This window comes from Lynx rufus, unplaced genomic scaffold, assembly GCF_022079265.1.
Source record: "Lynx rufus isolate CCGP_SWC_20201006 ecotype Redwood Valley unplaced genomic scaffold, mLynRuf1.p SCAF_3, whole genome shotgun sequence".
NCBI classification, from domain to species: domain Eukaryota; kingdom Metazoa; phylum Chordata; class Mammalia; order Carnivora; family Felidae; genus Lynx; species Lynx rufus.
This window is the reverse complement of record NW_025814845.1, coordinates 115876978-116021156: the sequence shown is the minus strand read 5'-3', so window position 1 is coordinate 116021156 and position 144179 is coordinate 115876978. Positions and strand designations below refer to the sequence as shown.

Here is a 144179-nt window from a genome sequence, read left to right as displayed (position 1 = left end):
CAACGGGGAGAGACTTGGTAGAGAACAAACCCCATGATAGCTTAGGAAAGTCTTGAGGTTAAGCTTTGAGTAGAGTGGTTCACAGTGTTTAACAAAGGAGAATAACACTTAGGAAACTAAAGAAGTGACACACTTTTGTCTGGTTTAATTAGGAAGTATTTTCAGAGCAATTCTTCCCAATTTAATAGTTAATATTTTAGGGGCACGTGGGTGGCTCAGTCGGTTAAGTATCCGGTTTTGGCTCAGGTCATGATCTTGCAGTTTGTGGGTTCGAGCCCCATGTCACACTCTGTGCTGACAGCTCAGATCCTGGGGCCTACTTTGGATTCTGTGTCTCCTTCACTCACTCACTCTCTCTCTCTCTCTCTCTCTGTCTCTCTCGGCCCTTCCCCCACTCATGCTGTCTCTCTCTCTCAAAAATAAACATTAAAAAAATAGTTAATGTTTTATGGAAAATGGCTAATGCATGCTCCCATAGATATTACTCCCATTTTAAACATTATATGAACATGAAACATATTTCAATAATATTTCAAAAATCTCTACTTTAAATTCCAACAGAAGTTCCAACAAAAATTTCAACCTTATTATTTGCAAAAAACTAACAGTAGATTCTTATTGTTGATGAAAGTTTTTTTAGTAGTATTATCACCAAAATGAAAGATGATCTGTCTAAACTGATTTAATACTGTTTTTGCCTGACTGAAAATGATAAAAGTATTAATCCAAATGATCTTCCTTCTTTGATCAGCTACCAAATTTCCATTAGTTTCCCTTATCACCTCAATTCTAGAGTTCCAGAGTAGCTTACCATCTGATCTCCTTGTTTCCATACATTCAACATGTATTCCCTGAGTACGCCATAGTTTAGAAACGGGGCTAGACATTCGAAAAAGTCTACGGCGTTTCCAGACATGGATCCTGCTCTAAGACTAAGACTTAATAAAAGAGGAAGAAACACCTACATAATACAATGAGGAAAGAGATAATTTAAAGTCTCAGGTAAATTGCTAAAGGGAATTCATAGAAGGAAGAAATAGAATGGAGAAGGAGGGGTGTGATATTTTTGACAGACACACTGAGTTGAATAGGGAAGAATTACATGTGGTGAAATATGGGCAGAGGGAATGTTCCAGGCAAGCAGTGGGGCATGCAAGGGGAAAACATAGGGATCAGCAAACAAGTGGCTGGAATTTAGGGTACTTGAAGGAAATTAATGGGAAAAAAAGTCTGAAAGGCAGTCTGGAGCAAAAGGAAGGAAGTCCTACGTTAATTTTAAAAGTTGGAATTTTACAATATAGTGGAGAACTACCCAGGGCATCTGAGGCAGAGAACATTAATCTCCCTAGAGTGCAACACTAATCTGGCATTTTGGCAACAATGTATAAAACAGGTTCACTGAAGACTGGCCACGGGAGATGAGTTGAGCTGCTGCAACAGACAAGAGGGATTTTTAAAACTAGGATTTTGAAGAAAGGATGGATTACAGAATCATGCATGTAGAGACCCAGCTGGATTTAGAGAGCAAAAGAAAGGGGACAAGGCTGCGAAGATGAGGAGGGATGCCATCATGACAACCTAGGTGATGTGGGGAGAAACAGGATAAACAGATTTGCCAGGGAAGATGAACTCACTTCAGACATTCTAGGCGAAGGAGAGATTATCCAAATAGCCATGTCTAGAAGACAGTAGGAAATGCACAGTAAGACAGGGAGAGAGGTGGGCTAGACAAAGATTTGGAAGTTATCTCCACGGATGTGACAGCTGACACTGAGAGACTACCAAGGGAGAGAATGTAGATAGAAAACCAGGTCAGGGGGCAAACTGTATCTTATTCTAGATTCACTCTCAATTGCTGCCACATTTATCTTCCTAAAACACCTGGACTTTTTGCTATGCATACAAAATAAAGTCTAGACTCTTTTTTTAAATAATTTTTTTAATGTTTATTAATTTTTGAGTCTGTGTGCACGCGTGAGTTTGGGTTAGGGGCAGTGGGGGGGGGGGGGAGGGCGGTGGGGAGACAGAGGATCTGCAGGCTCTATGCTGACAGCAGAGAGCCCGATGCGGGGCTCAAACTCATAAACTTTGAAATCATGACCTGAGCCAAAGTTGGATGCTTACCGATTGAGCCACCCAGGAGCACCTGAAGTTGACTCTTCAGCTTTCTTTTTCAAACTCTTCACAAACGTTGCTACCAATACCTGCATATTCTTCTCACTTGCCACCTTTCCACAAGAACCTCTGATCCCACGGGAGCATCCTGCTAATGGTCCTTATCAGAAAACCCACCCCCCCCCAGTGGGACTGCACCTAGCACCCCAAGCACAAAGGATTCCTCCACCCACACCCAAACAATAACTCGGCACTCATTCTTCACCTGGTTTTGCTGGTCACCTTTTTTAGGTATATAAATCTTATCCTAATCTAGGACAGTAATTCTTTTATGCACTATATCAGGGTTAGCAAACTCTTTCCGTAAAAGGTCAAAACAGTGAGTATCTTAGGTTGTGTGGGGCTAACATCTCTGTCACAACCACTCCTCTCTGCCACTGGAGCACAAAAGCAAGCCCAAAATGCAGACACGAGCATAGCTGTGTTGCAATACTTTGTTTACAAACTCTAAAATCAGAGTTTCACATAATTTTCACCTGTCATAAAACCATATTCTTATGATTTTTCCCCCCAACCATTTAAAAAAGTAAAAATCGGGGTTAAGCGTCCGACTCTTGATTTCAGCTCAGGTCATGATCTCATGGTTCATGGGTTCATGCTGCTGGGTTCTGTGCCAACAATGCAGAGTCTGCTTGGGATTCTCTCTCTCCTCTCTGCCCCTCCCCCGCTCTCAACATAAATTTAAAAACTTAAAAAATAAAATAAAAAATAAAAAAAGTAAAAATCATTCTTAGCTTGCAGGCCACGTAAAAATAGGCAGCAGACCATATCTAGCCCTCAAGCATAATTTGCCAACCCCTACAGTGGATCATAATTCTTGTGACTAACAAAAATGTCATCTTTCATGCAATCACTCATTAAATGTTTGTTGTACCAATGGGGGAGAGGTACTGATTATTTTCCTTTAGTTAATATTAACATCTTGTATTTAACATGGCAAAATGTCATACCTCTGTAAAGGAAGCCATCCCAATGTTCAAATAGAAACTGCTGCCCCCTAGTGAGAAGATGGACCAAATGCAACATGAGGCTTTAATGATTCCGCTGGTGTCTCGCTGTAAAATGCTTGTATGAAAGGAACACAGCTAGGTATGATGGGGATACACATTACAAGGATGGAGCATAAGGATTAGGGTTGAGTCTTAATTTAAAAATCAAATGTATTTTTATTTAAGGAATTCGGTTTATAATTTTATTCAACTTCAAAAATTCTGCAAACAAGATTCTGCTCTTCCAACCATACATATATAGTACTTAGGAACAGATTAACAAATATAGACTTTGTTACATTTCACAAAACATTTTAACTGAAAGGGCACTGCCATAAGACACACTCTCTGAAAAATTTCTAGTCCGGAATTAGAAACATTCAACACAATACCTCACTTTTACCAAATAAAAATGTCTAGAATATCATTTTATCAGTAAAGTAACATAAAGCTTTCCAGCTTTCGATTGAAGATGAAAAATGAAAAGACATGTCATTTCAGATCAGGCTAAAAATTTTCCAAAGAGAAAATACGTATGAACATTTCAGCAGCACTTAAGATGTATTGCAGATTAACAAAGAAAAAGCAGGAGCAGCACATGACATAATTCTACATTCACTTCAGTTTTTTTTAAGACACTAAAAGTGTTTTTTAAAAAATGTCCAATATATAACATATGGCTGCGTTGCAATGTCTGTGTTTCTTAAAGCTTTGGGGAAAAAAATGTCCAATATAGTCCTATCCTTTTCTACTACAGAAATCTCAGAATATTTCTGTAAGGGGGGCACCTGGGTAGCTCAGTTGGTTGGGCGTCCGATTTCAGCTCAGATCATGATCTCAAGGTCTGTGAGTTCAAGCCCCACATTGGGCTCTGTGCTGACAGCTCAGAGCCTGGAGCCTGCTTCAGATTCTGTGTCTTCCTCCCTCTGCACTTCCCCTGCTCATGTTCTGTCTCTGTCTCTCTCTCTCTCTCAAAAATAAATAAACATTTCAAAAGCATTTTTAAAAAGAGTATTTCTGTAAGTGTCTTTTTCGACCACAAAAGAAATCTTTCAAGTCTTAAAAGTTGGAGGTACAAGTCAATGGCTAAGGCCTTAGAAAGAAGAAAAAGGAACTCAGTTTCCAGGCCTCTACCAACCAAACAGGTTAAGCTGAAGCTCAGGAGGAATAATCCCAGAAAAAAAAATGTTTTCTCCTTATTCCTCTTTTTTTTTCCTTTAATATCTTTTTTTTTTTTTAATATGCTTATTTACCCTTGAAAGAGAGAGCATGAGCAGGGAAGGGGCAGAGACAGAGGGGGACAGAGGATCCAAAGCTGGTTCTGTGCTGACAGCAGTGAGCCCCACGTGGGGCTTGAACTCACGAACCATGAGATCAAGAACTGTGAGAACCGTGAGCTGAAGTTGGACACTCAACCAACTGAGCCACCCAGGCACCCTATCATACTTCTCTTAACCAGAAGAATAAACTCTGGCTCCCAGATTCATCCATTTATGGTTCTGGTTCACTTATGACTGCCATCACTTACCCCAGTAGTTAAGTATTCAACTTAGACACTAGACATGTTTTGTATTTTTTCAATATAAATACCGCTTAAATTTGCACCTGATTCATCTGAGATGTTAAAGTACAAATGGCAACCCAAAAGTAGGTAAGGAAGGAAATTCCCAACTCCTCTCCTGCCTCCATTCCCTCTACTTATTTCTTTAAAATCATGCTTTTGGGGGAATTTCTCTCACCTTTTGCATATGCCCTACTTTATCTGTGCTTCACACTCTGGATGCACAGCCACAAAAATGACTGTGCCAAAGAGGAACAATGATGTAAAGCCACCAGAGAAGAATCATCTTAAGATTATCAGCTGTAAATCAGGTGCTTCCTATATGTTCTCATCTAATCTCTTATGGCATTATCCCAATTTTTCAGAAGAGAAAATGGTCTCTGAAAGATTAAGCAACCTAAGGACTACAGTAACCAACCACCCCAGTTCGCCTGAGACTGAGGGGGTTCCTGGGATGTGAGACTTCATTTTAAAACTGGGACAGTCTTGAGCAAACACGGTCACCCTTCTAAGGACACATAGCCCATCCTTACCCTTTCATAGGTTCAGATCTGAGCCGAGCCAGTTGGGCTCCAAAGCCCATGCACTCTCTCCCAGGACTTCTGTTTTTCCCCAACTAACCTCTCTCTAACTTCAGAAGCCCCAATATCTTCCACACCCCCAGGCTTCTGGGCCCAACCTAATTCTGATGAAAAATATTCAGTCTCTTCTTACCAGGTCTTTTCCTCTGTAATGCATACAGGTCTTTCTTAACTCCCTATTACAGTATACCCAAAGGACCACCACTGGCAACCTGAATGGGATGATAAAAAATTAAAGTAAAAACTAAAAGGCAAAAGGACCTATAGAAGGCTGATTTCTTTTCAATCCAATTTCTCCTTTACATCATTAGCATTTAAACCCCTTTGAGGATGGTGGGGAAGGGCAGTGGTTAGAGAACAAATAAATTGTTCTCGCCTCAAGGATGTGAGGGAAAGAATGAAGACATGAATCTATCCCCCCCCCAGGGGGACCGAGGTAAAGATGAACATCTTAATTTAAAGCAAATAAGTAAATGCAGTATACGGAAGGCAGAGCTTTTCCTGGGGTCTGAATTAAGAACTGGGAGAGGGTGGCACCAAGAATGCGTTTTTGGCAAACCAAGTAGGAACTGTCATGTATAGAATGTTTCTGCAGGAAAACAGATTCTTCTAAACAAGTCAATGTCATACAGAAACTTCTGTGGCAAAACTGCATGCAAGAGAATACCTAACTACTTCCTCAAGGGCAACAAGGTTTTACTTCCACAATGTCTAGGGCAGTGCTCAGATGCCTGTTTAATAAGTAATATTTATTAAACGACTTTTCCATGCTTGAGAAATTTCATTTTTTCCTTCGGTCTTACTTCACTGACTCCCAACACAGGAGACACTGCCAATGGATACCTTCTACACTCTTGCTTCTCAAGGTATGGTTCATGGACTAGTTGTATCTGCATCACTTGATTCCGTACCGAATTAGAATCTGCATTTTTTAAAAAAACACAAGTTGCCCAGGTAAATCGCGGGGCATTAAAGTTTGCGGAGCACTGCCTTATAAGTTTGTTATAGATAAATCCTTCCAATCCCCAACTCCAATCTCTACATCGGCTTGAGAAAAAACGGAGCGCACACCTCGCACATGGCCAGCGATTAACCCACAGTGGGGTTGGGAACTGCCACCCCAGGGCGTCCTTCCTCCCTGACAGTCCCCCATCCGCTCACCTTGATGCGCTCCCCATCAATCTCCACCGCTCGTTCTCGGAAATCCACCCCGATAGTAGCCTCGGTGCGGTCCGGGAAGCGGCCGGCGCAGAAGCGGTAGGTCAGGCACGTCTTGCCCACATTGGAGTCACCGATCACGATTATCTTGAAGATACGGGAGCGAGCCGGAGGCAGAAATACTGAAGCCCCTGACACCGCACCGCTGGACGTGAAGCTTGCCTCGAGAGACGACTCCATCTCCGAAGCCATTCTCCGGACCCGCCCCAAAGTGAGGCGGAGGAAAGGAGACGCAGAAAGGCTGAGAGATTACGCCACCGCGAGCGAGCGCGCCCAGCCGGCCGGCTCGGCTGCGCAGCGTCGCAGGAGCCACCGCCCTCCAGCCCGGCAACGCGCGTGCGCACCTTCCCGCCCCGGCCCCGCGCAGGTGTGGCGCCCACCAGCCCGGGTTCACTGCTCCTCCCACCTGGCCCGCGGCTCCACCCCGCCGTTACTCGGGCCGTCTACCTGGAAAGGCAGGGGACCGGCCGGGGGCTGGACGGCGGGTGCGGAGGGCCAGCCAAGCGGCCAAGTGAGCCGAGCGGCCAAGCAGAGCGCCCCAGGCCCGGCAGCCAGGCTGGCCCGGCCCCGCCACGTCTAAGGCTCCCGCCCTCCGGAGGAAGCCGCGCAATCACTCTGGGGGCGGGGAGAGAAAGACAGCTGAGGAAGGAGGTACCACCAGGCACTCTCTCGCGAGAGGGCCGAAGAGCCGCCTTCAACGGGTGCCTGGTGAGGGGCAGTGAAGTCTTCGGAAGGCTGGGATGGCAAGTTCGGCGTTGTAGTCGACGTCGTTGGGGATTCCCCGGACTTGGAGGTGGAAGCGAGTTCCCTTGGCTTGCAGCTGGGAGGTTGTGGTGTCAGCTGTACCCCCTGCCTCCTCCGGACTCTCTGGACCCCGCGAGTTGGGACAGCGATAGGGACCGGAGGGGGTGGGGCGTGAGGCGCCGCCAAGAGGCCGCCCGTCGCGAGATGCGCTTGGGGACCAGCTCCCGGTCGCTTGGGGTATTGCCGCCTTCCGTCGTGGCTGGCGCGTGTTTGCAGTGAGCAGGTGGGAGTTCGAAGCCGCCTGCCGCCTTGGCACAGAGGACACCCCTTAGGCCAAGTGAGGGTATCCACGGGACTCTGGTGCCCTGGGCTCGTTTGGCTAATGCCCCAGGTCCAGAAAGTAGAGCAGATCCCATGCGGGCCACTCGGGGGTATTGAACGGGGAGTCTTCACCAGACGCCCTCTCTAGCGAGAATAAAACCCATTGTGCCCTAGTTATGTCTTAGTGCCTGCATGTCGGTAAATATTACTGAGTGCACGTAGTTGTCTTCGGCACACTATTTAAGGAAAACATTATTAGACGGGACCACTCAACCTTAAAGAATCTTCTCTGGATTACTGTGAATTCTTCAGAGGAAACCTATCATACATTAACAAGCACAAAAGGCCCAAATGTGCGAACTCTACTTTTTGTGAAAAGTTGTGTTGTTTTGCAAAAACAAGACTGTATTTTTTTCTGTTTGAGCAAATGGTTATGTCGTTCTTGTAAAGTCAGGGGCTATGGAGAGGAGGACACGGCAGGATTTAAATAGAGTGAGAGGAATGGTAGAGCACTCCAGAGTTCTAGGAAAGGGGATAAACTGCTTATTCCATTAGATTACATGAAAATGTAGTCAGAAGAAATTAGAGGTAGAACCCGAGTGTGCCCAGAATTAACAGGAATTTGCAAAAGCCTTAATATATAGTAATTTCTGTTGCAGTAGAAAAACTATCCAGTCACTAATATGCCAAGCTATGTTAGCCAGGGAAAAAAGTTTACCCGTCTGCTTGAATGTGTATGCCAATTACATTTATTCACTTTCCTGCTAGAGAAACTTTCAGATTCGAATTGTTTATTTGTGAGGTTGTTATCACGAAAATTAATCATTTCCCAAACTATTAGAGGGCCTTGGAATATATTCCTCTCATTTACTCTACCTGTCCCATTCAAAGGAGAGAAGCTGAAGATGTAAGACAAAAAGCAGTTGAAGAATTCAAAGCTGTGGATAATCAGGTAATTTCAAAGGATGAGTAAAAAAAAAAAAAAAAGTATCTTTGCACCCTAAGACCCTTGCTCTTTTATATTCAGACCTTTTCAGTTTAGCTCTCGCTAAACTATCAGAAATCCCTTTTCTTGTTTGTTTTTCCAAATCCTATTCATATTTCAAAAGTTTTATCTCTGTGAAGGTTTTCCTGATTCCTTTGGCTTAGAATGTTCTTTGCTTTATTCTAAAACTAGTACACTTTGGGGGGTATTGCTCATTTGGTCTTTGAAACTTATTTTCACTGTTTAAGTTTTGTAATTATGTGTTGTGTCCTACCAGCCAGATTGTCAGCTCTTGACTACTGACGGAAAGCTCATTGTTATTCAGCAAATGATGAATAAGTTAGTGAAGTGAGAAATTTCTTGCGTGAAGTTTGTCAATTTGAGCCCTTTACCAATTATACACACTTCAATACTACTTAAACAGAAAAAAATACTATAGACACTTGACATTGTTATCAGGAGTTTTGCATTTTCAGCCTGCAGTTTGAGAGACTCTGTGTGACTGAGGTATATACCACTCTTAATTGAATAATCCCAGACCTTCCAGGTTTGATACTTGGAGATTCTACTATTGGGAAGAGTGGATGGATTTGCAGCCGTATTTTCTGAGAATTCATTTTGTCCTTGGAATTCTTCACTCCTTGCTGTCACGACCACCTGACCTCAAAGTAGAAGGATGTAACTTTTTCTTAATACTTTGCTACATAGCTGAGAAGAGACTAAATTTGAATCTTTAGCAGTCCAACTTCATCTTGAACATTATAAATGGTTTAGGGTATTTATTTTGATTTGTAGATTTATAATTTATTTAGGGTATTTGTTTAGATATATATTTAAAAACACTTTTCGGGGCGCCTGGGTGGCGCAGTCGGTTAAGCGTCCGACTTCAGCCAGGTCACGATCTCGCGGTCCATGAGTTCGAGCCCCGCGTCGGGCTCTGGGCTGATGGCTCGGAGCCTGGAGCCTGTTTACGATGCTGTGTCTCCCTCTCTCTCTGCCCCTCCCCCGTTCATGCTCTGTTTCTCTCTGTCCCAAAAAAAATAAATAAAAAACGTTGAAAAAAAAAAATTTAAATAAATAAATAAATAAATAAAAATACTTTTCTAATAGAAAAAACTGAATGAGTATTAGAAACATAAAATAAGGGGAACCTGAGTGGCTCAGTGGGTTAAGCGTCCAACTCTTGATCTGAGCTCAGGTCTTGATCTCAAGATTGTGAGTTCAAGTCCCATGTTGGGCTCCATCCTGGGCATGAAGACCTACTTAAAAAAAAAAAAAAAAAAAAAAAAGGACGACGAAGAAAAAGAAGAAACATAAAATAAGGGTAGTCTTCAGCATTGTTTTGTTTTGCTACAGAGATGTCACCTCCCTGTGGCAGAGGCCACTCTTAAACTGATCTTAACCAAGGAATAGCTCCTAGACAGTTCACTCTTCAGTTCAGGCCTGAGCACAGAGGACAAAGGATAGTTTTCTTGCTTGCCTAGTTAAGGGCATTCAGTCTTGGCACTGTTGACATTTTGAGCCAGGTAATTCTTTGTTATGGGAAGTTGACCTGTGCATTGTGGGATGTTTAGCAGCATCTCTGGCTAGTACCAACTACATGCCAGTGGTATTCCATTCCTAGTTGTAACAACCTAAATCTCTAGACATTACCAAAAGCCCTTGGGGGGCAAAATTGTGCCCCCTTCCCACTAATGGAAAAGCATGGCCTATATAAGGGCCTTCTCACAATTCTGATTACCTGTACATCCTGACTGATAGTATGAGTCATCACTCTCTTAAAGACAGAACTCTAATTCCCCAGAGAAGTACAGCATTGGTCTTATTGGCCTCCACCAGATTACCATGATATTTATGTAATATCATAAAAAAGATATTACAGTATAAGTAGCAGAATTTAACTTTAGTACCTAAATAGTAAATTGCCATTATAATTTTATAGGTTAGCTTACTGAGTTTTAGAATTAAATCCAGAAACACAAAACAGATCAAAAAAGGAAAGGGCTGGTTCTTCGCAATGATCAATAAAATAAATACGGCAAAATAAAAATAGCAAAGATTTTTAAACCAGAGAGAAGATGTTAGGGAGGAAAAAGGAATTAAATTCAGATTCAGAGGGAATTTTATTTTAAGTAAGCTCTACTCCCAATGTCGGGCTTGAACTCACAACCCAGAGATCAAGAGTCACATGCTCTGCTGACTGAGCCAGCCAAATGTCCCCAAAGGGAATTTTAAATATAAAAGAATACAATGTATAACTCCCATGTTCTCATAAAAATATTTTATTGAGCACCTACCACATGAGAGAAAGGTACTATATGAGTTGCAAAAGATACTATGGTTAACAAAAAGACCCAATTTGTGGAAATTATTTAACAGAGTACCAGAGAAGAAGGGGGTTGTCATCTCTAACCCTGCATTGTTCAACGTTCCACTGTATATCTTACATTATGTGTGTTGTAGTATGATAGTACTTGGAGGTAGATTGTGATAAATTAAAGATTCATATGGTAAAACTTAGAACAAAAGCTAAAATAATAAAACAAATAAGCATAGCTAAGTAGCCAGCAGAGAAATTAAAATGGAATACCACAGGGGCGCCTGGGTGGCTCAGTTGGTTGAGCGTCCAACTTCAGCTCAGATCATGATCTCATGGTTCATGAGTTTGAGCCCCATGTCAGGTTCTGTGCTGACAGCTAGGAGCCTGGAGCCTGCTTCAGGTTCTGTGTCTCCCTCTCTCTGCCCCTTCCCCACTCATGCTCTGTCTTTCTTTGTCTCTCAAAAATGAATAAACGTTAAAAAAAATTTTTTTTTAATTTTTTAAAAAATGGAATACCACAAATTAGTCCAAAAGAAGACAAAAGGAAAAATAAACAAAATGTAGATTGGACAAATAGAAAACAATATATCAAAAATTAAATTAATTGTAAATGGTCTAAACACTATGATTAAAAATAAATACAAAAGCAAGGCCTAATTATGTACTACTGACTACAGAAGAAAAAAGGCATCATCAACATAAAGACACAGATAAGTTCAAAGTAAAATGATGGAAAAAGATATACAAACAGAATAAAGCTGGAATATCTACACTAATACCAGATAAAGTTGAGTTCAGGAAAAGGAATTTGGCCCATCTTCAGGACAAGAGATAAAGAGGGACACTTCATAATATAAATCAATTCATCAAGAAGATACAGCAACAAAGCTTAAAATTACATGAACTAAAAACTGACAAGACGGAAAAGAGAAATAGACAAATCCACAATCATAGCTGGATTTCAACATTTCCTTCTCAGTATTTGATAAATGGGTAGATTTTAAAAATCAGTAATGATAAAGAGGACTTGAACAATATTATCAACCAATCTGACCTAACTGGTATTTAGAATTACATCAAACCATGGCAGAGTACACATTTATTTCAAAATGCACATGGAACATTCACCAAGGTAGGCCACAAACTGGGAGATTTTTTTTCTTTTAATTCACAATAAATTTTAAAAAAGATGAAAATTGTATTAGGGTTCAGTCAGGAAATAGAAACTACATAGTAATTTGGCCATGTGATGTTCAATAATTATTAACTGTGATGGGTTTGAGATAAGGGATTTAACTAGTAGAAGATAAAGAGAACTCTTAAATATTGTAGGGATATCAGATATAAGAAGTAGTTAACTACCCCTAGGGCTAAGATAGACTCCCCAAAGAACACACACACCTGCTGATCCCAGCTCCAGGCTGAGATCTAGACCTTGTTACAGCGGAAAAGACCCTGGCTTAATGACCGTTAGAGAATTTGCTATGGTACTGTGCCAGTGAAACATGCTGGTAATCCACCCTTTGGAACTTGCTGAAAGTCCACCTGCTAGGGTGCCAGAGAAAGCTGTTCATGGGTACGTATCTTGCAGAAGCCACTCTGCTACAAAACAGTCTGAAGGTGGGCCTGGGGAAGCTGCTGGGTACTGGACAAATTGCCCATACTGCAGGAGCCAAGCAAAGGATAGGGGGTGCCAGAGAAGCTATGTGTATTGCAAGTGCCAGCCAAGCAAGCAAGCAAGAACAAGGAAGGAAAATTCTTACCAGCACCCTCTACTGACATAGCTTAACACCGTGCCAGCTGGCAAAGGAAAAATGTTTAAAGAGCTTAGTTCCAGTTTTAGAGCAAGCAATGAATCTAGGAGATAGAACAATTCTTAATAAACAGCTTAGAGAAGAAAAATCTGTCATTGTCTTTACAGATGCCAAAAAGATATCTGATCTAAAGTTTAACATCCATATCCAATTTAAAAATCTTTGGTCAATTAAGAATTGAAGGATACTAGTAAAGAATATCAGACATTTTCTAGAAGTATGGCTAGTAAGGTTCTTTGAGGGACCCTCCTGCCAAACAGCTATAATCTGCATGAGAATGCTCTATGAGGCATTACTGATCCCCAAGAGATTGAGAATATACTAAGGAATTCCCACTCTTATCACATACACACAAACCCTTAGCCCAGGCTGATCAGCAAGCAGATAGGAGAACATGTGTCTATAACAACTGGAATCCAGATACAGAGTCCTAAACTAGCTACCAAGTGGAAAAGCCATACATAGGAGGTGCTCATTTTGAATTAATTTGAAGTCTGGCTTCAAATTTTCTGGCTATGAGCAGAAAAAGAAACAAAACCTCTCTGGAAGAAAACATCCCAACTTAGGTCAAGAAGACTTTCAAAATTAAGGTGAAGCAATAAGCTCACAAAGAACTCCAAGCACCAAGAAGCCAAACTATTATGAGTATCTGCAGGGATAACATTCAGTAGATATGTAACTCCAAGGCCATAGATGGTGGAATTGACAGAGTACAGAATATCTATGTTCCAAATGTTTCAAAAAGTATAAGATGTAATCACAAAGATGAGCAAGAGACTACCAAGAATGAACAGGTATGCTGGGAGGCAGGTAGGAGAGGAGAGACTTTCTAGACATTAAAAATACAGTTGTCAAAATGACAAAACTCAATAGAAAGATTAGAGAGCAAATTAGATACAGATAAAGAGAGAATTAATAAATGAGAAGATATACCCGAAGAAATAATCTAGAATATACTATAGAGAGACAAGGAACTAAAAATACGGAAGAGATATTTAAAAAAACGGAAACTTGGATGAGAGAGTCTATGACATAACTAATTGGAATCTAAGGAGGATAGAATAAAAGACAAACAATATTTTCCCCCCAAATTCTGTAAAACTTCAAACATACAGAAAAGTGGAGAAATTGTACAGCAAATATTTATATCCAGCATCTACATTCTAGAATTAACATTTTGTCTCATAAACGACATCATTCTCCTACCCATCCATCAATGCATTATATATATATAATGTATAAGTCCTGATGCAGGACTTGAACCCAGGAACCGTGAGATCATGACCTGAGCTAAAGTCCGGGACTAAACTGACTGAGCCACCCAGGCCCCCCCATGCATTATATTTTTTTATCCATTTTAGGTAAGTTGGCAGATGTCATACTTAAAGATTTCACTATGTTTACCATTAACTAGTGTTCAAATTGCTTTATAGGTTTTTTCCCCTAGGTAAAATTTATTTATTTGTTTGTTTATTTTTAATTTGAGAGAGGGGAAGAAGGGCAGAGGGAGAGAGAGAAAGAATCTCAAACAGGCTCTGCACTCAGTGCAGAGCTGGATGCAGGGCTTGATCTCACAACCTTAGGATCATGACCTGAGCCAAAATCAAGGTTCAGATGCTCAGCCAAGTGAGCCACCCAGACGCCCCTCCCCAGGTACAATTTATGTACAATAAAATGTACAAACCTTAAATGCACCATTCACTGAGTTTTTACAAGTGCATATGCTGGTGTAACACAAACTCCTATCAAAAAATACAATATATCCATCACCCCAGAAAGTTCTCTCATGTTCCTTGTCAGTCAAGCCCTGTCCCCTACCTCCCACTGGTAACCACTGTTATATGAGGCAATATTTAAAGAAATAGTACCATGACTTTTGCAGTAACGATGAAAAACATGTACCTAGGGGTTCAAGAATCACAACATAACCAAAACAGGATAAATAAAAAGAAATACATAACACACTGTAAAGAAATTGAAAAACTCACACACAAAAAAAAATATCTTAAAAGCAGCCAGAGAGAAAGCCACATGCCAAAAAAACCCAGCAATTAAAATCACAGGGGCGCCTGGATGGCTTAGTCAGTTAAGCATCTGACTCTTGGTTTTCAACTCAGGTTATGATCTCATGGTTCGTGAGTTCAAGCCCCACATCAGGCTCTACACTGACATTGCAGAGTCTCTCTCTTCGTCTCTCTCTCTCTGCCTCTCCTGCTCTTGCATGCTGTCTCTCTTACTGTCTCTCTGTCTCTCTCAAAATAAATAAACTAAAAAAAAAAAAGAAAAAAGAACAATGAGGGGCGCCTGGGTGGCTCAGTTGGTTAAGTGACTGACTTTGCTCAGGTCATGATCTCATGGTTCTTGGGTTCGAGACCTGCATGAGGCTCCTCCACACTGACAGTGCAGAGCCTGCTTGGGATTCTCTCTCTCCCTCTCTGTCCCTCCTCACTCCCTACCCTTCTCTCTCAAAATAATACATAAACTTTAAAAAAAGAAAAAAGAAAAATATTTTTTTTAAAAAAGAAATGGAAAGAATCATTAATTTTTTTAAAAAAAAGGTTTCATTCACCGGGAAGATAAAATAATTCCTTATTTTTTTATTTTTTCATTTTGTTAAAAAAAATTTTTTTAACGTTTTTTGAGAGACAGAGAGAGAGCACGAGCAAGGGAGGGCAGAGAGAGAGGGAGTCACAAAATCCAAAGCAGGCTCCAGGCTCTGAACTGTAAACACAGAGCCCAACATAGGGCTCGAACCCATGAACATGAGCTCATGACCTGAGCTGAAATCAAACACTCAACTGACTGAGCCACCTAGGCACCCCTATTTTTTTATTTTAGAGAGAGAGAGAGTACGCTGAAACTGGGAGAGGGGCAGAGAGAGAGAGAGAGAGAGAGAGAGAGGGAATCTCAACCAACTCAAGCAGGATCCACACTCAGCATGGAGCCCGATGCAAGGCTTGATCCCATGACCCCAGGATCATGACCCAAGCTGAAATCAAGAGTCAGACACTTAACCAACTGAGTCACCCATGCACCCTAAGATAAAATAATTCTAAACCTGTTCGTAACTAATAAAAATGGGCTTGGAATACGTACAGAAAAAAAAAAAAAAACCTACAGAGGGTGGCGAATTTCCATGCAACCTTCTCAGTTTTGGTAGGTTAAGCAAATGAAAAACCAGTACACTGGCCTAGGCACTGAGTATACTGAAGACAGTGAGGCAAACCATTGCCTTCATGGAAAACCTGTATGCTAGAGGAAGAGAGAAACATTTTAACAAGAATATAGTGCAGTTTTGGTTAATGATAAATGAAAGACGAAAAATAAAGCAAGATAAGAAGTGACAAGCATGCCTGGAAGAGGTAGTTATCTTATATGGGTGGTAAGGGAAGACTTCTTTGAGAAACTGGTATCTAAGCAGAGACACAAATGAGGTGAGGTAGCAAGTGATGTGTATATATGGGGTAATGGTTTTGCAGGCAAAGGGAACCACAAAGACCCTGAGGCAAAAACAAAGTTCGAGGAATGCAAATACATGTATTTAAAATTTTAAAACCTACTTAGAATCAATACATATATTTTTACATTTCAAGTGAAATGTAGAATTTTTACATTTCAAGAGGCCCACGCACCCTCTCCTCTTTATGTTAGAGTTGTCATCAATTACACGGACATGTGTGGAAAACTCCCTGAAACACTGTTGTAGCTTTCGCTTTCAATGTCAAACATATTTTCAAGAACTCAGGAGGAGAATTCTCTACTGTACTTCTACAGGCAATTTACCATTTCTGGTGCTCTTCCTTCATTGCTGGTGTTTCAAGTTTCCTTCCAGGATACCTATCTTCTGTCTGAAGAATTTCCCGTAGCAATTTTTTTAGAACAGGTCTACTGGCAATGAATTCTTTTAGTTTTCTGCATCTAAGAATGCTATTATTTCCCCTGAATTTCTGGAAGATATTTTCACTGGATTATGCTGTTACATGTTGACCATTATTTTCTTTCAGCACTTTAAAAATGTTGTGCCACTTTCTGCTGGATTGCATGGTTCCTGATAAGCAATCTGTAGTCAAATTGTTACCCTGCAGATAATACATTGTTCTTCTCTGGCTGCTTTCAAGACTTTGTCTTTATTTTTCAGCATTTCAATTACCATATATTTGGGCAGAGATTCCTTTGTGATCATCGTGTTTGGGCTTTGTTGAACTTCTTGAATCTATATTTATGTCTTTTGTCAAATCTGAATATTTATTCAAAAATTTTCAGCACCTTTTATTATTGTCCCACAAGTCCCTCAGATTCTATTCACTGTTTAGCCAATATTTTTTTCTCTCTGTTGTTCAGATTGGATAATTTCTATTGCTTTATTTGCAAGTTCACTGATGCTTTTCTCTGTCATCTCCACTCTGCTAATGAGAGTATCCATTGAATTCTTAAATTTTTGGCTACTATAGTTTTCAATTCTAAAATAACCACTTGGCTTTTCATTGTATTTTCCATTTCTTTGCTGATACTTTCTATTTTTCCACTGGTTTCAAAAGTGCATTTGATTGCTTATAAGAGAATTTTTTATAATAGTCAAGAACTTTGAAGGTCTGAGGTTTTACCTTAACTCGCAAATTAATAAGTTAAGCCACGATAGTTTCATGGATAACGGCAGAAGACATGAGTCTCCTGGGTCAGAAACAAAGAAGAATCTATTAGCCACAGTAGTAGCAGGAAGCAGAATTTCAACATTTATGCTAGATTCCTAAGTCCCAGTTCCCACAGAGGACAAGGTGATCCTGTACATGAAGTGAGTTGCATTATAAGAAAGGAACTCTATGGGAAACTCCAGCCTGTAATAAGAGGCTAGCAAACCTATCCGACTGTGCCATGAAAAGAGATGATCTTTTTTATCCTGGACAGCAAACAAATTCACCCTTGTCCTCACAGGAAGATATTATCTCTGTCTTCCAAGGATGTTTAAAGTACAAGCATCCCTGAAAAGATAATCCAGGAAAAAACCTGTTCATGCCTTTGCCCAAAAGACATGTGGAAATACAAGAGATGAATGGAAAATCATCTCCCAACAAATAACTGCTTTAAGGCCTTTTCTCACATAATTCTATCATCTCTCAATCCTCTCAATGTTGGCGTCTTTTTTCCCCATGTAAATTGTGATTTTTCTGGTTCTTAGTATGCATAATAATTGTGGATTGTATCCTGGACATTTTGATATATGCTGTTTTGAGACTCAAGGTCTTGTTTAAATTCTGTCAAGAATATTGATGTTTTTGTATTAGCAGACAATCAACCTGGGTAGGTTTAGAGTAGCAGTCTGTGGGTAGGAAAGGGCATACTAATATAAATACCTACCAAAAAGAAACAAAAAAACAAAACACCCCACAGTGTTTATTACATTCCAGAATAATAAATCTAGAAATGCCTTTCTCTTCTCCTCTAGAGGGAATTTGCTTACATTTCAAGATAGTGAGTAATCTCTCCTGAGGGAGGAATGATCCAGTAACCAGCAGCCTTGAGAAAAGCTTAAAGACTCCCAAATTCAGAATTATTCTCCTGTAATGCAACTCACTGCATGTACATCTGGCCCTCATCCTATCACCTGCGGGAATTGGGGCATGAAGAATTGACACAAGATATTGCTATAAATGCTGTTTGCTGTGAATAACTAATCTTCTATGCCCCTAGCCCAGGAGTTTGGTGACTTCTGTCAGTAAATATGTATGAAACTATGGCAGGCTAACCTGCTAGCTCACTAGAAGAATACACTCTCAGACACTCCCGTTTCTGTCTTAAGAGTGGTAGAATCAAGTTAAAGTAGGCAGAGGCCAGATCATGTAGGGCCATAGATCAGGTACTGGATGGACTGTTGATGTCAAGAATAATGACAGGAGGAGCAGTGAAGAGAAGGACAGGACATCACATGTTGAACTCTTTTGTGATAAGAGGGAAGGACTACCAGGGCAGTAGATGACTGAAGAAGGGAGAATGAATGATGTAGAATAATGGTACATGCCTAAGGGTACAGGATTTTAGAAAGGAAGAGAGAAGGTGTGGAATTGCCAATAGGGAGAAAGCAAGACACCTCGCTCATCTGTAGGCTCTTTGTTTAGGGGAGTGAGGGACTAAAACCCACACACAACTTGAAAGTATTGCAGAGGAAGCCATGTTTTCAGGAAATGGCTGAGTTTTTGGTTAGAGTAAGAGGATAAAGGGAATGTTTTAAAAAATGTTAAAGACTCCCTCTCTCTCTGCCCCTCCCCCGTTCATGCTCTGTCTCTCTCTGTCCCAAAAATAAAAATAAATAAACGTTAAAAAATGTTAAAGATATAGGGAATTTGATCTCAGCACAATGGAAGAATCAAATAGATTAAAAGAAATGGGAAGTTAGGCTAGATTAGAGCAAAGCATTGTGGGATTAAGAGTCTGTATGTGGGGACCCTGGGTGGGTCAGTTGCTTAGGACACTGACTTTTGATTTCAGCTCAGGTCATGATCTTGCAATTCGGGGGTTTGGGCCCCACATTGGGCTCTGTGCTGAGAGTACAGAGCCTGCTTGGGGTTCTCTCTCTCTCTACCCCTCCCCTGCTCTCTCTCTCTCTCTCAAAAAAAAAAAAAAAACTTAAAAAGAAAAAAGAATCTGTATATGAACTTGACCTGTTAAAAGAGGCAAATAGGGGGTGCCTGGGTGCTCAGTCGGTTAAGCGTCTGACTCTTGATTTCGGCTCCAGTCATGATCTCAATGTTTGGTGGGATTGAGCCCCATGTTGGGCTCTGTGCTGTGACAATGCAGATCCTGCTTGGGATTCTCTCTCTCCTCTCCCTTCCCCCACCTCAAAATAAAGAAATAAAACTTTAAAAAAGAGGTAAATAGACATATGAGATATGATGGGGCTATATCTCATTTTTTTAAGGGAGGTAAAATTACAGCTTGTTGAGATTGTTCTTTAAGCAGTTTGTAGATGTAATTTAGTCCCTTGGGATTGTTCTCTTAGGCAGTTTATACTGATAAAGTAGGAAGACGTGATGGGGTGGCGGGAGTGTGGAGGGAGCAGACTTACCAGGAGCACACTGAAGTCTGTGCCTCTAAAATTCAGTTGGGATTTTGGCTGAAAGGATCTGTGGAGCCATTATTTAAATCCAGGAACTTTGGGAACCTTGGAGGCTCCCTTTCTAGACTAAATCTTTGGTCTTGCTGCTGGACAATCCTCCAGGGACATGGAAATCCTACTGTAGATGAGAAAGAGCATGATGATATAAAATATCTACCTGCAAAACCCAAGAAAAGCAACATCATTTTAGGTCTTTCCTCAGACTTGAACTTCTCAGAGGGTGCTTATTTGAACACATTATCTGAAATAGTATTTTTCACGGTCACTTTCTATCCCTTATTATGCTTCCCCCAACTTCTTAGCACTTATCACCCTGTCATATGTTTATTTGTTTAGTATTTCCTCTCGGGAGAGTAGAAAGATCTTTTTTCTTTTTTAACTTTTTTAATGTTTTATTTATTTTTGACAGAGATAGAGCATGACATGGGGAGGTGCAGAGAGAGAGGGAGACAGAATCCAGGCCCTGAGCCCACACAGAGCCCGACATGGGGCTCGAACCCATGAACCACGAGATCATGACCTGAGCCGAAGTCAGATGCTCAACCGACTGAGCCACCCAGGCGCCCCTATAAAGATCTTAAGAACAGATTTTTTTACTTATTTCCAGGACCCAGAATAGTGCCTGGCACACTGTAAGTACCCAATAAATATTTATAGAATGAGTGAATGGATACATTGAAGAATATTAGGACAATCAAATGAGTTCAGTAATGAGACCAATTATAAAACCACAATAGTATTTCTACAGATAGCAAAAGCCATTTGAAAAATACAGAAAAAGATCATAATTATAAATAACAAAAAAATATAAGATATCCAAAACTAAATAACATTCAAATTTTACTGACAAAAGAACTGAATAAATAAAGAAGTATACCATGTTGTTGAATGGAAAAACATATTGTAAGAATTCCCCCTAAGTTAATCTATGAAGTTAACACAGTATCAATCAAAACCCTAAAGTTGTAGGGGAAAGGGGGAAGAAGACTTGACAAAAAGATTTTAAATGTCATCAGGAAGAATAAATGCTGTAGAACAGTGAATTAAATTCTGGATAAGGGACCTTGCTCTACCAGACACAAAAACGTAGGAAAAGACAAATTGGTGGTATATATCCAAAGCTTTAAAAAAAAAAAAAAAAAAAGGATATACCCTTTAGCCCAGATGTACCATTGCTAGAATTTTTTCCTGAGAAATAGACAATACGGCAAAACTGTTTATTAAAGCAGTGTCTGTAATGCCAAAACAACAGGAACAATCGGTGTTTCACAAGTAGAGAATGGTTCAAACCAATCATGGCTTAAACAAATACCTGTGGAATACCATGGAAGCTTTGAGAATTATGTAGAACTACATTAATTGCTATGGGAGGTATTCACCATATATTTCTATGTTTGTTTTTTTTTTAAAGCTGATTATAAAACAGTGTATCTAGCAGTGTCCTCATTTATGTAAAATTTTTAAATAATAATTTGCATATATAGGTGGAGAAATAACCTGGATGGAAGGTTATACATCAAAATATTAACAGTAGCTCCCTTGAAATAAGAATTAAGGATTATTAAACAGGTTTTTGTTTGTTTTTTTGAGTTGTATACTGAAAAACTAGTTTAGTTTTCCCCCAAAATGGGATGACAGTTAAATTCTTCACTGTTGCCACCTGGTGGCTACCACAGAGAAGTTTCTTATTTCTTTGCTATCACCTTAAGAAATAATACATGCAACATCATAATTCTAAAATTGTAAAGAAATCTATAGTATCACCTAGTTCTATTCATCATTTTATAGCTAAGGAAATAAAAGCAAAAAATTTAAGCCACTTGACTGAAGTCACACTGTTGGTAAAACTTATTAATAGTAACAAACATTTGTTGAGCCCTTTTTTCTAAGTACTTTATATGGATTATCTCATCTTATTCTCATAGGAACCTATGAGGTAGATCCTGTTTTTACTCTCATTTATCCCCATCTAACGTATGAGGATCCTGAAGCTCAGAGAAGGTAAGTGACTTACCCAACTTTGCACAGGCAGGGCAGAGCCAGGCATTGCGAGGTCCACCTCCCTCTCCTGAACCTTCTCTGTTGTGCCATCGTACTATATGCCAACCCCTCTTCCTTCACTGCTTTTGGTGACAATTCTTGGCATATCCCCAATGTCATGTTCCTCATGGTTGGGAAAAAAGTATAAACATTTACTGAAAGGGAAGCGAAATAACTTTACCCCCCATGTCTTGTAAGAATCCTGTCCAGGTAAAAACAGACTTACTTTGAGTTGTTCCAGGGTCCAGATAGTAGAGACTCTTCTGTCAGAGACTTGGGACTAGGGATAGGTTTACTTGGGTTCCCCTGCTCCAGTTTTATGCTATGCTCCCTGCTTAAGTTTTTTGATCCCAGAGCTTAGAGTTAACATCACTACATGCGCTTATTCATGAACTACCCCCACCCCCCTCTCTCTCTTAGCTCTTGCCCAAATTCTCGGGACAGTAGTCTCTGACTTTGCATCTCTATCCTTGTGCCTCAAAACCAAATGGTGTAAGTGCTAATAAATGTAAATCCTGTGCTAGGGGTAAATCTATTGGAAGTGAAATTAGAAATCTGAAACAACTAGTGGCTTTACCCTCTGAAACCCTTTGGAAACCCAGGAAGTCTTTCAGAATTGCTCCCAAGATGAAGGCGTATCTTTGAATTATCATCTAATTAAAGCTTTTTCTCAGGTACCATCTTGCTTGAAAATAAATTTTAAAATGTATACAAAAGGGCAGCTGGGTGACTCAGTCGTTTAAGCATCCTGCTTCAGCTCAGGTCTCATGATCTCACGGTCTGTGAGTTCGAGCCCCATGTCGGGCTGACAGCTCAGAACCTGGAGCCTGCTTCAGATTCTGTGTCTCCCTCTCTCTCTGCCCCTCCCCTGCTCATGCTCTGTCTCTCTCTGTTTCAAAAATAAATAAAAACATTTTTTTAAATGTATACAAATACTGTAAAAGTATTATTTTCTTTATTTTCCAGCTTTATATTTTTAGAGGACAGTGCAAGCATGAAAATACCTTAGGTGCTAGACAGTCTTGAGTTAAAATTCACATATTAGCTATCACACATTAGGTATGACTTGAGTAAATTATTAAATTACATTTTCATTTAAACTTTTTCTTATCTCTAAAATTAAGGATCATAACATCTGCTTCTAGAGTCTTCCTTTCCCCTCTTCCTCCCTTTAAGAAGAAGAGATGATGATTTTTCCTGTCTGAGATTGTCTTCCATATGTCCTGCCTCCTTAAAGGTCTTGACTTAGCCTTTACATAAGTCTCTCCCATTTTAAATAAAACTGAAAAGAAGAAAAAAATTCCTCTGTCTGCATCTCGAGTCAGCTGCCCATCTCTCCTGCTTTTTAAAGTCAAACTTTCTGAAATACAGTAAAACCTTGGTTTGCAAATATAATTTGTTCCGGAAACATGCTTGTAATCCAAAGGACTCCTATATCAAAGCGAATTTCAAGAACCATTGGCTCAATTGTGATCATGTGACATTCAGTGTCATGTACTACTTGTATTGCAAGACATTGCTCATTTATCAAGTTAAAATTTATTAGAAATGTTTGCTCGTTTTGTGGAACACTCACAGAACAAGTTACTCGTGATCCAAGGTTTTACTGTACTTCTTTACCATCTTTGCATTGCATCACCTCTCATTCATTCTAGTTTCTCCAAAAGTCCTTAGAAACACCTTACTCCTGCTTTGGTAATTTTCTTCCCTAAATTTTTCCAAGACGTACTTCTTTTATTGTTTTTCTCCTACTTCCCTGATTGCTACCCTTCTTGTCCCTTCCCTTAAAGTTTGTGTAACTCACTTTCTGATCTGGGTTCTTCTTATTCTACAAAATCTCCCTTGGCGATCTTTCCCATGTCCATAGCTTCAATTACCACCCAAATCCGTGCGCCCAGCCCGCATCCCCTCTGCTGGACTCACAGATTACATGACCTAGTGCTTGCTTGATTCCCACTTGGATTTCTATAAGTGCCCCAAAATAAAGATGTCATCTTCCTTCTCCAAACTTATTTCTCCTCCAGTGCTACTTATTTTTTAGTGAATGGTGCCATCACTTAACCAGGTGTTCATGGGTTTTTTTCTTGGTTTCTCCTCCTTCAGCTCCTCCCACTCCCAGTCCAGCTAATCATCATGTCCCATTAATTCTACTATATTGGATTAAATTGTGTCCCTCCCTCAAAAAATATATCTAAGTCCTAACCCCCTGGTAACTATGACCTTATTTGCAAATAGGATCTTTGCAATGTGATTAAGTTAAGGATCTCAGACAAGATCATATGACTGGTATCCTTATATGAGAAAGAAGAGGTGGAAGGAAAGGGAGAATTGAGACCCAGACAGAGGGGGAAAGGCCTTGTGCAGGGCCCTGTGATGGTACAGGGAGCTCCTGGAGTGATGCTGCTCCAGTCCAAGGAACACCAAGGACTGCCAGCCCTATCAACACCTTGACTGCAGCCTCTGGCCCCTGAAACTTTGAAAGAACAAATTTCTGTTGTTTTGAATGTATAAGAGTGTGGTAATTTGTTATGTAGTCCTGGGAAAACTAACATAGCTACCTTCTAAATATCTCTTGAGATCCATCCATGTTTCTCCATCTTCACTGCCCCTATCTTATTCAGGCCACAATTAAATCAATCTTCTGCCTTGTCTCCCTGCTGCTAGTCTCAGCCCATCATTTGCAAAGGCATGAAATCTCCCTTACTATTGACAATCTGTGAGTGGTTTGCCAATGACTCCTGGATTGAGTCTAAATGCCTGGTGTCATAGCTTACAGGACTTCCACTTTGGTTTCTGCTTACTTGTGTAGCCTTATTTCTCACCCACCCTCAATTCTATGCTCTAGGCACGGTAATAATTTCTGATATTTATGGGACACTTATTCTGTGCCAGACACAGCTAAATCTCACAACCACTCCACAAGACAGGAACAAGCTTCTTTCAGTGTCTCAGCCTTTTTTTCTCTTGTCTCTGGGACTTTGCACATGCTGTTCTCTGCCTAAAATAATCTTACTTCCTCTTCCCTTGTTCTTTGTCCCCCTCCTCATCTAGCTAATTCACACTTACACCTTAGGTCTCAGCTTATCCAGCACCCCCTCCATGAGGGATTCCCAGACCTTCCTAAATCTGGGTTATATGTCCCACCCCAATTGCCCATATTTGCATTACACCCTGCACTTCTCCTATCATCATATACAATATAATTGTCTTATATTTCTTTTTTTTTCTTAGTCCATTTGGGCTACCATAAAACATCGCAGACTGGGCGGGGGGAGAGGGACCAGTGGGTATAAACAACAGACATTGATTCCTAACAGTTCTGGAGCCTGGAAGTCTGATGTCAGACTTCCAGTGCCGGGGGTGGGTGATGACCCTCTTTGGGGTTGCAGCCTTCTCTTTGGAACCCCACATGGTGAAAAGGGTAAGCAAGTTCTCTCTTCAGCCTCTCTTGTAAAAGCACTAATCCCATTCATGAGGCCTCTACTCTCATGAGCTAATAACCTCTCAAAGGTTTCTCTTCGTAATCTATCAGCCTTGAGGGTTAGGATTTCAACATATGAATTCACATGGAACACATTCAGACCACAGCAACGGGCCTATATCTCACATTGTTTTATGCTTCCTGTGGACTGAGGCCATACCCATGTCTTGTAACACCATCCCTGGAGTCTAGCACAGTGGCTGGCACATAAGAGATGCTCAATCAATACATGTTGAGTAAATGAAAGAAACTTGAATAAAGATTGCTAATAGCATTATGTCTCTAACACCAGCTAGGGTGGAAAGGAATGTACCTCCAGACCAAGTTGCCAACCGTTTCCTTCCTCAAAATCCTGATGCCTCCTAGGCCTTTGCTTGGGCCAGTTCTCAAACCTCATTGCAAAGGATTTCCCTGAGACCTGTAGGGCCAGTGAATCCTCACTTCCCTATCATGCTCAGCCCCTCTTCAATACAAGACTCTCCAGGTGGTCGTCCTCTCCCATTCTGCTCTGCAATCCTACCAGACCCTTCTTGCTCTTTTTCCCTGGGCCTTCTGGCACTCCAGCCTATTTGAAACAAACTCACCTATATTCTCATCCTTGTAACAAAATACTCCTTCTACCTCCTGGCTTTAAACAGAAAGCCTTCTGCTTTCCCTTGAGAAGACTACCTTTTCTACCACCACCTGGGGTGGTTATGTTAACCATACTGGATTGATTATTCTTTTGGAACGCTAGGCTGTAATTCATCGGGTTCCTGAGATTTGAATTTAGTTTCGACCGTTTCCAAGTATTGGCTATTACATAATAGAAGAATTAGAGTTTCTAAAAGGATTTGAAAACAGCAGTAAAGATGTTTATTTTGGAAAGATCCTATAACCATGAATTGCTTTAAAAATGTCACTGAACTTAACCATAGCCTCTGAATTTGTCTCACAACTCCCAAATTCAAAATGAAAGTACAAAACAAGTGGCACCTGTACCTTGGAGACCTCAGAAACACTACATACGCTACCGATACTGCTTCTTAGCAAACACCGGGTTTCCTCTAGGCTGTAAGATCCATTGCCCATGAGATACAGCTGCTGCAGGTAGGGGTGGGGTCTTATCAATTAAATGTCTGACCTAGAGCAGTACTCATATCTTGATTTAATTTCTAATGGCTCAGGACTTTGTGGCAAATGATAAAAATCATTAGCTTTTTCTTTTATAATTTATCTAATTTCTAACCTGATGCAAACTGTTAGACTTTCCAGCTGTTAGGCTCCAGCAGTAAGGCTCCTATAGTCCAAAATGCAAATTGAAATACCTGGTGATTTTTATTGAGCACTTTCTGGTCTCTTACTCTGGCTCACTGAGACATCTTCTGACCTAAGACTTGTTTAAAGAGGATTAGTCACTCTGTATGATGACCTTTCTTGTGGTAAGTTAATACATTTAAGCCGGCAGTCTAATTTATTCAGACATTTGTGTGAACTAATCTCCCCTAGCTTTATTACCAGTGGATAAACTTCTAAAACAGAGTTCCTGAACCTGCATTTTAGCCACATTGTTCCTGTTGTCTAACATAATATACTATTACTTGAAGCAATCCATTAGCTGGTCATATGTAAAAATCATGACAAGTCATAAGGAAATACAAATTCTTTGTTACCTTACAGGCTGATTTTGATTATGGAAATTATCCACCTTGTGCTAATCAAATTAAGGGCATATATAAAGTGTTCATAACATATTTCTAGTTGAGATAAAACTCATTCATTTAATAAATATTCAGTGAGGGTCACCTGGTTGGTTCAGTCAGTTAAGCATTCCACCTTCGGCTCAGGTCATGATCTCAGGTTCATGAGTTTCACACATGAGGGGTGTGAGGTGTTCACGAGCCCCACATTGAGCTCTCTGCTGTCAGCGCAGAGCCCACGTCAGATCCTCTTTCTCCCTCTCTCTCTGCCCCTCTCCTGCTTGCACTCTGTCTCAAAAATAAATAAACATCAAAAATAAATGAATAAATAGATAAATATTCAGTGAGCTTTCCTTTGTGCAAGGCTTTATGGTCAGGGTAGTGAAAGATATAAGAAAAATACATGGTCCCAGGTCCCGACCCAGTTTGGGAGCAAAGATCTCTATAAAGAAAAATGCCAAGTAAATCAAGAACTAAAAACAAATTTGAGTTGTCACAAACATCAGATGTTCTCATGTGAATAGTAAGATAGGAGTTGAACTTCTAGGAAGGGGGCATCAATCACTGTGGCAAGGGGTGCTTCACAAAGAAAGTGAAAAATATGTTGGGCTATGGAAAGGAATGGGAATTATAGGGTGAATTCCATGCTACATTAATGAAATGAGCAAAAGCTTAGATTTTACAGGTTGGTCTATGAGTCAGTTTGGCTGGAAGAGAGTTTTGTCTAGAGGAATTGTGGGAAATCGGATTGCAGAGGTAAGACGAGGCTAGACTGTGCCACTAATGTCAGATGTGTGTGCCAAGCATGAAGATCCATTTCATGTTGGATGAGTTTCTTTTATCCTACATGCCCCTCACATATCAAAAGCGCCCATTCTCATGTTTAGACTACAAGCCTAGAACATGGTAGAGCACAGAATCATGGTAACAATCCTGATTTCTAATTTTGGTGGGGCCATGTGTAAAGCTCACATGGCTCCAAACGTATTTAAGTGTTCGATGAGTGCTCCCTTTGAAATCTTAACACTATTCTCAAGTAGTCAAATCATGGAACTACTTACAATTTTCCTGCTTCTTACCGGTAGATTCATTCACTCATGCAACAAATATTTCTTAAGTACCGACTATGTACAAGGCATTTAGTATACACCATGGCGGGTGTAATTAAAGACGAATAAACTTGACTTCTAACCTTAAAAAGCTTCTCACCTTGAACAACATGGAGGTTAGGAGTGCCAGCCCCCACACAGTCGAAACTCCAGATGTAACTTTTGACTCCCCCAAAACATAACTACTAATAGCCTACAATGTTGACAGGAAGCCTTAATGAGAACATAGTTTGTTAACATATATTTTGTATGTCATGGATTATATGCTGTATTCTAACAGTAAAGTAAGCTAGAGAAAAGAAGAAAATCAGGAGGAAGAGAAAATACATTTACACTCCTGTACTATAAAAAATCTGTAGGGGTGCCTGGGTGGCTCAATCAGTTAAGCGTCTGACTCATGATTTTGGCTCAGGTCATGACCTCACTGTTCGTGGGTTTGAGCCAAGTGCTCACATCTGTGCTGACATCTCAGAGCCTGGAACCTGCCTCGGATTCTGTGTCTCCCTCTCTCTCTGCTCCTCCCCCACTTGTGCTCTGTCTCTCTCTCTCTCAAAAATAAAATAAACATTTAAAAAAATTTTTAAAATTTTGCATATAAGTGGACATGCACAGTTCAAACCTGTGTTTGTTCAAGGCTCAACTGTAACAGTAAAAACAATAAGGTAAATATTCAAAGTTTAAGATAACACACATATAAAAATGGCTACAAGAAAGATGGAATGTGCTATGAAAGATCAGAGAAAAAAGAAATTCTACTTAGCTGAGAAAAATCTTAAAAAATGGGCAGAACTGGCTTAGTCGGTAATAGAGGAAAGAATATTTCAGAAGAATAGGAAGTATGAGAAAAGGCTTGGCATGGGAAAGCATAGGAATGTTTATAGAATGGTGAAAATCTTTTATTTGTTTGTGCATAGATAAATGTAAAAGTTTTCCAGCTTTTTTTTAATGCATCATTTCATTTTATTATTTGCCTTTTCAAAATTTTTTTCTAAGTAGGTTTCACGCCCAGCATGGAGTCCCTCTGGTAATAATCAGTTTGTTCTCTATAGTTAAGAGTCTGTTTCTTGGTTAGTCTTTTTTCCCTTTGCTCATTTATTTCTTAAATTCCACATATGGATGAAATCATATTGTATTTGTCTTTCTCTGACAGACTTATTTCGCTTAGTATTATACTCTCTAGCTCCATCCATGCTGTTGCAAATGGCAAGATTTTGCTCTTTTTCATGGTTGAATAGTATTCCATATATATATATATATACACTTACCACAGCTTCTTTATCCATTCATCAACCAATGGACACTGGGACTGCTTTTATAAAACTTGCTATTGTAAATAATGCTACTATAAACATAGGAATGCATGTATCCCTTTGAATTAGTGTTTTTGAATTTTGGGGGTAGACACCCGGTAGTGTGATTACTGGATCATAAGGTACTTCTATTTTTATCTTTTTGAGGAACCTCCATACTCTTTTCTACAGTGGCTGCACCACTTTGCATTTCCACCAATTCAAGAGGATTCCTTTTTCTCCACACCCTTGCCAATGCTTGTTGTTTCTTGTGTTATTGATTTTAGCCATTCTCACAGGTGTGATATCTCATTATAGTTTTGATTTGTATTTCCCTGATGATGAGGGTTATTGAGCATCTTTCCATGTGTCTGTTAGCCATGTATTCTTTGGGGAAATATCTGTTCATGCCTTCTGCCCATTTTTTAATTGGATTATTTGTTTTTTGGGTGTTAAGTTGTATTAGTTCTTTGTATATTTTGGATACTAAACCTTTATTGGATGTGTTGTTTGAAAAAATCTTTTCCCATTCAGTAAGTTGCCTTTTACTTTTGTCTGTTTCCTTCACTGTGCAGAAGCTTTTTATTTTGATGTAGTCTCAATAGTTTATTTTTGTTTTTATTTCCTCTGTCTCAGGAGACATATCCAGAAAAATGATGCTATGGCTGAGGTCAGACAAATTACTGTTTATGCTGTCTTCTAGGATTTTTATGGTTTCAGGTCTTTTATCCATTTTGAGTTTATTTTTGTGTATGGTGTTAGAAAGTGGTCCAGCTTCATTCTTCTGCATGTTGCTGCCTAGTTTTCCCAACATTCTTTAATGAAGACTGTCTTTTTCCCATTGGATACCCTTTGCTGCTTTGTTGAAGATTAATTGATCATGTAGATTTCCAGCTTTTTCATTATGATGTGCCAATATTCTATTTGAGAAAGACTTTGTACAACAAGAAAGGAATGCGGCCCTTTCTTTTGTCTTTCAAAGGTCGTGTTTTCAGTAAGCAGCCAATGTGGTCCTCTTGACCACATAGTCTGTAAAGTTAACTGAATGTTCATGAGCAATAATGAAAGAGTACCCAAGGCACAACATTAATACAGACTAGTAACCTTATTTGGTCAGAAAGTTTCATTTAACTGTTTAAAAGAAGTCCAAATGCTTCATAATAATTTCTTATCTAACAGGAGAAAGCTCAACATTGGTTTTTCTACAGCATCTCTAAAGGGATAGTACTCAAAATATAAAGGAATTAACCATTGATATATGCAACAGAAGTGACTCTCAAAATAATTATGCTGAGTGAAAGAAATCAGATTTTAAAAAGTAAATACTGTATGATGTCACTTATAAACCTCTAGAAAATTCAAACTAATCTATAGCTATAGAAAGCTTTAGTTGGAGGCTGGAAAGGGTAGGAGAGAGGGATTACAGAAAGGCATAAGGAAACTTTCTGGAGTGATGAATATGCTTACTACTTGGTGCTGACAATTTCATGGGTGTGTACATGTACCCATTGTACATTTTAAATATGCAATTATTTTCTCTTAAATACAGAGAAAAACTGAAGGTTGATGGTGGGAGGGGTAGGGGGCAGGGAAAATGGGTGATGTGCATTGAAGAGAGCACTTGTTGGGATAAGCACTGGGTGTTGTATGTAAGTGATGAATCATGGGAATCTACTCCCAAAGCCAAGAGGACACTGTATACTCTATGTTAGCTAACTTGACAAAAAAATTATGTTAAAAAAAAAACACTTCCCAGGGGTGGGGCCTGGGTGGGTCAGTCGGTTAAGTGACCAACTCTTGATTTTGGCTTAGGTCATGATCTCATGGTTCTTGAGATTGAGCCCCACATTGGGCTCTGTGCCAAGCCTGCTTGGGACTCTCTCTCTCCCTCTCTCTCTCAAAATAGATAAATAAATAAACTTAAAAAAATGCACTTCCCTTTGAGGACCAACTTCATCCTTTATACCATTTTATGCCAAATCTGAGTAAAAGATTAGTGTAAAGTTTTAATAAGATCTGTGTGTGTGTGTGTGTGTGTGTGTGTTTTAATTTCTGGACCATATAAGGTAATCATGATGATAAAGACAAAAGAACTTGTATAATTAGTTATACACTATTATAGTTAAAAGAGTAAGTACCTTGCATAAGGTAAAATGGCCCACAATATCTTATTCTATAGATTGAAATTACTTAACTTTATTAGAGAACAAATATTAGGGAATATTTAAATTCAGAGTATAAGTAGTTAATGGAATAAATAGTCCTGTTACTACCTCATGTAATAATATAAAAACGGGCCATTCATTGACAGAGAAAGTTTAATTTTAAACAACATCTTCCTTTAGATGTAAACTATAGAGACAACATTGCTACCTGGTTTTTGAATACTGAGTATATTGTTAAAACATTCTGGGAGCACCTGGTTAAGTGTCTGACTCTCAATTTTGGCTTGGGTCATGATCTCACAGTTCATGAGTTCGAGCCCTGTGTCAGGCTCTCTCTGTCCCTCCCCCACACTCTGCCTCTCTCCAAATAGATAAATAAACTGAAAAATAAATAAAATAATCTGGATGGTGTTTAATTTCTTTTTAAAATTTTTTTAATGGTCATTTATTTTTGAGAGATAGAGACAAGTGCAAGCAGGGGAGGGGCAGAGAGAGTGAGACACGGTATCCACAGCAGGCTCCAGGCTCTGAGCTGTCAGCACGGAACCCGATGCAGGACTCGAACCCACGAACCTGGAGATCATGACCTGACCCAAAGTTGGACGCTTAACTGACTGAGCCATGCAGGCACCCCTAATTTCTCTTTTATGGAGCTATTCAAAGAACATATAGAAGGCCCAAATCAGTTACATTACAGCCTCAATCACAGGCAGGTGATTGTGTATCCTATGACCACTTCATCTTAAAGGCTCCCCTGTATTACACACACACACACACACACACACACGGAAAACAAAAATAAAACAACTTGGTCTCTGCCCTGAGGAAATTATTCTAGTCAGGGAAACAAACAACTAGGCATTTTAATACACTGTACTGGGTGCTCTGGGGGCAGGGGTACAGAAATGATGTAAGCTCAGAAGAGCAGTGGAGCAGCTGGGGTTTAGGGAACACCAGTGGAAGCAAGTTTATCTGGTGGAAACATTAAGTAAGAGGATGACAGTGATGAAATGATGAGGTTGGAAGTAAGGCAACATGAGACTGCAGTGCCCTGCCAACGATTTTATTCTAGAAGCAATGGGAAGCTTCTGAAGGATTTTAAGCCAAAGAATGAAATAATTAGATTTGTATTTTAGAAATAATATTCTGGTTGCAGTATGGAGAATAGATTAAAAGGAGATAAGATTAGAGGCAAGGAGACCAAATAAAAGTTGTTGGAGTAATTCAGGAAGAGATGATATTAAACTAGGGCTATAAACATGGAAGTGGAGAGAAGTAGGTGCACTTGAAAGATGTCTTGCAGATATAATTAATGTGACTTGCTGAACACTAACTGTGGAGAATTAGGAAGAGCAAAACAATAAAGATGTTGCTGAGTTGACAACTGAGTGGATGGCGGCACCCAAAAAATGCAGGAGCAGGTTTTGAGGAAAAGATTATAAAATTCAATTTTAGCTCCTGCTGAGCTGGAGGACTCACGGTATACCCAAGAATATATATGCATTTGGCAACTGGATATATGGGGTGTGTTCAGTAGAGAGACCTGGAACTCTTCAGTACTGATATCATGGGAGTAAACAAAAGCACACTTGGATATATTTCAGGAAATGGGCATAGAATGGAAATAGACATCCACATAGAGTGGAAGGAAAATAAACAGAGAAAACAGAAGAAATGGCCAGGAAGGCTCCCTGCCTTCTCAATCCACCTCAGGCAGGCAGCCTGCTAATGATTGCTCCCTTGGGCTGCCACTGTTTTCCATCTATGCATCTATCAAGGCACTCCTCATCTGTCATTGAGTATATTTATCTTTGTCTCACTTTTTACTGAACTGTAAGGATCTTTTTTGTTTCAAGTTTTTATTTAAATTCTAGTTAGGGGCACCTGAGTGGCTCAGTCGGTTGAGCGTCCGACTTCCACTCAGGTCATGATCTTGCGGTTCATGGGTTTGAGCCTTGCGTCAGGCTCTGTGCCAACAGCTCAGAGCCTGGAGCCTGCTTTGGATTCTGTGTCTCCCTCTCTGTCTCTGTCCCTCTCCCACTCAGTCTCTGTCTCTCCCTCCCTCCCTCAAAATAAACAAACATTAACAATTTTTTAAAAATTGTAGCTAGTTACCATATTGTACAATATTGGTTTCAGGAGTAGAATTTAGTGACTCATCACTTACGTATAACACCCAGTGCTCAACACAAGTGTCTTCCTTAATACCCATTACCCATTTAGCCCATCCCCTGCCCACCTCCCTCCAGCAACTGTTTGTTCTCTATAGTTAAGAGTCTCATATAGTTTGCTTCCTTTTTTTTCTTTCCCTTATGTTCATCTATTTTGTTTCTCAAATTCCATATATAAGTGAAATCATATGGTATTTGTCTTTCTCAGATTTATTTTGCTTAGCATAAAAAATATGGAAGCTTCATGAATTTTCATGTCATCCTTATGCAGAGGCCATGCTAATCTTCCCTGTATCGCTCTGATTTTAGTATATGTGCTGCCAAAGTGAGCACTGAACTGTAAAGATCCTTTTTCTCTTTTTCTTAATATTTATTTATTTTGGGAGGGAGGGAGGGAGGGAGGGACAGAGAGAGAGAGAGAGAGAGAGAGAATGAGAATGAATCCCAAGCAGGCTCCACGCTATTAACACAGAGCCCCACATGGGGATCAATGTCACAAACCATGAGATCATGACCTGAGCCGAAAGCAAGAGTTGGACGCTTAATGGGCTGTGAACCACCCAGATGCCCCTGAACTGTAAGGATCTTTAATTTTTTTTTAATGTTTATGTATTTTTCAGAGACAGAAAGAGAGACATAGTGTGAGCAGGGAAGGGGCAGAGAGCGAGGGAGACACAGAATCTGAAGCAGGCTCCAGGCCTGCCAACAAAGAGCCCGATGCAGGGCTCAAACCCGTGGACCGCAAGATCATGACCTGACCCAAAGTTGGACGCTTAACTGACTGAGCCACCCAGGCACCCCATGAACTGTAAGGATCTTAAGACAGGGATCATGTCATATTCATCATTAGATTTCCAGGACTTAGTACAGTGGTGGGGTCTTTAATAAGACTTTTATGAAATAATTAATAATGGGAAAAATTTTATTGAGTACTTTTTGCCTTAGGTACTTTATATACAAAGTCTATTATTAAAATAACCATGATGTATTAAGACTCAAAAGTTAAATAAATTGCCCAATAAGCTTCCAGGATTCAGAACCAAGTCTGTAACAGGCCATGCTTTTTCCACCGTATCATACTCTCCAAAAGACTGATAGAATGAAAGCTATATTTTTGCAAAAACAGAAAAGAAGGGATTGCATCTTATGTGAAGCACAACCACTGGCCCTTACGCTAAAGAGGCTCAGTGCTATGGAGAAAAGTCCTCGCGCTCTGTCTTCTGGGATGCCGGCTGCATGCCATGCCTGCCAGAGAGTGGCAAATCAATAGCTGCATGTCTTAAACCATAAGGAAGTCAGGCAGAGATTAGACCATACACTACCACACTCAGCATTTTGCACAGCAGTTCTGGAAGGATCCAGCAATTACCGCCACACCATGAATCTAGAAACATTCCTACAAAGATAAGTTCAGACATTGCCTGGGACCACCAATTTATCAGTTCTGTTTAAAACAACAGGGCCAAAAGCTGAGAAACTATAGCTCCATCCAAACTTCATCCCTGTTCACTGTTCAGAAGACAACCCTCTCACCGATCCATCACCTTCCTCTCATTTCTTGTCTCCCAACTGCTGTGTATCTGACAGCATTCCCTCTTGAGGCCTCACCCTCACCTTTCCCACAATACCCTCCTTCAACCCTATCCAGGGTGGGCTTTGGCAACCTATTTCACTATAAACAAACTCACCTATACCCTCAGCTTTTTGAATGAACATGTCTTCTATTTCCTTGATCTCTTTCTCAAAGATCTTGCTTCCTTTGCTGTTTCCTCAAATTCTACATATCATAAGGCTCAGAATTGGTATTGGTATTTTGTCCCATAGTCCCTTTTAAAACATTTCACTTTCCTGTAAAAACCTTCATTCCTTTGAAGTTCATTCCATCCAATTTTGCCACCTTTTATCTTCTTGTCCCTAATATCCCTTAACCCCCAGGTCATTCCCCCACAATAACATTATACCTGGATCATGTTAAGCCTTTAAATCTCAATTTACTTCCTCATTTCCTAAGGTATTTCAACATTCCTGTGGATGGTCTGTCAAACACTCAAGAATCACAGTTCCAAGGCCACTTCAACCCATTCCCTTGGCCATGCTCTCTACTTTGTTATAGAGTAGCTCTGACTGATTGCAATACCCTTCTCTTTCCATTCATATTACCTCCAGTATGCCCGATCCAGAATCTCATCGAGAGCTCTATTCCTGTAAGACTGCTTTTTCTTCCAATTTATTCTTGGTCCCATTTCCATATCTGGCCTAAATCTGTTAATTGGTCACATGACCTACTCTCTCACCAATGTTTTCAATCCCCTTCCATTTTTTTTTTTTTTTTCCTTTCCTGGTATTTCTTCCAAATCACATTCCTAGAACAGTGCTATATTCTGCCTGGCATCAGTGCCCTCAATCCCCTTCATCCTTGTCTTTCTCCTCTGTCATCCAACTCACAATTCTGGATCAGTCCTATAATATGCCTGGCCTATAAGCCATTCAGCTGAGATGCTAGAAATAATGATAAAGCCACTATACTTTCATGATTTCCAAACTCAGTTTGGTGGTTAACACCACGATTAATGCCTTTGTTTTTAATCTACTGTCTATTCCAGACTGTCTCCATTCCCTTCAAATCCCTTTTTTACTCCCTCCTACTCCACAAATTACATCAGCTATTTTCCTACTTCACAAAAAATATTGAAGCCAGATAGTAAAAAACCTCTCCTCTCACAGCTATAAATTTATTTATAACTATTCCCTTACTCCCTTAGTTTCTGAGAAAAGGTATTTTTTTTCAAGGCCCACCTTTTCTGTCTCCTTTGGGGCCTGGTCTGGCTCCATCAATTTTCCCTCTCCTTCTCTACAAGTTCTTTTTCATTCAAATTACAATCATGCTCAGATCTGTCAACTGTCATGACCCTTTGTTTTACCCTTATTTCCTTCTGGTTTCTGCCCTCCATCTCTCCTTTCCACCTTAATCTCCAAAGCATCTTGAAAAAGTGACATTCTCTTGAAGTCTAGGTCTTGATCTCCCATTTGTTTAACTTGTTCCCTGGCTTTAATTCCCACTGCTCTGTGGAAACTGTTATTACCAAGTTGATGAAGGACCTCCTCATGGCAAAATCTAACAAATGTTACAATTTGTGGGTTTATAATAGTTTTCAAGAATGGTAATGTTTTCCCTCATTTTACTTAGGAGAACTCACTCTTTGGCCTAAAGTAGAATATGGTGGTTTGGATGAATGGTAAGAACAGATAGACCCTACTTTCTTGGCTTCTAATTATAATACTTTAGCAAGAAAGCTTGGCAGTTTCTGATAATCAATACATCTATAACATACAGCTCTTGGCCACTTTACTACTGGCATCTTATCTTCTAGAGTAGTTTCTTTCGCAGGACGCTGTATTTCACTTAAGGGAGAGACGGATGATAGTTTCTAATTCATGGAATTGGTAAATGATCTTAGACACTTACCTTCACCATCTTAAAGATGTAGTTCCTCATTGCAAGAGGAAATCCCAATGCCAGCATAACAGGGGTTTATGGGGGAAAAAAAAAAGAACTGTCAGCTTAAAGTATGTTGTATATATCAAAAGGGATATACAAATACTGTATAAAAATGCATAGTTTAGAAAACATCCATAGTTCAACAATTCTTTCTTCTAAAATTCTACTTTTTTTTTTTTTTACGTTTATTTTTGAGACAGAGAGAGACAGAGCATGAACGGGGAGGGGCAAACAGAGAGGGAGACACAGAACCGGAAGCAGGCTCCAGACTCTGAGCCATCAGCCCAGAGCCCAACACGGGGCTCGAACTCACGGTCTGTGAGATCGTGACCTGAGCTGAAGTCGGACGCCCAACCGACTGAGCCACCCAGGCGCCCCCCTCTTCTAAAATTCTAAATAGCACAAAGCATTTAACTTCAGTAATAGTTCTCTGGGCAAAACAGTAGGGTCCAGGAACACAGCATAGTTTAGCCTGCCTTGAAACAAAAAACTTGGGTTCAAGTTCCCGCTCTAACATCTACAGGTCTGTAACCTGAACACCTAACTCATCGCTCACTACTACCAGCTGGGTGCCTTTAGTAAGTCATTTAACATCTCTGAGATATACCTTCATCTATAAAGAAGGGATTAATACCTACATACGAGCACTTTGGAAATTACAAAGGGTAGTAATGTTTTAGATATCATTGGAGCCACTTTTCCTCCTAAAAAGTTGTGTCACATATCCTGGTGGACTTCCCTTAATTCTCTCATCATTCTTGGTAAATCAATAAAAATACCATGTCATTTTGGAGAGTATACAAACCCAAGAAAACCTTGTTTTAATTGTAGATGCATTTTTATCTAGCCATTTTTTTAGTAGGGTATAAAATATAATAGTTTATTATTTTAACTTAAAAAAAAATCCTATATAGATCCAAAATTAACAAAGACATCAAATCTTAATTAACATTTTGCCACATTTAAGAATGTTTTTTAAGGGGCTCCTGAGTGGCTCAGTTGGTTAAGTGCCTGACTTCAGTTCAGGTCATGATCTCATGGTTTGTGAGTTCAAGCCCCACGTTGGGCTTTGTGCTGTCAGTACGGAGCCTGGAATCTGCTTCGGATTCTGTGTCTTCCTCTCTTTCTGCCCCTCCCCTGATCACACTCTGTCTCTCTCTCTCTCTCTCAAAAAATGAATAAACTTAAAAAAAATTTTTTTAATGTTTTTTAAGAAATAAAAATTATAGGCTACCAATGTGCCTCTCCCTCCTATAAAGAGAACCTCTGTCCTGAATTTTGTTTTTGTAATTCCTAAACCTGTTTTTTAAGGCTTTATTTATTTTTTAAGATTTTATTTTTAAAATCTTAAAATATACCCAACATGGGGCTTGAACTCCCAACCCCGATATTAAGAGTCACATGCTCCACTGGCTGAGCTTGCCAGGCACCCTTTGAAAACTTTACTTTAGGGCACGTGGGTGGCTCAGTTGGTTGAACTTCTGACTCCTGATTTTGGCTCAGGTCACGAGCTCACATTTCTTGGGGTCGAGCCCCACATCAGGCTCTGTGCTGACAGTACAGAGCCTACTTGGGATTCTCTCTCGCCCTCTACCCCTCCCCTGCTCTCTCTCTCTCTCTCTCTCTCTCAAAATAAATACACTTTAACAAACCCCTTTACTTTAAATAAATGTATCCATAAACCACACACTATTGTTTTACATCAAAAAATTTACATACAAGAAATGAGGCCATTTAACTTGCCTTTTTTTTTTTTTTTAAATAACCACCATTTTGGAGGGTAATTTGATTCACTTAATGCTGGCTTATTCATTTTAACTGTACAGCATTCCATTAAATGAATATAGCACAACTTATCCATTCTTATGTCACAGACACTTTATTTCCAAATTTTATTATTATAAACAATACTGTGATGAACATTCTTGCATGTCTCTCTGGCAAATATGAAGGAATGTTTACAGGGCATATATATGTGTGTATATATATATATCCTAGTGGAATTGCTGGTTCATAAGGCTATGCACGTTTAATTTTAGTAAATAAATACTACCAACTGTCCTCATAAGTTATACCAATTTATATTCCCGAAGACAGTGCCTGAGAGTTCCTATGTTGTTTTCCAACCTCCTTGCCAACATTTGATATTCAGACCTTCTAAAATGTTACCACCTTGACGCAGTGTCTTGATTTTGACCCTGTTGATCCTCCTCTTTGAAAAACTTTGATTCCCCAACAGCATTATTTTCTAGTTTTTTCTTTTAACTAATACTATTTCTTGGTCTCTTTTGCTAGCTTCTCTTCCTCTACCCGCTTCTCTTGGCATTTGTGAGTTATCACCTTTGTTTTTTTCCTGTGAGTCTTGTCTAGGCCACACCACTCACAACTAACTCTTCAAGATCGACAAAAGCTCTCTTCTAAACATCAGACCCATCTGCCTAGCTGCCTACTAATCTTCTGGGATTTACATGTCCTATAAACGCCTATAATTCATTGTGAAAAGACCTTTTTCCCTCAATTTCTTTTTTCCAACTGTTTAATGATGCTGTCCAAGGCAAAGTGTTTTACGTCCAAACTCCGGACGGACATCATGAACTTTTACTTTTCCTTGCATTGCCTTCTGCCTTCCAACAAATCAGCTGACCTATGTCCTACCTTCTTAACATCTCTTGTATCCTTGCTCTCCTCCCCATACTTAATGTTGTTGTCCTTACTACTTTTTGCCAAAGGTTACATTCATCAGAAGCAAGCACTTTGGAGTTAGACACACCTGGGCTTGAATGCAGATCTTTGTCACTAATAACCTATGTGACCGTAAGCAACTATGATCAAGTTTTCTGTTAAATGGGAATGATCTCTTCAAGAATTATATCAGCTAACAAATGCAAAGTGCTTACTACATTGCCTGGCACATAGCAAAAGCTCAATGATGGCTATTATTAGCTCAGCTTGAGTCATATTACTAGTTCTGATGATTAGAAGCAAGCTTCCAATCTTGTTCCCCATCCTTATCATATTAATAGAATTCTCTCACTTATCCTTCCCTATTTCTTCAATAACTCTCCTTTGCTTATACAAAGCCAAATCCAATCTTTTAGTAAGTCATCTAACACTCTTATTCTGATCCCCAGCCTCATTTCCCAGATTCTATTCACACTAGTTTACATGGTCCCTGAATACATGTTTCATGTATCTGTGCCTTTAGGTACATGCTACCTTCTATCTGTCTAGGAAACTGGTTTTTCTCTTTCCAAACTCAAGTGAGCATTCTGTTAAACTTATCTTGTCCATCCAAACAGAAATGTGTACCAACTCCTAGGAGGGTTATAAACCACTGCTGCACTCATTTCTTGATTTGTCTGTCTCCTTTACTAGCCCATAAAAAATGTGATAGGCATTCATTAACTACCAGATGGATGGAAGGAAGGACACTGGGACTGGCCTAATATCACATCTCCTACATAGCTTTAAACAGCAAGCATCAATCTGCCAACTTTGCTAACACTAGTAAAAGTCAAAATGATCATGGAGGATGGAGGTATTACAGGTGTTTTTCTCTACTATGAGAAAAGGGAAAACAATGTAAAGTTCTCACAAGTGTAAAGTAAAATACTAGGGGAAAAAAAATTGAGCTGTTAGTACCTAGGAAAAGATGATCAACGATTTTCCTGTACTTTAGTCAACAAATAAGGATAACCAAGTTGAATATTGACAAACAGGAAAGAACATCCTTTTGCAAATGCTGGTATTTGTAATGAACACTTACTATGTGTCAGGTCTTGTGGTAATCACTTTCTATACAGTATGTGCGTTACTTAATCCAACAACTATGAACTAAAAATTCTTATTAACTTTCCTCAGGCACCTGTCCTTGGGAAAAGCTTATGTTTTCAACTACATCACGCTACTGTCGTTACCAAGCTACAATGGATTTATGCCAGAAATTTGGCACTTAGTCACAAGGGTCAGAGGAAAGTAACCATAAAGCATTAAGGCCAGGCTTCTGTGGGAAGAGGCTAAAACAATTTAGACTTCACAGTTTGCAAAGGTGAGGGAAGATCATCCATCTCTACGCAATCAAGAATGACAATGAACAGTATCAAAACAACCAGATTCATTTATCAAATCCTCTAACCAGCCAAGAACAAGCTAGACAGAACTGATGATTGTCTGTAAAACAATTCCTATTCTATTAAAGAAAAATACTGGATTAGAAAGATTTGGGATATCTACACAGATGTTATTTCAGATCTCACAGAGCAAGTTTTGGTTTGACACAGGATTGTGTAATATGTAAATCTCCTTTCCAGGTTCTACACTAACAGGCCAACATTTAGCTTTGAATTCTGTCTGTCCTAGAATCATGGCTCCTTTTACATCTGAGATATGTAATTCACTTGTTTATGTAAAATTAGGGAGAAAAAAAACATATGTATTTGATTGCAGGGTAGGCATGTGTGGCTTTCCAGGGAGTAATACCTCGCACCCATTCTTATTTAAAACCCTGCCAAGTCCATGCTTTGCTTTGGTACTCATCCACTCAAAAACTCAAGCATCTATCTATCCATGGCAATTATATTTTAAAAGTTGCTTCAGTGGAGACAAGTTACCATGACATCCAATAAAACCATGACTTTTTTCTCTTTGAATACCAGCATCTCAGGTAGTAGAACAGCAGCATGATTTAAGCAAAGAATGGACTTTGAAAACAATCAGAAAGCTCTGGACAGAAAGTTCAAGAAGTTTTCTCCTTAATGTAAGATGGGGAAAAGTTCATCTTTTTGCACTTACATAGTTGCTTCCCTCTTCAATTTGAGGAAAAAACTCAATACTATAAAATGTTTTAAATTTCATCAAGGACAGTGGGCCCCTTAATGTAAGATGGGGAAAAGTTCATCTTTTTTGCACTTACATAGTTGCTTCCCTCTTCGATCTGAGGAAAAAACTCAATACTATAAAATACTTTAAATTTCATCAAGGACAGTGGGCCTTAACTTTGGATGCACCCCAACCAGGATGCACCTGGGGATGGGGGGGTGGTCGGAAGAGAAGCCAACCAGACCATCAGCACCTGGCCCGACACCAGATCATTCAAATCTGAATGGCCCCGCCATTGAGAAGGTTGTCTTTCAAATAGCTCTCCTGGGATTCTAATAAACAGGGTTAAATTTATGTCTTGAAAGGATTCCATTGCCTATCCTAAATAAAGATCAACTGTGGACCACAGCTGTTGGCTGTGAACACTGGCTGTAGGTCATGTGTCTAAAAATAACCATTGCAGATCCTAACCCAGTGTCTCCTTAGTTGTAAGGATTAAAAGTGGAGATACTAGGCTGTAGACAACAGAGCCTTGTAGGTAGGTGGTTGGTGTGTGTGTCATCTGTCTCCTCATACTATTTGAAAGATGAAAAGCAACTACTGAATGACAATCTCTGTAGTGACTTAATTCCACTGATGTGATGTTTAGGTGGGTGGCTGGTTGCTAAAGACACGAAGGATGTGAGTAGATTTACTCGCAACTTATGCAACAATGACCAGGCAACTGAAAAAGTTAGAGAATGGTCCCACTCATCTTGCTTCCTACAAGGCCAGTCACAACCATTCCACTGACAAACTATAGGAAAAAAGCAAAAATTAGATGTGAGAGCTTATTCAAGCGAAGTAAAAACGTAATGGACCTGTGGTATTTTGAGGAAATTCCTGAGACCAACAGAGAGGCACAGGAGGAAGGATGAATGAGAATACTCTTAAGTCACAGGTACGGGATAAAAAATTTGTGAGCCTTTGTAGGTGACCTGAAAGTTAACAGTACTTTATTGCTGTTTTCTACAATCTGTAGGGCAATATTAATATTCACAGCAAATTTAACAAGGATTTGAATACCTACTATGTACTGTCCTAGTTATTATACCCCCACACTAAAATATACCCAGTGTAAATCCTTAAGATTTCATACATTAGAAATGGATTTACATGAATCTGAACAAAGCATTAGTCATTTAACTTCATACTGTATTTAGACATCTCTCAAGTAAAAAGCATCCTAGCAGGTGAATGAAAAATGCTAAGTGCAATGGAATGCTTGAAATAACAAGTAGGCTCTTGAAATAAAACTTTTAAGTTCTAAACAAAAATCACAAGTTAAACAGGTGGCTTCTGAGGTCCTCCTCAGTGAACATCTAAACAAATTATGCTAACAGTAAACAATGCTAGCTGAATACAGGTTTCTGAATACTTCTATTACTGTTATTAATATACAGTAAATTTTTTTATTAAGTTAATGAAAGGAAGAATTAGTATTTCACATTCCAGAGTTCAGAACTTAAAGGATCTGGGAGATATTTACTATTTACTTCTTAAATGGCTCCATTCTCATTTTTAAAGATATCAACCAGCAGTCTGACTACTGGAAAATAAGTAGTTTGAAAGAAAGATGAAAAGTGGTGGCCAATTTAATTATTCATCATTAACGAAGAAAACACCAAAGTTTTAGAAGAGCACTTTAGAAAACCTAGTGCCCATCTCAAGTGTGATGAAGCATCAAGCACCGGTATATGGACCCGATAAACCTACAGATGAAAGTAAACAAGGGCAAGTTCATGATACCCCTTCAGGAAACTATAGTAGACTGGAAAGATATCACAGAATGGTATGGCGAAAGGCTTCTTGTTTGTTAAGACAACGCACAAGTAACTAGATATAGAAGGGAAATGTAATTATCAGCTGAAAGCAAGCTATGGACCCAAATCATATTCCAGAAATCCCTTTGCTCCTATGTTGTTTCCAAACAAGAGGATCATTTGTACTTCTTGAGGCCAAGCTGATTTAGCAAAAGCAGAATCTTAACATACACGAAACTTTTCATCACATATTCATCAAGGTCAATTATTTCAGTTAAGAACTGTACCACTTGTGTGAAATAATAGACTGTTAAAATAGACACAAAGGTCTAATATAAAAGCTGTAACAACTACTTTCCAGTCTTGTCGGATTGCCAAGTATCAACTTCACTTTCACTAAAGCCACCTCGAAACCAAGTCTATACTGTTTTTGGTGTATAGAACTCTATAAAGAGCACTGAACATTTAAGATACTAAGCTTGTCTATAGTTGACAATTTCATACAAGTTCTAATTTAAACTACCATTTTTTTCTTCTGGCTTCAATCCCAAGATGGTGTCCTTTCAAAGACAACTGGATAAACGGAGAGGCTGGAAACTTTAAGACCTGCTTTCCTACCGCATACTGCTCCCTTTCCTCCCGCCCATCTTTATGTTATCATAAAAGAAGCAGGTCTTGAGGGGAGGTAGCAATGTTACATCAGCTGTATAACTTACAGTACACGACAAATACTCTCCTTCTTTACTGAAATATGAACATTTTCTCCAGAATCTCCTGCACACTACCAATCCTTTTGACATCCACCCTGTAGGTTGCATACTAAAAGGTAAAAAAAAGTACACTTCAGTAAATAACCTTTTGCAAAAATGTCTTATTGCTATAAATAGTGAGATTTCTAATCTTCCAAATTGGAACAAAACTTAAGGTTTCAGCTCCCTGTGGGGCAACACAGCCATTTCATGCGACTGTTTTTAATGTAGGTTTGGCAGTGGATTGAATGGCATCAAGAAACCTTGCCTGTAACTTAAAAGGAGTGTAGCATGAGCTGAACAGGAAGCCTACCTTCCACTGGACAGGTTGGTCTTTCTTTCCATTCTCTTAGTAAGAGTTATTTCAAAATTTAAGGCTAGTAATTAGTAAGACGTGTGTGTGTGTGTGTGTGTGTGTGTGTGTGTGTGTGTCTTGTAGGAAAATTCAACACTTCACTTTTTTACCTGTCCCAAACAGATGCTACACATGGCAACTGAAATATTCCTACAAACTGTGCAGGGCAGAGACTTCCCTGAATTTATCGTCACCTACCTGAAACTAGACTATGCTTGTCTGGCCTCTTACAATCATAGCCTTCGTCTCACAGCCCTAACAGCAGCACACCGTGGAGTACAAACACCCCTGAAAGACAAAGCCCTCATAAAACCCACAGAAAAGCTATTCACTAATACTGGGACTACTTTTAGCCATGCTAGTAGAGATCACGCTTTATTTTTGTGCATCGTAAATACAGAAAAATGTTGAAAACGTAGGACTCAACTATCTAATTAAAGCTGAGTAAACTAACCTGGTCAGATCTTAATTTTTAAATGAGAAATGACAAGAGTAGTAAATATAAAGAAAAACAAAAATAACTTTACTTTCCTATGTTAATACAGGTCAAGGGACCCTTTCTTCTGAAAAGGGTTGTTAACACCAGTTCTCAGCAATAAACATAAGGCACTTGTTTAGAATACAACATCACTGCATTTTTTCCCACTTGTTTTTCTAACCCTGTTTCCCCCCACAGTATCATTTGGAATTAATAGAGTGAATGAGGCAAATGTGGGATGATCCAGTCGATACTACTCAGAGCAAGACAGTACAGTACAATGTTTCGGGGGTGCTGTCTGGACATAAAACGAACCCTGTCAAGGTCCTCTGACACCAGACAATGTATCCACTATCAAGTAAACCTGAAAGAAAATAAAATATTTATTCAATAGTTCCAGTAAAATTGGGTCGGAGTACAATATACATGTTAGGAATTTTAGCTCCTCACGGGTGGAATCTGCATCAAGAATTCTGAGTATTTACGAATTTTCATTCTAAGACAGTCTACATCAGTTGAACATTGTCAAGACAAATATATGAACTTCATTTCAATATACAGTAGAGTTGAAACATAATTCACACATAAACACCCCCTATCGTATGGCTGGTGCCTCCTCCCAACACCTCAGTAGTGGCAGAGGTAGCACTAGTGTTCTTTCCCAACAATGAGAACTTCGGTTGCCACTCATAGGAGAAGTTGAAAAAAAGTTTGTGGTGGTGGTGGGGTTTTTTTTGTTTGTTGTTTGCCATCTGTGAAGATGTTCCTGAGACAGGGCCAGTTAATAAAACGGAACAAAGCACTGGAGTTCGGCATGTACTTCTCTTTACATCACTAAATCGTTAGACCGGGACGCAGAATGCAGGCCACGTACTATGAAAGGTTGAGTTTAGCACAACTGTTCAATCAGTAGAAGGATCAGGTCTCCTGAAAATTCCCTTTAGAATATATGCCCTAGAAACTAAAAGTACCACAAAAAGATCAATCATATATACAATTGATTCATTTTACTTAATCTTATTTGCTCAGATCTTGCAAACGCAACGAGGATATTGAGCCTGAGGCCAGTTCTCAGTATACAGGTTTATCATCGTAAGGCTCAGTCTCTCCATCAAAATCGCAGTTCTCAGTTTCCTTTCAAATTAGGAAATTAGGAATTACATTCATAGTACCTGCCACCATCCTCGCCCTCAAGGAAAGGTTCATGCAGGAGCAGCACTACACCTGCATTAAGGAGTCCCCTGACACCAGCACTCAGCCCGCAGCGAACGCAACCATCTGCGCTCATTTTACAGCACGTTACATTGCCTCTGGCTTGCACCTCTGTTTCCACCTGTGTATTTTCACAGAAGCCCAACACAGATTAGTTGAAATATTCACACAACTGTTTTTCAAAACAATTTATTGCATCATATTTGGTACCTTATGTTTGACAACAAAAAGGAAATTACATCTGTAACTGCAGGAAAAAGAAGCTGGTCTGTTATTGAAAAAAAAAAAATCTTGGGCCCTTTAAAAATTACAAAGTCTTGGGCTTGCCTGAAACAACTGAGCAAGAAATATATTCTTAGAAATGTAGGGCTTCAAGTATTACAAACCTGTGACACTGTGGAAAAATTCCAGAGGTATCTAAACTGCAGCACTTTTTTTCTGCATATCGTGAACAAGGCCTGCTGAGGTTTTTAACTATTAGTCTCTTGATCAGTCATAGAATGGTAGTCAGGAGTTCTGCTCTTTAACTTCAAGCCATGGTAGATTTTCTTTTTTCACTCTTGGGTGAAAAAATTCATGCGTGCTAATTAGTTGGTGCCACATCACAGTGCATTTGGTTCTTGCATTACAGTTTTAACAAGTTTGGCCAAAACAATGCTGAAAGGTTTGCATTGCTATTTTAGTTCTTCAAGTTTTAGTTAAAATTGAGATTGTTCCAACTGGTTCCTTCAGTTAAAAACTGTGGTACAAGAACACCAAACTGATCATGTACAGTGAATTTTGGAAACACAACAAGCATATTGAACACCCTCTAGGTTTCTTAGAAATTCTGCTTGGTATCTATATGTCCCAGCTTCTACAACATCAAGCATCTGTTGTAGGTTTCTCTGTAAATAGTGATTCACATTGCATACTTCCTATGGTCAGAATCAACCCCGTAACAAAATCAGTCAGATGCTAAAGCCCCAACAACTCTTTGTGCTCAGTGAAAGAATCCAGTGCTAAAACAGCATTTATGCTGTCTGAGATATAGTAAAATCTCACAAGACAAATTTTAAAGTAATATTTCTGCCACACACCTGCTTTGTTAGCTGTAACAGCCTCCAGATTTTATATAAATTAGTTAAAAAACATGGGTGGGTAGGTAGGAATAGAATAAGGTATCTTTTTTTTAATCCCTCAATTTTAGCAGCTTTTAATTTTTTAAGAAACTGAACCTATATCCTGTAATACGTTAGATATTTTATATATACTTTTTCAGCAGGATAAAAAACGTAAAACACTATTTGAAGGCAAGAACATTTACTCTTCTCATTCTGTGTAAGTTAGAGCAATGCAGCAGGTGCGTGACAAAAATATTATACACTAGATATGGTCCAAAGTCATTCCATTTGCTTGTTTAATGATGTTCAGATTTCATTGGCCAGTTCTTCAGTTTCTGCAGAACTATCTCCATTAACTGTGATCTTCATATCCTCTTCATATCCAGGAGGCATGAAAGCCAAAGCATAAGGGAAAAGCTTATGACAATTTGCTCTATAAACTTCAGCAGCTTCTTTACAGTCTCCTAGGCTACCATCACACAAGGCTTCTAATACCTCCATACATGTCTAAAGAAAGAGAAAAGGTAATATTATAACTTGTCCAAAAACAAAAAGAAAGTTTTTTACTGTGAATTTATTAGACATTTCACTATCAACACATTTTCTAAGCAAAAGGCAAATGTACATATTGAAGACACAGAAAGCATTCTATCCCCGCATATTCAATCCCTAAGAAATAGTTTCTTCAGAATCGCAGGGCTTATACAAAGGACGAATTTAAAAACAGGGCCAGGACTAATGTGGGGCAAGCAAGATATGCAGCAGCTACATTTAAAGACACACTCACTCTCAGCAAGTGCTTGACCCCAGGTGGCAACTTTGCCTCAACCCAGGCAGGCTCTGTGTATAAATGTCAACTTTTCCATGCTAATGTCAGGTATTGAACTTAAGCGCTTCAGTTTTGTTTTTTTTTTCTTTAAGAGGCTTAGAGACAGCTGGTGGTATCAAACATTGCTTTTCAGCTCTGTATTAATTAAAGGTTTGTCCACTGAGAGGAAAGGGAGGGTCTCAAACCAAAGGGCATATATGCAAGAAAAATTTGTTCATGAAAATTGGTAACTGTTTGAACCAAACCCCTTGGTAGATATTCTTAGATTTTAAAATGATGCATGTTAACTTACATTCCTCATGTTTTCTTTATCTTTTCACTTGGAAAACATGTAGTTTGCAGATATATAGTATCCAACAAACTTTGCCAGTCTAGAAATGTTATAATCTAAATGATGTATTAATTAGCAATCAATAAGTCAAATGTTTCTTAAAAGTGTTCCTTCATTTGCTATTAAAGGACTATATCAAATGCTTTATCTGGCCAATTATCATCATAGGAAGTAGCGCTATGTCCTTTGTTTTTAGGCTAAACTAAAATCAGTATCTTGCAAAAAATATCCATGTATCTTTTACATTTCAAGGTACATTACAAGTTATAAAATCAGTGTTTTGATTTGATCCCTGGTATGTACATCTTAAATATGTCAGAATCTTCACTGAGACTACTGCTTGGTCAGAAATGTAGAGACAGGAATGAACCAAAGTCTAAAATTAACTATGGAATATATATATATATATATAATTTTACTAAAACAGATTCCTAGAAAAAGTATTTTAAATAAAGATGTGGAACTAGTTCTTGAAGGCCAAGTAGCCTACTGTGCATGTGCACACACAGACAATCCTAAATAAATTTAAGATCGGGTTAGTTTCTGATGTGGATTCATAACGGCTTGGTGAATAATATGCATAATTAACAAAAAAACAATTTGGTAAATGTATTCTCTTTGTGAAAAGAGAAACAGAAAGTAGTGAGGTATTCTTCAGAGAGATTATGAAAAACTTTACCTGGAGGTTTCTGTTAGTGAGGGATTCATCAAGTGTTGTTGCCAACTCTATAGCTCGCTTCTGACTAGAAGGATCTAAATAATATACCATTTTGGCAGCTAAATGAGAAGAAAAAAGAAAAATTTTTTTATTTTAAAGTACAACCAGCATCTTATCCTCTATTCATTCAAATATCAAATATAACATATATGTGCACACAGAGTGTGGCACTTTATTAGAAAAGTGGGAAAAGCCATTTGAAATAAACCAAAAAAATCATGAGAGAATAGATCAGAAATAGCTTAACTGTCTAAACTAGGAGAATGATTCAGGTAAAAAACTATGAAGAAATACAAATATTCTAATGATCGTTGTTTTTGTGTAGTGGGAACATGGATTTTTCCTCTTTCTAAACTGAACAGGGGTGCCTGGGTGGCTCAGTTGTTTCAGTGTCCCACTTTTTTTTTTTTTTTTTTTTTTTTTTTGAGAGAGAGACAGAGAAATAATGTGGGAGAGGCAGAGAGATAGGGAGCCAGAAGCAGGCTCCAGGCTCTGAGCTGTCAGCACAGAGTCTGACATGGGGCTCGAACCCACGGACAGCGAGATCATAACCTGAGCCAAAGTTGGACACTTAAGTGACTGAGCCACCCAGGTGCCCCAAGTGTCCCACTCTTGATTTCGGCTCAGGTCATGATCCCAGAGTTGTGGGATTGAGCCTTGTGTCGGGCTCTGCACTAAGCCTGGAGACTCTCAGGATTCTCTCTCTTGCTCTCTCTCCCTCTGCCCCTCTCCTCACTTGCACTCTCTCGAAACAAACAAACAAACCCCATAATTTGGGGCTGTGGTGAATACTCCATTTAATGTGTGTAGGAGTGGGGGGCCTGGGGGGTTGGGGGTGTGGGAACATGGGAGGACAGAGATACTCAAACTTGATGGCATGAGCCAAAAATCTGAATTCAGAATTCTACAAAGGCATACAAAGCTGCTGGCCTTCTTAGCCAGGTATTCTAAAAGCATCCCACTAAAGCACTACCCATACGATCCCATCAAGTCCAGATTTTGGACTGCTAGCACAGACCTTTGCCTATGAAATGATTTTAGGTGTTTTGCACTGTCCAATTTAATATCTTATAAGCATGAAAAATAGAAGCTGATGGTCACATCCAAGTGAATCTTAAGAGCATGTTGAAGGAGGAGAAAGAAAAAACAAAGAAAGCCCCTCCCCCTCCTTCCTTATATGTAATATATAGTTAAATGAAGTTATATTGCTTCTTTGTAAAAAGCCTATGCTGAACCAGAAGAAACTACTGACCTTGATTCACAGTAATAATTTTAGGAAATTTAAAAATTTATAGGAAGCATATTTAAGCTGCCTGTGTTCTTACGATTAAAATGTGACATACACACAATGCCTCTTCCATGTGAGAAATGTGTAACCTTGCCATGAATCCATTAAAATAAAAACTAAAATTATTTTAGAAGGCTAAGATAAAAAGAAAATGAAGTGATTACCTGATAATCTGTGTGGCAATGAATCAGAATTCCTTTTCAGAAAAGTTTCATTAAAATTCTTTGGATTTGTTGCTCCAAAAAGACGATTCATTTCTTGTTTTAATACTGTCCTAACTGTATCAGGTAAATCTTTACTTTCACACACTGCTGAACAAATTAAAAACAAAATTCTATTAGCAGTCAGATACTTTGATATGATTTGCAGAAGTAAAGAAATTACTTGATGAGGCCAATGAAACAAAGCAATTACATGTAAAGATTAAATGAACCTACTTATTATTCAACATGTAAAGAGCTTACCATATAAATGTAAAAAAATGTGTATCAGGAAAATAATAATTTTTCTAACAGCATTCAAAGACATTTCACTGATAAATGATTCATTTCCAGAAAAACAAAACAAAACAAAACAAAATGCAAAACAAATAACAAAAGATGTAGTTCCATAGTCTTCTAAGCTCTTAGGGGCTGGCCCCCTCAACTTTAAAACAAATTTATAAAGTAGGGCTCTGATGGCACCCACCTGATAAATAATGTCACAGCAATTATGCAGTGCGGAAGACAAGAGGATTTTCTTCACCTTGTCCATATTCTATACCCAAGTAAGGCATTACAAAATTTATTAATTTTAAAAGAAAACATGACTGACTTCATTGACCTTTATTTTGCAAGGGCTACATAAATTTAGTTATCACTATATAATAAACTCCAAAGGACCACCGAAGTATTTTCCTATAATGAATACACTCTAATAATCATATTCCCAGGCCTTGGGATTCAGAGATGGAAAAGCTGAACCCCTAACCTCTCTGACTGAATGTTAGTATGCTTTTTTCATTACTATTTTGGTATAGACAGACAGTTTGAAGCTTTGAGCCAGAAAGACCTGGGTATGGATCTAGGCTTGAACAAGTCACAACCTCTCTGAACTTATTTCTTGATCCGTAAAACTGAGGAGCTATCTAACCTAAAAGGATCACAGTAAGGAAAAGTTACATTTTTAAAAAAAAAATTGTTTTAACGTTTATTTATTATTGAGAGACAGACAGACACAGAGCGTGAGCAGGGGAGGGGCAGACACAGAATCCGAAGCAGGCTCCAGGCTCTCAGCTGTCAGCACAGAGCACAACGCGGGGCTAGAACTCACAAATTGCAAGATCATGACCTGAGCCGAAGTCTGCCACCTAACCAACCAACTGAGCCACCCAGGTGCCCCAGAAAAGTTACATTTTTTAAAGTTAATTATATAATAGCTAAATATATAATTCAATAAAGTACAGTTATTATTTTTGTTATAGATTGAAAATATATTTTCCTCATGGTTAGGAACTATGGTGGTCGCTTAAAATGTGGACAACAACCATTTGTACTGCTGAATATGTATCCTATATACATAAATTACTATGTGAAGCAAAAGTTTCATGGAATACTAACCTTAATTTTGTGCCATGCATTCTGGTATTTTCTACTCTATTCTTTTTTTAAGAGTGAGAGAGAGTGAGAGAGCGTTGAGTGGGCGGGGGGAAAGGGGCAGAGGGGTAGTGGGGGGGAGGGGGAGGGGGAGAGAGAGAGAGAGAAAGAGAGAGAGAGAGAGAGGGAGGGAGGGAGGGAGGGAGGGAGGGAGAGAGGGAGAATCTCAGGCAGGCTGCACCCTCAGCGCAGAGCCCAACTGGGGGCTTGATCCCAAGACCCTGGGATCATGATCTGAGCTGAAATCAAAAGTCCAACACTCAACCAACTGAGCCACCCAGGTGCCCCTCTGCTCTATAGTATATTTCTATATTAGGCTTTCAAATGGTAGTAATGGCCCACTTATTGTCTAATGGATCACTACACCAAGTTTAAACACACTGAATTCTTGAGTGGTTAACATCTCTGAAATATTCTACACATAATTAGTAACTGAATAAATGATCGATGTGTCCTTTGTTAGTTAAATAGCATTTCTTCTATCATTCTATTGAATTGGGTGGTTCGAATAAATGAGTTATTAAGGAATTTTGCTTAATCTCCATTATGGCTGTACTTGTGACTTGATTTTGGCAACTTATCAACAGATTTCAAGGAGCACGGGAGTGCAAACAGAAAGAAAAGTTGGTAAAACAGATTATAGCCAATCACAATGACTATTATATCAAAAAAACACAGGTCTTCTAAAAAATTGTTATATCCATGGGCCTTACTGGTTTGAATGAAGTGCTTTCGGGACACTATATGCAGATGGGAAAGTAACTGTATAGTTACATTATAGTTGGTTGTAAGTGGACGCTACGCTTTTCATGTTTTTTATTACCTTCATTAATTTGTTTTCCTCAGATTAAAATAATCCCCCAGAAAAATCGAAACTGCTTTAAGAAAAAAAAAAAAAAAGCCCACACAATTAAAAACAAATATATATATTCAGGATGTATAAAGAAGAAATATTTATATAACTCCAAACTTCCACTAATAGCTATTTCCAAAAACATTTCCTCCCCAAGTCACAAAATGTTTGAGGCTGATTGTTAGCTCCCCTACACTATGTAGATTGACACTATAATTTCCAGGAAGATACTAATTAAAAAAAAAAAATTCAACTGCAGTAAGACTCAGAAAGTTGTATGAATTCTGTGTAATGCAATATTACCTATGTCTTTCAGGAAAGGGGCAACCTCATGCATCACAGGTCTACTACGTAAGCTTTTATTACTAAAGATTAGTAGGGGATGAACCAATCTAAAAGTCCTTTGAAAGTGACTAAAATGAACAAAAAAATATTGAGGTCTCAGGAAAATAAAACATCTGAGACTACTGAATTAGCTTCCTTGCTACCTTATGATACAATAGTAAGTCTTGTGAATCAAGGAAAAATAATAATTGAGGGAAGGGGAATAAAACTTTTTATGAGAGGCTTCTGAATCCTCTGACATCCTAAAATTAAAATAATGTTTGGTTCATGCTCTGAGCTTATTAGCAGACTGGATTAATTTAGTAATTGTCAATGGTTAAAAGTCGCACTGAAAAAGGGGTAGATTCTTAGCCAAAAGAATTTCTCTGGGTTCCTAGGCTAGCTCCCTGTTTTGTTAATAATTTGGGTAGAAAATGCTCATATTCTGTGCAAGATAATGACTACTCACTACTAGGCTCTAAAGCACAACCTACTAAGTGATTACCATTCAAAAGGGTAAAATAGGTTAAATAAGAGGATCAACAAAGCTTTTAGGGGAGAAATACATAAGCACAGAAGAAAAATAATCTGCAGATAAAAGGAAGAAATGGGTTTGTACAAATGAGAGAAGAAAAGATGTAAGATTCACTGTAGATCAAGGTGACCAGTGATTTTTTTTAAAAGTATGTAAGGGAATAATAAACAACTGAATCCATAAACTCCTTTTACTTAATACCAAGCATAAATGTAGTTGAAATTGCTTTAAGTCCTACAACTTTAAGAAAAAGTGAAAAACTTGAAAAGGGCACATACCAAATCATTCTCATAATTAAAAAGGGGAGAGGAAGATTGACGTATATGGTAAATTAGTTTAGGCAGCAGATACTAATTACACTGGTAGTATAACAACATTATGAAGATTTGGAAGGGTATTCATAACCAGGGTAAAATGAATATTTACTTAGAGAAGTTTCTATAATAAAATAGGTGTCAAGGCACCGTTTTTTCCCCATATTCCCCAAGAAGGTGTTGTAAGGGTTTCTTTGTAAAGAAGCAGTTAGTAAAATATAACTTGACATGACAAATGTGTTCTTGAAAAATTACTTCAAAGTTAAATCTTATTTTAAAACTACCAAAGCTATCAGTTTTATTAAAGGAAACTTGTGGGGTATATCAAAGATGCCCCTACTCTGGGTGTCTGTGGTTGCACAAATACTTTTACATACTACACAACTGTACCCAAATTCTTGAAGGCCTTTTAAAGACAGTGCATCTTTATCACTCCAAATTATCACTGCTTTAATGCCTAAATTTAGTCAAAATAAGGATTACTTTGTTACTCTTCCAGACAATGTCTGGAAGCTACGGATACAGCTCACAGCTAACTAAATAATTCTAACTCTTACATCAGGACCATTCTGCCTTTCTTTGTTCTTCTGAAGCATTTTAGTTCCTAATATAACTGTTCTAAGACAACAGTCATATGTTCATCAATCCACATACTTACTATAAGCAAATACATTTAAATATGCCACTTTTAATTCATATTTCAGAGGGAAGTCTCCAAATCCATAAGACTTCTATATATTATTTTACTACTACCTTTTAGGAAAGAGTTGATTATACAAGAACAAAGTGTTCATGTTAATTTTGAGAACAATTTAAGTGCACTCCATCCTAAGCAAGAATGGATTTAAGACCATTATTCCTGGCCTTAATTTTCGGACTCATGACTTCAAACAAATTTTAATATGAAAACACTAGAAAGAAATTTCTCTATTTTCTCTAAGAATAGCAATTCCTTCTTCTATTTTATGAGGTAGTTATGTTATTTTTTACTTTCAGAATTAAAAACACTAAAAAACAGTTCAGTGTCTATAACAGGAATCATTTTTTTTTGACAGGCATAAATATACTTTAAATAAGGATTTACTTTTTCTTAGAAGTCAAAACAAGGTTTGTGTTTTTATTTTTTTAATGTTTATTAATTTTTGAGAGGGAGAGAGACAGAGAACGAGCAGAGGAGGGGCAGAGAAAGAGGGAGAGACAGAATCCGAAGCAGGCTCCAGGCTCTGAGCTGTCAGCAGAGTCTGATATGTGGCTCAAACCCACGGACCACAAGATTATGACCTGAGCCAAAGTTGGACTCTTAACTGACTGAGCCACCCAGGCACCCCCAAAACAACTTTCTTCATCGGGAGGACAATTAAACATTTTTCAAAAGACTGACTGGGATGCCTGGTTTAATCTCATTATTTCTAGGTATGTATGGATTCATATGTGGCTGAGTATTTAGCAATGAGACAGGTAACTTAATAGTATCTGCAGACTGTTCTATTAAAAATTCAATTTCCCTTCTCTATTCACTTAAAAATCAAACCACCCTCACCACTTGACTACAGGAGTACTTTACTCTAAATTTCAAGCTCTTGTGGTAGTAGAAAGAACAATATGAAAACCTGAGCTCTCATCCCTGCTTCATTACTAATTATTTATGTTACCTTGAATAAGTCATTTAATCTTTTAGGGTCCCATATTTCTCAACTATTATTAAAATGAAAAACAATTAGCATAACATTCTATGTTTTACTCTCTAAAATTCTATAGTTCTACTTTATGTTAGAAGTAGTATATGGATCTTATTGTGAAAATATCTGAAAAGTACAATGATTGTCTTAAAGTTCTTTTAAAAATTAACAAAAATTTTATGACAAAGAATTCTGAAGACAGATAAATAAGGAGACAGCTAGTCAATTTCAAAGAGATTCTTCAATTTTAGAACAATTTACTAAAAGCTTTACATAACGAATATGATTCACAATTTCAACTTACGTGTTAACTTTTTAGAAACAGAAACAAAGGTGATTCTCAAATATCTGGACTAAACAATTCTATTATCAAAATCAAGTAACATTTCTAGCCTTAAAATAAATACCTTCATCACAAAGAAAAGAACCCTGCTTTTCCCCTTAGCTAATTTAATACCCAACAGCTTTAAAATGATTAAGTTTATGACAAGCTTATATAGATCACTTATACAGTCACTATCAACTACTATAACCAAATACTTAAGTAATGGAAAACAAAAACATACCAGTACTAAAGAGTCGAATCATACACTCATGAAGCCAGGGATGACTAGAATCAATAGCAAATGCCCTCTTTACTGATTGTAGCATCAAAAGAAATTTTTCTATAAAAAGAAAAAGTAAGATATATTTTGATCATCTGATAAAATAAGATGCCCTCCTTTGGAAGATTAAGATCTTACAAATAGAGAAACTAATTTAGAGTCAATCACATTTGAACTGCAACGTAAGTGAAGCAAATGATTTCCTCAGATTAGCAACATTAGCTAATGATTTCCACACAATATTCTTTTAAGAAAAAAGGTTTTATGAAGTACAAAAAAAATTAGATAGCATTCAATATTTGAACTAATGCCATAGGAACAAAATTTGAAGCCATTTCACTTCTTAACCTCCTTTAATCAGAATAAAGGGATCTTCTGCACTACTTATAAATCTTGATGGTTTATACTTGAATCTCCTTTCTTGGGTTTTGTGACATGTGAAATGGTTTCCCTCCTATCTGACTGTCCTCTCCTATCAATCCTTGGCTCCTGTTTCTCCTCAAAAAGTACAGTATTTACCAAGGTTATTATTTTCAGTGATTTCTAAGCTCTCTCTATACTATCCCCATACTCACACCCCCATGTTTCCCCAGCTTTAGTAGTGTTTCCACCTGTTCCATGGAAATTTCACCTGAATACTTACTGAACTTCCAAGTCTCATCTATAACTACCTCCTCTTTGTTACGACTTCCCTAATTTGGTACCGTTCTCCAAATAACAAAATTGAAACCTCCAGGCTCCTCTGACATTTTTCTCTTACCCAACACTCAAAAAGCTAAAAACACTGCCATACCCTTTACTACCCATTTCACACAACAATGAAATCCAACAGCTGAAGAGCCCTTCAGAGGTCTTTAGAACACAACCAAGAAGCCAACTGAATGGAATTTAGATTCCCCTTCCTCACTTCAAGCAGAACAACTTTTTTATACTTCGGTATTCCATTTAAGAATATTTGTTAAAAAGGAAGTTATAATTAACTGTTCTTTAAAAGTTTCTAAATTACTTGACTATTTACTAAAGTTTATTTTCTAAATTTTGGAAGACAGAATTATAACAAAACACTGTAATCACTCAATCCATCAAGAGACCTTCTGTTATTTTTTTTATCTATTTCTTCCTGGCCTTTTTTCTGTAATACATATTCATGTAAATATCCTAATAAAAATTAAAATCAAACTATAGCTTTTTGTCCTATTTTCAAGCAATGCTATATGAGAACCTTTCCCCATTATTAATTACCTTTGATAAACATGATTTTTAAATGGAAACTCTATAGGGGCACCATTTTCCATCTCCTTAAGTAGAACGTAAGTTACACTGCTTGGAACAACAACCTTCTGTCAGAGCTTATTAACCAAGTTCTGTTCCCTTCCCTTAATGATATACTTAGTTTTTGTTCAATGAACCACTTGGATTACAGCAATCAGGATCTATATGTAGTTGAGGCATTCTAAACAAGACAACCAAGACCCTTCATTTATTTTCTATCTGGTTTGGGCAATACAGAAACCTCTACATTATTTACACATACTTGTGTTTTCTTAAAGCATCCTCTTCCTTTCTATCCAGCTCTTCTTTTAGAAATGATTCATCCTTCAAGATACACCTTAAGCGCCACATCTTGTAACAATAGCTAATAAAAACCAACATTTATTCAATGCTTACTGTGTATCAGGCACTAATCTAAGCTTTATGTCATTAACTTTATTCACACAAGTACACGGCAATTACTACATATGACCTTAATCCTAGTTATGGATGTTCATCTATTGTTGATTTTAATGTCCTAGAAGAGATAATAGTATCATTATACCTCCCCACAACATCTTGCACATGTAGCACGCATTTCTGTGAGGAAGCTGCATTGGCAAAAAATCCTACACTGGTAAAGCTACTGGACTTGGGTGACTATATCTAAGAAATACAGTGATCAATTTTATCAGGGCCACTATCCCCTAATTGCCTACCTTTCCTAAAGTAAATCTCAAAGGCAAAAAGATGCGTTTCTATCTTGTTCTTCACCAAGTTCTTCAACGGTGTTAAAAATTTAATAGCTTCTTCCAATGGAGTTTCAACCTAACAAAAATAAAAGATATTATACAAATGGAAGCAAGATGGAGGGGTATGATGTTATTCTCTCCATTAAAAACACTTTCTGGTTTTTTATTGTTGTTGTTGTTGTTTTGGTAAAAATCACTTACCCATTACCCAGAAATACTGTCATATTTTAACCTCCCACAGTCTAAAGGAAGGGGATTTTGAACTCTAGAACTCTTCGCTGGTTTTTAACCACAGATATTACATTATCTCTAAATAGAAACTATCCAACAAGTAAAGATGAAGATAAAACAGAACCAGGGAAAGAAAGACAGTGAGATAAACAAGTAAGGTAATTGGGGTGGGGTTGGGGGGATGGGAACCGAGGAGAGATGTTAAATAGGATGAAGAGGGGTAAGAATGAGAGGTGGAGAATATTACAGAATGAGTCAACGTTCTTTTTAAACTCAAAGTGAAGTACAATCAAGCTATTAAAAAAAAAAAAAGATTCCATCTTGCATTGTTCTAATAATACAAATTCTATAGAATTCATATTTATTCTAATGCCATGCTAATGGTGAGATGGCATGTGAAAATATTTATACTTATAGAACTCTGTCTCTACCACCCTTTAGTAATTATATAAATGTCATATTAATTACATACTTGTAATCATTACTGGGCAGGTATAATGTTTACTACATAATTGTGCTATTGTTACACTTCTAGACTGAGTATTTAGACAAGATTCTTCTCTGTAGACTGAGGTGTGGGTGGGGAACAATACCACATTTATCAGAAAGGCACTGAATATCTGTGCCTGTTTGTCTTGTCTCATGACAGAGGCAGGGACAATTTATCCTTGATGGAATCTGGATTTGCCATACCTGTCTAACATGCCTCTTCTAATTTGGTAATTGTGTTTCACCAACACAGTTTCTGGCTAAGGAAACGATTTCACAGTATTAAAAAGGAAAAAAAAGTTGAACAAAAAAGTGATGTCTATGAGATTTGCTGTATACTACTAGCATGTAAAGCAGCTGGCATTATTCTGAAAGATATGTGCTCTGAACAAGAAATCAATATATGACACTGTCACTCTAATAGCTGTAGATACTAGGAGACAGAGGGGGAAAGAGGGGCCCTCAGAAGTATGTCTTTCTCACACATTTTTAATATTTTGCTTATCTTATTCCCATGATTCTATGTCCTATTGAGTTGGAATTTGTGATATACAGGGAAGAAATGTCTACCAAGGAAGGTAAAAAACTGGAAACTGAAATTGTAATGGAGCTGTATCAAGCTTGAAATGAAGACTGCTGTACTGATCAGGGTAATTTATCACCAGGGAGATATGGCTGCTGTTAACAAAATGGATACAAGGAATATAGGGCAGCTGAGTCATACAAACATTATACTTACTGAAATCAAGTTTTTGAACTTGGAAAAAGAAAAGGGAAATTCTGCCTGCATTTCTAGTAAGTGAGAATACATGCCTCCACAGGAGATCTGGATCTGAAATTTCTACATGTTTCCTTGTGCCTTACTTGCATAGGGAAGATTTTGTTAGGCTAAATCTGAGTGCTTAAACATATGTCCATAACCACAATAAAGCTAACTACATTCTACATTCATATATACAAAATGAAGTACAGGGTTATATACACAAAAGCCTATCAACAGGGATGAATTCTAAAATCAGTGCTTAAGATCAGGAGAAAAAAAAAAAAATCAACAGAACTACCCTTGAAAATTCCTAAAGTTGTAAAGATATATATATATATATATATATCATTAATTTGCATTATATGTATGAAAACCATATATTAGGTACCAAAATCCTAATCCCTGTAGCAAAATGTTCTCACTAGGAGAAGATGCACACAGAAACTGACAGGGACTAAACAAATGGTAGTTATACTTCTATCATACTTAGAGTTCTATGTTCACTGAGTGGAATACTGGATGAAATTGCTAGAATTATGCATACTCATTTGTTTCTCAAAAAAAAATTACATCCAGTACCTGCTCTGGCAGCACATATATAAAAAAAACTACAACGAGTCATGAAGATTTGAATTTACTTAAGTTAAGGAAATGTACACTGGGATTGCATTGTGTTGATGGGCAATATAAGAGATCTGCAAGGGTGGTTTGATCACATGCAATTTTTAAATTTATAAACTGATGTGAAGTCTAATCCATGTTACACTACGTTATATAGGAGTATGTCTCCCTATGGTCCCAGCATAGCAACAAAAAGCTTGAAACTATTATACCTTATACAGCCAGAATATTAAGGACACACTGATAAAGAACATGTGTGTATACAGAAGGAAAAAATAGTCCGGCTGAGGTAAGTACTGACTGAAGGTGAGGAGGGACACAAGATGGGTGGCACATGAGGGAACTCAAAAATAACAATTTATTGCCTCATGATACACTGGAGAAACTTCAGGTTTATACTCAGTTAACTTAATATTAAACTCACTCACTAAACCTTTTCCTATTTTCCTTTTTTCCTTACCTGGAATTACCGCTAACTTAACGATGCTTCTACTTCATATCATATATATAAAATCCTGAATGACACTAAATATACCACTTATCACATGAAGAATGATAAAATATAGGATCACAAAAAATCACAATCTATAGACTGTAGATCCAGACTTGGCAGGCAGCATTTAAAAGAGCCTACAATGCCATACCTTATTATGATGGCTTGGTATAATCTGGTGCTGCCACCACACTGGGGATATACGTAAGTGTGGATGCTATTAGAAGGGGGCATCCTGGCGGCAGTTATCCTAGGAAGAGAAGGGTCTTATGTGCCCAACAAGCAAGAGAAGTATATATTAAACAGCACCCCAGATCAGGGTGCCTCCCACTGGGCTCCTTCCAAATAAAGCACTTTCTGTAGGAATTATTTTCTTCTGAGACTCTACAACCCTATATAGGTATTAATAATTAGACTATAACTTGACATCTGGTCCAAAAGCAGCCATGATAAGCTAGACACAAGAAAAACTCAAGTCAAAAATAAAAGGAAAACCCAGTAAGGAGGCCTGGTATGCTAGCATAAGAATTCTGCTCTGTGGGATTACCCTTTATTAGACAAGGACTAAACAAGCCAGACAGATCCTCTCTTTAAAAAGTATAATGTGAGATATGAAGTGTTACAAAGAAAAAAGTCATTAAGGAAAGTCAAGGGAAAGAATGGTGCTGGCAGACAAGTTAGTGGTGGTAGTAATAAAGAAAGCTGAGGTATAAAGATGGAGGGCCCCTTAAAGTTGATATTATCCCTGAATAACTGCAATTCTCCATGAGGCCTAAAAGGTCCATTTTCTGTGCTTCCTCCCTATTCTGTATATTTTTCCAATAAGCACCCAACAATAAAAAGTAGTATCTTTGTTCCTAAAATAGTTACACAATTATTTGTGAAAAGATGTCAATATATCCTTTGAAATCCAAGCCAGATTTCTCTATGGTTCTTAAATAGCAACACTGCTATGAGTTATTACTGTCCATCTGCTCTGGTATAATCCTAAAACTATTTTCCAACTCTATTTACTAAGTATTATAATTTTTCTTCATTACAGAGCAGTTGATTTTGGTTTTTTAGTTACTAGCGAGGCTAATACTGAACTCTAGGGCAATGTGCTCACTATATTTACTGCTTTAACATAATAAATTATGCAATTATTTTCACATGGAGTAGGTGAATGTCAAGAGCCAGGAGTACACAGGTACGTTACTAATCAAAATGGTTTGTGTGACAGTGAATACCTTGGTTTCAGCTTAATGATTAAAAATGGCACATGTGATTTTGGCCTGGGGGAAAATATTTAGGAACTTTAAAGACATTAGGTTCGAATAGCAAAATTAATAAATAAGGACTGTAAACTGACACATGGATGAGAAATATACATATACACTCACTTTTTAACAAGCTCAATTTGGTCTCTGGATATAAAAAGTTGCATGTTACCACTTGTAACAGATGCTACATTCTTTACACATATAGTTCCTTTCTTTAATCCTAACATCTCTGCCTAGTAGGGATTTTTACTAGTCCCATTTTATAGATGAGAAAATCATCAGAGAGGTTAGACAAAGTGTCCAAACACACAATGAAGTGTACATGCTGATATGTGGACCCAGATCAGAATGACTCAAAAGCCAAAACTTTCCACTATACCATACAAGATTACTCTGGATCATGATCATTACTACAAGTTTTAAATGTGAAGTATGATCAGAGAGAGAGAGAGAGAGAGAGAGGAGACTAAAAATTAAAAATTTTCACTCAAATAATAATCAAATTGGTTGAATAAGACCATATTAAATGATAACAGCTGTCATGAAATTTCACTAAATTGTGCTAAACCCTTTATTAAGTACCTTGGCCAGTTTCTCAGGGATAAGTTCTTCTTTGGGACCTCCAATTTCTTCATCATCATCATCCTTTTTCTTTTTCTGATTTCTCTGCTGCTTTTCTTTTTCTGCATTTTTTTTCTCTTCTTCTATCTGGGCTTTCTTTTGAGCTCTTCTTTGTTTATTACGTAGCTTCTTTAGCTCTTTGTCAGACATGTTTGCTGTAGGCAATAAGTGTTAATTAATTAAAAGCATATAAATCAGGTTAGTAATGATCAATCACTAATTTAATATTCTCACTAAAACTCTCATAAAAAATATTACATGTTAGGGGGGCCTGGGTGGCTCAGTCGGTTAAGCCTCTGCCTTCAGCTCAGGTCATGATCTCACGGATCATGAGTTCGAGCCCTGTATCAGGCTCTGTGCTGACAGCTCAGAGCCTGGAGCTTGCTTCAGATTCTGAGTCCCTCTCTCTTTGCCCCTCCCCACTCACACTCTGTCTCGCTCTCAAAAATAAATATTAAAATTTTTTTAAAAATATTAAATGTTATATGTGTTCATATGCCTATGTGTATCTAGCCCTTTAACAGTTCCACACACGTAGAGAATACTGTAACCTCTTTAAAACTTTTTTTTGAAAACAGGTGGAGACCTGGTGCTGCAACCATGGCAAAACATAAAAAAGTATACAAGTTCATCCAACAATATTAAACTAGTTGCAATTCTAGAAATGTTCATATTTCTATGGCTTTGGACTATGCTTTTTCTTAGTTATGCCCCTCTAACCTTGTCAGTTATTCATTCTCTACTCTGTGCTGCCACTATGACATATTATTTTGCTTGTAACAATACTTTGTTTATACAGGTGTTTCTCTTTTAGACTGTGAACTCCTCGGTGGAAGAGACTTTGTCTTCCTCATAATCTTTGTATTCTCAGGGCCTAGCAGAATATACAGAAAACACTCAAGTATTTGTTGACGGAACAATGAATAACTATAAGATAAATTAAAAATTTGACACTGAAAATTAACAGTAGCTCTTGAGTATAAACTATGGATGTCTCAAAAGACAGCCTGGAAATCACTGATAAATATGTAATAATGAAGTAAAAACTCTATACTATTTAGTCTTCAAGCAGTAAATCTGAATGCTACATGTACAATTGGTATTTATTTGGTAATACTTGTTGATACCAAGAAATGAAAAAAGTCATTCTAAAATATACCACCACTGTGGTGACTTTAAAATATGCCCCATAAATTGGAGCGCCTGGGTGGCTCAGTCGGTTAAGCAGCCAACTTCGGCTCAGGTCATGATCTTGCGGTCCGTAAGTTCGAGCCCCGCGTCAGGATCTGTGCTGACAGCTCAGAGCCTGGAGCCTGTTTTGGATTCTGTGTCTCCCTCTCTCTGACTCTCCCCCGTTCATGCTCTGTCTCTGTCTCAAAAATAAATAAATGTTAAAAAAAAATTTTTTTTTTTAAATATGCCCATAAATTCTTTCCTTCAAAAGGCAGAACCTATTTCCCCGCTTCCCTTAATTGTGGGCTATACTTACTGACTCACTTCTAACACATGGAATGTGCTAGAAATCAAAGTATATGACATCCAAGATCAGAACATAAAAGCACTGTGGATTGCTCCTTGCTTTCTCTTGGACAACTCAGAAGAAACCAACTGCCATGTTGTGAAGATAGCCAAACAACTTTATGGAAAGACCCATGTGGCCAAAAAAAGGCTTCTGGGTATGAGACGAAGCCATCTTGGAAGCAGATTCTCCAACTCAAGTCAACCTCTCAGATGCCCTGGCTGTCTTGACTTCAACCTCCTGAAAGACCCCTACATCTTTCAAAATCATACAGCTAAGTGACTTCTGAATTCCTGAGCCACAGTAACTCTGATATAATAAATGTTTGTTATTTAAAGCTATGTGTAAGCAATAGCAGCAACAGATAACCAAGACAGATTTTGGTACCTGGAAGGGGGGTGCTGCTGCAATAAAAACCTAAAATGTAGAACTGGTTTTGGTTCCAGAGAGTGGCAAAAGGTGGAAAGACTTGGAGAAAAGCATTAATGGAAGCTCAAAGAACCCTACCTAGACTATTAACAGAGTCGATTTTGAAGACATGTTATAGTCATGTAGAGGCAGAAAGTTAAGTAACATTTATAAAATCTATCAAATGAACGGGGTGATCTAGTTAGGGGTATTTCCAGACCAAAAAAAAAAAAAAAAAAAAGGTAGTTAAGGGGGCATCTGATTCCTCTTTCAGCTTGTAATAAAAATGCAAGAAAAAGAAACAAATGGAAGAAGGATTTAACGGCTCTGAAAATTCTCAGCCTCTCCAGAAATGGCTGCTGAGCAAAGATCAAATTCAGAGAACTGCCAAGAAAGCATGTCAACAGGGAAAGTTGAGTTTGGCTTTAAAATCTTTTAAGACTCAGGGGTGCCTAGGTGGCTCAGTTGGTTAAGCATCCAACTATTAATCTTGGTTCAGGTCCTATGTTGGGCTCCATGCTGGGTATGGAGCCTACTAAAGACAAGGAAGGGAGGGAGATTCCTTTAAGGCTTAGAACTCAGAAAGATGGTGCCTCAGTTACTAGTCATCCCAAAATTTTAAGGGTATGAGTCACAGATCCTCTCAAACAACAGGGCTTCTAAGAAACTTAAGGGTGGTGTCCTCTTAGTGCTCAAGGTAGACAAAGATATTTGTGCATGTGGATTCTAATAAGACTCACAAAAGATCCCTAAAAGTTGTAAGAGAATTAGATGGGTAGAAACAGCAAATCTGGACTGAAAGGAATGGAGATAGTATAAAATGAAAAGACCTCCCAAATTTTGGAAGCAGACTGAAAAACTACTAAGGTGCAAACAAATGTTAACTATCAATTAATTAATTAATTTTTAAAAAGTTATCTATACACCCAACGTGGGGCTTGAACCCATGACTCCAAGATCAAGAGTCACAAGCTTTTCCAACTGAGCCAACCAGGCATCCTGCAAATGCTATCTTTTAAGAACAAGAAAAGATGATACAGAAGGTGGAACCAAGAACCCAGAACATAGAACCAAGAGCCATAAGAGAATTATTCCTACACTTTGAGTCCTAATCCTGTACCCAACTGGACTTGAGAACTGCCATGAACCAGTCACTCTTGTGTACCTCTCATTCCTCCATCACCTCTTTCTGAATAAGAATATCCAACAGTGGGTACCCTATGCCTCTGCCATCAATTTATACTGAATATGTGGTTGATACAGGATTTCATGTCAAGAACTATACCTGAAGAGCTATAATAACTATACTAAAGAACCATATTCAAGAACCCTTATCAGCACCTGCGCCTCATTTATATGTAACATTCTGGACTCTGAGCCAATGCTGTAATGGAATGAGACTTTTGAAGGCCTTGGGAGGGGCAAGTGTATTTTGCATTTAAGAATAATATAAATTTGTGTCCTGATTGTAGAACATGGCAGTTAAAAATATATCTACAAATTGTTTCATTCTTCTCCCACTCAAATATAGTTTATACTCGGTAATTCATTGCTACCAATTAGAATGTGAAGGAAGTAATGGAATGTTGTGTCAAGAGAACAGAACATTAAAAATGTTGTGGCTTCTTCCTTGCTCTCTCATGGCTAGCTTGATGAACTCAAGAAATCTAGAGAGACTGACATATTATGGCCACCTGCCAAAAGCCATGCAAGTGAGCCATCTAGGAAATGAACCTTCTAGTCTTAGTTAAGCTTTCGGATGACTGTAGCCCCAGCCAACATCTCAACTACAACTTTATAAGAGACCCTAAGCTGGGCCCACCTAGAGGCTACTACATTCCTAAACTATAGAAATAATTATTTTAAGCTGCTAAATTTAGGAATATTATGTGGCAATAGATAACCACCATCAGAACAAATACAGACTTGTTTCTCTTTTCCCTAGTAAAGAAGCCCCACTACTGAAAGAGAAAATTTCAAACAAGGATGAAAACTTACATTCTGGAAACAAAAGACTATAAATGAGTAGCCACAAAAATGCTGACCTTTTAATGACTGTACGATAATTGCTACCACTTGCATCCTTACTACACACTAGATACCATCCCTACGTTATTTTATTTAATGTCCTTAATAATCTCATGGATTAGAGTATATTATTTTATGTATGAGAAAACTGAGGTTTCAGAGGAAAAACAATAACTCAAGTAATAATAAAAGGCACAGCAAGGATTTAAATCCACTTCACTCTCATTCCAAATTCTGGGCTGTTTCTTTCCATTATGCTATACTGGGGGTCAGCAATCATTTTCTATAATGAGCCAGATACTAAATATTTTCGGATCTCTGGTGCAACTAAACTCAGCTCTTGTAGCACAAAATTAGCCATAGATAATATATAAATGAATAGGCTCAGCTGTGTCCCAATAAAACTTCATTTATCAAATCAAACTGCAGTACGGATCTGCCCACTGGCTAGTTTGTGACCTTATTCTATATTATCTGCCACTGCCTTGAAAGGACCCATGTAGTTAATAATAGAGTTGCCATACAAAAATAGGAAAGGAATAACTACATAAGAAATTAATATAGAAATTAATTCAAATCCTGTTTCACTTAATGTAGCACTAACTTATCTGGATAAGCACTGTCTAAATTTTGCAAGAATTACCTATGACTTATGTTAACATAAAAGAGGCTCAGAATTTCAGCTCAAGAGAAACCAGAGAAGAATTCTCCTATGCTAGAATATTGCACTATCTCTTAAATAAAACTGTGTGTAGGGGCACCTCAGTGGCTCAGTGAGTTAAGCATCATGGTCTGTGAGTTCGAGCCCCATGTCGGGCTCTGTGCTGATAGCTCGGAGCCTGGAGCCAGCTTCAGATTCTATATTTCCCTTTCTCTTTGCCCCTCCCCTGCTCTCTTCCCACTGCCTCTCTCTCTCAAAAATAAACATTAAAAAAAAACTATTTAAAAAATTGTGCGCAAGTATGTGTGTGCACACATACACATGAATGCATAGCAAATAACATCTGAACCTAGAGTATCCAGCCAAATCAACATTCACACAAGAAAGCAAAATAAAAGAAATCTGGCCACACAAAGACTGTAGGTTTATTAAAAGATAAAACATAAAAAGTGAAAAATAACTTCTCAACCAAATAAAGGGTAACTACCACATATTTGTTACAAATAGCAAGCTTTACGATGGATGGACCATGAGAAACATTATGTCTAAAGATAAAGAAGGCAGCAAGCACACTACTGTTTCTGTTAGCAGTTTCTGCCACCCTCACCAGTGCAGTAAAGCATGGAAAAGAGAGGAATAAATTCTGAAAGAAACCAAGCTACTAATGTTTACAGATTAACATAATAGCTTACATAGAAATTTTTTTAAAAATCAACTGAAAAAACAACTAAACCTAATATCAGAGTTCAATAAGGATACCAACTTGACAAAAATTATAATAATATTCATTTAGAATACTGTTAAAAGATGGGGTGCCTGGGTGGCTCAGTTGGTTGAGCTTCCAACTTCGGCTCAGGTCATGATCTTGTGGTTCATGACTTCGAGCCCCACATTGGGTTCACTGTTCTCAGTGTGGAACCCGTTTCAGATCCTCTCTCCCCCTTTCTCTGCCCCTACCCTGCTTGTACTCTCAAAAATAAATAAACATTAAAAAAATTTTCAGAACACTGTAATGGAAAACAAGACATGTAGAGATAATGCTAGTAACAAATTCACCAAAGTTATCGGACAATAGAAGATACAATGCATTCTAGTATGCAAAGACTTAATAGTAATTGTTTAAGATATCCCCACCCCAAACAGTAATCTAGATCTTAAATGCGATTCAAATTAAAAATTCCAAAAGAAACTTTCTGGCATCAAGCTAATCATACAGTTCATATATAAGCAAAAATTTGCATGTAAAGGCAAGAAAATTCTAAAGACATAGTATTAGATTAAGAGACAAACAGATAAGAACAGAAAACTGAATACTGATGTCAATATCACAATCTTAACATCTGTATAGTAAGTTTTGATGTTGTGTTAGAACCAGACACCATATCCACAATTCACTACATCACAGTTTAGTATTTTGTTTATTTGTTTATTTATTTATTTGAAGGAGAGGTTGGGGGTGGGGGAAGAGGGAGAGAGGGGCAGGGAGGGAGGGAGGGAGAGGGAGAGAGACAGAGAGAGAGAGACAGACAGACAATCTTCAGCAGGCTCCATGCTCAGCACAGAGACATCGCAGGTGGGCCTCGATCCCATGACTCTGATATCATGACCTGAGGTGAAATCAAGAGCCAGACGCTGAACTCACTGAGCCACCCACGCGCCACTTTATTTAGTTTCAAAGATTTTATTTTTAAGTAATCTCTACACCCAACGTGGGGCTCGAACTCACAACCCCAAGATCAAGAGTCGCATGCTCCACAAACTGAGCAGCCAGGGTCACCTAAAGATGGCATTTTATTTTTTTTTTTAAATTTTTTTTTTTTCAACGTTTATTTATTTTTGGGACAGAGAGAGACAGCGCATGAACGGGCGAGGGGCAGAGAGAGAGGGAGACACAGAATCGGAAACAGGCTCCAGGCTCTGAGCCATCAGCCCAGAGCCTGACGCGGGGCTCGAACTCCCGGACCGCGAGATCGTGACCTGGCTGAAGTCGGACGCTTAACCGACTGCGCCACCGAGGCGCCCCAAAGATGGCATTTTAAATAAGCAGGGAATATGACAACTTATCAATAAATATTGTTGAGGAATCAGCAGTCTACTTGCAGGTAATAAGCTACCTTCTACCTCACATCAGTATATAAAAATTAACTCCAGGTGATTAACAAATTGTAAACATAACAGAACAATTGTTATAAGGAAACACAGAAGATATTTATGAATATATTTTAAATTCTGAAGTAGAAAAGCCTTTTTATGCAAGACCTAGAAGTCATAAAAGATTAAAGAAATCTTATCTCATAAAAACTAACACTTTTACATAATAAAAGATGCCCACCATAAAGACCTAAATAAAACAGGAAGAAAATTTCTGCAATATATAAATAAGAATTAAAGTCCTGACTATGTAGAAAACTCCTATAAGCCAAGAAGTTGAAAACTAAAATGGGAAAAGATAATCCAAAAACCAAATAATCCAATGAAGAAATGTGCAAAAGACATGTATAGACACTTCTCCAAACAAGACATCCAGATGACTAACAGACACATGAAAAAATGCTCAACATCACTCATCATCAGGGAAATACAAATCAAAAACCACAATGAGATACCACCTCACACCAGTCAGAATGGCTAAAATTAACAACTCAGGCAACAACAGATGTTCGCAAGGATGCAAAGAAAGAGAATCTCTTTAGCACTGTTGGTAGGAATGCAAACTGGTGCAGCCACTCTGGAAAATAGTATGGAGGTTCCTCAAAAAACTAAAAAAAGAACTACCCTACGACCCAGCTATTGCACTACTAGGCATTTATCCATGGGATACAGCTGTGCTGTTTCGAAGAGACACATGCACCTCCATGTTTATAGCAGGACTATCAACAACAGCCAAAGTATGGAAAGAGCCCAAATGTCTATTGATGGATGAATGGATAAAGAAGAGGTGGTGTGTGTGTGTGTGTGTGTATACACACACACACACACACACACACACACACACACACACACACACAATGGAGTATTACTCAGTAATCAAAAAGAATGAAATCTTGCCATTTGCAACTACGTGGATGGAACTAGAGGGTATTATGCTAAGCAAAATTAGAGAAAGACATGTATCATATGACTTCACTCATATGAGGATTTTAAGATATAAAAACAGGGAGGGGGACAAAACATAAGAGACTCTTAAATATAGAGAACAGAGTGTTACTGGAGGGATTGTGTGGCGGGGGGGGCGGCTAAATGGGTAAAGGGCATTAAGGAAGACACTTGTGATGAGCACTGGGTGTTATACATAGGGGATCAATCACTGAAATCACTGTTGCACTATATGCTAACTTGGATGTAAATTAAAAAATAAATTTAAAAAAAGGGAAAAAGATATGAACAGGCAATTCATACAAGAAACCCAAAGGCCACATGAAAACATAGACAGCTGTTCCCCTCTTAAAAATTTAGGAATTATAAAGCAGGTATTTTCCCAAAAATAACAAAAATGTAAAGAATGGATAATTTTCTGTGTTAGCAATAAAATAAAAGATAATCTCACAATACAGTGTTTATGGCAATAAAAACTGACAACCTCTTAAGAAAGGTAATTTGACACTATTTCAAATTTTCATACTCTTTAACTGAGTAATTTCCACTTCTAACAATCCATGCTAAATAAACATGTGCAAAATGATGTACAAGGATTTACTATAGCACTGTAATAGTGGGGGGAAAAACACACAAAGGTTCCCACATAGCCCTTAAATGACTGATAATTGTAGTAAGTTTATGCCCAGACATGGAGCAACACTATGAAAAATAAAGTCTAAGTTGCAGAATACCAGGGATAATATGACTCATTTGTGAAGCTAAAAAAATAAAACAAATGAAACCAAACAATCTCAAAGAACTGCTCTGAAACGTGTGTGTAGAGTTTACGTACACATAAATGTAATTGTGCACAAAGGAAACTGAATGTTTTATACGGATAATCTTTAAAAGAAGATGACCTACAGGTAAGAGAACAGTGAAAGGAAATTTTCGTATTTCTTAGTACATTTCTGAACTATTTTAACTTCGTATAATTAGAGTTAATTGTATATTATTTGTATAATTTGAAGAGAAAGGCAGGAGGAGTGAACAGAAAGAAGTCAGTGAACAAAAGAAGTCAGAGGACAGTAACTCTCAGATTCAACAGTAAACTGTTCCATAGATTCTTACTGGCATTTTCTAGTTGAAGCAACAAGTAGAGAGAGAGTCAAGTGAAATCTGTACGAGGGTTTCAATGTGTGATTTTAGAAAGTTCTTAAGGGTTCCTAGGCAATAGGAAGTAAAATTTAACAACAAATTAACAAAATGATTCTCCTTAGCAGGAAGAAGGATACAGAAAACAACCAACCATAACTTCAGAAGAATAAACTCAGGTCTGAATAATAACATGGTGACACACTTCTTACACCCCATCTCCTGTAACATTTTTGCCACAAATTAAGTCACAAAATATCTGGATGTACAATTAATTTATATCCTTCTACATGCCTCTTTCATTTTTATTGAAATTCTTCCCCAAATAATTATCTAAGGAATACTATACATCTGACATCATGGTAGAAAAATAGCACTTTAAAAACTGGCCAAATGATAAATCACTAGGCAATTTTACTAGTTTAATTCCAAGCTGGCTTTTAATATTGTTTTTTGTTTGTTTGTTTTTTTTTTGAGAGACAGCAAGCAAGCATGCACATGCACTCACAAGTGCACAAGCAGGGAAGGGGCAGAGAGGAAGAGAGAATCTTAAGCAGGCTCCAAGCCCGCACAGAGCCCAATGCAGGGCTCTATCCTATGACCATGAGATCATGACCCAAGCAGAAATCAAGGGATGCTTAACTGACTGAGCCACCTAGGTGCCCCATCCAAGCTGGCTTTTAATGTTCAAGCAATATTTGCCTCTCAGTAGGTTAATTATAAATAACTATTAAAAAGAAGAACTAGATATACTGACAGGCAACACTAATGATACAGTTAGCAATTTATAGTATCATAGTTAGCAATTTACCGTACTGGCTAAACCAGTTATTAAATGTTAAACTCATGAGATTCAACTTCTTTTTATTTTATTTATTTTTTTTTTTTTAATTTTTTTTTCAACGTTTTTATTTATTTTTGGGACAGAGAGAGATAGAGCATGAACGGGGGAGGGGCAGAGAGAGAGGGAGACACAGAACTGGAAACAGGCTCCAGGCTCCGAGCCATCAGCCCAGAGCCCGACGCGGGGCTCGAACTCACGGACCGCGAGATCGTGACCTGGCTGAAGTCGGACGCTTAACCGACTGCGCCACCCAGGCGCCCCGAGATTCAACTTCTTAAAAGCTAATGACCAGTTACAAATTAAATTCTTGCTTTTCAAAGTATAAACAGTATTTTTCTTTCGTTGCTTAGAGAAATTCACAAACGTCCATCATCATTTTCTAAGCATGTATAACATCTTCCCACAGGTGCTTAATAAAAAGCTCAAGAAAAATCTAAACTACACAAAAATATAAATATACATACACATATCATAGCAAACAATAAGAAATCTTTGAATATTATACCTGTATCAGCTTCATGTTCTTTATTCTCATCTGTTAGGGGGTTGTCATGAAGCTTCAAATAGATCTCTATAGCAATTCTTGCTGCTTTGAAGTAAAATGGATGCTGTCGAAGTACATCTTCTAGTTTTAATAAGTCCACATATGATCTAAGGGTAATCTTCCTCATACAGTAAGTATGAAAGTCAAACTGGTCGTCAGTGATTTCTATAAAATGCTAACAAAATCATCTTTTTTATTATACTGAAGTATAACAATGTTAAAAAAAGCTATAGAAATGAAACGTTTAGATTTACTGGTTTCCTATGCATGAAAAAATTAATAAATTAAAAAATACTACATATTACAATCATCCAGTATAAATACTTTCCATATCAAATAAGCAAATACAAGTGACCATCCCCTAGCACATTATATGGCAAACACCGGGCAATGAATTATTTAAATGAAAAGGAAGCACAATCATTTGAAACATATATACTTATTCCTTCTTTAACCATACTTAAATAAAGCTAGCATGACAAATCAAACATTATTAGTATACATAATGATTCAATAGATTTACACAGTAAACATTGTTTTCATATTCAGAATGATCTGCAAAGATTATAGTATACAGTATTTGGTAATTTTTCTGAAAATACAAATCTGAGTCCTACGCAATGTTACATTGGTATGCGAGAGAGAAATCAATTAGTGAAGTAAGTCGAGCAACCACAACCTAGCTCATTTCAACTAAGTTCTGGGGTTCTCGACTTGGTAAGAGAAAAAGCATGAAATTATACAAATTGTCTTTGTGAAAAACACAAAAAAGGAAAGCCAACCACTAGTGATACAAATGAATCAGAAGTGAAGAGGACTAAGAAAACAATGAACTTATCAAAAAAATGAGGAATTACATAGGCTACAAAAATACCGTAAAAAGACTTCAAAACTTGTACGAGTATCAAGAGTATATTGCATCACCAATCAACCCCCAGTTTCTAGGATACCTTAATGAGCTTTGTATTACTGAAGATACAGCAGCAATTTGAAAGAAACATTCAAAAATCAGTAAGAACATAACAAGATGCAAATTCTCCAAATTTTTTACATGAATTCTTGCAGGCAGAGTAGACAATGGGGAAGTCTGCTCATAATATAGTCAGCAACATTTTTATTGAAAAACTGTGAACACTGATATTTAGAATTCACAAGCTGTGAATTATAAAGAGGAAGAAAAGAAAAAACAGTTGCCCCAAACCTTCAACATATAACAGAATAAAATAAGAAACTCACATATATAGGGTACTTACTCTTTCAATCTCATGACATTTCTTAAGTGCTTCACCAAATTTATTCATTGCCTTATAAGCCTGGGCACATTCTGTCTGGAACCACATGCACTGCATTTCATTCAAATTCTCTACTGCTGATGTTCCTTCCTATATAAAAATTATATGCATTCAAGACCATGTCTTACCAAATACACTATTTCACCATAGAATTTAAGAAGGAAAGTATGGTCTATTGACTTTAATTCTTTCAAAATCACTTTCTATATTAACCATTTTCAGAATGAGGGAACAGTTATTATAAGAAATTGAAATTATATTTCTAATCACTGGGAAAAAAATGTACCTTTGTAAATAATCAAAAGATCTACATAACTGGGGTTGGAGAGTAACATAAGATACAGAACACTAGTACACAGCAGGTATTCAACTAATATTAGTTCCTTTCACTCCTAAAAAATTTCATCTGAACACATCTCAATGTAAATCAGAGTTTAAAAACACACTGTACAATAAATAAATAAAAAATAAAAAAGCATTGCACAACCACCTAAAAAGAAAAATGTTTTATACTATTACTGATGTCAGTATTAGTATCAAAGGGAATTTAATTAAAATCCTATTTTGATATTAAAAATATTAGAAAAAAATTTTGAAACATAAGCAAGGTATACAAGTATAGACTGTTTATTCATAAGAACAGTAGCTGTACAAACCCTTGTAAACTTTGAGCACATTTCTTCAGCCTCTTTTATCAGATTGGCTTTTAGCATGTACTTTGCACACTTAGAATTGATAAATCTGTCTGCTGTGTCCAAGGCCTGGGCTTCATCCATCCACCTTGCAGCTTCTCTAATATTTCCAGCATGCTTATAGGGTAGAAAAGCAAAATAAACCAATCAGTATGCTAATTTTACTAGGCACGTAATTAGTTACCTATTGACAGGTAACTAAAACACAAGTGAAAAAAAAGGTATTCTTCTGACTGATCTTAGAACCTTAACCAATATACATGCATACATTTCGATACTTTTCTGGCTACACAGAATATAGGCTCCCTGCTAGTAAAAACTTGTTTTATTGTTTACTGTTACACCTCATTGCTTACAACAGTGCCTGGCACATAATGAATACTCAACAACAATGGTTAAATTTAAGAATAAATAATAGTCAAAATCTTTAAGTCAGAACAATATAAAGGTCAAAAAAGGCATCATGGTTGAGTATCAGAGAAATTCAGTTAACATATAAGAATACTTATTTAAAAAAATTATTCATCAACACTGAAAAGTAAAAGAAAAAAAAAGAAGAAGAAAAAATAGGCAAAGGTGTGGCCAAATTTGTACCCTAAAGGAAACATGGACACATTACTGACTATTACTGGGCATTCCCAGATGCATTCTAATTCACGTAACTAGTCCATTTGTCAAAGACACAAAACTAATGAGGATAATAACCTGGTTTTGAGAAGTGCTTTTAAAACATCACTTAATTTCATTATTTTTTGGTAAATAAATTGTGAGTTTATAATCTCTTCCCTAAGAGATTTTATTACTAATTTGTATTTGTATTAAGAAAGAGAAGAGCCAATTTTATTTTAAGATAATGCTAAAACATAGGACCGGAGATTCTCAAGAAGGACCAAGAAGTTAAGAAGACATGTAAAACTATAAAATTTTCAGTTTCATTTCAGATACTGATCATGATCATACTCAAATGTTAATAGAAACAAACATTTCACAGCAAATTAATAACGTTTGAGTATCTATACTCTTACAACTTAAAACCAACAAAATAATTAGATATGCATATGTGTGAATACATGAAAATATATAATATGAATAACCACATATCTGAATAACCACATGCATGTATGTATATCTGTGTGTATATATAGACATAAATAAAGTAGCATGACCATGACAAATCTAAAAGTAATCAGACTGAGGAATGCAATATATTCATTCCAGGTTTTACAAGCCATCAAATATATCATTTTTGTTATATCTTTTAGAATTTACAAACTATAGAAAAAATTCTTTCTAAGACCCATTACCTTATAAAAAGGGGGGGGAGATTTTTACCTTATAGATTTTAGCTTTCACAAGAAAGAGTTCTATCAATGTAGGTGTACTTTCAATAGCGGTATTTATGTATTCCAAAGCAATCGATGGCTGACCAATTTTGTCATAATGTTGTGCCAAGTAGTACTGGACCCAAAGTAATGTAGTTGGTGGTTCCTCTTTTCCATCATCTTTAAAAAGTGGGGAAGTGGGTGGGAGAGGAAATAAACCAAGATTAGTCATTAATGTATAGTAAGCGAGTACCCACCTCCAAATGGCTTTATCTTTGTTAATAAGGAAAAATACCTTGAACCATTTATTTACTATCTAGCTATAAAACTATCCTTAAATTTGTAAGATCTTTGAAAGGGACCATGCTTTCTATTCTGTATCATTTCAGCCCCTAGCACAATGCCTTGAATTTAGTAAGAATTTTATATCATAAATATGGCAGGTAAACAAGATCAAAGATACAAAAAAAATTACCTAAAAAAAGAAACTAAAAGGAGTCAGGGGAGACAATCAGGGCTAGAACTATGAATGTGTATGGACTAGGAAGTTATTTATGAGAGATGGGAAAAAGGTATCAAAAGAAATTTTTCATTAATGTGAGGCTAAAAAAAACGGGCCTGACTGCTTAATATTTCTAGCTAATATACTAAACTCTACATAAGTATACCTATGATGTGGTTGAGTTTTGGTGATTATGATATTTTTAATATATGTTAATATTATGCTGATATGCAACGATGCATAATTTAGGTTGAATAAAAACTATACCCAAAAGATGAGGTAAGAAAAAATGCTTACTCTACATTTTAGTTCGTAATTCGACTTCTATATATTCACAAGAAAATGTGTAAGTTAAATATACAACCCACACATTAAAAAATGCTTTTTTATTTCATACCAATATCTAAAATCTAAGAACTGTTATTTGCTTTCAAAGAAAGCAACAGATTGCTTATTTTTATCCTAGTAAAAGCAGGATGGCTCAGTGGACAAACAATAGGAGTGGAACTCACCAACTCCCGATCTGATAGATCTGCAACTAAAGTGCTGCATATTCTTGGGCATGTCATTGAACCTCTTCCACATTTGTAAAATATGTAGGAAAATGCTGATAATCAAAGGAACATCATGATGATTAACCAATGAAACCATGGTAACGTCTTTTAAAAAGTATTATTAAAATTAATCTGAGACCTAGAAACAATAATCAACCCAATAGCAACAAGCATCCCAGGTCCTATACTGGGCTTTCCCACTGTAAGAACCAGGGTTCCTTTGGAAAAACTATTGATTCCAGGTCTGCTATGGACAGTGTGCCAGATGAACTGGAATATCTTGTCACACCAAACTGCAAAAAAGCTATCAACTACTACCATGGTATGTGAAGGCTGGAACCATTTGAAACTGCAATGACTTAAAACATCAAGTATAGGGGCGCCTGGGTGGCGCAGTCGGTTAAGCGTCCGACTTCAGCCAGGTCACGATCTCGCGGTCCGTGAGTTCGAGCCCCGCGTCGGGCTCTGGGCTGATGGCTCAGAGCCTGGAGCCTGTTTCCGATTCTGTGTCTCCCTCTCTCTCTGCCCCTCCCCCGTTCATGCTCTGTCTCTCTCTGTCCCAAAAATAAATAAACGTTGAAAAAAAAAAAACAAAAAACATCAAGTATATTTAAACCCATGAATTCATCATACTTTTAAAATGTGCACTGGCATCTTTGAAGGATGCTACTAAATGAATTCATTATTTTGAAAACTGGGAAACAATAACAAAAAGTAGGAGAGGTAGGGGGGAAAAGCAGAATTCATCTTGATTTTCCTACATAAACTCAAATACTAGATAAACAGGTAACAGATGAAGGGAAATTTCTCTTGTAAGATAACAGAAAATGAATGACAGAATATCACCAGTTTGTAATTCCTGACAATTGCTAACATACAAAATAAACACTAAATGCTTCCTGATGGAAGAACATTCCACCACCCATGAAATAATCTTGTTCACCCTTTAAATTTGAAAGGAAATGGGTGCCTGGGTGGCTCAGTCAGTTAAGTGTCTGGCTTTGGCTCAGGTCATGAGCTCATGGCTTCTGAGTTCAAGCCCCACTTGGGGCTCTCTGCTCTGTCAGCAGAGAGCCTGCTTTGAATCCTCTGTCCCCCTCTCTCTCTGCACCCCCCACCGTTCTCTCACGAGCACGCTCTCTCTCAAATAAACATTTAAAAAAAAAAAAAGAAAGAAACTTGGGGCGCCTGTGTGGCTCAGTCGGTTGAACGTCCAGCTCCCGCTCAGGTCACGATCTCACGGTTTGTGAGTTCGAGCCCCATGTTGGGTTCTGTGCTGACAGCTCAGAGCCTGGAGCCTGTTTCCGATTCTGTGTCTCCCTCTCTCTCTCAAAAGTAAATATACATTTAAAAAAAATTTTTTTAAACTTAAATGAAAGGAAACAAAAAACGAACCAAAAAAAAATAAATAAATAAAAGAAAGAAAAACATGACACACACACACCCCCCAAAAACCTAATCTAAATCTCGTTAAGCCTGTCTGTTAGAAGCTTTTGCAATGATGGAAATGTTCTGTATTTTCCCTGGGCAATATGGTAGTAGGCACTGGTTTTACATGGTACTGAGCAGCACCTGAAATGTGGCTACTGCAACTCAGGAACTGAATTTTTAATTTTACCGAATTAAAAAAATTTTAATAGTCAAGAACTATCATACTAGACAGTACAGCTCTACATCCAACTACCAATTTACAACAAATTCAGAGGACAGAGGAATAACATGTTAAGTAACACCATGGGAGTTCAGTCAGCAAAATATGGACTGTAGAAAAACCTGAGAAAATATCAAACTTGAAGTATAGATTTCATATGGATCCTCATTCAAACAAACTCCAAAACCAAAAAGGAAAAAAAAAAATTTCTAAGATAACTAGAAATGTAAGCATGGACTTTTTTGGTATTAAAAAAGTATTAATGTTCAAGTGTGGTGACGATATTATGGTTATGATCATTAGAATGCTGAAATATTCATCCATAAAATGATGTGATGTTCGGGATTTGCTTCAGAATAATACGGGAATACAGAGAGGGAAGTAGGTTAAGAATATAGATGAAATATGTTTTCCCAGGAGTTAAAAGTTATTGAAACAGGATGGCTAATAAATGATGGAGGATCATTATATGACCAGGACTAGTTTTGTAGAAGTTTGAAATTTTACATTTTTTTCAGTAAGATAATTAACCAAATATTTTCACATAATGTGCAAATTAATGCATCTCTATCTTAAAAAGGAAAAAGTTTAAAATATTAAGCTTACTGTCTAAATTATGAATACTGACCTTCTGATTAAGAATTTCACAATACCTTAAAATTTTTAAGATGTTTGTAAAATATAAAAGCTGAGCACTTACCATTAGGGTTAAATAACCGGCAGCTTTTTAAAGAGGTTTCATAACCTACTACTAATTCTTCTATGATCGCCACCTAGAGTACAAACACACAAGCACACTTTAATAAAATACCTAAGTGCAGTTACTATTCTTGTACAAAACATGTTATTTACTATTAAAGGGCTAAATCAACATTCCAAATTATGCACACACACCTATGTACACACCCTTTTACAAATCTCTTAACTTTTGGATAAAAATTTAAAAGCAAGTAAACTGTACATTTTTGGAGGTGTTATTTTTTTGAAGGTATTAAGATGTAACTTTCTAAAAACTTAATGGCAACTCCTTTCCCTGCTAGCAAATAATGCATCAAGCTGAGTTAGAAATCAAGAAAAGGTTGGACAAAAAGAGGTAATATTGTAGATGACTTATCTTGGTTCATTTTTATCTCAATTCACATAAATAACACTCAAAATTAACATTTGCCCTTCAGGAATCAAGAATTAAAAACTACATGAAAAGAGAAATTCCAAAAGTTTATGATAGCATCAACTCTCAATTTTATAATCTAAGGGAAAGTATCAATAAAAATGAAACATGGAACAGTAGGTGAGATTCTGAAATCCAGGAGAATGAGTGGCTTTCCAGGTCTGGTTTCTCCTGAGTCATGACTATACCACTTGCTCCTGGCTTTGTAACAGATCTGTGAATACTTTTAATTTATTCATTCCCTCCTTCGCTTAATCCATCTATAATGGATTTCTGTTACTACAGAAGCTGTCCTAAGTGACCTCAATTTAACCGACTCAACAGATTAACACCAGCTCTCTCCATTACCTCAGAAAATTTTGAGGACTGAATGGTCACAGCTAGGTTATTCTGGTGTGCCTACGTTCTTCTGCTCCCACAAGGTGAGCTATATGCTAAGAGTTCTGTTCTCCCAAACCTGTTTGAATCAGTTGCATTTATTATCATTACAGAATTTAATTCAATATTATGTAAATTTAAGAAACAAGAACAAAAGAAAAAACTGTTTCAAGCTGAATGGAAAGATTCAAGGATAAATTAGATACTTTTAACCAATTTAAAAGGTTTAAATGACACAACCATAATGGGGAAAATCATCAAAATATATAGGTTTCTACAATTAAGACTGCTTCACAAGCATCAAGTTTTCACTCTAATGAAACTGAAGACAACAGACCACGTTATTAATGTGATTTATGCCATTTTTTTTAAAAAGTGAAAGTCATCAAAAAAGCCCATACCTTGGGCCTCTCAATAAAAGACTGGAAAATACGGGCACCTTCCATGCTTTAAGATTAAAGTGTTTATAAAAAAAAAAAAAATTAAAGTGTTTAGCATGTTTAATTTGTCCCATCTTTCTGATTCTTCAACTGTAACTGATTTCTTTTTATCCAACCAACATGTCTTGATGCCACTGTACTTGCAAGCAATATAATCTAAATGAAGATTAAAACATCCTCTTAACAAGCAATTTGAATATTATTATACATAGCTAAAAAAGTAAGTTAACGTACTGGGACAGCAAACTCTCCTGACAGATTTTTCTACCAAATAAAAAAGGAGAAAGACTACGAAGCTAAACCTTAGTTTAAAAAACCATTTCTGATTTTTACCGTGAAGAGGGATTACAGAAAATACTGAAGAAATCACTACCTTAGCAACTTTTCACACTTATGCTGACTCAAAGTATATAGCAGAAATAAAAGTCAAAATAAGCAAACAGTAAATCACTTGACTAAGAAAAGGATGAAAAGTAAGAGGCACAGCAGCATTTAAACTGGATAGGAAAACAGACACCAGATTAACAAAATGTGGACTATTGTCAATCAAGAATCAACTATTCCAAATACTGAGCAAAGAAATGATAGTGAAAAGAAAATGGTATTTTGCTTTACCTTCTCTTTATCTTTGTATAATGACCTCAAAGTATTGAAGACTGGTGGACAACCCTTGCTGAAATTCATCCTTAGAAATTTATCCAAACATTCTTTAAACTTCTCACCTTGAAAGAAAAAAATTCTGTTGACTTGCATTTACCCAGACAACTCTAAAATGCATACTTTAATTTTAATATGCATACTCATGTATCTAAAACCAAAGAAATTGTAATTCCTAACATCGTTTTCATTCCTTTGCAATTATTCTCACCAGATAAAAAGTTTAATGGCAGTCTTCTTGGCACCAGTCCCCTGGGGTATTTAGTCCAGGCCTCCTCATAAATTTTTAGTCGTTCTAACATATTAGCTGCAAATTAAAAAAAAATTATTTTTATAGAAGATTTTAACTGGTTATATTTTTTCTAGTAAATTATAAATTTCTCAAAGTATAAATTCTTACTAAGCAGAAAATCTGAAGGTGAAAATTATTTATAATCTAACCATCTAAATATACCGAAAATAATTTTAGAATATTTCTACTATTTTCATATTTTAAATCCCTATAATCATCTAAAATATAGTTTTCTTTATCCTGTTCTGCTTTAGGTACCTTTCAAAATCTGAGGACTTCTTTACTTTAGTTCTGAGAAAGGCTTGATTATTGTGTTTCCATGGCTTCTCCACTATTCTCTTCAGGTTCTCCTTTATTTTGGAACTTTGGGATCTATCCCCTAATCTTCCATTTCTCCATATTTCTTTTTTTTGTTTTTAAGGTTTTTCTTTCTTTTTTTAAGTAGGCTCCATGCCCAAAGCGGGGCTTGAACTCACAACCCTGAGATGAAGAGTCAGATGCTCCACCGACAGTCAGCCAGGAGCCCCTCTATATTTCTTTCATTCTGAGAGCTCTCCTCTGTTCAAATCTTCCAGTTCACTAATTTCTCCTCAGCTGTGGCCTCTCTTCCATTCAATCTACTAAGATTTTTTTATGTCAATTCCCTCTTTTCATCTTAGATTCTTCCATTACTACCTTTTGCTGGCACGAATGATAACCATTCCTGTGATGGTTTTCCAGAGTAGTACAATATTCTTTGTTATAAGGTTCCTTGCATATATCAATGTATCAGTAATGACTCACTACCGGTCTTAAGGGAAACGGCCTCAAATCAGATTATCTTGGCTAAAGACCCCATTTGTAGAGGACATGTTTCTAGGCTTATCGTCACAAGTGGGTCCCATCCGGGAGAGGCTGATGGGAGTGTTGTGGGGAGAGTCTCTGGATCCAAGTTCATTTCTAATGATGGAAATTTAGTCCCTCTTCCCACACAGGAAACAGTGCCGCTCTTTCAGCATGGCTACATTCATGTGCCCTTGGGAGGCCATGGTGCTGTGACCACAGAAGTTATGCATGCTTCTTCCCTTTAGGGTGACATCTCTAAGTAAGGAGATGTTTCTGTCAGTAGAAATTTCCCTTTCAATTTCTTGATGCTGCCATGCCATTTATGAATTTTTAAGTTGTTTCTGAATTTTTCTCAACTACTTCTATAAATCTGTAGAAGAGAGGTTTCAGAAAATGCTCAGTCTGCCATATTAAGTCAAAGTCTGCAACTGTAATTTTGTATTTAAATTCTGAATCAATTCATAACCACTATTTTTCTAGTTATGCTTTTCAGTGAGTTAATATTTATCAACAAAGGAAGCAATTAAAACAAAAAGGAAGTTTTAGGGGCGCCTGAGTGGCTTAGTCGGTTGAGTGACTTTGGCTCAGGTCATGATCTCACGCTTCATGGGTTCCAGTCCCATGTTGAGCTTTGTGCTGACAGTGTGGAGGCTGCTTCGGATTCTCTGTCTCCCTCTCTCTCTCTGCTCTTTCCCTGCTTGTGCTCTCTCTCCCTCAAAAATAAATAAACGTCACAAAAAAAATTTTTTTTAAAGAAAAAGAAAAGGAAGCTTTTTTGAACAATAGTACCTGGTTTGAGTGCCTTTTCCAGGCCCTTGTAATAGGCCCAGTTTTCAGGATTTCTCTCCTGTAATCCTCTATAAACATCGGCTGCATCTTCCAAACGACCTAACTGCAACAGAAGTTCCCCTGATGAAAAACAAATTAAATTAACTAAATGTCTTTGGATTATAACTTTAATCTTCCCTTAAACTTTCTCTTAAAACCTCCTCAATGTTGGGAAATGGATTTGGTGTCCTAAGTTTCCAATTTCCTTCAACAAGACTACCATGTTATTTTGTCTCTTTTTCTGAAGTTCATATTTAGAAATGCCATCCTGTCCACATCCTCAATTTATTCAGGTATTCGTCTAACTCCAAGCTACTTCCCCAAATTCACTGAACACAATCACCAAGACACCATCTACTACTTAATTATTCCTGACATTATACAATTTCAACATCTGAACTCATTAGTTCAATCCAAAACTCTAACCTTATGCCCCCTAATCAATTATAAAAGGATTCTGCTCTATCAGCCCAGTCATGGCCACATTCAAAACTCGCTTTTTTTTCATCTCCTCCAACTACCAGACAGGGTACCTATCCTGCTCTAAGCTGAACGGTCTTGTCGGGTTTAGTCTTGCCTCACTAATCCTAGCCTTCAATCTTAAAGAAAAGCCATTCCTTTTTCTTTAGACCTTTCAATGACTCATAGACTCATTGCTTGTTTTCTCTGGGCTGCATAGCAATCTCATCCCTAAATGACACTAGCAGCCCCAAGTATCAAAATCAGTCTCAAAACTAAGGCTCCCTTATTTACCAATTAAGTCCTGGATCATCCCAAATGTTTGTTTGCTGCACACCTTCTCACAAAAGGAAGCAGGTCATTAGATGAAGGGACACAGCACTGGTTTCACTAGAAATCTATGAACCCTGAAATTCTTATCATTAATGGGCCTCCATCCACCAAAGGTTATTATTTTCAAATCACAACTTCACCCTTGCATTCTCTGCTCTCATCAGACAATAAAAATGAACACTTACTCAGTGTTCACTGTGTGCCAGTGACTTAAATGTTTCACATGAATTGGATAATTCAATTCTCAAAACTCTATGAAATAGGTTAGTATTATTTTCACTATTTTAAAGCAGAAAGAAGTAAATTTGCTTATGGTCTTTCAGATAGTTAATTGTTGGAATCAGGATTTGAATCCAAGTAATTTGGCTAAAAGAGCCCATATTCTTTACATCTGTATCAGTGGCTCTCAGCCAAGGGCACTTTTGCCACCCAGAAGACATTTGGTAATATCTGTAGATATTTTTTGGTTACCACCACAAGTGGTGCTACTGGTATTCTGGTAAGTAGAAGCTAGGGATGCTGCTAAACTTTCTGCAACATACAGGATGTTGGTCTCGCTATAGTGCCAAGGTTGACAACTGCTCTACACTAACCAAAAACCTACTTCACTAAGAACAACAACAACAAAAAAAATTCCTGCAACTTTTCTTCCCTACACAATACCCATCCAACATTTCCTTTCCTTAATTTTCTCCCACTTTTTCTTTGCACAGGAACTGGTGGTGTAAGAATTAACAAGGAGACTTTCTGCATAACTATGCCCACTCATCCAATGCAGGAAGTTCCCAAATTATCCAGACCACTAACACAATGTTTTTGTTACTGGAATTTCCAAAAATTAATGTTCTACTCTCGGTTCCTTTCTATTCTCTTTATATACCCTGTCCCCAACATTTGACTCACTGTAAGTATTCAATACATACTTTCCTGGAATGAAATAATGGCTGTTTCCTATTTCACTTAGGAAAATGGAAACAATTAGAGGAGAACTCCCAAATGTCCACTATATCTGTATACCTACTTCCCTATACACTCTGTCTTTTCTTGTTACTGTGAACTATTCATGTTGTTATCTAAAGCTAATCCTTCAGTTTACCCACTAGATCGCTCCTCTCTGCTGTATCAAATATTCTGCCTCTACTGGATTATTCTCCAGTGACCACAAGCACATGCTATAAAAACAAACAAACAAAAACTTCCTTTGATCCTGTATTCCATTTCATCTAGCACCACCCCACTTTTGTTTCCCTAGAAAACAAAACTCCTTTTATGAGTCATCAATGCATGCTATCTTCAATTTCTTGACTTCCAATGTCATTTAATTCTACTTGATTTGTGTGGGGTTTTACCACTCTCCTTCCAAATGTTCAGAGAGTGCTTTTGTTAAGATCACCAATGACTTCCAAATTCCTAAAATCCATTGATCAATTCCGAGTCCTCATCTAACTTGATCTGTCATTCATTCTTTCCCACTACCACAGTTATCAAAAGGATCAAAATTAAATAATGTACTTAAGAGTATTTTGAAAACTATCCTGTATTTCAATGATGAAACAAAGGGCCAAGCCTTGCACTTACTTGGTCATATAGCTAGTTAGAAGCCAACGAAGGAACCCAAACTAGTTTTTTCCAATCTTGTGATCTTTCCAGAAATCAGAAATCCCCTCTTTTTATAACTAATAGATGGCTAAGGGATGATCAACTCAAATGAAAGATGGCTGTCCTGGATCTGTAGTTCACAAATGAGCTCCAGCAACCTTAGACTTCCATTTTTTCTTGCCAATAGCATTATCCTCTGTTGAAAGTTCATCTGGCAAATAATGGTTATATCTACTATACACAAAAGTATCACTTTTTTAGTGTTCAACTTCAAAAGGAGCCAAAGGAATGTGAAAACAGCACACATCAAGGGCAAAGTGACATTTCAGATGGTAATTCTTAGAAAAGTACTTCTATTTTCAGTTACTTGTTATTCTTTCATTTTCCATAATCTTCCTCAACTTTTAAAACTCTGAGACTCCTTTTGCTCAGTCCTCTAATAAAAGGCAGCGTTGGAGATCTTTACTTGGGGATGCCCCCTCCAATCACAATCCACACACATAAAGTTAAACCTCTGGTTTCAATTCATACTCTATGTCCAGAAAGACATTCAGATAAACCATGAAGACTCCGTGACTGCCCCATATGTACTTTAGTAAAGATTGACTTGCCAATAAATATTACAGTCAATAACACATTAAGTTTTGCTAATAAGCTGTTCCTAAGAAACTTATTCCTCTGTCTTACAAAATTAAGCAATTACCTGTGTTTTGAGCAAGACCTATTAATATTTTCAAGTAAAAAACATTTTATTTAAAGAAAAATATTGAGCCATTTCATGTAATCATTGTTTTTCACAATTATTTTTTCCAATATCAATAATATCTACTGTTTAAATGTGTATTTTCCCACATTACAAATTACTCAAAGTTCTGAGTAAGACATAGATTTTCTATCAAAAAGTTGAATTATATGCAATTATCAGCAGCAACTAGATTTTTAGCCTTGCTCTTTGTTGTAATTAAATACTAGAATAAGTGTATTCTTTAAAAAAAAAAAAATACCTTTGGTTTCTTCTACAGCAAGTTTATCACAAATCTGCTTTTCATAGGTACAAAGATGTTCCAGGGCTTCTCTATATAGACCTGCTTCCCGAAGAACTTGGTTCTGATATAAAAGGAGTTCACTATATTCATAATCCACTTTATCAGGGGATGTCTATATATGGATATAAGCAATACTAACAGTAAGAATTTTGTTTGCATATTAGAAAATAGTTTATACACTCAAAATACATATAAGAAGTCAAAGGATAATATCTGATTGCTAAAATTCATTTTTTAAAAATCACTAAGTATCTGTCTAGAGAGCAACTAAGTAAATAATGAAATATTAACTTACAACCCACTGAATAAAGAATCCCTAAGTCCTTATGTATAATAAAAAACAAAAACAAAAACAGGGGAGACAGGAAGGCTCTTACTTAACAGTACAATGTCAAATATTTAATAAATCTAGAAAAAATAAGAAAATCTCCACTTTGCAACTATCATAAAACAGTTGATTCAGGCAAGAATCAATGAATGTTATAACTACTGGTGAAAGTTTGATGAGGAACAGGCTATTTATAAAATCTCAAACTGTTTACTAAATACAAAGAGGAAAAAAAATAATTTTTTATAGGTGGCAGACACCATCTTAACGAAGTAATTAAATGGAACAAACAGGGGCGCCTGGGTGGCTCTGGCGGTTAGGCATCCGACTTTGGCTCAGGTCATGATCTCGCAGTTTGTGGGTTCAAGCCCCGTGTTGAGCTCTGTGCTGACAGCTTAGAACGTGGAGCCTGCTTTGGATTCTGTGTCTCCCTCTCTGCCCCTCTGCCCCCACTCACATTCTGTCTCTCTCTCTTTCAAAAATAAATAAACATTAAAAAAAATAAACAAACACTAAAAAAAATAATAATAAATAAATGGAACAAATAGACATTATGCGCCTCTCAATGTGATGAACTGAGAAGGGCTAAACATCACTTCTGTGGTTTCCTGCCAAAAATGCTTAAATATAACTATAATGAGAAAACATCAAACAAATCCAAGTTGATAGACATTCTACAAAAGCACCTGCTCTACTTCTTCAAAAATATCAAGGTCATGAAATACAAAGAAAGTCTTCAAAACTTCCAGATTAAATCAGACTAAAGAGAAATGACAACTAAGTGATTCGAGTAACGGGGAGAGAAAATCTTAGGATCCAAAAAGGACAATTAATATATTTTGAATATGGGCTGTGGATTAGATAATAATAGTCTATGTTAAATTTCCTAATTTTTTGGAAATCTATATAGTAGTATGTATACAGTTGGTAACTACAGACTTATTCTTAGGAAATATCACAGTGACGGATTTATGAGTAAAGATCATGGTGTCTGCATTACTCTCAAATGTTTCAGGAAAAAAATTTAAATAGTTAAGTAAATATGGAGATTGTAAACGTGTCAAATATTAACAATCTGATAATGTGAGTGAACTCCCATATGGAGTTCTTTGTACTATTGTTGTAACTTTTCTGTAACTTTGAAACTATTTCAAAATAAAAAGTCAGCAAGTCTACGTACACTTCTTTTTATAATTAGAATCAGACCCAGTTTACTAGGTCTGGCTTCTGGTTGTTACCTGTTGAGTTTTCCTAAATTCTTCTAAAATCTTTGCTGCCATTTCATAATCTTCTAATAAATGGTAAGCAATAGCATAACCAATCCACGATGCTCTCTGTGCAGGACGCAGCTGAAGTAACTGATATCTCGTTTCCTTTAAGGGGGAAAAGAAACACCACTTTTTCTTAAGTTTACACTGAAAACGAATTCTTCTTAAAAGGTCATATTAATTTACCCAACAATGCAGAGCGATTTGCAACACAATACTGGAAATAATCATGGAAAACAGCTTTAGACATTCATATTGTGTAGCTTTATAGCTGTAAAAAAATATTTGGTAAGCGGTACAATGAAGCCTCCAAGACAATCTTGTAACTTTTAAAAGTCAAGACCAGATATGTTTTATTATTTCCTGAATTACTTTAAAAGAAAGGGACAGAATGGAAAAGCTAGTACAAAAGAAAAACTTTTTAAAAACTACAGGCCCCACCTACTGAGATCCACAGAAAACAACTGAGCAGGTACTACAAAGACTAAACAGATCTGAATTAATAGACTGATTTAAGGGTTAAAATATAGGTACAAAGACAGAATACTCCTCTCAATGGAGGTAGAAGAAACAAATAAATACACTTTTCAGACAAATGTGAGAACTAAAGGTTGTGGTTACATGTTAATAGGAGACAAAGGCATTGCCTACTTGAGGAACATCAATGTTAATTTTCACTGAATTAACTCCATTCTACACAGTAATTCAACTCTGCCTCAGAGTAAAATAATTTATTGTAAAAATCTGATTAGTCCAATCAGAACATATACACAATCACTACTGGGAGGAGATGGGTACGACTCAATTAAATTGTTTAAGAACAGAAAATTTTGTTTTCAGGAAGTACTCAAAAGTTTTAAATATTTTAACACCACTTTCCCTTTAAAAGAAAAAAAAAATTCCTACTTTACTTACCCTGTAGCCCTCAAGATCTCTCATTTGAATCTGTAGTAAAGAAAGGTCCCTTAAGATTTGAAGATTGTCTTTATCCCATTTTAATGCATTTCTGTAACACTTAATAGCTTCATCATATTTCTTGTCTGACCTCTGGAGAAGGCCATATACATGCCAACCTAAAGGATTTAGTTAAGGATACATCCCACAAGTCAAGAAGTAATATTACTCCAATAATATTCCTCAAGAAACTCAGAAAACTATGGCTATTTATAAAATTACAAGCTTTAAAAATAGGAGAGAATATAAAGATAGTAGTTTAATAGAATGGAAAACAACATAGCTTTTTGAGCCAGAGAAAACATTGGCTGTGATCTTGAACAAGTTATTTAGTCTCGTTATGTTTCTTCAATTATAAAATGTAAATAGAAAGTCTATACAGCATAGTTTTGCAACTAAATGGAAAAGACTGGTACAAAATAAATGCTCAATATACGCTAGGGATTATCTTTATTTTTAAAAGAAAAAAGAGGAAATGGGTATACACATAATTATTTTACATCATGTATATTTTCTTTAGCTAACAAGATCCTTAGTATAGAATGCTTAGTGGAGTACAAAGTTCCTAAAAGTCAACACATAGAAGATAAAAGCCACATAGAAGTTAAAATTCATTTAGCAAGTAATTATTAAAATATCTTAATAAGTAGGGTGTGGGTGACCAAAATAGACTGTCCCCTGCATTCAAAACATGTAAAGTCTAGGGGCGCCTAGGTGATTCAGTCAGTTAAGCATCTGACTCTTGATTTTGGCTCGGGTCACTATCTCACAGTTTGTGGGTTTGAGCCCTGCATCAGCCTCTGTGCGCAAACAGTGCAGAACCTGCTTCAGAGCTTCCATCCACCTCGCTCTCTGCCCCTTCCCCACTTGCTCTCACTTGCTCTCTCTCAAAATAAATAAACATTAAAAAAAAAAGAATAAATTTTAAAAATTTAAAGTCTAATAAGGGCACAGATAAGTAAACGGAGTTACAATAGGTTGTAAAAAAAAATGCCATAAAAGGGGGAAAATACATAAATAATTCCATTCCCCTCATACAGGTCTTTTTCACTTTAGATTTTGATTACTGCAGTCACCCATCCTACCTTCAGTCTCTCTGTTTTTATTCTCTATCAGAGTAACCTTTCTAAAAGCCATATAATCCAAAGAGAAGAATTCACTTCCCTTTCCAGAAACTTGTAATGTTTCCTTCCCAAATGAAATTCAAATTTTTCAATCGAACAACTTTAATGCCAGGGATCCTCAACAGAGTCAGTAAAATACATAATGTGTAGGATGGCACAAGTAACTGAAAATACATATTTAATATCATAAATTTTATTTGCAAAATCCTTGCTTTCATAATATAAATGACAAAGTAAAGCTTAACACAATCTTCTCAGTTGGCTGGAACATGTTTTTAAAAGCCTAAGACACACCCCTTCATAATCTGGCCCCTATTACCTATTATTTCAGGACTTGATCACCTCTCTTAAGCATTATAGCAATCTCTTAACTGCCTCTAAACCTCACCCCCTAAAAATTTATACCTAAGGAGTTTAACGTTATTAAAAATTTAAAGAAACGTATGGCTGTCAAGAGGAACACAAATAAGGGGCACGTGGGTGGCTCAGTTGGTTAAGCGTCCAACTCCTGATACTGGCTCAGGTAGTGATCTCATGGTAGGTAGTGAGATCAAGGCCTAGGTCGATGGAGCCTGCTTGGGATTCTCTCTCTCCCTTGCTCTCTGCCCCTCCTTTGCTTGCTTTCTCTCAAAATAAATCAACTTAAAAAAAAAAAAAAGAGGAACACAAATAAATCATAAGTAAATACATACAGAACACTATGTAGTCATTAAAAATGATGAAAGATCTATGACAGTTATTAACTAATCCTTTGATTACCCTTTGAGTTTCTGCTTACTCCTGCTTTACTCGATTACTGATAATTTTTGAACAAGCTGTAACGCTTTATGTAATACTCGAACATGTTTCTGTATATGCTGCTAATAAGTTCCTTTCTTCACGGGACTATAAATTCCTTGAGCAAAACCTCTATCTTTTCTTCATCTGTAGTATGCCAGAGGCCTAGTAACACTTGAGATTTTGTTAAGTGTCTCAGCACTTAAAATTATGTCAGCTTATAAAGAGATAAAGAAATATCTATTAAAAAACTATTTTAAAAAAGAGCAACCCACAGTTTTTTCTCTATCTTCTCTCAGACATTTGTACTTGCTCCTAACTTCACACTTCTCTTAAATTTATCTGGTATAGTATCTTAGCATTATCAGGGACTATGTTAAACATAGAATATATCTCATCATGAAATCTTTACAACACCACAATGAGGTAGGTATGGTTATCCTCATTTTACACAAGAGAAAACTAAGCCCTAAGATCACAGAAAGAAACTGAGGTGAAATTCAAATCCAAGAGAAGCATACTCCAAAGCCTGTGCTATTAATCAGTATACTACAGTGCCTCTATTTTCTCTTAATTTATAATGATGATGAAATCTGCAGGGTACTTCTTTATTTGTAGGTATGGGAAGAGCTTTCATAAAAACAGTCTCCCCTTATCTGTGGGGGATATGTTTTAAGAACCCCAGTAAATGCCTAAAACAACAGATAGTACTGAAACCTATCTATACTATGTTTTTGCCTATACACAAATACCTACAATAAAGCTTAATTTACAAATTAGGCATGGTAAGAGATTAACAACAGTAACTAATAACAAAATAGAACAGAGCTAAAACAATATACCATAATAAAAGTTATGTGAGTGTGGTCTCTCTTGCAAATATTTTACTGTACCATACTTACCCTTTTTCTTGTGATGTAAGATGGTAAAATGCCTACATGAGATGAAGTGAGGTGAATGACGCAGGCATTGTGATGCCACTACTGACCTGATAGTGCATCAGAACGATAGTGTGCTTCCAGACCACAGCTGACCTCGGGTAACTGAAACTGCAGAAAGGAAAAATGACCATGGCGGGGGGGGGGGGGGGGGGGGCACTATAGTATTTTAAAAGGCAAGTCCAATCTACCTGAACAGAACTAATGTTAGAAAAAAGGTAGGTACATAAAAATGTTCCATGAAGACAACTGTGGTTATTCAATGTGAAAAAGAAATCATCTCCTCCGTAGTTACACAATGACAGGAATCTAAAATTTCTGATTCCCAAATTGCTATCTTAACTCATGATACCCCAATCCAATTTTTAAACATATCTCAAAAAGGATACACACATGACTCCTCAAGTCATTTCTCAAACCTCTACGAACCAATTCATAAGCTTCTTCTTTTTTCCCCAAACAGTTCAATGTTAATCCTTTCATAGCCAGGGTTTCTATGGAAGGAAGGAAGGAAGGAAGGAAGGAAGGAAGGAAGGAAGGAAGGAAGGAAGGAAGGAAGGAGAAAATAAAGAATAATTAAACACGAATAACTAACAAAAAAAGTAATCATAATCTCAAAAACAAATGTGACATTACCCTGAGAATTTAAACCTTCAAGGAGATTGTTTAGAAACTTTCCAGATTTGTACATAATTAAAATATTTAAAAAACTGACAAACCAAGTAAACACATTTCTATTGTCGAGGCATCCCTAGAATTTTTTTTTTAGACTAAAAGATACACAAATGCAGGAACATGTGGAAATTCGTGTGCTAACAAGATACCATGACTCTACTGTTCTTCAAGGGAATTCCATGGGGTCACCTCACATAATCATTCAAGTACAGAAAACTTTACCTTAAAACAGACTTTATTTCTGTGAACCCAAGTTACATTAAGATTAAATTCACTGTCCAATGATTAAAACATACACACAAACTGTCTACATTTCTCATTTTCATAAATTTATTTTTAATTGACTCTGGAACACATAAGAAAAATGTCAGACATCTGTCACTCACTATCAAAAAGATTAACAGAGAGTTGAGGGAAATAACTAAGTTTTCAGACAAAGAAAAGAAAAAAAGATACCTAATTTTATAATGTCTGTGTCATGAAGCATACAGGAATAAAAAATATTCGTTATAATTTACCAAACATTTAGGACTGAAATTTGTAACTTATAGAAAAATTAATTAGAAATAAAATGTAAAAATTAAAAGTATTACCCCAAGAAAAAGTCAACATTTACAGAAAAACAAAGATAAAGAAATAGAAGAGGGGGGGGAAACTATGTACAAATCATTAATCATGTATAACTTTCAAGGAAAAGGAAGCAAACAAAATATATTTGGCAAGTAGGCAATTAACAAGATATTGCATAATAAATTCTTTGTTGTCAAATATGTAAAGTCTGTTCATACAAGTTTACCAAACATCTTAAAGTGCCTTAATTAATGAAACTCTGGGCTGCCATTAAGTCTTAGACAAACCATCATTTTATGTACTGTTAAAACACTTTCAATTAAATTATGACACCTTATATGCAATCTGATTTCAGATTCATTAACATACAAGGGGAAACTGCATTTTAGAAACAATAAAATTTGGCATTCTCCTGTGTTGAAACTCTATCATGACTATAGTACTGAAAGTTACTTTACCAGTATGCATACTTTAGAAAGGTATATGAAACAATGTACTATCCATCTAACAAAAAAACATTTATTTTTTAACAAGGACAAAGAGATATATTAGGTACTTTTATTTCTACTGCTTTCCACCTCCAAACAATTTTATTATAGTAAAAGTATGCAGGAGTAAAGAGAGCCAACTGTACAAATCTGGCCAATGAAAGCTTAGTTTTCTTTTGCATCTTCACAAGTTAAGCCATGCACTTTTCTCTTACCCTACAAACACCTCACTGTCCAATCTTCTATCCTCCCATAGGCAAAAGCTATGTAAATTTTCAGAACGTTCCAATATACAAATATGTCATAATACAAGACAGTTTTGAAAAATTAACATACAATGCTAAATAAAAAGATGCTGGCTCGTGAGCAATGGACAAAATGGGCACTTTCTGAATAAGCTTACTGTAAGAAATCAAATTTTTCCAACTCAAAAGTTCTAAAGCAAATTTTTTCTAATAACATCTTAAATAAACTTATTTATTAAACTTACGCATATTTTTCCTACTAATTTCCTCAGCCTTTTCTACAGCACTAATCTTCAAAACAGGAATAAACCAGAAATCAAGTAGACTGTGTAAATTTTTATGACATTAAATTCAAACTATGGTATTAAACATCTTACAAAAGTCAAGGATAAGGTCCATTCTCTCCAAAAACTAGTTAAGGCAGCTGAGTAATAGAACCCAAAAACATGAAGCCACACAAGTTAGCAAAGCCCTATTTACTTACACTTACAAACACAGGGTATTTATACTTACCTCCATGCTCTGCAAATTTGGGATTAGAGAGGATTTGTTTACAAAACTTCAACCCATTTCGATACTGTTTATGTTCATAACATCTCTGTCAAAACAAAAAAGAAAAATTTGAATTTAGCAAGAAGTGCAAACAATTTTAAACTCAATCCTAAAATTTTGATTGCTAAATACAACAGAATCATCAAATGTTAACTTCCATATTCTCCTAAATCCCACTAAAATGCCAGTTAAAACAAAAACAAAAAAACCCCTGAAGATTCAAATAAATAAAGTAAAACCAAGACAAGGAGACACCATATAGATTAGGAAAAATAAGAAATCATCAGCTCACAAAGGCACCTGGGTGGCTCAGCTGGCTAAGCATCTGACTCCTAATTTTGGTTCAGTCATGATTTCAGGGTTCATGGGATTGAGCCCCGTGTCAGTTCTGTGCTGGGTGTGAAGCCTGCTTCAGATTCTCTCTCTCTCTCCCTCTCTCTCTCTCTGTCCCTCCCCCCCAAAATAAACATTTTAAAAAAATTTATTAAAAAACCATCAACTCACTCTAAAAAGCCCAAATGTTACAGAAAATGAAAACTGAAAAAAAAATAAAGGTATGGAAATTATATTTTAAAGCAATATTTTCATTTTACTGAAGGAAAGAAGTTTCTCAAGCCACAAGGGATGAACAAATGCATGCAAAATATAAAGAAGAAAAGACCTACACCATTATAATAAAATCATCATAATAAAATTTCAAAGCCTTGAAAACAAAGAAAAGGTCCTTAAAAACTTCCAGAGTGGGGAAAAAATATCACATAAAAGGATCTGTAATTAGAACGGCACTGAGCTTTTATTCCAAAATAATAATGGAATACTGCTAAAAGCTAGAAAACATCTATACAGTCTTCAAAATTCAGAGTGAAATCCAGTTCCAGTCTAGAATTCTATGCCCAACCAAATTATCAATCAAGTTTATGAGTAAAATGACATTTAAAGGCTTCTCAGAAAACTAAAATTTTACCTCTACATACTCTTCCTTAGGAAGCCATTAAGAGGAATCAAAACAAACAAAAGACAACATGGTACTAGTAAATAAATCTAATGCAGGGGAAAAAAAAAAATTAGAGAATGACCGCTCCAAAATAAAACAGGAAGCCAAAGTCCACTATGGACTAGGCTTCCAGTAAGGGCAAAAATGGAACTTATATACTTCATAATATGGAAATTATGATTTATTAGCACATGACAAAAATTCAGGCACATTTGGGGAAAATGAGCAATACATCCACAGAAAACCAGGCAACTGAATAAATCAGACAGGTTTAATTCTAGTAGAAATAAAGGCTTGTCTAAAAGAGAAAGTATGATCTTATTGTAATATTTGGCTTAACAGTAAATAATACATACGTAATTATAAAAACATATTCAGAACTAGTTATCAAAATACTATGATACAACTATGATGCGGTAATGAGAAAAAGTGGACAAATGTGTGAATGATGAAGTTCTAAGTCCTTCTTTCTATAACCAGAAGTCAACAAATGTCTAAAGGTCATGTAACTATAAACAGTGGTGTATTATAAAGCAACAAGAAAGCAAATATCAGAGAAAATGGCTAGGAGGGTGCTTGATTCAGAAGTGGGAAGGCAGGGTGGGGGGGGGGGTGGGGAGAGGACATATTTTTTTCACCAGAAATGTTTTAGTATTTTAGTGTTATTTGACTTTCAGGTGTATCGATATGTGGTTTCACTAGTAATTTTTTAAACCACTGTATTGCTGCAGGAAAAAACTGCATGTAAAAGGTCAGGTAATATATGCCAGAATTCATGGTTATACATTTAAGCAAATTTTACTCACAACTTTTGAAACCGTATTTACAAAATATGGGAGAAAGACTTAATGCAAATGATGACAAAATCACAGCAGAAAAAATGTGTAAAAACAATGAAAATGTAAAACTTTACATTTGGCATCAAAGATATCAATTACTCACTTCTCCAAAGATGACATCCAGATGGCCAACCGACACATGAAAAAATGCTCAACATCACTCACCATCAGGGAAATATGAATCAAAACCACAATGAGATACCACCTCACACCTGTCAGAATGGCTAAAATTAACAACTCAGGCAACAACAGATGTTGGCAAGGATGCAGAGAAAGAGGATCTCCTTTGCATTGCTGGTGGGAATGCAAGCTGGTGCAGCCACTCTGAAAACAGTATGGAGGTTCCTCAAAAAATTAAAAATAGAACTACCCTACAACCCAGGAGTTGCACTACTAGGTATTTATCCAAGGGATACGGGTATGCTGTTTCGAAGGGGCACATGCACCCCCATGTTTATAGCAGCACTATCCACAATAGCCAAAGTATGGCAAGAGCCCAAATGTCCACTGATGGATGAATGGATAAAGAAGATGTGGTGTATATATATACAATGGAGTATTACTCGGCAATCAAAAAGAATGAAATCTTGCCATTGGCAACTCGTGGATGGAACTAGAGGGTATTAATAGCTAAGCAAAATTAGTCAGAGAAAGACAATTATATGACTTCATTCATATGAGGAATTTAAGATACAAGACAGATGAACATAAGGGAAAGGAAGCAAAAATAATATAAAAACAGGGAGGGGGACAAAAACATAAGAGATTCTTAACTATGGAGAACAAACATGAGTGCTGCTGGAGGGGTTGTGGGAGGGGGGATGGGCTAAATGGGCAAGGAAATTACTCCTGAAATCACTGTCACACTGTATGCTAACTAACTTGGATATATATTTTAAAAATTAATTAAGTAGGGGTGCCTGGGTGGCTTAGTCAGTTAAGCGTCCGACTTCAGCTCGGGTCATGATCTTGCAGCTCGTGAGTCCAAGCCCCACGTCCAGCTCTGTGCTAACAAGCTCAGAGCCTTCATCAGCCTGCTTCTGATTCTGTGTCTTTCTCTCTCTCTGCCCCTCCTCCACTCACACTGTCTCTGTCTCTCAAAAAATGAATGTCAAAAAAAATTTTTAATAAAAAAATAAAAATTAAGAAAAAAACAATTAAGCTCGATTACAGAATTACTCTATAACTATGTATTCACCATCCCTGCTTTGCTGCTTTTCATCTCAAACCTAATCCATCCAAAACACAACTAAATTTTTCCCCCAGAATCAGTTCTGCATCAAGTCTTCATCATCTCAGTAGATGCTTTCCCCTCAACTCACCCAACCAGATATGAAGCAAAACAAAACAAAACAAAACCCTATTTATCTTTGGTGCTTTCTTTTTCTCATACCTCCAACCTGCAGTAGGTACCATTAGTTCCAATTTCTCTGCAATATCTTCCTGTCTGGCCCTCCCCACAATCAACTATACACTCAGCAGACAGTGATCTGGGGGATAAGAAGGAGAGGAAAGAAGAAGCAGTAACTTAAGGCTATCATTAACCTTAAGTAGTCAAAGAAACATAACTAAGAAAATAAATTTAGCGTTCCTATTTATCCTGCAGAAAGCCTAAAAGTATTTGGTTTTCTTTTTTTTTTTTTTTTTTTTTTTTTTTTTTTAAATTTTTTTTTTAACGTTTATTTATTTTTGGGACAGAGAGAGACAGAGCATGAACGGGGGAGGGGCAGAGAGAGAGGGAGACACAGAATCCGAAACAGGCTCCAGGCTCTGAGCTGTCAGCCCAGAGCCCGACGCGGGGCTCGAACTCCTGGACCGCGAGATCGTGACCTGGCTGAAGTCGGACGCTTAACCGACTGCGCCACCCAGGCGCCCCAGTATTTGGTTTTCTTACAATAATTACAGTTACAGTAAAAAGCTTTAAAGTAAGCTATGATATAAAGACTAGTTAAAAGGGACACTCCTGACTTGTCAACGTTTTCCAGGAACCACATACGTACAAAGAACAGTTTAAAGTGCATTGTTCTTAACCCTCAATTAGCTTTCTGAAAATTTATTTCTGTAAAAATACAGTAACTACTTTTGGCCATGATGGAATAAGTGAGGATGAACTTGCCCTTCTACTAAAAACAAGAAAAGTGGACAAAACATATGAAATAACTTGTCAGACACTGAACAACAGGCAGTGCAGCGTTGCGAACCACAAGAGGGGGGGAGAAAACATGACAAACATAGAAACGCCACTGCTTTATAGATCACAGCACATGGAGAAACGATCACAAGCAGAGCACAACAGTCCACACAGAACTGAAGACAATGAATGAAATTCAATGAGGCCAAGCAGATAGTAAAGCAAACACTGATGGAACTATTCAGAGAAACAGATTAAAAACGTGCATGGGATCCCTATGCGTTGGTTGCTGAAAATTATTAAGTGCTAAGTCTTGAATATGTAGAGTGAAACTTCATGAGGTAAATAATGACTAGGAAGTAGAAAGTTCAAGAATTTTCAGGGCTCACATGGTACTGAGAATTCCAAGTCACCAGAATGGAGTCTCCTTCAATGAACAAGCTGCACAATTCAGTAAACACTGCAAAAAATCTGCTCAGCAGGAGACAAAAACTAGCCCTAGAGTAAGTGTTCTATAGACCCACCCAACAAAGCCCTAGACTTATATACAAGCACCTACACTGCCTGCTATTAACAAAGTCCTACACTCTGTAAAGACAATTAATTCCAATAAAACAATGTAAAATTCATAATACCCAAAACCCAATAAAATATTATTAGATAAACTGAGAAGCAGGAAAACGTGACCTATAACCTGGAGAAATAAAAGAGAGAAATGATGAAATTATGAGGTAAAGATATCAAGCCAATGATCACAAATAGGATCAAGAATTTTTAAAAAATGTAAACATGTGAAAACAGAAACAGAACACATTAAAAAAAGAACCAAACAGCACTTCTAGAGGTGAAAAATACATATAATGAACACTTACATTAAGGCAATTATGACAATGCAGAAGAAAATAATCAGTGAAATAGAAGACACAGCAATAGAACTACCTAAACTGAAGGATAAATAAGATTAAAAAATAAATTAGTAGAGCCGCCATGCATCTGTTCCTAAAAATTGTTGAGTACTAAGTCTTAAGTATGTAGGGTGAAACTTCATGAGGCCAATGACCCTTCTGTACAAAAGAAAAATAAACTGTGAAAACATCACAAATCTAAACGAAAAAGGTGTAACAATAAAACTTCTAAAAAAAAAATATTTTATGTTCAGTTAGCAATCTCCCTTATCCCTCAAACAGGAAAGCTTAAATGTTTGAAGTAGCATTAAAACAACAACAACAACAACAACAACAAAACGCAGGCCAAAGACATATGCAATGCACAGCAAAGATCTTACACCCAGAAAATATAAAGAACTGTAACTCAGTATCAGTAAGAGATAGCTCATTAAAAAATTGGGCAAAGGTCCTGAAGAAAATGCTCTCAAAAGAGGTTATCCTAACAGCCAATAAACACTTGAGATTCTTAATTACATCAAAAACATGTGCCATGCCTTTAAGTTAAATGTGATTAAAATGTTAGATGATATTAACTGATGAATGTATGGAGCAACTGGAACTCTCATAGATTTCTGGTAAGAGAGAAAACTGATTAATTGGTTCAACTGTTTGGCAGAAGGAGTTTTATGGTATAAAAATTATATCTCAATAAAACCAGATTTTAAAAAACACTGGCAATATCTAATCATACAATCACACAACAATCCAATTTGAGATTCATACTTAACAGAAACAAAAACATGATACTCACCAAAAGAGAGGAAAAATGTGAACATAACTTATTAGTAGCTGAGATTACAAAAATATATGTGAGAGCAACAAAAAATAATGACCTATCTGAAATAATGGCAAAAAAAAATAATAGTCTCTTTTAATTTACTTTGTATTAAAAACTGCTTTTACACCTAAGGTTTATATGTACCAAAGCCAACTTAATAAATATGGTACAAAAAGAGGCTAGGTCTTCTCTGCTAAAGTAAACAAATCATAAAGTGTCACCGTGTCATAATCCTAGCATTATATTCATAGGTAACTTTTACATACTAGTTACAATGTGAATGGAAAATTTTACATCAAGGAATTAGTCAAATAATGAAAAGAGCAGTCTTTGGAATCAAATAGTTCTGGTTTTAAACACTGACTTCAGGGATGCCTGGGTGGTTTGGTCGCTTAAGAGTCTGACTCTTGATTTTGGCTCAGGTCATGGTCTCATAGTTTGTGAGTTCGAGTCTGAGTTGGGCTCTGAGCTGGCAGCAAGAAGCCTGCTTGGGATTCTCTCTCTCTCCCCCCCTGCCTCTTCTCCCTGCTCCTGCCACTTGAGCATGTGTACTCTGTCTCAAAATAAATAAACATTAAAAAAAATTAAAATATAATTAAAAAAATAAACACTGACTTCAGACAATAAAGCTACTTATTGCAATGAGTGCTTAAATCATGAAGATAACTTGTCAGAAAAAGACACATAAAACAAATAGTACTATAGCTAACATTTACTGAGCATTTGCTGTGTGCCAGGCACTGTGCTAAATGCTTTACAGGGAAAACTCATTTAATCTTAACAATGGTATGAAGTAGGTATTCTTTTTAACCTCATTTTAGATGAGATATCTGAGATCCAGAGAGATTACATAATTTGACTAAGGTCACACGACTACTAAGTGATGGAAAAAAAGACTGAAACCCAGACAATCTGGATTCAGAGCCATTACACCTAGCCATTACAACTACTTTTCTAGGGGCACTTGGGTGGCTCAGTTGGTTAAGCATCTGACTTTGGCTTGGGTCATTATCTCACCATTCTTGAGTTCAAGGCCCATATTGGGATCCACACTGACAGTGTGGAGCCTGCTTGGGACTCTCTCTCTCTCTCTCTCTCTCTCTCTCTCTCCCTCTCTCTGCCTTATCCTCTCTCTCTCTCAAAATAAATTTAAAAAAATAAAAATAAAAAAATATACATATATATATCTACCTTTCTACTACCCTTCAATAGTGTAGAACAGAAAAAAAAAAATAAGAAAAAAGAGGGGCACCTGGGTGGCTCAATCGGTTAAGCTTCGGCCTTCTGCTCCGGTCATGGTCTTGTGGTTTGTGGGTTTGAACCCTGCAAACCCCACGTCAGGCTCTGTGCTGACAGTGGAGAGCCTGGACCCTGCTTCAGATTCTGTGTCTCCCCCTCTCTCTGCCCCTCCCCCTGCTTGCACTCTATCTCTCTCTCAAAAAATAAACATTATAAACAATTTAAAAAGAGAAAAGGTTTTTTTAAAAAGGAAACCACTAACACAAGTAATACAAAGCCATTATAGAGAGCAGTCAGAAGGAGAGGAAAAAAAAGAAAAAATTAAGCTATATTTCCCATTACAGAGGAAATTGCTAGAAACATTCTGATTTTTTTTAAATGATTATTCTGGCACCCGGGTGGCTCAGTCAGTTAAGTGTCCGACTTTGGCTCAGGTCATGATCTCACCGCTCATGGGTGAGCCTACTTCAGATTCTGTGTCTCCCTCTCTCTCTGCCCCCTCCCCCACTTGCACTCTCTTTCTCTCAAAAATAAACAAACATTAATAACATTTTATTTATTATTTTAATTTTTTTAACGTTTATTTATTTATTTTTTTTTTGAGACAGAGAGGGAACATGAACGGGAGAGGGTTAAAGAGACAGAGACACACAGAATCCAAAACAGGCTCCAGGCTCTGAGCTGTCGGCACAGAGCCCGACGTGGGGCTCAAACTCACTAACCATGAGATCATGACCTGAGCCGAAGTTGGACGCTCAACCGACGGAGCCACCGAGGCGCCCCAATAACATTTTAAATGATTATTTATTTTTGAGAAAGAGAGAGAGAGTGCATGGGGGGGAGGGGCAGAGAGGAGGGAGAGAGAGAATCCCAAGTAGGCTCCCCCACCTGGGGCCTGATCTCATGAGTCAGCTGCTTAACTGAGCCACCTAGGCGCCCCAAAATTCTGATTTTTTAATGAGAAGTTTTAATCCAAAACTACAGAACATTCTACTATCCCACAGTATAAATGGGAAGTGTATAAACAATTCATAACAAGCATATAAAAATCATTGAAGTTTTATATTCTTACTTGACATGTACAGTGTGACTTTTTTTTTTAATTTTCTTAAAGTTTATTTATTTATTTCCAGACAGACAGAGACAGTATGACGGGAGGGGCATAGAGAAAGGGGGGAGAGAATCCCAAACAGGCTCTGCGCTGTGCGCACAGAGCCTGATAAGTGGCTCAAACCCATGAAACCATGAGATCATGACCTGAGCCAAAACCAAGAGTTGGAAGCTTAACCGAATGAGCCACCCAGGGGCCCCCAATGTGACTTTACTTTGTATAGCTGAACTTAAAATACTCAGAATTAGAGTTTTTTTCCCCTTGGTCTTACTGGAAATACCTTACATTGTTTACAGCACCACATTTTTCAAAGGGATTTCACACTAACGTATAATTTTCATGATACTCCTGCAAACTAAGCATAAAAGGTTCAATCCTTATTTTACAAGTAAGATTAAGAAAACAAGCAATTTCGAGGTGCCTGGGTAGCTCAGTCAGTTAAGTGTTTGACTAGTGATCTGGGCTCAGGTCATGATCTCACAGTTCATGAGTTTGAGCCCTGCATCAGGCTCCGTGCTGACAGCTGGGAGCCTACTTGAGATTCTCTCTCCTCTCTCTGCCCCTCCCTCACTCATGGAAGGAAACACACGCACATGCATGCTCCCTCTCAAATTAAATCAACTTTAAAAAGAGAACAAGCAATTTACCTAGTTAGTGGCAAAATTTAGACTACATCCTAGACCCTCTAAAGCTCTGAGAGCTCTTTCCATCATACACAGTAACTTTATTAAATTTTATTAACATAAATGTTATCAAAGCCTATATTTTTAATCTTTTACAGATCTTTTTAATAAGTTCATTTATTTATTTTGAGAGAGACAGAGAGTGCATGCACATGCACAAGCAGGGGAGGGACAGAGAAAGGGAGAGAAAGAGAATCCCAATAAGGCTCTACACTGTCAGTGCAGGCAGGGCTCGGCTTGAACTCACAAACTGTGTGAGACAATAACCTGAGCTGAAATCAAGGGACACTCAACTGACTGTGCCAACCAGGCACCCCAAATCTTTTAACAGATCTTCTAATCAACAAATTCAAATGTTACCTCACCTTTTGTTTCTTTGCTTACTTATTATTATAGTCAAATGGGCAATAAAAATGCCAAAAATAGGTAAGAAAAATGAATGCAACACAGAATAATTAACTAATTGGAGAATTCCCCCAAATAATGGAGTTTACCAATGAAAATTAAAAACCAAACTCCACGGGTGCCTGAGTGGTTCAGTAGGTTTAGCATCCAACTTCAGTTCAGGTCATGACCTGAACTGGTCATGGTCAGGTCTGTGAGTTCAAGCCCCAAGTCAGGTTCTGTGCTAACAGCTCAGACCCTGGAGCCTGCTTCTGATTCTGTGTCTCCCTCTCTCTGCCCCTCCCTCCCCAAATAAACAAACATTAGAAAGAAAAAAAAAAACCAATAACCAAACTCCACTTTCTTTACATGTGATAATACTATACTACCTAGTTTTTTTATTTTATCACATTTCAGGCCAGTAATTAAGTTTCAACTAATTCTCGATTAATGAAATTTGGCAGTCTTCCATCTTAAAATTATACTCAATGTCATTAAATCAATTTTCTCCTGTCAATGTGACCTGTAAAAATAATTAGAATGGCATACTCTTCCAAAAAACTAAGAATTCATTTCTTCCCACTCAAGAATCAGTGTGTGTTTAAGGAAATGGATCCCAAACTCTTTTTTTTCCTAACAGCCCTACTTCTCCAACAGATCACTCATTACAAATGAGAACAGTATTCCTAGTCTAAGGGAAAAAGTAACAACAAATATTCAATTTAGTTTATACTATAAATTTTAAACTGTAGTGACAAACAGTTTTAATAAGAAAAATAGGAAATAGTGTATATTTCATTGAACAATTTCCCTCCAAACATATAAGGCCAAATACATATATAACTCAGCTTTAACACACATTTTTGTCTAATTAAGATGGGGGCACCTGGGTGGCTCAGTCAGTTAAACATCCGATTTTGGTTCAGGTCATGATCTTATGGTTCCTGAGTTTGAGCCCCACATTGGGCTCTCTGCTGTCAGCACACAAAGCCTGCTTCAGATCCTCTGTTCCCACCCCTCTCTCTTCCTCCCCCACTTGTTTTCTCTCTCTGTCTCAAAAATAAATTAACATTTAAAAAAATTCAGGGGCGCCTGGGTGGCTCAGATGGATAAGCATCCAACTTCGGCTCAAGTCATGATCTCGCAGTTTGTGGGTTCAAGCCCCCACACAGGGCTCTGGGCTGACAGCTCAGAGCCTGAAGCCTGCTTCGGATTCTGTGTCTCCTTCTTTCTCTGCCCTTACCCCGCTAGTGTTCTGTCTCTGTCTCTCAAAATTGAATAAAAATGTAAAAAAAAAATATATATATATATATGAAAGATGATACTTCTGCCAAGCATAAAGCTAATAAGTAAATATGAAGTAACTATTTTCATCTGTTGGATGAGAGCCAACACAGGACTAAGATCTCAGAAGGGAAACAAGGTAAACCCCCAAAAAATCCTCTTCTCTGCCTAGAGGCATTTTCCAGACTGTAGAATAGGGAAGGGGAAGCCAAACAGAACATGGCAGTCTCACTGATTTAAGCACAAATTTGAGTTAGAAACTGCTCAAACAGCTGGAATTTACGGGGTTGAGTCCCAGAGAGAACTGTACAAAGATGAAGCTTCAGAAATCTGCACAAATATCTTTAGTCAAATATTAAGCCCAATGAGTGGGCTCATTGCAAGATTCTACTGAAGTTAAGCAAAAGACAACTATCAAGTATCATGAGCTGAACAACTACTGGTACTCATACATGGGTGGGAGTAGGTATTAGAGCTCCTAACATCAATTTAGAAACTTTATTAAATACTCAAAGATTCAGTAGAGACCCAGAAAAGACCACACCTTAGGAATAGGCTAATCTAGACCCACTTTTATCAAAGCCTCAAAACAAGCCCTGGAGAAAAGCTGATGCACAAGCAAATTAATGGTCTATCTAAACAAAACTCTTCAGAAGGACAATAGGATCCAGACATTTAATATCCTAGTGTCTATAATTTCCAGTATTATGAGAAACAAAAATTATTAGAAATGTAAAGCTGAAAATTATGATCCATGACCTATAGGAAATAAAAAATCAACAACTACTCAAAAATAATGACGATGTAGCAGCAAACACGTTAAAACACTATTAGCTATTAGGTGATATTAAGGGATTGAAAGGAAAACATGGACACAATCAAAAAACAAAAACTGGAAAATGGAAACTTAAAGGAAGGCACATGGCTGGCTTAGCTAGTATACCATATGACTTTTTAAAAAAAATTTGTTAATGTTTATTTATTTATGAGAGAATGTGCATCTGAGCAGGGGGAGGGGCAGAGAGAGAGGGAGAGAGAGAGAATCCCAAGCAGGCTCTGCACTGTCAGCACAGAGCCTTACACTTAACCAACTGAACCACCCAGGCACCCCAAGCATGCAACTCATGATCTCAGGGCTGTGAGTTCAAACCCCACAGTGGGGGAAGAATTTACTGAAAAAAAAAAAAATGGGGTGTCTGGGTGGCTCAGTTTGGTAAGCATTCAACTCTTGATTTCAGCTCAGGTCATGCTGTCAGGATTCATGAAAACAAGCCCCAACCTGGGCTCTGCACTCAGTGTGGAGCCTGCTTGGGATTCTCTTTCCCTCTCTCTCTTCTCCTTCCCTCCCCTGCTCTTACTCATTCGAAATAAATTAACTTTTTAAAAAATTAAATAAAAAAGAAAAAGAAAAGAGAGGCATCTGGCTAGCACAGCTGGCAGAGCATGCGACTCGTGCTCTTGGGGTTGTGGGTTCAAGCCCTATGTTGGATATGGAGATTACGAAGATAAAAAAGCTAAAAATATACATATATTAAAAAAGAAAAGAAAAATGGACACTTAAAAAATATGGACATTGTATGGGCACTTGGGTGTCTCAGTTGGTTAAGCATCTAACCCGTGATTTCAGCTAGGGTCATGAGAGCTCAGGTTCATGAGAACGAGCCTTGTCTTGGGCTCTGTGCTGGGCATGCAGCCTGCTCAAGATTCTCCTCCCTCTGCCTCACCTGCACAGGCACGAGTGCTCTCTCTCTTAAAAGGGGGAGGGGGAGCACTGTTGAATAAAAATACCAAAAAATTAAAAGTTAATCATATGAGCTTAAAATATTAGACAATACAGTGAATTTCAAAGCCAGTGCAGTGAACATAAAACCACTGAGAGAACTTAAAGTGACTGCAATGAACCTGAACATCTGTAACACAAATGGTCCAAAATGGAAAATGATGGGGTGGGGGGAGCAGGGAGAAAAAAAAGAGAAACTCAATGACCTGTAGTCTAATAGTCTAACACATACATGTAACAGGAGTTTCAAAAGGGGATAAAAAGAGTAAAGGGGGGAAAATATAAAAAACTACAAATTAGATGAAAACTCTAAATCCACAGATCCAAGAATCTCAACAAACCCAAATAAGATAAGCTGAAAAAAAGATGGGAAGAGGGGAACAGAGAGGCATATCACCGTCCAACTGCTGAGAAGTAACAACCAAAGAGAAAGTTACACAACTAGTTAGAAAAAAGCCTGCATTATAAAAGGTCTCCAATTATCTCAGCTTCTACCTTAAGAAATTAGAAAAATAAGAGCAAATTAAACTCAAAGTAAACAAAAAGGAAGTAAAAAAGGTTAAGAGAAGAATCAATGAAACAGAAAAAACAAAAAATAGACAAAATAAGTAAGACCAAAAGCTAGTTCTTTGAGATCAATGAAGTTGATAAAGCTCTAGCCAATCAAAGGCATAATCACAAAAGTGCATAGTACAATGAAACAACTAGAACCCCAGCTTTCTAGACAGAAGGTGAAAAGGGGAGGCTCAGGGAAATAAAATATCAAGAATATCACAGAGGAGGAACTGGGAGAAGGCAACTCCATAAAGTTAGTTATGAACTCCATGGTTCATAACCCCTAAACTGCACATGCATGGGTCTGATCCTATTCACAATACCAAAGACTGAGAACTGAATTAATAGATACACTGTCCAGGACCCAGACTAGTTATGGGGTGAAACATCAGCAAGACAGATCCAAAAATGACTACAAAGATTTTAAAATCTGAACTCATATTAGAACCCCAGCTGAAACAGTTGGGACTTGCAGCCTGAACCTAACCAGATTTGCTAAAATAAAATTAACATTCTCCATAGGATTTCAGCAAGACCCACAGCCTGACAAGCTGATATTCAAAACGTTCAGGATAAAATCCAAACTTATGTGGCATGTGAAGAAACAGGAAAAATCTCAACTTGCAAGGATAAAGACAATCTGCAGATACCAATGTAGAAAGGAGACATTTAAGATTTTAAATTAGCTACTATAAAAATACCAGAGGTAGGGCACCTGGGTGGCTCAGTAGGTTGAATGACCGACTTGATTTCAGCTCAGGTTTATCCCAGGGTCATGGGATCGAGCCCAGCACTGAGCTCCATGCTCAGCATGGAGCCTGCTAAGACTGTCTCTCTAAAAATAATAATAAAGAATAATAAATAAGTATACCAGAGGAAGCAATTACTGAACACCGTACAACACATTTTTTGGTAGGAGGAAAAAAACTCATCATGGGAGCTCAATAACAGAATGGAGACAACAGGAAAGATTCAGTGTACTGGTAAACGAATCAATAAAATTTATCCCATCTCAAGAACAGAGAGAAGAAATTTCAAAAAAAACGAACACAGCCTTAGGCAACTGTGCCAGAGGAATCCCAGAAGTGGATCCTCTCTGGCCCAGCACAGTTGATCAGCACCATGCCTGAGGTGAGGCACTATGGTACCATGAGATCATAGAAATGAAACCGACAATGTTAAGAAACAGAACTTTTGTTCTAATACTGAAAATTATTCCATTACTCTGCCTAGAAAAATGATCTCTAACTTCACTGATAAGAATATGAAGGAGGTTAAGAAATCTCCAAAAGAGCTGGCTGTTTATATAACTATGTAAGGTTATCTACTGCAGAAAGAAACTTCATCTTTTTCCAAATCCTTGTTACAGAAAAAAACAGTTCCTTAGAAGTGGGAACTACAACAGAACAAATTAAGAAACTAGGCAAATACTGTACATACAATTTAGATTTGGCATTAAGATTACATGATGTTCTTTGGTACTCTCTCTCTCTCTCTCTATATATATATATATATCCTTCCATTACTTTCCTTCAGCTAATCCAAGAAACCTTTCATTCTTTGAAATTGATTAAAAAGAATGAATCCTCAAATTAAGCTAAATGATAAAAGCCAAATCTGGCTTTAAAAGTCAACCATGTTGAAATGATGCCTGGTATTTTTTCAGAATAATCCAGGGGATGGGGGTCACAGATGAAAAAGAATGAACCAAAAGTTGGTAACTGTCAAAATTAGGACATAGGTTATTATATTTTATTTTCATATGTGTGAAATTTTTCACAATTAAAAAGTTAAAAAGAAAATGAGTCTTATGTATGCCAAAATCAAATCAAGAAGCATTTATTAACTTACCAGGAGGCTGACCAGCACTTAGTACCAGTGTACTGGAGCTACTTTAGAAGTTCGACTTCCGTCGAGCAGAAAGGTATAGAGAAAGAGCACATAAAGCCTTAAGAGTCAGAGGTTAAAGTTGTAGCCATTTAACATTTCAGTTAATCAATACTAAATAAAAATTAAAATTCTTCAGTAAAGCTCCTCAGTCACAATATCAACACCTCAAGTGTTCAACAGCCACACGTGAATAGTGGAACATCCTGGAAACTCAGATACAGAACATTTCCATCATCACCAAAAATTCTATTGGACAACACTGGTTTAGAGTTCAAATCTTAGCAACCACTTAACGTTTATTTATTTTTGGGACAGAGAGAGACAGAGCATGAACGGGGGAGGGGCAGAGAGAGAAGGAGACACAGAATCGGAAACAGGCTCCAGGCTCTGAGCCATCAGCCCAGAGCCTGACGCGGGGCTCGAACTCACAGACCGCGAGATCGTGACCTGGCTGAAGTCGGACGCTTAACCGACTGCGCCACCCAGGCACCCCAGCAACCACTTAATAAACAGCTTTGTACCACTGGCCTAACTATAGCCTCAACGAAATCATCAACCATCCTGCAGGGTGCAGGTGAGAGTTAAACGCAAACATATGGGGCAACTGTGTGGCTCAGTCAGTTAAGCCTCCGACTGCAGTTCAGGTCATGATCTCGTAGTCCATGGGCTCAAGCCCCACTTGGGGCTCTGTACCGACAGCTCAGAACCTGGAGCCTGCTTCAGATTCTACGTCTCCCTCGCTCTCTGCCCCTCCCCCACTCACACTCTCTCTCTCTCTCTCTCTCAAAAATAAACATTAAAAAAAATTTTAATGCAAATATATATAAAGAACCTGAGTAAGCATTCAATAAAAATATTTAAAAAGGGGCACCTAGCTGGCTCAGTCAGTGGAGCATGTGACCCTTGATCTTGGGGTTGTGGGTTCAAGCCCCATGGTGGGGGTAGAATTGACTTAAAAAAAAATTGGGGCTGGGGGCACCTGGGTGGCTCAGTAAGTTAAGCATCTGACTTGATTTCACCTCAGGCCACGATCTCATGGTTCCTGGGATCAAGCCCCTGCATCTGCTGTCAGCGCAGAGCCTGCCTGTGATCCACTCTCCCTCTCTCTCTCTGCCCCTCCTCCAGTTGCTCGCATTCTCTCCCTCTCAAAACAAATAAACTTAAAAAACAGATTTTCTTTTAAAGTTAAATAAAGCACTATGATATCAGTTACAGCTTACAATATTTAGACCCAACCCAGCTTCACTGAATGCAGAGAAATATGAAAGCAGAAACTGAATTAAACTGTTTAATCAAGGGGATCAAAGGGTCTTTCTGAGATGATGGAAATGTTCTACATCTTGAAAGGGGCTTGGGTTTCAAGGGTATATGCATTTGTCAAAACGAGCAGAAAAGTACCCTCAAGACACCTAAAAGAACAGTACACTCAAGACCTGGGCATTTTACTGCAAATTATATTTTAATTAAAAAAAAATTTTTTTAGGGGTGCGTGGGTGGCTCAGTCGGTTAAGAGTCTGACTTCAGCTCAGGTCATGATCTCCTGGTTCGTGAGTTCGAGCCCCACATTGGGCTCTATGCTGACAGCTCAGAGCCTGGAACCTGCTTCAGATTCTAGGTCTCCCTCTCTCTCTCTGCCCCTCCCCTGGTCACCATCTGTCTGTCTGTCTGTCTGTCTCTCTCTCTCTCTCTCAAAAATAAACATTAAAAATTAAAAAGAAAATATTTTTTAAAAAATTTTTAAAGGAAACCCAGAATCTCTACTTTTATCCTCCATTTCCTAAAATTATTTTAGTTGGAACTTCAATTTGTAGACAATATGTCGTCCTTCATATATCATATAATTTCTGGACAACTACAACAACCATGAAAACAAATTCTAAGGATAACCTTTCTCCTCCTAGTTTTATACTGTTTTTTTAAAAATGTTTCTCTTACTTATACAAAAAAACAAAAACAAGATCCACTGAGATAAGACTCAACAAGTCAAGGCTATTTTATAGTCTCTTAGTTGGAAGAGACCTTAAACATCATCTGGTGTGAATGGTCACACAGCTCATGTCTACTGCCAACTCACTCTTTATTAAAATGTTTTTAGATATACCAATGCAAACACTAGCTCCTTCTAACTTCTGTTTATTCATTTTAGGTCTGTAAGAATTCAGTTTTCCCTTTCAAGCTAAACATCTTTGTTCTTTTAGCTGTTCCTTACCTGAAAGTTTTAAGTACTTTAACAATCAGGGCCACTCTGTGAGGTTGATAAAATACCATTTCCATACTTATATATTTTTTCAAAACCAGAAAAATTTCAAAAACAAAAATTGGATAATTTAAATGAGGTTGCTAAATTTTATTTTTTCTCAGTAAACCATTTTTAAAAATCTGTCTCTAATATTTCACCAAACAAAAGGTATTTCAGTATTTTAAAAGTAACAAGTACATAGTCTCAAAATAAAACAAAGAAAGGTCTGTGGGAATTTTATACCAATATTCTTATGGCATATCAACCTGAGGGAGTCACTGGTCCGTATCTTTTGGACCCAGAATTTAAATTAAATATGGTCTTACTAGCAGAATTCAATGTGACCATCACCATCTGCTTTCTGGACACTACACCACTGTTAATGCACTGTAAAATGTGTTTTTATCTTTTTTTTTTTTTTTTTGAGCATTAAATGATGTCACTTGAGGAAAAAAAAGTTGAAGGAAGACTAAGGATTCCTGCTTAATATGAGGACCTCTGATAAAGAAATGCTATAAGCTATGAACTCTAATGCTAAGGATAGAAAAAAATTTAATAAAACTTAAGATATACATGCACATATATATATGATAATCAGTTATATAATAGAACCTTGTAATTACTTCAATGATAAATATTCCCAGAAGAGTTTGAAAAAAACAATGGAGTGGCTATGAGAACACAGAAACAAATATAACCAATTATTCAATTATAAAACACAAGTTGCAAATTTTTTTAAAGCACCATTATCAAGCATAGCACGTAAAACCAAAAATTAACTCTTTATAGAATGTCTGCTCCCTAATTTCTAAACATTCCAAAAATCCTCATAAAAACCATACAGGCGAACAAACAGCAAACAAAATCATCCAAAGCCAGCACTATAAGATGAAACAACTAAAAAATTTCAATTTACATATAAGCGCATAAACATCCGATACAAGAAGTTCCAATGGGAACTGTCCAAAAGATTAATACCACAGGGTCTAAGTGGTGATTGAATATCTGTAATATTAACTAGGATTCACCCTCAGAAGGTGGCCCCATCCTGAAGGGAAGTATTTAGAGACATAACGGATGAAGAGCAATGGCTACTGGGAGTCAAAAGAAGAGACTTAAGAGAGTCTGTTAAGACCATCTCTTTGACTATGGTGTTGGGAAAAATGGAGAGCAACATGCAAAAGCTTCTGCACAGCAAAGGAAACTCAACAAAACTAAAAGGCAAACTACTGAGTGGGAGAAGATATTTGGAAATGACATAATCCGATAAAGGGTTAGTACTTATCTAAAGAACTTACAAAATATATAAAGAACTTACAAAACTCAACACCCAAAACACAAATAATCCAATTAAAAAATGGGCAGAAGACATGAACAGACATTTTTCCAAAGAAGATATACATATGGCCAGCAGACACATAAAAAGATGCTCATCATCGCTTACCATCAGGGAAATGCAAATCAAAACTACAATGAGGTATCACCTTACAACAGTCAGATCAGCTAAAACCAACAACACAACACAAGAAACAACAGGTGTTGGCAAGGATGTGGAGAAAGGGAAACCCTTTTGCACTTACGGTAGGAATGCAAACTGGTACAGCCACTGTGGAACACAATCTGGAGCTTCCTCAAAAAGTTAAAAATAGGGGTGGCCTGGCTAGCTCAGTTGGTAAAGCATGCGACTCTTGATCTCAGGGTTGTGGGGTCGAGCCCCACACTGGGTATAAAATTATTTAAAAATAAAATCTTAAAAAAAAAAAAAGTTACAAATAGAATTACCTTACAACCCAGCAATTGCACTACTAGGTATTTATCCAAAGAATACAAAAATACTAATTCAAAGGGATACATGCACCCTGATGCAGTGTATCTATGATAGCCAAATTATGGAAACAGCCCAAGTGCCCATCAATTGATGAGTGGATAAAGGATATGTGATATATACACACAATGGGATATTGCTCAGCCATAAAAAAGAATCAATCTTGCCATTTGCAATGACATGGATGGAGCTAGAGAGGTTTTTTGTTTTTGTTTTGTTTTGTTTTTGAGAGAGAAGCAGGGGGCACAAGTAAGCAAGTGGCAGAGAGAGAGAAGGAGAATCCCATGGGGGGGCAGAGACAGAGAAGGAGGGCTCATACTAACCCAAAGCCGGGCACAAGCTCACCTGAAGCAGGGCTCGAACTCACAAACTGTGAGATCATGACTGGAGCTGAAGTCAGTCAGCCTACTGACTGAGCCATCCTGAGCCATCCAGGAGCCCCTGAGGGCTAGCTAGAGAGTATTATTATGCTAAGCAAAAAAAGTCAGTAAGAAAAAGACAAATACTATATTATTTCACTCATATGTGGACTTTAAGAAACAAAACAGAGGGGAAAAAGAGAAGAGAGAGGCAAACCAAGAAACAGAATCTTAACTATAGAGAACAAACCGATGGCTATCAGAAGGAAGGTGAGTAGGGAGATGGGATAAACAGCTGGTGGGGATTAAGGAGTGCACTTGCTGTGATGAGCACTGACTGGGCGATATATCCAAGTGTTGAATCATTATACTGTACAACCAAAACTAATTTACATTGTATTTAAAAAAAATTTTTTAATGTTTATTTAACTTTCAGAGACAGAGAGAGACAGAACATGAGTGGGAGAGGAGCAGAGAGAGAGGGACACACAGAATCCAAAGCAGGCTTCTGGCTCTGAGCTGTCAGCACAGAGCCCGACACGGCGCTCGAACCCACGATCCATGAGATCATGACCTGAGCCGAAGTCGGACACCTAACCAACTGAGCCACCCAGGCGCCTCTTACATTGTATTTTAACTAACAGGAATTTAAATAAAAACTTAAAAAACAAAAAAGACCAAAGTAGCAGTTTAAGCAAGGCATGGCTTTCAAGGAGAAGGAGCCACCTTAGAAGGAATTGACATTTGAAGGTTTGATAGAGAAAGAAGCCACTGAAGATGAGGACCCTACTAAAATATTGATAGAACAACTGGAAAGGGCAGGGGAGAGACATATTTATTTAAAAAACAATTCACTGTAGCAACAAGAGGGTGCTCTCTTGAACTAAGAGATTGAGAAGTCACACAAACCTCACTCCAAAAGTAAAACTATGTATACTATTGTCCTAGTAAAATCCATCACAAATAACCTGAACAGAAAAAAAGAACCCAGCACTTATACCAAGTTACGTATACAGAATAAAAAAAGTAAAAAACCCTCTGGCAGATGAAAACACACCAAAAAGCCTAGTGATTAAAAAAAAGGAAACATGTAATATAAGATTCCATGGCAAATTAAAAATAAATAATACTGTACATCTTACAGCATAATTAAATATGCCAGATGAAAATATAAAAGAACACCTCAAATCAGATGTTCAAATTTTTAAATAATGGACAAACAGGAAAATATAAAACAGGTACAGACTGATCTAAAGAAACAGGAAAAACACAACCACATCTCAGAAATGAAGACTAAACTTCAAGATATATGATCTAGGGGTACCTGGGTGGCTCAGTCGGTTAAGTGTCTGACTTTAGCTCAAGTCATGATCTCGCAGTTCTTGAGTTTGAACCCCACATCGGTCCCATTGCTGTCAGCCTGTCAGCACAGAACCTACTTCGAATCCTCTGGCCTTCTCTCTCTGCCCCTCTCTTGCTTGTGCTCTCCCAACCTGAAACCATGTACCAGGGAAAATATATCCAGAAGAGTCAACACAGGGACATAATCCAAGTAAAATGATTCAATTTTACAGATAAAGAAAAACCACTCAGGTCTCTAAAAAGAAAGGCTAAATCATCTACAAAGAAATTATGGTGGTACCAGCAACATACAAGAAAGATAAGAGCAGGGCGATATTTTCAAAAAACCAAAGATGATGTGTGCCAAAGAATTTAAATCCAGCCAAACTGCCCTTCAAATATCAAGGCTAGAGAAAAAGTTTAACTATGTAAGAACTTAAGAGATTTCCACAAGCACTGCTCAGGAATTTCTAGTGTATATAAGCTTCATCCAATCAATAGATGATTGAGAAAACTTCAACTAAAGGTCTGCTGGTGAATATAAACTATATTTAATCATATAACTAAATCTAAAACAAAGGTATTGATGAGGGTGAAAGAACAGTACATAAAATGACATACTCTCACCAAGCAAAAATAACTTTAAAATGTCAAAGGGAAAAGAGACATGAAAAAAAAAACAGTAAAGTAGAATAAGCTCATTCACTGTCTCACACATAAGAAAATAAGACTCAACGGATTCATTTTTTTTTCAAGTCCTATTACTTTTTTTTTTTTAAAGATTTTACTTTTAAGTCATCTCTACACCCAACGTGGGGCTTGAACTTACAACCCTGAGATCAAGAATCACACACTTTACTGAATTAGCCAGCTAGACTCCCCTCAATGGATTTAATTTAAAGCTAACAAAACAGGGGCTCCCGGGTGGCTCAGTGGGTTGTGCATCCAACTTTGGCTCAGGTCATGATCTCACAGTTTGAGAGTTTGAGCCCCACATCAGGCTTGCTGCTGTCAGTGTAGAGCCTGCTTTAAATCTCTCTGTCCCTCCCCTGCTCATGCTTGCTCTCTCAAAAATACATAAACGTTAAAAAAATAATAATGAAAATAAAAATAAAGCTAACAAATCAAATAGTAGAAGCCTAATAAGTAAGACAAAAAGAAAAAAGAGGACAAGGGGAATCTTCAAAGGTATAAATATAAAGTTAACTGACCAGAACAAAAATATAAAACTTCCTAAATACCAAAAAAATATACAAAATAAAAACATCAAACAGTTTATAAGACACATGATAAGGACAACATAAAACAAAGATGAAATAAATGAAAAAACAGAAGTTCTTAATAGACTAAACCTACAACAAAGCAAGTACTAATTCACATGCTTTACTGCCTGCCAGGTACTTTTATATGTATCTCACTACCTGACCAGTGAGGTATGTCAGAAAAGTACTGTTCTATCTTTTTACTCAGATTTGCAAACTGAGTCTTAAAAAGGGTAAGGGATAAAACAGAGCCAGGATTCAAACCCAGAATCTTTCTATTGTTTTTTCCACACCAGGCTCCCTCCACTGAATATCAAAATTGTTTCAAACACAAATTGAAGGGGCGCCTGGGTGGCTCAGTCTGTTGAGCATCCCACTTTGGCTCAGGTCACGGGTTCGAGCCCTGTGTTGGGCTCTGTGCTGACAGCTCAGAGCCTGGAGCCTGTTTCAGATTCTGTGTCTCCCTCTCTCTCTGCCCCTTCCTGCTCATGCTGTCCCCCTCTCTCTCAAAAATAAACATTTTTAAAAAATTTAAAAAACACACACAAATTGAAAAAATGTGTAATATTTTATTTCCTGTTTTTAAAATATTGGGATATTTAAAAATCCCTGGGTGCCTCAGTTGATCTTCTGACTTCAGCTCAGGTCATGATTTTGCAGTTCCCAAGTTCAAGCCCCACACAGAGGTCTGCTGACATCTTCAGAGCCTGGAGCCTGCTTTGGATTCTGTCTCCCTCTCTACCTGCCCCTCCCTCGCTCAAGCTTTTTCTCTCTCTCTCAAAAATAAATAAACATAGGGGCGCCTGGGTGGCTCAGTCGGCTAAGCATCCGACCTCAGCCCAGGTCACGATCTCACAGTTCCTGAGTTCAAGCCCCAAGTCAGGCTCTGTGCTGTCAGTTCGGAGCCTGGAGGCTGCTTCGGATTCTATGTCTCCCTCTCTCTCTGCCCCTCCCCCCCTCAAAAAATGAACAAACTTTAAAAAAATTTTTGAATAAACATAAAAAAATTTTAATAAATAATATCGTCTCCCCCCAAAAAATCTTGAAAATGAATTAGCCTGGGGTGCCTGGTTGGTTCAGTCAGTTAAGCATACGACTCGATTTCAACTCAGGTCACGATCTCACGGTTAGTGAGACGGAACCCCTCATCCAGCTGGGCGCTGACAGCAGAACCTGCTTGGGATTCTCCCTCTCTCTCCCTCTGCCCCTCCCCCACTCATGCTTGAAAGCTCACTCTCTCCAATTAAATAAATACAGTAAAACCTTGGATTAAGAGTAACTTGTTCTGCGAGTGTTCTGCAAGACGAGCAAACATTTCTAATAAATTTTAACTTGATAAATGAGCGATGTCTTGCAATACGAGCAGGCGATGCCAAATGTCACATGATCACAACTGAACCAACAGTCCCCTTCCTCCCTCTCCCTTTCATTGTAGGATTGTGGGTGATCGTCTACCATGCTTGGATACTTGGTCTCAGGCCAAGATATTCAGCAGAAATCAATGATTTTTCAGAATGTTGGAAGGTGCCCACAACAGGCACTCGTGTAGTTTTTGTCACTTCAAAGCACCTATGGACAGTCCTTTGCTTTCCCATAAAAGAATAAGCTTGGGAGTGCTTTGCTTCATTCTAGGTCAGGCTGTCGGCAGATATAGACCCTTTCCTCTAGTGCCTTATTGCCAGTTACATTAAACACAGTATAACAGTATATGACGAGAGTTTATTAAAACTATACCGTAGTCAACATGTGTGCAAGCATATACAATGGCCCCCATGCAGAAAAAGATTCCATTGACCCAAGATATAGCAGTGATTCCATTAGTGATGGCAGTGAAAGTTGTCCTACACAACAGCCCTCCTGTTTCGTGTCTCCCTCACACTAGTTACATAAGTTTTCAAAGGTTAAGTGCAGGTTAATTTATTTTTCTTTGCATTTTGCATTTTATTATTTTGTATTATATTACAGTATTGTAATAATTTTTATAGGAATATTTTGGGGTTGTGGAACAAATCATCTAAGTTTCCATTATTTCTTATGGGGAAATGCACTTTGATATGCAAGTGCTTTTGGATTACAAGCATGCTTCCGGAATAATTTATGCTTGCAAACCAAGGTTTTACTGTAAACACTTTTAAAAAATAAAATGAATTAGCCTGAAACTTTTGATAATCTGGAACAAAGCTTCTCCTTAACAAAGAAAATACTGAAGTAAGTTTGTCTTCTTAGTGGCAACTAAGATGGCAAAGAATGTGACACTAGCTCAGATACTAAATGCAAGAAGTTCTTGCTTATTAGTAAACAGTCACATGCCAGAGGGAAAGAAGTTACCCAAACTTAGGCTTGTGATCACTGTAGCACTAGGTTAGACAATGTATACAGTCAGTTCTGCTATAATGCTTGCTATGAAAATACATGTTTGTTACAACATGATTAACATATTAAGGAATATTTTGAACATACTACATTTCAAATTTCATGACTGTTTCGGTGGGATTTTGTCTACCAGGAGTACTAGGTGAACAAAGAAAACTGCACCCAGCTGAAATAAGCCACACAGGCATGTACAGGACAGACATACACCTTAAACATCTGCCAGCTACAACAGTTCTGGCTGTTATGCACACACATCCATATCTGGTATTACAACTTTCCCTCAGACTGCAGACAACTTTCCTTCCATTACTTCAAAATAATTCATAAGCTGCAATCCTTCTTTTTAACATTTTTTTAAGTTTATTGATTTGAGAGCAAGTCGGGGGGGGGGGGGAGAGAGAGAGAGAGAGAAGAAGAAGAAGAGAGAGAGAATCCCAAGCAGGCTATATACACTCACAGTGCTGGCTTGAACTCACGAACCTCGACATCATGACCTGAGCCAAAACCAAAAGGAAGCTTAACTGACTGAGCTACCCAGGCACCTCTACAATCCTGACACTTCCCAAAAAACAAACTTCTGGTCTTTTCCAAGACAAAGGGCAGCAATTACTCTATATTATTTATGTATTTGTTAACTATTTAACATACAAAAATTGTGCTATCATTTAAATTCAGTTCTATTTGTTTTCACTAATGAAAAAAACTTTTTAAGTTTATTATTCATTTTTGAGAGAGAGAGGAGGAGCAGAGAGAGAGAGAGGCAGAGCCTAACACAGAGCTCAATCTCACAGATCTCACAAACCGTGAGATCAAGACCTGAGCTGAAACCAAGAGTTGGACGCCCAACCAACCGAGCCCCCAGACACTCCTTCACTAATGAAATTTTCGACTGTTGTGCTAACCTCATTTCCCATAAGCTCTGTGGTTTTTATTGCATGATTTTGCATAGTGCAGTGACTTTTAGGAACCCATTTGTCCTGATACAGCACAAATAACTGTATATAAAGCAATTGAAATCCACTTTTAACAATGTAATTATAAGTATTGTCTAAACTACAATTTCCTCAAAGGAGAGATGCAACATTTGTATCAACTAATGTGTAAGAAAAGCCTAGTATAAAATGTGGCTCAAAATAGATATTCAATAGGGACCCCTGGGTAGTTCAGTTGGTTGAGTGTCCAACTCTTGATTTCAGCTCAGGTCATGGTACCAGGGTCGTGGGATCAAGTCTGCTGCAGTCTGTGCTGAGCATAGGGCCTGCTTGGGATTCTCTGTCTCCCTCTGCCCCTCTCCCCCCTGCTCATGCCTGCGCTTGCTCTTGCGGGCTCGCTCTCTCTCTAAAATTAAAAAAAATTCAATAATGCTAGTTTACTTCATTTCCCCTCTTGAAGATTCTGACTCTGTTCCAAAGCACTGATAATCAAAGACAATCTTGTAATCTCCAATGAGATCTCTCTGAAAAATAGAGTACCATATTAAGTGGAAGCCATTATAATAAGGAAAAAAAAATTTTTTTAACTGGAACAACCAACCTTAAAAGCTTTTTCCTAGGTCTATACTTTCAAAGCAAACTTTCATTTCTCCTTCTATATACAAGATCTAGATAAAACAACTCTTACAGATGACACACAAGAATGTCTAAATAATCTCCTACATGATGAAATCAAATGGAATCTTCTTCTTCTTTTTTTTTTTTTAAAGTTTATTTTGAGAGAGCAGGGAGGGACAAAGAGAGGGGGAGAGAGAGAATCCCAAGCAGGCTTCCACCAACAGCCTGCAGTGCCCCACGAACCGAACCGTGAGATTATGACTGGAGCCAAAGAATTGGATGCTCTACCTACCGAGCCACCCAGGCGCCCCTCAAATGGAATCTTTATAAATATCACTGGCTAGGGGCCCCTGGCTGGCTCAGTGGGTAGAGCATGTTACTCTTGATCTCAGGGTCGTTGAGTTCAAGCTCCAAGTTGGACCTAGAGCTTACTTTAAAAAAATAAAAAAATAAAAAATCACTGGCTTGAAATAAAATTATGATGTTACAATTTCCCCAGTGGGCTTTGGTAGAAATTTCAAATTATCTCAAATGAAATGTGTTCCTATTATATAAAGCAAGGAAATTTTCAGTGGAATACAGCATAACAGGTAACAAAAACATTAACCTCTCCATCACTTATTTCTACACTACAATTTTTATTTTACTTTAAATAGCCCAAAAAGATTGCCTTTATTAAATTAAAATCTTGAGGAATTATTTTAATTCCAAATTAAGTAGTAAACAGTGTAATTCCTATCTTACCTAAGGGGAGAAAAACATATGCAACAAGTTAAACTAGTTTTTTGAAACCAGTTTTTTGAAAGTTACAACTTCAATAAAAGTTTGTACAGTATGCATTGTAAAACAGCTTAGGAGTTAGGTGTAAAGCTGACATTCCAGGGAAATTCTCAAAAGACTTCAATCACAACATAAAATTCCCTCCTCTCCAAACCCTAGTATTTATATTCAAAACATCACTCTTTTAAACCTCTTCAGTTGCTTTTCTTACCATCAGTGCTGACAACTGACATTTTTTTCAGAACTATTTTTCACTAAGAATCTTAAATTTTTCTCTCTATAAATAGACAACAAAGTTGTATTTACATGTGAATACTGATGGTTGCCTAGGCTCAATGATTACTTATGTGGCTTGCTCTGCCATACCAGCGTCCCAGCATACCTTTCCAATTCCAAAAATTCAACCTGATCTTTTACATTTTCTGAAAAACACAAAGCAACTCTAAAACTCTAAACTACAAAATTTTTCCTTCTAACATTTTATATATCCCTGTTTTATAATATCATATGCACTGGTCCTCACCCCCAAATCTGTGTTGGGATCAGTTGTAGAGTTTTATGAAACTACAGATGACTGAGCCTTACTATCTGATTCAGCAGGCTCCTCACGACAAACATCCTCATTTAATCCAGATGCCATTTTTCCTCCAATGCTAAAACAACCAAAAGAAAAACAATAAAATTTCCTCTCATTATGTTTCTGTGACTGGAGAAAGGACATGTAAACAAACTAATAGTATGATTCATTCGTAAATGAAACTTCTAAGGTCTTACCGGGTAATACAGGTTCTGCCTGATATCCTACCATTACCTCATGTAACAACGTATTCTACAATGCCAAGGCCCAGTAACTCCCTTTCTCAAAAATCTTTATGTAAGAACACAATCCAAAGAGGTTTCTCTTGTCACTGTTTTAACATTCATTTTGTGCAACAAATACTAATTCAATATCTACTTTTGTACATTACTCAAACAAATGGGGGTATGGTAATTAACAGAAAAAAGTCCCTATCAACATAGAACCTACATTTTAATTACAGAAGACATATGACAGGGGTACCTGGGTGGCTCAACTGGTTAAGTGTCTAACTCTTGATTTCGGCTCAGATCACGATCTCAGTTTGTGAGTTCAAGCCCTGCGTCGGGCTCTGCACTGACAGGGTGAAGCCTGCTTGGGGTTCTCTCTCTCTACCCCTCCCCACTCTCTCAAAATACATAAATAAACATTAAAAAAAAAAAAGACATGATAAAACAAATTACCTGCACGTATGCCATAGGTGAGAAAGTGATATAGACAGAAGTAAGGAAGAAAATAAGATTGAGTTGAGAAGGACTTCTGGGTAAGGAAGGCCTCTACACAACATTTAGAGAACATCTGAACAGAATTCTAAGAGAAGAATTGTGCCATGCAGGTATATAGGAAAGAAAATTCTGAACAAACAGTCCTTTGCATATGATCCCTTATATAACCTAGCTTTTTATGTCCAAAAACACTTTTATGAACAAAGAAGATATATTTGAATCAATGTCTGTGAGAACTACATTGTCAGAAGCACAAGTATTAAAGGAAATAATGCACACTAAACAAAGAGATCCCTACAGCTAAAACAGGTTGGCCAGTAGTTCTCCAGTCCTCCAACCACACAGGGCACCATGTCTACCTCTGTGGAAACTGTCTTTTAACCAGTACTTCAAAGTAATAGTTGGCATAGCAATTCTACTATCATCAAATAACTCAGTTACTGTAATCCCCAGTAATGACCCAGGTCGGCAAGCCTTCAAAATACCTACAGAATCGAACATTCAATTCAGTTCCCTATTAAGCTTTTGTATGTTTTTCTGAACATGTAGAGTTGTCTACTAGCATTAAAAACTAAACTGGGGTCAATGCTTTTTTTTTTTCTTTAAGTTTATTTCTTTATTTTGAAGGGGGAGGGGGCATGTGCAGGGGAGGGGCAGAGAGAGGGGGAGAGAATCCAAGCAGGCTCCACGCTGTCAGCAAGGAAGAGCCCAACTTAGGGCTCGACTTCAGGAACCTGAGCCACCAGAGGCGCCCCAATCTTTTTTTGTTTCAAACCACAGTACTCTATTCTCCAAGTACTACAAGCACTTTAACCCACTCTCTTAACCCCCCCCCCAAAAATCGCTTTGAGACATTTCAGGTTTCTCACGCAATAAACCATTTAAAAAAATATATGCTTTGTCAACTTAAATAAAAACATACCTTTATCTGTTTATTCATACTACATTCTATTCCAGAAAGGATTTAGGGCAGAAATATAAAGGAAAACAAAGCACTGAGTTTGCTACATTACCAAAGGTTTTTTCCTAAGATTTTTAGACTTTTTAAAAAGTATTTTGTGTATTTTATAAGAGCATAGTATATTTACATTATAGCAAAATTGCATTTCCTTTTCCAGCACACTTTCAAGGGGAAATTTATTCCAGCTTAAACATCTGATTACCTACTGTGTACAAAAGAAAAAGGACTTCTTAGGAGGTAAAACTTTATTTCCATTTCTTTGTTTTTTGTTTGTTACATTCTGAACACATGCAGTACAGGCAAAAGCATATTAAAACCAATTTCAAGGTGACTGTCCACATTCGGTTGCAAAACTAGAACTGTTATGTAGAAAAATTAAGTCAACTGACCTTCCATGTACATATGGAAATTTACTTAATTCCTAATCTTAATTTTATCTGCAACTAAATCCAACCTAAGTGTCATTAAGTTATGTAAAAAGAGCACTTTTTTTTTTAATTTTTTTTAACGTTTATTTATTTTTGAGACAGACACAGAGCATGAAGGGGGGAGGGGCAGAGAGAGAAGGAGACACAGAATCGGAAGCAGGCTCCAGGCTCCGAGCCGTCAGCCCAGAGCCCGACGCAGGGCTCAAACTCACAGACTGCGAGATCGTGACCTGGCTGAAGTCGGACGCTCAACCGACTGCGCCACCCAGGCGCCCCAAGAGCACTTTTTTAAAGGCAATAAATCATATGAAATAATTTACCTACGATGTGTGGGTATCTACGATATATCTAGCCACTTATGACAATTATTACAAAACCTTTATTAACAAACTCTCTTTCCCTACACAACCCCACCCCCAACAAATAGATAAACAATAGGCAGGTAGGTATGTGTATAAAAGCCCTAAGATAACAAACAGATTCTTGAATCTAACACTAAACTGTTAATCTTAATCTCAGCCCGCTTCCTTAATAAAAACCGACCCACCTTGAGAAGTTTTGAGAATAAAGAAGGACCCACAGAGTGCACTATCCAAAATGGTAACCATATACCACCACATATGGCTATTTGAACTTAAACTTAAGTTAATTACATTTAAAATTTCAGTTCCTCAATCGCACTAGCCATATTTCAAGTGTACAATAGCCACATGTGGCTGATGGCTATCATATTGGACACAGCAGATACAGAACATTTCCATCATCACAGAAAGTTCTATTGTGCAGTACAAATGGTAAGTTTTCAGTAAATCACAAATAATATCACCATGCTATACTGACTTCTCTTACCACTTTTCTAGGGAAGAAAAATTCTTTCTCTAGACTTTTACCTAACAACATAAATCATTCAGGCAAAATCCAAAAATAGATTAAGGATGTACAATATTTTAAGTACCCCGAACTTAGGTTTTTTGCCCTTACAGCTCACATTAACATCTGAAGAGAGGAAAGCAGCAGCAACAGTCACCAACCTGGCCCACACTTGATTGCAAGGTATTAGGGTATATTCAATTTGTCCAAACGGGCTAAAATCCAAAAAGGTGTAGGGGCACCCGGATGGCTCAGTCAGTTGAGCCTTGGACTTCAGCTCAGATGGTGATCTCATGGTTTGTGAGGTGGAGCCCTACATCAGGCTCACTCCTGTCAGGCTGTCAGCACAGAGCCCACTTCAGATCCTGTCTCCCTCTCTCTGCCCCTCCCCCACTTGCGCTAACCTAAAAATAAATATTTAAAATAATAAAATAAAAATAAAAACGTGTGAATTTCATCCCACCCTGGCAACCTCATTTTTCCTACCCTTAACCTAGATCCTACAAGAGTGGTGTAAAGATCTGGTAACACCCCCAAACTATTTAGATAAACAGCATCAAGAGGGGGCAAAGTCACAATTTTCTAACGACTTTCAAGTTTTCCAGATTGTTAATACAGTGTAGAATTACAACAACAAAAAATTCACACACACAAAAATACAAACACAGAAACACCAGTTTTTTCTGGTAAACACAAAACACTCTTCTTTAACCTCTTACAGGGGCACCTGGGTGGCTCAGTCAGCTGAGCATCTGACTCTTGGTTTCAGCTCAGGTCATGATCTCAGGGTTCATGAGATCAAGCTCTGAGTCTGAGTCAGGCTCCACGGTGAGCACCAAGCTTGCTTGGGATTCTCTTTCTTGCTTACTCTTCCCCCCCACGCACCCCCCTTTCTGTGTGTACTCTCTAAATAAATAAATAAATTTCAAAAAAAAAATAAACTAAACTCCAACATAATATAGATCCCATTAAATCCACTCCCTGACCTTTCTCCAAATTATAGACAAGACACATTTGCAGACATTGACCAACTTATGACAATTCTTTAGCAGAAAACAGTTAAGTAATATATGAAAAAAAGGGGCCAAATATGCAACAAAACTGAATTTTAGAGATCAACTAAACTAGAACAAGCCAGGCAAATCTATTACAGAAACTTTTTGCAAACTGATGTGTATAAGAAGTTTCCTTTGAAAAATTGAGGCAAAAACATACTTCATTATTTTGAAATTGAGTTTTCAAATATTTAAAAACTAACTTCATTTTCTACACAAATTTACTATGAGCAAGTATGGTACAACTAACAAAGTAGCAGCTCAAAAACTGAATACTGGTGGAATGATTTAACAATTACCAACCTAGCAACACTTATTGCAGGCATTAGAGTATGCCCAACTTTTCAGATGGGGGTGGGGGGGAGAGGGGAGCTTAAAATCAAAAGAGCTAACACACCATAAAAACCGAGGAAGCAAAAGCAGTTTTGAAAGAGCGAATACTAACTATACTTTTGTTTAGTAATGTTTTCTTCATTCCTAATGTAATAGAATAAGGACATTATATACCCTTTTCTTTAGTAATTTTCACATTTCTTCTGCATATACCTTATCACAATAAATCCTTTAGCACTTTGATTTTAGCAATGAACTTAAAGGTTTTGCCCAACTATCCCAACCAGAAAAAAACCTGTAAAATGCTTAATCAAAAATTACTGTTCTATGAATGGTTAAACTGTGGTACATCTATATCACAGAATTCTACTCAACAAAAAAGGAACAGACTAGTATGGATACATCCAACAACTTGGATGAACCTCAAGGGAATTATGTTGCATTAGAAAAAAGGCTAATCCTAAAAAGTTTTATATTGTATGATTCTTTTCAGTAAGTGTTCTTCAAATGACTAAACTATAGAAATAGAGAAGAGTAGTGGTTGCCAGAGTCTGGGGGAAGAGGGGATGGGAAGGAGGTGGAGGATGTGGTTCTAAAAGGGCAACAAGGATCCTTGTGCAGATGAACTGTTGTTCTGCATATTGACTGTAGTGGTGGTTATGTAATTACACTGTGATAACATTGCACATAACTAAATACAACGCACAAATTAGTACTAGTAAACTGGAGAAATCTGAATAAGACTGGTAGAGTGTATCAATGTTACCATATTGAACTACAATTTTGTAAGACATTAGCACTGGGGAAACTGGGGAAAGGGTACAAGGATCTTTGTGTTATGCCTTCGACTACATGTGAATCTAGTTATATCAAAATTAAAAGTTTGCTTTTGTAAAAACTGCTACCCTAACAGCTAGGATAATTTGAATATGAACTGTACATTCCACAGTATTAGGGAATGGTTGTTAACAGTATTATGGTTATTCAGGGCAATGTCCTTATTCTCAAAAAAATCTTGCTGGAGCATTTAGGGATGAAATATATCTGCAACTTACTTTGGGAAGAGAGAAAAAGCACATCTGGCAAAATGTTACACATTAAGTTTAAGTAAAGAGTTTATGACTATTCCTTGTATTCTCTAAACTTTTCTTCTTGAGTTTTTTTTTTTCAAAAACAGGTTTGAGGAGAAAGATTTGAGACAAACTTTTATCCTAAAACTGTTACAGTCGAACCTACACACCAGTTAGTCTTTTAAAAAATGTAAAAGTAAATAGTTTTGTTAAAACTATGTTATAGTCCCATCTACACTCATTATTCGTTAAAAAAAAAATGGCAATAAGGATTTCGAGGTAAAAGTTATGTGGTATTGGGTATAACTTTCTGATAAATGTTTCAACAAAAATTGACTAACTCCATAAGGTATACGCATATTTTTGTAAAATCTAAAGTTAGTTCAGGACGCCTGGGTGGCTCAGTCGGTTAAACATCCAACTTCAGCTCAAGTCATGATCTCACAGTTTGTGAGTTCAAGCCCCATATCGGGCTCTGTGATGACAGCTCAGAGCCTGGAGCCTGCCTGCTTTGGATTCTATGTCTCCCTCTCTCACTGCCCTGCCCCTCCCCCGCTCACGCTGTGTGTGTGTGTGTGTGTGTGTGTGTGTGTGTGTGTCTCAAAAAAAAATCACTAAAAAAAATAAAATAAAAGATCAAAGTTAGTTCAACATGGATTACTCCTATTGCTAGAAAACTAGATCCCCAGAGTTCTATTTTTCAAACAAGTGATGTAAACTGAAATTGCAGGAAAAAAAAGCTAACACTTTAATGCACACTGTTTTAAATTTTGCAAACAGTTAATCCTTTCACAAACAAAAGTCTGCATGAAGGGGCAACCCACACACTACATGCCAAACAAAAAATGTGCCACAATGTATTAATTATAGCGCCAAGGCTACAAGATATATTTTACAATGTAAACAGTCCTTCCAAACATAACTGCATTTTAAAGGTATCAAAAAAAGAAACTGCACACATTTGAAATATAGGGAATAAGTGAATTCGAACTACCGTCAAAAAGATTCATCTCAAAAGCTCTTATGTTGTCTTTGCTAAAATTTTGCATCAGTGTTAATACACTTCAGTCCCTAAAAAAAGCCGCGTCTAGAACATCTGAACTAAAAAGTGCATAAACTTTTCACTTCCAGCTGGACCGCCCCCTCGCATTGGGCCCCACCTCCCGAGTAGGGTACGGGGTGGGGCTGTTTCCCGCTCGGAAACTAAGAAATAAATGCCCCTTCCCAGCTCCATCCAGAAAGGAGGGAAAAAGAGAGGCCGAGAATCTGCAAACTCAAGTATGAAACTGACTACAAGACGGGAGTCGTTTAGAAAGCTTCCTTTCCTTTGCTGAACCTCTTCCTTCCCACCTTCCAGGTCATTCAGTGACCCCGGGCCGGGCGGGGACAGGTGAATATCAAGAGAGGAAGAGGGAGGGACGGACGATGGAGAGAGAGCCGCGCTTGGGCAATGAATGAGCTGTGCCGCATCCGCACCACCTGTTCCTTCCAAGGGAGCCACCCTGATCTGCCGGCAGCGTTCCCGCACCACCACCACCACCCCCCCCCCCGCCCCGGCCGCGACTCCTGCCTGTGTTGCCCGCTTCCCTGCTAAAGACCGGGCCTGTCCTCCCTTCACTTGGGGCGGGTGAAAACCTGCAGTCTAGAAGCTAGGAGAACAGGGCCTAGTCCGGAACCACAGCCTCCGAAGCGTGGAAACAGGAGGAGGAAGCCCGTGGCCGGGGGCGCGCGGGGTGAAGTGGGGACCACAGGGAAGGGACGAGGGGGTGCATTCGGCTTGACTACGAGTACGAAGGCGGGGTTCCTGGCGGAGGTGGCTCGGTGCCCGCCGGGCCGAGGTTAGGGGTGACAGGCCCGTGTACCGGCTAAATCCTCCCCACTGCTTGCCCGGAGTCCCACACTTACCAAAATCCGCTTGAAGAGCGCGTTCTCCTTGGGCGGGAGGCTCACGGCCGGCATCGTTCCGGCTCCTCCCGCTGCTCCCGCCACCGCCCGGCTCGGTCAGTCTGTTTGTCCGACCGCCGCCGCCGCCGCCGTCCCTTGGCTGCTTCAGCCTTAACTGCCCTGATCCACCGCCGCCACCAGGCCTCGAATGTCACCGCGTCGCCCAACCCGACACCCCCTTCTCCTCGTTGTCTTTTTTTCCTTTCTCACTTAATGCTGCCGCCGCCTGCCCCCCCCCCACGGGTCTCCGTCGGCGGTTCACGTGGTAACTGAACAGACCGACAGAGGTAGCCAAAATGGCGGACGCGGAGGGCTTTCCCACCCGGGTCACATCTCCTAGCACGCAGGCGCGATGACCTCCTTTCCCCACCTCCTCTGTCCTAGAGATTGCTGGGAAACCTGGAGGCCGGTCGGTGGGCGGAGGCCGCGAGGGTCGCCGCAGGTCCCGCCCATCCCTTCCCTCAGAACGTCTTGGAGGCGCGGAGGGCAGTTTGGCTACGTTTTACGGCCGCTTCCAACTCAGAAATAGCCTTTCTGTTCTTTCTTGCTAGAGTGGTCCTTCATTCACTGGGTAGATTTTCCCAGCCTGTATGATCACATTTTGAGCATGAAGTGCTAAAATGCAGGCGTTCAAGAAGTTCTGCGTTTGATCGTGAAGTGCCTAATTAAGAAGCAGAGGCGGAAAGGAAAGAAGGCTTCACCCCAGGGGGACTTAGAAACAGATACGGAAAGGAGGGGCTTAATGGTGTGTGAAAACCGTGAGAGAGCTTTACTAATTAAATGGGCATGGCTGGAGTATCGGTGATTTAGTTTATTACTTAAGGTGAGCCTGGAAAGATAGCTATATCCGAAGCGCCATATTTGTGCTGCCAAAGAAGCATCTGAAAGTTAAAGTGTTTTATTTAGTTGGTGAATCCATACAGTAAAGAGTTAATGACTGGGTCTCCTTGGGGTAGGGAGAGTTCAGGGACATTGACTCCACTGGAGCTGGCTTAAAGCCAGCTGTGTTCAATTCCCCATCACCAGAAATCTTTAAATCTTGAAAACCGGAATATCAGGCAAGGATACTAGAGAACTGCTGCAGTAGGCAAGATCGGACTAGATACCGAACGTGGCCTGTTCCGCTTAAGTGTATATAAGTGAGGAGGAGGAGGAGGAGGAGGAGGAGGATGGTTAGTTCGTTCATCTTACCTTAAGTATTTGCATATCGCTATTGCCAAAGTGCCTCTTCACAAAAAAATTAGCCATAAATAAATAAATAGCCTCCCAGTTTTAATACTACGAAAGGGATATGTAGAGTGAAAATTCTCCCACTTCATATACTTAAGATGTTCTCTATTGACACTTGTATGTCTTAATCATTAAGTGTTTGAAATTTATAGAAATACAACATTGGGGTGCCTGGGTGGCTCAGTCGGTTGAGCGTCCGACTTCGGCTCAGGTCATGATCTCACGGTCCGTGAGTTCGAACCCCGCATCAGGCTCTGTGCTGACAGCTCAGAGCCTGGAGCCTGCTTCGGATTCTGTGTCTCCCTCTCTCTGCCCCTCCCCTGCTCATGTTCTGTCTCTCTCTGTCTCAAAATAAATAAAAAGCATTAAAAAAAATTAAAAAAATACATTTAAAAAGTCTATATATTTGTCACTCAGATTTAACAAATGTTAACATTTTGTCATTGCTTCTGATTGTTTTTTAAATAAAAATTCACAGGTACATCAGGAACCACATCCCTCTCCAGATCCTAAATTTGTTGTATAATATTCTCACGCATGGGGGCGCCTAGGTGGCTCAGTTGGTTAAGCATCCAACTCTTGGTTTTGGTTCAGGTCATGATCTCACAGTTCCTGAGTTGGAGCCCCAATCAGGCTCTGTGCTGACAGTGCAGAGCCTGCTTGGGATTCTCTCTGCCCCTCCCCTGCCAAAAGTAAACAAAAAAATATTCTCATGCATCATAAATCAATAAACATATATGTAGTGATCTTCTATTTTATATTGTTTTCAACTCCTGCTCTTCTTTAACCCTCCTTGGGAATAAGAAGTGTGAGTCGAGTAAGATGTTGTCCAGAGGAAAAATCTGGGACTAGAACATTGTTTTTCTAGCTGCTAACTCAAATCCTGTCACCTTTTTCCTGGGTCATAAATAAGGCTTTAGCATTCGAGTTCCGGAAATTCTTACATGGATTTCATGTAGCAGCTTCTACCAAAATATCATAGCTACTAGCTCCTGGCTGGAATTGCTTCATCAGGATTTTTCTCAAGATGGAGTTTCACCTACCGCTGCCTACTCCAAGTGTAGGGTTCCATCAGCTCTAACATGCTGAGAGGAATGTGCTTATACTTCATCACTTTCCCAAAATATACACTAGTAAAAGGATACAGGGACTAAAAGAACAAAACGGCCTTTTTCCAACAGCAGTACTGAAATTAGTAATTTGCTTACTGGGTTCTGTATGCTCTGACTAAACATAACTTCTGTTTCAACTTGTTGGATACTAGCAAAACCTGTGTCTGGACAAGCTTCCAAGGGATGATGTAGAAAGAATACCACTGTCAGGTTGCTGAGTGGACAAGAAGTTGAGAACCAACAACTTACTCAGCATATTAGTTGGGTGGTTTGCTTACTTGAGCATGAGTCCAGGAGGCTCAAACTAGGTTACAAACTATAATGTGACTCACAGATTAGCAATCTAGTTAGCCATCAGTTACATGTAAAAAAGAACCTAAAAGCATAGTACAATTATTTTACTCTTTGGTCAATAATTTTTGGTTAAATGTTCCCCCCAATAACATTGCTAAAGAAAATATACAGAGGTGGGGCACCTGGCTGGGTCAGTCAATAACCAGCATGTAGTTAGTAAATAAGAGCATGTGGCTCTTGATCTCAGGGTGGTGATTTCAAGCCCCACGTTGGGCATAGAGCTTACTTTAAAAAAGGGAGGAAAAAAAGAAAAAGAGATTTGCTGACATTCATTGTGCTTTTAGATGGCCTTAAGTTTAAAGGATTAAAGTGTTAAAATTTATTATTTCTTTTACCTACATACATATTTTTCACAGTCTTTTAGACATCAGATTGAATTGACAATTGAATGCACAAAATCTGGCTCAATCATGAAAGATATTTGTTGTCAATACAATGTCTTTGGTAGCCAAAAACAAGTTGTTTACAACTACCAAACACTTTCTAAGCTTCTCAAGGACCCTATAGGTTTTATGTTATAGCTGTAAAACTCAGGCATGCAGATATTAAGTAATTTGCCTAAAAATCAACAGCTACAATATGGTCTACAGGAATGGCAATTTGAACTTGACACTATGAACACCGTTCTACAGCTCATGGCCCCAGGAGACTATCCAAGCCTGTTAAGGTGGGCTAAGGAGGCTCACTAGATCTGGGGTCTGAAGACCTTAGTCTGAATCCCAACCTCCTCTGGTGGTGGGATCCTGAGCCTGAGCCAATCAGGGCACTTCCAAAATAGGAAGGTTCTCCCCACAGCGTTGTGAAGCTTTACTACGACAGTGTGTGTGAACAGACTTTTAGGAACTGTTGAGAGGTCTTTTCAAATATATTTCACCTTGGATGAGTAGCTTGCCTTCCTCGAGCTTCATCTGTAAACTGAGGATAATAAGGCATATCAAGCGGTCATTGTGAAGATGAAATGAGACAATGCATGTAAACCATATGATGCATAATGCAGTGTCTGGAACACAGAATTCAATCAAAGTGCTAGTTATTACTCAACATGACACTTCATTTTCAGTTTTCTGGCTCATGTAGCAAGATTTTAGTAAATCTCTTGAGTATCCCTGGGACAGGGGCCTGAAATAAACTCTCAAAGGACAGAGAAGTGGATAAACTTCCCTTTCCCCCCTTTTCATCATTTCCTCTCTAACCTCATTTTACAGACAGAAGGCTGAGACCAGGAGTGCTAGAGTACTTGGCTACCCCCGCGGTTCTCCAGAGTCAACACCTCGACGCAGCCTTGCGGCGCGGCGAGTCCCGCACTTTGTTCCGCCAGGGGGCGCTCGGCCAGGCGCCGACTCCGGGGGAGACGGGACGCGGGGAAGGCGGAGCCCGGCCCGGCAAGATGGCGCCGCTCGCGTTGTTGCGCCCGTTTTCCAAGCTGCTGGCTCCCGCCAGGATCCCAAGTGGCTGTGAGTGTCCATCCTCGCTCAGGCCGACCCGACCCCCCCTCTCCCGCCCCCGTCTGCCACTCCCAGAGTGAACCCAGCCTGCAGGAGCAGGGGGCGGCTGCGGTCTGGACTCGTCCCGCAGTGACCTTCGCCGGCCTGCGTCCTGGATCTCAGCCCTGACTGAGGCTCCCCATCACCCGCCGCCGACCCTCCTCTTAATGCCACTCGACAACTCTGAACCTATTTCCTGGGCTGTTCAAGGGGGGGAAGGTAGTAGTGAAGGGAGAATTAAAAGCAATAAAACGTAAATGTTAGGGTTTTTACTGCAAGGCAATACGTTATAGATTTACAGACTCTGACCCCTTTCAGCTTCAGCGCGATCAAAATTCTACGTGCGGGAGCCGGCACATGACGGACCTGACTGGCTGAAAGTTGGACTGACCTTGGGCACCTCCGTCTTCTTGTGGATCTATGTGAGTTTTTACTCCCTTAATGTCACGAGACCTCAACACAGTGGGGAGGAGAAATGTCACTGTGAGATTGTTGCCGAGCAAATCTCCCATCCAGTAGGATGTTTATATAATTGCTAATTACATATTTCTTCATAAGGGAAGTCCCAAAGACTTAAAAGAAATATTAAAGATTTCAGCGGTATTGAGAAAATATGATGAAGCCGAAACTTCTGTCATTCATCCTTAAGTAGCATGATTTTGTGATGAATGGTAGTTTTACTAAATATTAATTGCACTTTATTTCCTAACGAGGATGGAGGCTGGTTGGGTTTTATGAAGGCACTTTTTTTCAGATGCTATAGGGACAAATCATCAATGAATAAGCTATACAAATTAAATCCCACTAGACTTCCCAAACATAAGATTTTAATCGATATTTGCATAAGTACATTGTTGGAAATTGTATTTAGTGTGTTGCAGCTCCACCCCCCCCCATGCCTTTACATGTAAAAACTCATTTAATCTTTACAGCAACACTACGTGGTAGGTAGTTTGCTGAACCCTGGTTCTCCCTGACTTAAGAGTCACACTATAGACGAAGGTGAGATACTGCCTCTCTGTAATTTTTTTAAAGTTGACTCAAAGTATCTGTGCTACATCAGTATTTAAAATGTTTTATTTTGTAGCTAATGAGTTTCTGGCTTCTTCCACTGCTTTCCACCTCCAACTCTTAGGTCTCTTAATTTGGGTTTTCTCATTAAAATGGCTTGTTAAGGGTCGCCTGGGTGTCTCACTCAGTTAAGCATCCGACTCTTGATATCAGCTTAGGTCTTGATCTCAGAGTCGTGCGTTCAAGCCCTGCATTGGGCTCTGGAGCCAACTTAAAAAAAAAAAATTATATATATATATATATATATATATATATATATATATATATGTATATATATATATATATATATAACTTTAATTTTTTTTTCCAACGTTTATTTTATTTTTGGGACAGAGAGAGACAGAGCATGAACGGGGGAGGGGCAGAGAGAGAGGGAGACACAGAATCGGAAACAGGCTCCAGGCTCTGAGCCATCAGCCCAGAGCCTGACGCGGGGCTCGAACTCACGGACCGCGAGATCGTGACCTGGCTGAAGTCGGACGTTTAACCGACTGCGCCACCCAGGCGCCCCTATATATATATACGTATATATATATATATATATATGTATATATATATACGTATATATATATATATACGTATATATATATAATGGTTTGTTGACATGGGAAGGAGTAAGAGATGTTGAAAGTCATTTACAACTTAACAACGACAGTAACTAATCCTTTTTACAATAATATTTGTTACAATGAAATTTTAAAGTTTTCCCCAAAAAGCTTGATTGCTGCTGAGAACTCTGATTGAAATTGGATCTTTGACTGCAACAAATGTCACCCTGAATCAACCATTGTTTTGATATTATGTCACATTCTGTTAGACAGTGGTTTTAAGAAAGTGTCTATCTCCTGTGACATCTAATTAATACACATATAGTTGAGGGATGGAGTTGATCATTCACTGAAGTATCAAACTTCTACGGTTAGAAGTATAACACACCCACCAACCAACCTGGACCTCATTTAAGAACTCAGTTCTGGTTGGTTGTGTTGGTTTAGCTCCTCTATGGTAAGTTATTTATTATATTAATTACCCCCTGAATGAAATAACTTATTTGGCAGAAGTTGAATTTAAGCTTGTAAGGGCTGCTGTCTTCAAATTTAGCATGCTAGATTGAAGTCAACAAGTATATGCCATTCATAGTTTTTGGGCTTTTGTATCTCTTAGTCTTTCATTTTTAACTAGAATAGTTGTAATTCTTTTTTGGTTTTCCAACCTGTGTAGAAAAACAAATCCAGGCCCCAGTGCCCCATGCCTTCCCCAAACCCTAGAATAGTTGTAAATTCTTTTAACCTATTCTTATTTCTCTTGTATACCTGTTATATACCAAATATAAGTATCATTAATTAGCCTCTTCTTTTAAGTTGCCAAGATTACATTTCTAATTTTAATTGTTACCTACTCTAGCTCATCAAACAACATAATGAAGATGTTTTAGAGTATAAAAGAAGAAATGGGTTGGAATAAACTATTGAAATACTAATACAGTAAGTATGCAATTTTATAGGATTAATAAATTATGCAAGTTAATTTGGCCTCTTTTTAAATAGTGTATTTTGGTTTTTTAATTGGGTTGATACATTTTTTTAAGTATTTAAGATTTTTTTTAATGTTTGTTTTGAGAGAGAGAGTGTGCACATGCACGAGAGAGCAAGGGAGAGAGAGAATCCCAAGTAGGCTCTGTGCTGTCAACACAGAACCCAATGCAGAGCTGTCTCACAAACTGTGAGATCATGACCTGAGCCAAAATCAAGAGTCAGGTACTTGACCAACTGAGCCACCCAGGTGCCCCTATTCTTTTTTGTTTATTTTATTTTAGCAATCTCTACACCCAAGGTGAGGCTCGAACTCACAACCCCAAGATCAAGGGTCAGATCCTCCTCTAACTGGGCCAGCCAGGTGTCCCTGTTGGGTTTGCATTTTTTAGCACCTATATTCCTGTCTGTGACAAATTTTTGAATTTTAATACCTTACCTCAAGTGTCTCTCAGCATAATCATTTTTAATCATTATGCTTTGACTATGTTCAAAGAACATTGTGTTAGAGAATGAAACCAAAATCATATTTTTTATTACATCATAGTCCTGAAGACACAAGTTACCACTATTCTTGTATATATTTCTTTTTTTTTTTTAATTTTTATTTTTTTGAGAGAGAACAGGCATGCAAGTAGGGGAGGGACAAAGAGAGGGGGAAGAGAGAGAATCCCAAGGAGGCTCTGCATTGTCAGTGCAGAGCCTGATGCGGGGCTTGATCTCATGAACCGTGAGATCATGATGTGAGCCCTAATCAAGAATCTGACACTTAACTAACTGAGCCACCCAGGTGCCCCTTGTGTACATCTTACCTATTTATCATATACAACACTTGAGTGTAAATTCCATGAGAACGGAAACCTTGTCTATTTTATTGATCATGATGTACTCAGCAAATTGCCCAGTGCCTGGGCCTACTGGGAATTTAATATTTGTAGAATGGATGAATATATATGGGCAGTAGACTGGTGAATCTTTTACCATATGACCATTTCATTATGATTGTCATTACAACTAACACCCAATTGGACAGTTCCTGATAAAATCTATCTATGAACAAGATACTATACTCTGCATGCTCTGTGATTTAAAAAAAAAAAAGGGGGTGAGTTTATTTTATATGTCAATATATATATGTATATACATAGTATATTTCTGAAAATCCTTTTAAAGAAATTCTGTATTAATCCTTTTATAAAATGAAAACACAAATCTCAACTTTCATGGATTAGGTTGATCAAAGTAACATATTCACTTGATAATAAAATAGTAAATACTAGCACATACTTTTTAAAAATATTTAACAACTCTCAAACTCAGCTCTTTAGGGTTTGATAATCCAAATTTTTCACTTTTTTTCCTATTGGTATCACCTTGCTGTCACTACTTTAGTCAGCCAATCAAGAGATAAGAATAAAATAGATATTTAAATCAAGATGCTTTTGCTACTTTCTTATAGGTCACATAAAATATTTTTTGCTAGGGGCACCTGGGTGGCTCAGTCAGTTAAGCGTCTGACTTTGGCTCAGGTCATGATATCATGGTTTGTGAGTTTGAGCCCCTCATTGGGCTCTGTGTTGACAGCTCGGAGCCTGGAGCCTGCTTCTGATTCTGTGTCTCCCTCTCTCTCTGGCCCTTCCCCTCTCGAGCTCTGTCTCTCTCTCTCAAAAATAAATAAACATTAAAAATATATATATATTTTGCTAAAACTTAAGTAAAATGAAGGGTTGATACTCTTTGTGGATTTGTTTTCTAGACTTTCCAAGATGCTCTAAGGTGAATTATTCAGAATGGTCTAATTTTAATATTATTTCTGCTGGTTAATGCTATAGTTTTCATTTTTTTCTCTTCATTATAGGTATGCTTCATATAGTGATTATACCAGTTCCTTTGGATTCACCAATCTGTTGAGTTGTAAACGTGAGAGAAAAAGTTATATGTGAATGTATGTCAAATCAGCATTTGTTTGCATCATTAAATGAAAAAAATAAAAAAACTTCTGTGTTCTTCAGATTATATATGTTGTAACAATATGTCGAAAATGTCAGTTCTAGGGTATGTTATTAGAAATATTTTTATGTGGAAAGTACCATCTGATAACAGGGCCAGTGGTAATTAAGAACACATTGGTAAGAAAACTTAGTTATTAAGGAGATAGATTAAAAAATCACTGCTGAAGGATTTATTCCTTATATCAACTTTTTTAAATTTTTTTTTTCAACGTTTTTATTTATTTTGGGGACAGAGAGAGACAGAGCATGAACGGGGGAGGGGCAGAGAGAGAGGGAGACACAGAATCGGAAACAGGCTCCAGGCTCCGAGCCATCCGCCCAGAGCCTGACGCGGGGCTTGAACTCACGGACCGCGAGATCAGGACCTGGCTGAAGTCGGACGCTTAACCGACTGCGCCACCCAGGCGCCCCTCCTTATATCAACTTTTTAAAAAATAATGTGTATTTATTTTTGAGAGGGAGAGAGAGACAGACAGAGAATCTGAAGTAGGCTCCAGGCTCCGAGCTGTCAGCACAGAGCCCAATGTGGGGCTTGAATCCCCGAACCGTGAGATCATGACCTGAACTGAAGTCTGGCACTTAATCGACTGAGCCACCCAGGCACCCTTCCTTGTATCAACTTTTAATTTCAAAAATTCTTAAGTGTCAGGGTGATAGAACTACTTTATTACTCAATACAGAAGAGCCCAAATACTGTTTTCTTCTGGAAGAGCCATTCTGGTAGGGTTTGTTCTGACTCTCTTTCCTTAAATTTGAATGATTGTCATTTGGGTGACTTCTGTACTCTCCAGTTATGACAATGCAGTTTGTTGTCCCTTTTTATAATATGACTTAGCAAACTCCTGACTGTTTAAGCAAAGGAGGAAGGGGAGGGAGATTTATTAGGCACAAAATAAGATACATTTCATTTATCTTACATCAAAACCCTTTCTTGTGGGAAAAACAAAAACAAAAAACACCTTTCTTGTGTATCAGTTAATGATTTATCAGTTGAAATTTATATATATGCCACTTCATTAACTTGTGATTTAAACAGTGTACCATACATTTAAAAATTCACTTTTCATGTCTCTATATTGATGTTAAATGGAGAGACTTACTGTGTTATAATTACTTTTGTGTATGTTTTGAGCTGTTGCCAACATTTATTCTTGGGAATTCATGGCCTAATATCTTTGGAAATCACTTCTGAACATAAATTCAGAGTTAACATTATTTCAGATTAGTTACTTGATGCAATCAGTAAAAGACCAGATACAATAGTTACTATCAACTTTTGGTAGTTTGGAGTCCTAGCTGATAGAGCTGGAAAGGACCTTTAGGGGTTATATAGACAAATCTCGTAATTTTACAGATGCAGACACCAGGGGTAAAGAGAGATATATTCAATGGCACTGTAGCAGATAGAATAATGGATCCCCAAGGATGACTATTGCCTACTCTTTGGAATCTGTATTAATGTAAGATTATATGGCAAAGAGGAATTAAGATTACAGATGGAATTAAGTTTGCTAATCAGCTGACACTTAGGGAAATTATCCTGGATTAGTTGGTTGGGCCCAATGAAATCACAAGGTTCCTTATAAGTGGTGCAGGGGCAGGGGGGCGGGGGGGGGGGTGGAGAAGGCACAGGAATGTGTAATTGATGTGATATGAGAAAGACTCAGCTGACCATTCCTAGCTTTGAGGGTGAAAGTCCTAGACTTTGGGTCTAAGAGCCAAAGAATGGAAAAGTCAAACAAATTCACCCCTGAAGCCTCTAGAAAGGAACACAGTCCTGCTGACACCATGATTTTTAGCCCAGTGAGAGCTGTGTTGGGTTTCTCACCTGAAAAAACTATAAGATAATAAATTTGTGTTGTTTTAAAACACTTTGTTATAGCAGCAGTAGGGAACTAACATTGTCACATGGTAATAGAAACCACGTTCAGGTATCAGGGAACGTTCCACTAAAAGAAACGCTTAAAAATTCACCTCCCAAAAGGGAATAGAAGACTTTAAGACACTTGAAATTCCAGAAACTGATGACCTTAGTTGGAAATAATAAACAATATCAACCATATGTCAGGCCTTGCAAATCTGGCTACTTTGTGTGGACTTTCACCTTGACTATGCCTGTATGACTCCAGGGGGAGCCATTCCTGAAGACCAGGGCTAACCCAGAGAATTTTTCTGTATTGATGGAAATGTTCTGTCTGCTATCCAATATAGTAACCACTAGTCCCATGTGACTATTGAGCATCTGGAATGCAATTAATGTGACTGAATTTTAAATATTTAATTTTCATTAATTTAAATAGCCACATGAGGCTGGTGGCTGCTTTATTGGATAGCACAGATGTAAATTATTCTTTGGCTAACCTAGAGTTGTGCACATAGTGATACTGGTGAAAATGCTTTCTAAGTTAAATATTGAAACCTAACTCAAACTATGTTAAACTAAAAAAAGGTTATGAAGATACAGAGTGACTCAGACACCAAGAACAGGAATGCACCTGGGCCAGGAATAATGGATCTGGAACTCAGATGTTATCAAGACTCTTGTTCTTAGCCCTGCTGTCTGTGTGTCTGTTTTCTTTGCACAATTTTGTTTTCTAACTCAATCCACATTGTAAGGGGCCATAGTCAATAGTTCCTAGATTTACATCTTAGTTCAAGAGTGTAGCTGGATTGAACAAGAATAATTCTGATTCTAAATTCCTAAGAGGATCTTTGGTCAAATGATGGTTTCTTTAGTAATGATGTAAGAGATCCATTAAAAAAAAACAAAAAGGGGCGCCTGGGTGGCGCAGTCGGTTAAGCGTCCGACTTCAGCCAGGTCACGATCTCGCGGTCCGTGAGTTCGAGCCCCGCGTCAGGCTCTGGGCTGATGGCTCGGAGCCTGGAGCCTGTTTCCGATTCTGTGTCTCCCTCTCTCTCTGCCCCTCCCCCGTTCATGCTCTGTCTCTCTCTGTCCCAAAAATTAAAAAAAAAAAAAAAAAAGTTGAAAAAAAAAAAAACAAAAAAAGATGCAGGGGTGCCTGGGTAGCTCAGTCAGTTAAGCATCTGACTCTTGATTTCAGATCAGGTAAGGATCTCACAGTTCATGAGATTGAACCTATGTCAGGCTCCAGGCACTGTGCAGTGATAGTGTGGAACCTGCTTGGGATTCTCTCTCCTCCTCTCTCTCTACCCCTCCCCTGTTTGGCTCCCTCTCTCAAAAACAAAACAAAACAACAAACAAACAAAAAAAAACCCAGACAAAATCCTTTGTCAAATACCATCAAGTTTTTTATTAGGTCAATATCAGGTAGACATTTTCTCAGATTTAGTATCTGTGGGGTAGTTATTCACTTATTCATTTATTATTATTTTTTTTAGTTTTTTTAATGTTTGTTTATTTTGAGAGAGAGAGAGAGAGAAGGAGAGGGAGAGCATGAGCAGAGGAGGGGCAGAGGGAGAGAGAGAATCCCAAGTAGACTCTGTGCTGTCAGTGCAGAGCCTGATGTGGGGCTTGAATTCACAAGCCATGAGATCACTACCTGAGCCAAAATCAAGAGTTGGACGTTCAACCTACTGAGCCACCCAGGTGATCCGCATTCATTTATTTTTAAGTAAGCTCTACACCCAATGTGGGGCTCGAACTCACAACCCCAAGATCAAGAGTTGCATGCTCTTCTAACTGAGCCAGCAGGTGCACCTAAATTCTTTGTTTAAGTTGCCATGGAAAGAACAGGCTATATAAATTTAGTTGCAAGTATAGGAAATTATAGGTTAAATTGTGTCCCCCTAAAAGATATGTTGTAGTCCTAACCCTCAGTATATCAGAATGTGACCTTATTTGGAAATAAGGTGGTTGCAGCTGTAATTAGTTATGATCTTCATACAGGAGTGGACCCTTAATCCAATATGACTGCTATATGTATGAAAAGAGACACAGACACCGGGGTGCCTGGCCGGCTCAGTTGGAAGAGCATATGACTCTTGATCTCAGGGTTGTGAGTTCAAGCCCCACATTGGATGTAGAGATTACTTAAAAATAAAATCTTAAAAAAAAAAAAAAGGAAGAAGAGACACAGATACACAGGGAAAAAACAGCCATGTATTGATAGAGGCAGAGATTAGAATCATGCATCTATAAGCCAAGGATTATCAGCAAACTCAGAAGCTAGAAAAGGCAAGGAAGTCTTCTCCCCTACAGGTTTCAGAGGGTGTGTGACCCTACTGACACCTTGATTTCAGACTTGGAGTGCACCAAACTGTGAAAGAATCTATTTTTGTTGATTTAAGCCATCCAAATTTGTAGTAACCTGTTTCAGTAACCTAAAGAAAATTACACAGAAGTGTGAGGGAATCTCATGTTTATTTTACCACAGATGAGAGAGTGAGTAGACGGGGAGTGTACTGAGTGACCTCCAAGAATAATTTAAGTATTTACTACCTTGATTACCTTTCCCTTTCATTTCATCTAAATGTTTTAGGCCATCAAAAGGGTGTTTATCTGCCAATTTGTCTCCCTAGATATTCTTATAAATTGTTTCACTTTATATTGATCTGTTGAAAGTACAGATTATAGCCTAAGAATTTGGTGTTCAGAAAAGCAAAGGTGTGGGGTGCCTGGGTTGCTCAGTCAGTTATGCGTCCACTTGATTTCCACTCAGGTCATGATCTCAGGTGCGTGGGATCGAGCCCCTTCAGCTGTTTCTAACTTTTGGTGGAGCCCAGGAAATCACTCAGTCTTTGAAGATTGCTTTTTAATTTATAACACTTAGGCCTTGAATAAGTATGATTAATATTCCAGTAGACGACCCTTAACAGAATGTTTTCAAGACTAGTATCTTCTTTGTCAACAGTCACAATTAGATGGAGTCCATATAATTACAATTAATTATAGGAAGTCATGGAGTCTCACAATTGGACTCCATCTAATTGTGATTAGATAGTAAGCCAAATTATCCCTGACCCTTGATTCTTGTTTTCCCAGCCAGACCAAGAAAAATGTCAAGGATGTGCTCAAGGGCAGCATTATAAACAGTGTGACTTAACAGCTGGGAAATTATTGTCTGAGCATTTCAGAGTGTTCTATAGTGAAGACCTGTGTTAAAATTCTCTTGCATTTGGGAGGAACAGCTTGCCACAGAATAAATTTGACAACCCATGCACATGTCCTCTCCAGGGAAATGTTTCATCATGATGTGAAAAGAGTTTGCCACCAAAATGGAAAGGCACGTATTCTGCAGGAGCAGTAGAGTGAGTAGAAAATTCCCTTTGATCCAAGAGGCATTGAGCTTGGGGCACCTGGCTGGTTTAGTCAGTGGAGTATGCTGCTTTTAATCTTGGGGTTGTGAGTTTGAGCCCCACTTCAGGGCACAGTGCTTACTTGAAAAAAAAAAAAAGAGAGAGGAAACAAGAGGCACTGAGATTTTAGCTAAGATGGATAAGGATCTGGAGAGTGGCATGGTTTATCTACAGCTCTTGCCTTTCCCAGCTGGGATGGCCACATCTAACCTAAAGAACACGATAATCTCCCCACTAGATC

General features: G+C 37.9%; 3 protein-coding genes and 2 non-coding genes across 6 annotated transcripts in view; 1 reads left to right on the top strand and 4 right to left on the bottom strand.

The window, feature by feature from the left end:
- Positions 1 to 6807, bottom strand: part of RAB33B (RAB33B, member RAS oncogene family) — a 13944-nt gene extending 7137 nt beyond the window's left edge. The window contains exon 1 of the mRNA XM_047091216.1: positions 6468 to 6807. Coding sequence (XP_046947172.1) covers positions 6468 to 6716 — 249 coding nt within the window. The 5' untranslated portion in view covers positions 6717 to 6807. The remainder of the gene's footprint in view (positions 1 to 6467) is intronic.
- A 13489-nt stretch (positions 6808 to 20296) lies between these two features.
- On the bottom strand, positions 20297 to 20381 carry TRNAR-UCG (transfer RNA arginine (anticodon UCG)). Its single transcript has one exon. It is a non-coding gene; the product is annotated as a tRNA-Arg (tRNA).
- Positions 20382 to 33979: 13598 nt separating this feature from the next.
- LOC124521379 (U6 spliceosomal RNA) lies at positions 33980 to 34086 on the bottom strand. The gene has a single exon (XR_006964478.1). It is a non-coding gene; the product is annotated as a U6 spliceosomal RNA (small nuclear RNA).
- An 11386-nt stretch (positions 34087 to 45472) lies between these two features.
- NAA15 (N-alpha-acetyltransferase 15, NatA auxiliary subunit) lies at positions 45473 to 130164 on the bottom strand. Of its 2 annotated transcripts, none has more exons than XM_047091095.1 (20): positions 129828 to 130164; positions 95521 to 95605; positions 93419 to 93523; positions 90152 to 90309; positions 89207 to 89341; positions 87599 to 87752; positions 84165 to 84284; positions 82470 to 82565; positions 82217 to 82323; positions 80313 to 80385; positions 76916 to 77085; positions 75548 to 75700; positions 74853 to 74981; positions 73561 to 73774; positions 63324 to 63517; positions 58850 to 58958; positions 56841 to 56939; positions 51100 to 51246; positions 49609 to 49706; positions 45473 to 48276 (listed from the first exon to the last, which is right to left on the bottom strand). In XM_047091095.1, exons 1-20 carry the CDS (start codon positions 129879 to 129881, stop codon positions 48076 to 48078), a joined length of 2601 nt encoding a protein of 866 aa, XP_046947051.1. In that variant the 5' UTR covers positions 129882 to 130164; the 3' UTR covers positions 45473 to 48075. The 2 variants fall into 2 exon arrangements, with proteins under 2 accessions (XP_046947051.1, XP_046947052.1); XM_047091096.1 differs by having other exon boundaries at positions 51100 to 51243.
- Positions 130165 to 133915: 3751 nt separating this feature from the next.
- Positions 133916 to 138665, top strand: NDUFC1 (NADH:ubiquinone oxidoreductase subunit C1). Its single transcript, XM_047091290.1, has 4 exons — positions 133916 to 134016; positions 134365 to 134468; positions 136522 to 136601; positions 138508 to 138665. The coding sequence occupies exons 1-3, from the start codon at positions 133950 to 133952 to the stop codon at positions 136579 to 136581; spliced, it is 231 nt and encodes a 76-aa protein (XP_046947246.1). The 5' UTR covers positions 133916 to 133949; the 3' UTR covers positions 136582 to 136601; positions 138508 to 138665.
- Positions 138666 to 144179: the final 5514 nt, after the last annotated feature.

Excerpts from the sequence above, each read along its gene's own strand:
- NAA15 (XM_047091095.1), bottom strand. The coding sequence starts at position 129,881 with ATGCCGGCCGTGAGCCTCCCGCCCAAGGAGAACGCGCTCTTCAAGCGG. Across the intron at positions 90,310-93,418 it reads TGACTTGAGGAGTCATGTGT|GTTGGCATGTATATGGCCTT; the intron begins GTATCCTTTTTG and ends TAAATCCTTTAG. Across the intron at positions 56,940-58,849 it reads TGAGATTTACTTTAGGAAAG|AAAAATTTCTTTTGATGCTA; the intron begins GTAGGCAATTAG and ends TTCTTTTTATAG.
- NDUFC1 (XM_047091290.1), top strand. The coding sequence starts at position 133,950 with ATGGCGCCGCTCGCGTTGTTGCGCCCGTTTTCCAAGCTGCTGGCTCCC. Across the intron at positions 134,017-134,364 it reads CGCCAGGATCCCAAGTGGCT|CTTCAGCGCGATCAAAATTC; the intron begins GTGAGTGTCCAT and ends GACCCCTTTCAG. Across the intron at positions 134,469-136,521 it reads CCGTCTTCTTGTGGATCTAT|CTCATCAAACAACATAATGA; the intron begins GTGAGTTTTTAC and ends TACCTACTCTAG.